This window comes from Cimex lectularius, unplaced genomic scaffold (genome assembly GCF_000648675.2).
Source record: "Cimex lectularius strain Harlan isolate CLEC.00 unplaced genomic scaffold, Clec_2.1 scaffold41, whole genome shotgun sequence".
NCBI classification, from domain to species: Eukaryota; Metazoa; Arthropoda; class Insecta; order Hemiptera; family Cimicidae; genus Cimex; species Cimex lectularius.
In genome coordinates, this window is record NW_019393011.1 from 1,307,126 (window position 1) to 1,451,304 (window position 144,179).

Here is a 144,179-nt window from a genome sequence, read left to right on the forward strand (position 1 = left end):
ATGTGGCATTTTTTGCTTTACTATTGCACTTTCCTCATATTGATCATACCTTCAAGTAAGTATAAAATACTTTAGGAGCTTTTTTTTCTAATGCTTCACTTATAGTTACTCAGGCAGGCTTACAAGGGTTGAATATAGGGTCATTTGTATGGAGCATAAATGACTCCGTGGTCTAGAATTGATTATAAAATACATAATTTTATTTAAAAAAACAAAAACAAAAAACAAATGATTAAAAAAAGTTATTTGGTAGAAACAAAGGTCAATGTTATCTTAAGACTCTCTCCTAATATAGATGCGGACCAAGACAATTGCATAGACTTTCAAGGGAAAACGGTGCCTCATGGAGTGATCTATGTGCCTGGGCCAAATGTTTGTTCACAATGTGTTTGTTACTACAGTGCACCAATGTGGTGCAAGACAATCTTTTGTGATGGCCCTCCTTATGTGAGCCAACAATCAGTTTATTTTTTTTTTTAAAGTCTAGTTTTTAGCCATTTTTTTCTTTATCTGATTTGGTGAGCGAGACGTTTATGGAAATTGCCTTGAAAGGATTGCATTTTGTAGTAGCTGAGAACCTTCTCTTAGGCACACACTAATTTTAATAATCGTAGTTCAGAGTTGCATCCACTTCTTTCTTAAGCTATTCCGCTTCACACATATACATTTTATATTAATTATATATCTAATTGCTTAGATATATTGACTGTACAAGCTGATAGAGCTGTAATCTGCTGCTTTAGAAAGGTTGATTGTTGAAAATAGAAATACAGTTTCATAAATTATATGCATTTTAATTTATACACTCAGTATAAAAATTATATTTATGTACATAGCTTGTTTTTCATAATTGGAAAATCACATCAAACAAATATTTGAATAAGCTTATCTCACACGTACTGCAAACGCTATGACCGTTTGTGAGAGCTGCTTGAAAAATATTTTATGCTCACAATTTTTTTCCATTTCACATTCCAAAAACACCTCACACTAGTTTTGTATCATATAAAAGGTAGAAAGGGGTTTGTTTCTAAAGTATAAAAAATAAAAATAAAAAAATCTTGAAAAATGTCTGTAGTTTTAGAGTAATCGAAAGTAGGCAATTATTAGGGTTTTCCTTGATCGAAAGCTGTGGGTAATTTACTATTTTATATATTTAATTTCAATAATAAATAAAAACAGTTTGTTTATCTTATCAAACTGTTATACCGATGGTATATGTAATTTTTCTACTTCTAACCACTATTTGTTTTTATATTCACCTATTCTAAATCACTGTTCAGATTTTTATGGATATTGGAGCCCCCTCCCTCTCATGAAAAATGTACAAATTTGCACAATCTGTATTATGTTGAATGCTACACATTTCACCATAATGAAGCGTCAACTTTTTAATATTATTAGACCATCAAGAATTTTTTTTTAAACTGTGAGCAATAAGTTCAATATTGATTTTGGTTTAATTGTACGACAAGGTCGGTTAATAATAAGCTTATAAAAATATTTTGCTATTGTAGTATGGCAATACAAATTTTTATTATGAAAGAATATTTTTTTTTTAAATTGTTGGTTGATCATTATAACATAGTTTGTAATTTATATAGTTCCATTAATTTTCCTTTTTGTATTAATATAGATGAGAAATGAGAATTTAGTTAGTTTTTGAATGTTTTAAATATAATCTATAGTAAACCATTTAATGACATGTAATTTAAATGCAAATAATTTTTATTTTAGTAGTATTACATATTGTTTATCCAAGTGGAAAAGCGTGGTAAAAACGGATTTTTTTATATTTTTTAATTTGATTATGGGATTTTCAACTTTGAGCACAGTACATTGTAAAATGTCTATTAGTCAATTTTTCTTGTTTCACTTGTGCTGTTTCTATGAAAATGCACATAGCAATTTCCTGCTTTTTTTTTGTTTCAACATAACAATTACAAAGCATACACTGTAATGGAATGTGTTCATAAGCAATTTTTACATCACGTTTGCAAATTTTTCCTAAAGACCAGAATTTTAATGTTAAAATTTAAAATAACATACTGTTTCAGTATTTAGTAAATGATTAAATATTTTCAGTAATTATGAAAGGAAAAAAAGTTAAAAATAGATTTGTTTTTAAAATATTTATTGTTTATTATTTAATTAATTGCATCAAATAGTAATAAAAACAACTAAATTTAATAAATCAAATACTTTTTCAACATACAAATGCATATTTATTGTAATATATTCAATTTTATTTCAGAAAAAATGTAGCAGTTTTCTTATCGGCGTACATTGCTGTGAGTTTGAGTGCCTTGATGATTTGTCAGAAAACGAGTATGCGGCATTGCGTAATCACGTAATTTTCAATATTACAAGGGGGCCAAGTAATGACAGCAACCTTAAAAGCCAGAATTTATCTACAATTTTTTTAACTTCGAGTCTTTTGTTGTATTTAGTTCCGGCTTGTTACCTCGTCTGAATACAGTTCATTAAACCCTCGAAACAAAATCGCCCTATATCGTGTAACTTGTATTCATTACAGGCTTAAATATTTTTATAATGTTAATAAATTAATTTATTGTAAATTTTAAAATGAATTGAGCATAGGCCATTTTATCGATTCTGTTTTTCATTGGAAAAATTATATTTAAACATATAAATTTATTTAAATGAAAAGTTGTTTTGAGAATGGAACCATATTTGCTCTTATATTCTTGCACAAAAATGCTAATAGCAATAATGAAACATTTTTGATAATTATTACAAATTACTTAATATCAATAAACATAAACAATGAACTGGAATGATTGAATTGTTATCAAATTTAACAAGATTATCAACTTAATATCTGTTGTGACAATATAGTTATTTGAAACTACCTAGCTAAACATTTATAGATGACGCTCGTTAAATTCCAGCCTAATAATAAATAGGTAAATTTAATGATAGTTCATTTTTTTATAAAGCATACAATTGTAAAATATTGTAGTTGTTAATTAAAATAAATTTATGCTTTATCTACAACAGTATTTCCTATTTTTACAAAGTGATAATTATAAATTTAAACATTAGCTAATTAAAAAAAAACAAAAAAACAAACAATATATGTCATAATAATAAAACATTTTGCACATTGTAATTATAAACTGCCCTATTGTTACTTATTTTAATTTGTACATTGTCCTAATTATTAATTGGGTGTTATTTGTAAAAACATTTTCGTTAGCTATAGTATCATTAATATAAGGTGCGAAATTCCCAACTGGAAATAATGCATTTAATATATTATGAAATAACACTTTTAACTTGAATAAATTTCTCTTCCTACATATTTGTCAAATATTTGGCTGTAGCAAAAAGGCAAATTTTTCTACAAATCAAGGGAAACTGCTTGTTTAAATGTGTATCAAATATCGTTTGTTACGTTTTGACGTATAAATGTATTAGTATTTAAATGTGTTTTTGAAAGTGTAATTTTTCATAGCACAATTATTTTGTGTAGGGTAACAAAGTTTATAATATTTTTATACATTTATTAATACATTTTCTTGCTGTTATCTTAAACCTTTGTTATTATGTATATGTTGAATAAAAATTTTCTATTACAGTTTGTATTTTATTTTTTAAAATAATATATGATTTCATTATTTGTATAGAAATTCACCAGCTACTCAAGGACCATAGTTCTAATAAATAATCATTAATGATAATGAATAAGCCTGTTATTTCTGCATCAAATTTTATTTTTCATATTTGCAATTTGATGTGCTATTGCCAAAACATTATAAAGTTATTAAAGATTTCAAAAGCTGTTCATTACTTTACAAATAACTTGTGTAACAGTGCTCATCTCTTGGAAGGTCTGGTAAGTAAGACAGAAATAAGGAAAAAATGTCCGACGTCTTTTGAAATGTGGCTTCTTAATTTCTGCCGGTTCTGCTTTTACCATTCATCAAGGCAGAAAATGACTCAAGTGGTCGAATGCCTTCATTTGACTTAAATAAAAAACAAAAAAGTAATAATAATTTGAAATGATGTCTTGTAAGTAAGCAAAAGTAATGGAATTGAGGTTAGATTTGTTTGAGGCGGGAATAAATTCTCATACACTGAGCCCAACAATAGGATTGTTGTCTCTTTTTCATATGGGTTATGAACTGTCAAGGTGGCAAGTCCAGCCCACCACTGTTTTCAATTTGCCAAAGATTTATGGGAAAATTTCAAATACATATATTAAATTGAATGGTAATTTGTAACACGATAACCAATAGATGTAGATTTGGTAGTACTTACATATTTACCAAAAGTATTGGTAAATTTTGTTTTTACAGTTTCCTTGTGCTTTTCCTTAACTTATTACTTCAATAAAAAAAGTTAAGTAACATTAAGGGACAATTTATGATAAAAAAAAGTAAACAAATTTAAAACATTTTATGTAAATTTTTTTTGAACGTGTACCAAAAATTGTTAGCACAAAAGTTTTGGAAGCCAACCCGAGTTAACATTAAGATTAAATTTAAAAATGCTGACAGATTACATAACACACCAAAATCCCAGATCTTGTAGACCTTTGCTACATATTGGCTGCTGATATTTATTAATCAGAAAATTATTTTTAAAAACCTATCGAATCTATCCCATGTTAAAAAGGCCCATTATTATTGAAAAATTTGAATGAGATCATCAAATAATCATCAGCACTTTCATTACATAAAACTTTTCCAAAAGTACATATGGATAGTCAGATTAAGATCAGGATCATCACCCAACAGACAACAGGAGGAAATCAAGGCATCGTCCAAAAATATTAAATTATGATAAAAAAACAGTATGCATATAAAAATTATTTTCATATATTAGAATTAAAAAAATAAATAAATGAAAGAAATGTACTGCAATTGAGAAACATCAATGCTACAAATCCTGAGTTTTGAAAAAAAAAACTCGTCTAAAAATATTTGTCAGTAAATGAACGGATGTACAAACAAGGAATTTACACATTTACACAAAGCAATTTGTCTCAAGCTTATGACAATAAAAATATGAAATATATAAAAAAAAAAAAATGTAGACTGTATAACAATACTAAATAAATAGTGTCACACCACAGAGTCCTGATGAAGGTCCCAATTGTAAATTTTTAAGACTATTAAAAAATTAGGAAACTTTGTTGTGTACTTGAAGCAGCCCTCAGGCTTAATCGGCTCAAGGCACCCTCCTAACTATTAGAGGACTTGAGGCTTTCTTCTTGATCAGACTTGAAAAAGGACAAACATGCATTTTGGAATCTTGAACAACTTGCTTCCTTTTTTGGTTTCATTTGTAATAGGTGGAGTGCTTTTTTATTTTGATTTATATTTTTGAATTAAAAAAAAAGAAGTTTGTTTAGCGTAAAAGTGTGTCGAAAAGGTCCATTTTAATTTGTTTCTGCTCTCCTGTTTTTCCTCCATTCAGTTTTAATTTTGGCCTTGATTAATTTTAAAGCTTTTAAATAGAGGCTTTTTAAATTAATGTTTGAATACTTTCTACTTGAATTAATAAAATATTTTTTGATTTGTGAGTTAATTAAAATGCTAAATGAAACATTCAGTTGATTTTATTTGAGGACCAAGATGGGCAAATGGTTAGGGCATTTGACTCTCTTTGACCTCGTATTTGTTTCGCTAGCAGATCTGGGTTTGAATCTCAGCAACTTATTGTAAAGTGGTTTCAACCCCTCATCCGTGAGATCCAGTGGGTAGTTGAACGTTAAGCTCTCCTGTATGACAAGAATTTTTTTTTTCAGTTGCATTTTATTAGTGTTAGTAGCACCTTAATAAATATAATTTAATATCTTTATTATTTATTATTACATTATATCATTATTTCACATTGTGAATTTTTTTTTACTTACCAAATTTTAATTAAAGAAATTAATTTCAAACATTCTTCAAGTTTGTTGATTATTGTTAAGGAGTTGGCCAGGTGAGAAGAACAACCAATAATTAACATAACTGTAATCCAACATGGCCAAACAAAAAACATTATTTTGTAATGTCATTGTCAAATTGCCAATATTGATAATAAGAATTAAATGTAAAATACCAAGTATTTTTAATAAACTGAAAATTCATACAATGAATAGTGTTGAACAATCAAGCACATATCATGGAAGAGGACAAGAAGGACGAAGAACATGAGATGAAAAAGAAACCAAAAAGGGCAGAGTCCAAAAAGAAGAAGGGGAACGCAGATGATGCTCTGAGGACAAGGAGAGTGATGAAGAGTACTCACCCAACAAGAAAGACAAAGGTGGAAAATTGAACGGCAATGCTGCCAAAGTGTATAAGAAGAAGGTTCCCAATTTAGTCAGCAATGAAGAAGATTAGGGGAAAAACAAGAATGATGCTGCAAGAATGCCCGGTGCTTAAAAGGGGCTTCAACAAGCGGTGTACTTTATTATATTAACTTGCTAGTCATTGTCAGGCAAGAGCAAATGGCCTAGCATGAGCTTTTTACTGATTTCTGATCTATTATCAAAGAAAGAAATGTTTATGACCGTGAAATTAACCAATATGCTATTTGCAATGATGAATTGATGAAAGACATTGGCACAAAATGATACAGCTCTTTCGGAATGATGAAATACCTCAATTTTATTAATTAAATAGTAGATACCCACTTCTTGGTGGGAACCTTCCACAATTGAAATTCAAAATTTCACAGATTAACCATTTTAAAAGTGCAAATTTTGAAGAAAAACTATTATATTTACATCATAATTATGTGTTATTATAGGTATTAACGCTGCAATATTGTGTAGATTTTTTTATGGATTTACTTTTAAGTTTAATTTTTTAAATGTTATGTTAATTTTAAAATGTTTTTACAATAAAATAATAAAAAATAAATAGATAAAATGGGATGTATATTAGTTTTATCAAACTTGACTTTTTAGTCAGCTGCAAAACTTGAAGTGAAGATACTTAATTTTATGAAGTTTCTCTGTGCTATTTTCTATGTACATTTATTATTGATGAAACAAAAAGTTTTTCTTTCTTGAATTAATGTTTTATCCTATTATGAAATTTTAATATAAAAAGAAATATTACATTTTTGTAAAAAGTTTTACTTTTTATATAAAACCAATTTTATTTTCTAATGTCACATAATATATTACAACCTTACTTGAGAAATTATACAAATTGTTTTATATAATATAATTTGTATGTATTTACATAATGAAACTAGTGTGAAAAATTAAGAGGGCATTGAATTTTGTCAATTTACTTTAAAATGCAAAATGTATTTTAAAAAAAAGAAAAGAAAAAGACATGTTGATTTGTACTATTTCTGAGTGACTAATTGTGTTATTCTGTTTAGAAATTATTTAAAAATGAAAGTATTTGTATTATATGTACTTGTTTATTTTTTTATCGTATACTTTCAAAATATAAATAAAATACAATTTCATTTTTCCCACACAACACATTTATTTTTTGATTAATTAAAAAAAAATATTAAAACAATTTTACCATATGTAAATAAAAACATGCTGATATAAAAGTTTAACAGTAGCAAGTTTTCAGGTGTCAGACAAAATAACATGAGTTTTTGAGCAATTACAAAATAGCACACATATCTGCACATTGGGGGCGCGAATACAGAAAACACTTTTTTCTACAATGGAAAACAACTTATAAACTCATACAACAACATTTCTCATACACACACACTTAAAAAACACATTTCGGTCAAAAAACTTGGGTTTAAGGTAAGCCAATTAAGTTTGATTAACATAATATTTACATCAATTGAGAGTAATCATTATTCAATTTGTAGAAGAATGTGGAATTGATTTTCCAAAATGCCAAAGAACCCAAAAAATCGCAGAAAGGCCCCTAATGCCTTAGAACCTCCAATCTATGTAGAATGTCCTCACATCCATTTCAAAGGCGACACAATTGATAGAGGAATCCTCTCAAGATCGCAACATTTGAACCTATTGTCCACTCCAAAAGGGTAATTATTTCTGCAAAAAATGTATATATATATTTTTTTTTGGAAGAGGGTTTGTCATTTTGTATGATTTTCATAAATAGTTATCGATGGGATATAAAAAAAGAAGATAGCCAAGAAAGAGATTCCGAGGGAGATGAACAAAATGCAGGAGCCAGAAGTGCAGCCAGTTTCGGCAAGTATGGACCCAGGGTAATATGTGGCCGTCGCATTAGAAGACCTGAGAAAGCGTAAGTTAAAACATTGAGTAAAAAAATTAAAAGAAAGATAAACAATAACAAGACAACAAAAAATTGTTAATTGGATGGTACAAATTATTCTTTTCATCTGGACAGGCATTTAGAAGGTAAAATTTACACAAGCTTGTACTGAGACACACCAACAAATATTTTCTTATTACTGAACTTATAACGTGCGATTGAAGCGTATTATGAATTGTTGTGTAAGATTCGTGTTCGGCACCTCACGGAGGTCCTGGGTGTCAGGGTTGTACAACTTCCCCTCCTTCCATTTCCTAGGTTGCTCTTTTCCAGTCCATCCACACTGTCATCCTCCGTACATCGCCCAATCCCTCCAATTCAACTCCTCACATCACACTCGTAACACCCGCTCATCCCCAATCGACCTTATCCTTCCGCAACATACAACCCATACCTTCGAAAGATACTGTCTGATCCGAGCCCCTAAACTCTGGAACTCCCTTTCCCCTTTCTATTCGTCACGCTGCCTCCTTTTCCTCCTTTAAATCCCACCTGTATAATCACCTCCTCTCCCTCCAAGCAGAGACCTTACGTTAATATTTGATATTTAAATGATGGTCAGGAAGATATTGATCCTGTGCACCATATGCAACTAAGTAGAAAACGCAAAAAACATATGGTACTACAGACAATTCGAGAAAGAAAGGACTCTCTATGCTAGATCAATGTAAAATTACTATTCTTTTTTTTTTAAATTTATTTATTTATTTACGGATCGAAATCCACTACAACAAAGACATTTTACAATAACAAAAAATATAAATAATATATGTAAAAATACAAATAATATATATAAAAAGAATAAGGACGTATATACATGGAAATAATATAAATCATAAATATAAATGATAAATATAAAAATACAATTAAAGAGTAAAAACTGAACAACAAAAATGAAAGACATAATTATTAACCAAATAAGGCAGGAAAACAAAATAAAGCTGAAAGACAATTGAAACTACAATAATTAGGTACATATTTAATGAAAATAATGCTCTTTGTAAATATATAATAAGACTAGAGTGTGAGAATTAGTTGAACCAGTAAATGAAATAAATTGTAATAATTTTGTATAGTATAAAATATAAAAGCATTCAACTAAGGTTGTAGGATAAGGTTTTTCATAGATTGCACAGAACTATTGAAGAAGTCAATGCTATTGCAGATGTTGTTACTCTTGATCATCATTCTGTGTAGAGAAGAGAGCATGTAGTTAGAGCTTTGGAATTCAATATAAAATAATTTATAGGTTTTAAGAGAGTACGAAGGGACATGTAGCTGTAGTTGAGAGAGGAGAGTAAGGACTATCAATGAGATTGTTTAATAATTTAAATACAAAAACAATATCAAAGTAATCCCTTCTTAGTGCCAGTTCGAAAAGTTTAAATTCAGAGCGGATTCCAGGGTAGGCAGAATTCGGAGGAAGATTGAGTTTGTAGGAAAGTTTTTTTAAAAATTTGTTTTGCACAGATTGAAGAATTTTTTGATAATTTAGATAGAATGGGTTCCAAACAGGTGTAGCATATTCTAGTATGGGTTGTACAAAAGCTTTATAAAGATGGACAAAACATAGAAGATTTTTAAATTTATAGGTGTTCCGGATGATGATATTTTTTATTGAAGAAATATATTCTTTAAACTTGAGCTTTTGATCAAAAAGTACACCAAGATCCTTTACGACCTCAATTCGCGTTAAAAGAGCATCATGGAGAGTATAGAGATAAATAAAAGAGATAGATATATAGAGATAAATAAATTCCATGTAATTATAAATTTTTGAAGGGCACAGAATTTTGAGGTTTACCAGGATTTGGTTGATTTTATTAAACAATCTAGTTGGAATTATAACCACTATAAATAATTAATTTAATAAATATTAACATGGCCAAAGACAATAGGCCAATGCCAAAAAAGTTTCAAAAATTTGAAAAATCTTTTAATTGAAAAACTAAATTAAAAGATTTACTATTTTTGTAAAATTTTTATTTAGTATATTGAATAGACAAAGACAACCAAAACAATTTTTATAATTTAAAAAAATTGGCCTAAATTTATCTATTTTTCTTCATAAATACTAAGTTTAAGACAGGTAAAGAGGGGATGCAGGCAACTCCCCAAAATCAATACATATAAAGGAAATTTTATGAAAATTGTTTATTTTATCTTGCCTTGTCTTCATCCATTGAATAGAATAAGATAAAAATAAATTATAGAAAAAAAAAACTTATTGAAAAAAAAAAGTGTGGTGATTAGTGACCGTTAAACGATAATTATTCAGAAATCATGAGATGTGGTCTGGTGTGATGTAGGTTTCAGAAAAACATTTTCTTTATCGTGCCAACATTTCGATCTTTATTGAGAGGGCACTCTCAACACGACACGCAAGAATGGCACAATTACACAGAAGACAAACACTTTGAGCCCTGAAGATGATCTCAATAAAGATCGAAACACGATAAAGAAAATGTTTTTCTGAAACCTACATCACACCAGACCGCATCTCACAATTTCTGGAGAAAAAAGTTCAATTTAAGATAATTTTAATTATATATATTTTTTCTAAAGAAAGAATATATATTGTTTGTAGGGGAGCCAGTCTAATTGGTAGTCATTTTGCAACATTTATTAAATATAATCAATATGAACCATTTCAAATGATAAAAAACAAAACAAATAAAATAAATAAATTGAAAGGTCATGAGCCATCTTAGGGCTTTTCAGCTTTATTACGCATTAAACATTTGTTTAAAGATGTCTTAATGTATATTTTAATAAATATGTGGTTTGGAAAAAAGTGTTAAAAAAATCTTAAAAAATAAATAGTTCCTTATTGACATGCTTCATTTTTGCAATTTGGATTGATCTATATTATTTTGACAGGTACATTCATAATTTTCTGGCAGAAATATGGGCTTTGCTGACTCCAGAAATGATCGATCGTCTCAAAGAAATGCTCATGACAGAATTTGGCATGTCACCAGCGTAAGTCACTTTTCTTAGAAATAATCTTAATATATTTATAACAATTAATTACATACTGTACATATCACAGTTGTGCTTAAGAAGTTAAAACCGGTATAAGAATGATTAACAACTTTGTTAAGTCTTAATGATTTTTTTGTGTGTGTAAAACGTCTTCCGGAGAACAGGAGAACTTAATGTCCAACTACCATCAGTTATCATGATCAAAGGGTTATAACACATTACTCCACTTTGTTAAATTCATTTAAAACACGGAAACAGTACAACATACATGATGCACATGCTTCCATCATTTTAATTTTGTTAATCTTCAATTTAAAAGCTCGTTTACTCTAACGCATGATACATCCTTGAAACAATTTGCTTTTTTTTTCAAGAAGGAATAGAATGATATACTAAAAATGTCAACCATTCTTGTCTCTTTGTTCATCTTGTTGTCATTTGTTCATCTGAAAAGTCTGATCATCTTGAAAGTGATGTGATTTGTTGAAGAAAGTTATTCGATTAGGATCAAGATAGAGGTTGAGACATCATAAAAACAGAGTGAGTAATTTTCATTTGCATTTTAATAATAATATATTTGGTTTTGTAAGTTTACCAAGCCTACAACAAATCAATTGTTGTATTTTTAGAATTAAAAATACTTCAGAATTTATTAAAAAATTGTTTTTGAGAGAATGTCTTCTTTACAAGATTTTTTAATTAATAAATATATGTGCTATTAATGTTTATTACACTACATATATTGCTGTTTATATATTTATTAAAACTAACTGTATTAAACACTGTTCTGTTAATTATGTTTAAGGAAATTTTTCTGGTAATTCTATACGTGCACACATTTATAAAGAACTATGTTTTCATACATTAATTAAATTTTCATCAAATTCTTAATTATATATAATAATTAATATAAATGTATCAGCTTTGTACTTTAAAACATTAGGAAAGTTAAACTTAATATTTTTATTATAAAAACGCTCTCTCATAATTTTAGCAATCAAAAGTACTATTTATTCAAAAATATTTAGCATAAAAATATCACCTTAAAATAAATGTGTGAAGTATTTTAATTCTAAATCCAAAATTTGGACAACGTAAGGCTTGATGAAAATTTTACCCTTGAAAATTGATATTTGCTTCACCTAAATTGATGAACATTACTCATTTTGTTACTAAGCAATAATAAAGCACATTTAGCTCTTGTTGTTTTGACTTGACAATGAAACTCGATTATTCAGAAGTTTTTTTTAATGTAAAGTTTAAAATTTGAACATAAGTTACTACAGTCATTCTACAAACTCACAAAGAGAATAAGTCCTCCTAAGAGAATATTATTTATTAATTATTAAATGCTTTGTTTCTCCTTCCACTATATTGTAAAGAAGACATTTTTTAATTAAAGCATAATTATAATTAATTGTAGAGAAAAAAATTACAAATGTCTGTATGCTGGCAGTTTGAGCATCTGCCATAATTTGTGTGCAGTTGCTCCTCTGCTAGATATTAATTATTATTACATAGTTTTAATTACTTAATATACATAAAAATTATTTGATTATTTGTTTAAAGGTATTTTATTAAATACATTTAGATGTTTGTTGTGAGAAAATGGTTTATAAATAATGTAAGTTAATAATTAGATTTAAGTTAATAAATAAGTTTATAAATAATTAGATTAAATATTATTATTTATAAAAGTATATTTAGAAAAGAAAACAAAATATTACATTTTTTTTTACAAAATAATACTTGTAATGGCATGATCTAGTCGTCTGCCAGTTGACCCTTACATATTTACATTTAAAAAAAACTTAAATTAACATACAAATTATAAACTTAACATAAAATTATCTCTGCAATTCAGCGCATCTACAATACATCTATACAAACTAAACCAATCTTTCCCATTTAACAGTTCTATATACTCACGGAATGTCAAACGACATCTGTGCAACCAAATTAACCTAACGTTCTCCAAAGTTGGACAAACTGTCAAAAAATGAAACAAATCTTCCACCGTTTTTAGTTTACATATATAGCATGCTTGGTCTCTTTCCTCCAGCTAAGGCTTAAAATTTAAATATAATAATTGACCTCTCGCGCGAAAAACAACCTTGATCAAATTCCAGTTGTATTCCTTATACAAGTAATTGTTGTTCCTAAGATCGAAGTTCAATTTCTTGTATATTAAATGGTATGTAGAACATTGCACTTTTCTTAAACATTTTTCTTTATGATGAGTTTCTACTGCCTGCAATAATTGTACCGCCCAAATTTTGAAATCTTTCGCATCTGTAAAATTTATACGAGAACTAGAGTTCAGAAGAAAACACTTCCAATTCTTTAAACCAAAAAATGTATCTTTTTATTATCTCCTGAGCAAGAAGGTAGGGCAAACGATCTTGTTTCAGACCCAAAACCCGCTGTATATAATTTAAATGACTCCTCAACGTATACACAAACAAAGGTCTTAAGCTTAATTCCAAATAAAGAAAATAACTTGGTGTATAATAGGGAGCACCAAACAACTTCTTAATAAAAAAACAAAGAAGTTTTTCTACCACTTCATACTGATGGTAGCCCCATACTTGTGACGCATAACACATCACAGCCCTAGAGACGGAATTAAAAACTTTAAATTTACTTTTTAGAGGAACATCTCCTATTGAGAATACCGTTACAGGTTAGATTAAATATTAATACTTCTATTTTTCATCTCCATCTTTTAAACTAAACTATTAATATCTTTAACTAGACCAACATAATTTTCTCAAATAGATACATAATTTTAAATATTTGGAAGTAATCAGTTGTTTATTAATCTTTATTAATCAACAAATGTTTAACAGTTGATGAGAATAAAATTGAGATTAAGAAGTTAATACAATATATATAAAAAAATTGAATGCTTTTTGAATTACTTTTTCTTAAAGTAGTTATAAACTAAAATAACAAAATATGGTTTCTTAGTCAGTAATAATAATTCAAAACGAAATAATAGAAACTATGTTTTTCTTCCGTGCAGGGTCTTTGATCCTTACTGATCATCTCGGTCTGCTTATCTTGGCAGGGTTGGTCTGTCAGAGCGTTTAGCATTTCACCAAACTGAACTGACCAATGAGATGAAGATGATCAGTAAGGATCAAATTACAAATTACATTTTTCTTTTCATTACTAATATTTTTATATTAGACATTAAAATAATGTATTAAACACAACAAGCGTTACACGTACCATTAAATGACATGGAAACATAGTAATGAATTACGCTAAACCTCCATTATATTAATTACAGCTTTTTTCAGGGATGCTGAACTTTTTGTTAACCGCCAGAGGGAGAGAAGCATAAAACAATGTTCACATAAAATTACTGCTGAAGATAAATCTTGTAAAAAATGCTGCAAAAAGTATTGTAAGGTGACTATAACTAAACGTCGTGATTCCTATAAACCTCAAACAGATTTGTCAAAACGACACATTTGGGTCAAACAATTTTCAAAAATGATTGCAACCAAATTCACAGATTATGTAGTTATGCAGATGTGTTCAAAAAGAAGCAAGAAGGCCAAATTGTTGGCTGAAAGAATTCTTAAAAATTTATGTGATGTAACAGGTGAAAATTGCACAATGCAAGATCCAAAAACAAAACTTCAAAGGCTTTTAGTTTTTATAGCAGATCGGTTAGCTGCTTACATTGCTTCACATTTGGAAGCTTTGCAAGCTCAAGTTATTAATGAATCGATGTCATGTACATGCTGTACATGTATTGACAAAGAACAGGGATTTAAACCTCCTGACACGTGTGAAAAATCAATTCAAACATACGTATATCAACCCCAAAAGGAACTAAAAGAATATCCACTTGGCAAGTTTAAACGTAAAGGGTCTTTAACTGAGTCTTACTTGGAAAAGCTAGAACTAGAAAAGTCAGGGCTATCAATATCTCAACTACCTCAACATCGTCTATCTCCTCCACAACTTACTACTTCTGCACCACAACTTACTATTTCTCCTTCACCACTTGCTAAATTGGACCATAAAACTTCGGCGCTTTCAATTACCAAAGAGGCAGATATATTAGAGTCAGATTTGAAGGAGGAGGTCATAATCAAAGAAAAAACAGAATTGCAAGCTGGAAAAGGTGAAATAGAACCACATGATGAAAAAGTTGAAACAGAGTTGCAAGCTGGTGAAGCAAAATTACAAGCTGGAAAAGGTGAAATAGAACCACATGATGAAAAAGTTGAAACAGAGTTGCAAGCTGGAAGTGTTGAAGCACAATTACAAGCTGGAAAAGGTGAAATAGAACCACATGATGAAAAAGTTGAAACAGAGTTGCAAGCTGAAAAAACTGAAACAGAATTGCAAGCTGGAAAAGGTGAAACAGAACCGCATGCTGAAAAAGTTGAAACAGAGTTGCAAGCTGGAAGTGTTGAAGCAAAATTACAAGCTGAAAAAGGTGAAACAGAATTAAAAGTCATAAGTGCTAAAATAGAATCATCACCTTTACTTGAAAAACTCGGAATTTCTACACAAACTGATCAAAATGAAGATTTAAAAAAATTAGAAAAGGAAGGTACTGGAGTTGTAATAACAGAACCGAACTTAATTAGAAGAAGTGACACTTCTACACAAACATTAGAAGGTTTAGAAAAAGATGACAAAAATATTGTACTGTTAGGAGTCGATAAACCAACAGGGGAAATCATGACTACCAATGTAGAAACTGAAATATCTCAGTACGTATTCTCAAGTGAAAAACAAGAACATGTTCTTTCAGAGCAAATGGAGAAGGAAGGAATACAAGCCACACCTGGTGGTGATGTACAGAGGATTAGCCCATCACAGACTGAAATGAGTAGTCTTTCAACTCAAAAAGAAAAAGAAGAGGAGAAGACAGTAGAACAAACAGAAAAGAAAGACAAGCTTGAAACCATATCAATGAAAGATGAGGATAAAGAAAATCGTGAGAGTTCTGAAATTATTCATACAAAAGCTGAACTTGCGGTCCCTTCCGCTGAAGAAGTAAAGGCTGTTCATTCTGTTTTAAGTGCAGTTTCTTCAAGTCAAATAGTTATGAAAGAAATTAAATTTGGCCCTGTAGTTACTCCACCAACTCAGACTTATTTAACTGAAAGAGCAGAACCTTCAAGTCATGTAATCCTGAAAACAATGACAATAGGTGAACGCACTACATCATCGCTGCCGATGTTACCTGCACTAGCTGAATCTTTAAGTAAAATAGTCAGTCATCTTGAAGAGCAAGTTGTGTCTGAAAAAAGTCACAGAAAGTCTAAATCAGCTGAGGTTGCCTCATTCAAGTCAGACTTGTTCCGAGAAGAAATGAATGAACTAGATAAGGAAGATAGACCTGACTCTGGTAAAAAGCTGTCAGGTTCACAAGAAAAAAGTCCACCGATAGGTGAAATTATAATGACTGAGCCCATACAAACTAAACCACTTCAGTCTATTATAACTAAAGCAGACGAATCTTTAACAGATAAAGTTCAAGATAAATATGAGAACAATTTCTTGATACAGGAGGAAACTGTATCTCACCAAATGGAACCAGAGCCTAAACCATCTGGGTTTGGCCCAGTTAAGGATTCAGATTCTAGGAATAAACTAATAGATGTACTGGAAACAAGTACACTTCAAGATGGGATTCCAATGCCAGAAACTCAACATGTAAAAGCACCTCTGCCATTAAGATTTCATGTTTCAACTCAAACAGTTACCAGGAAAGACCGGAGCAAATTAGAAAAGGAAGGAACGATAATACTGGAGTTTACATCAACAAATCATTTTAAGATGACAGTTATACAGGCCAAAACCGTTTCTCCTATACAAAGTCAAGCAGATATACCTTCTGTGGAATTGTCCCAAGAAAGAAGTGACAAACAAACGCAAACTGATGGAATAGAATATGATTCACAAGATGAAATGGAGGATGATTCTCAAGAACCTCAGCCACCTGATACCCAAGAATATCCACCTGATAGTCATGACATGCCACTGGAAGAGCAACCTGAAACTTCAAGGAAAAAACTGCAAGAACCTGAAGAAATACAACCACAAAGTGGAAACATTGAAAGTAATATTACAGAATCAATAACAGTTGCAGAGCAGAAGAAAGCATTAGCAAAAGATAAAATGGATTTGGCTCCTTTAGAACATCAAGCTCCTAAATATGTTCAACCTACTTATGACCAACAGCAAAAGGGGGACATTCAACAAATGGAAAAGCAACAACTTGCACCAATAATGCATGGAAGACGATACAGCTATGCTGTACAACCTAAACGAATATCACAATATGCACTTACTCCTCCAAAAGTTGGAAGAAGAAGTATAGCAGATTATGGTCCACAATATCCTCAACCGATTTATGTTCAGCAACAACCAAAAGTTGATGTTAAGTCCTCTGATTCTTTGAGGTTGGAAAAGCAAGTACATGAAGCACAACAGCCAGGTTCTGCGTTACCTGCAAAACGATATAGTTATGTAGTAGCACAACCTAAAATAATGTCACAACACCCTCAGCCACCTTATATCCAACAACAGCCAAAAATTGATGGCCAGCTACCACCGCCTAGTTATGCTGTACAACCACAAAGAATTTCACAATATGTTCCAATTTTACCAAAAGATGACCAACAGGAAATGGCTCATAAACTTTCACAATATCCTCAGCAACCTTATGTTCAGGCCCAGGCAAAACCTGATCGTCAACCACCCGCACCTCCTAGAATTGAAGTACAAGCACATGGAGCACAACAGCCAGGTTCTGCAATACCTACAAGACGGTATAGTTATGCTGTACAACCTCGAAGAATTTCACAATATCTTCCAGTTTTGCCAAAAGGTAGCCAACAGGAAACGACAGACATACGTTCTCAATATCCTCAGCCACCTTATGTTCAACAACAGCCAACAGCTGTTGTTCGACAACCTGAACCTGCAAGATTGGAAATGGAAGCATCTGGTGCATCACTGCCAAGTACAGCTATACCAAGTAAGCCAGATGGTTATGCTGTACCACAGCAAAGAATTTCACAATATGCTCCAAGTTTATCAAAAGGAGGCAAACAGGAAATACCAGATATACGTTCACAATATCCTCAGTATCCTCATGTGCAGCCACAGCCAACAGCTGTTGTTCGACAACCTGAACCTGCAAGATTGGAAATGGAAGCATCTGGAGCATCACTGCCAAGTACAGCTACACCAAGTAAGCCAGATGGTTATGCTGTACCACAGCAAAGAATTTCACAATATGCTCTAAGTTTACCAAAAGGAAGCAAACAGGAAATACCAGATATACGTTCACAATATCCTCAGTATCCTTATGTGCAGCCACAGCCAACAGCTGTTGTTCGACAACCTGAACCTGCAAGATTGGTAATGGAAGCATCTGGTGCATCACTGCCAAGTACAGCTACACCAAGTAAGCCAGATGGTTATGCTGTACCACAGCAAAGAATTTCACAATATGCTCCAAGTTTACCAAAAGGAAGCAAACAGGAAATACCAGATATACGTTCACAATATCCTCAGTATCCTTATGTACAGCCACAGCCAACAGCTGTTGTTCGACAACCTGAACCTGCAAGATTGGCAATGGAAGCATCAGGTGCATCACTGCCAAGTACAGCTACGCCAAGTAAGCCAGATGGTTATGCTGTACCACAGCAAAGAATTTCACAATATGCTCCAAGTTTACCGAAAGGAGGCAAACAGGAATTAGATCAAAGGTTGCCATTTCCACAACCATCTTATGCCCAGCAACCGACAAAAGCTGATGTTGAACAACCTGATTCTGAAAGATTTATTGGACAAACAACTGCAAAATTGCCAGGGACAGAAAGTTATGCTGTACAGCCTAAAAGAATTTCACAATATGTACCAATTTTACCAAAGGAAGGCAAACAGGAAATGCCAGGTTCACAATATCCTCAGACCACTTATGTTCGACAAGAGCCAAAAGCTGATGGTCAACAAATTCAACCTGCAAAACGGTATAGTTACGTTGCACAACCTAAAAGAATCTCACTACAACCTCAGCCACCTTATGTCCAAAAAGAGCCAACGGCTGGTGGCCAACTACTACCTCCACAACCACCAAGAATTGAAATGCTCGCACCTGGGGTAAAACCAGATAGTTATCCTGTACAACCACAACGAATTTCACAATATGCACCAATTTTAACAAAGGAAGGTAAACCGCCAATTACAGAAAGTTCACAGTATCTGCAACAGGCAAAAGTTGAAGGCCAACAAAGCGCACATGCAAAACGATTTAGTTCTATTGTGCACACTAAAAGAATTTCACAATATGCATTTGTTTTACCAAAAGAATCCCAACAAGAAATGGCAATTATACATTCACAATATCCTCAGCCCACTCATGCGCAGACACAGCCAAAAGCTGATGATCGACAATCTGAACCAGCAAGATCGGAGATGCAAGTATCTCGTGTATCACTACCAAGTACAGCTAAGCCAGTACAACAGCAAAGAATTTCACAATATGCTCCAAGTTTACCAAAAGAAGGCCAACAGGAAATACCAGACATACGTTCTNGGTATTCCTTGAAAAAGAAGGAAGTTATGTGTCACAGCCTAAACATATTTCCGAACATATGCTAATTCCTTCAATGAAAGAAAAGAAGGATCTTAAAGAAACTAGCATAAAATCTCAGCTATCATTTGCTGAGAAACCCACAATAGTCGATATTCCACAATCAGAACCTAAAAAGAAAGAACCTGATGCACAACAACCAGGGCCACCATTACTTGAAAGACATGAAAGTAAAGCAACCCTATCTAAACCAACTTCAGATCATATACCATCCTCTTCAAAAGAAGTAAAGAAGGAGAAAACTGATTTTGATACAACATCAGTTGAGAAAACAACCAAAGTTGATATTAAACCACCTGCTGCAATGGAGATTGTCTTGCCTGAGCCTAAAGAAAAACAAACTTTGCCTGCACTACTTGAAAAACAAGAAACTCAAGCAACTCATACGAAACAAATTATAGAACCGTCACCACTTCCACTTAAAGAAGTAAAGAAAGATAAAGAAGATTTGGGGGCTACATCTGCTAAGAAATTACAAATAGTTGATGTTTCACAACCTGAGCCTAAAAAAATTGATATTGAGGCTAAAACAAAACAGGCAGTGCCTACATCACCTGAAAAAAGTATCACAGCTCAGCCTACAAAAATATCAGAACCCTTGCCAATTTCAATACAAGAAGGCACAAAGGATATTACAGATTTTGGTCCATTATATCAGAAACCATCTGTGGAGAAACCACCAAAAGATGTCAAACCACTTCCGGCCCAGAAGATTGATTATCATGAGCCAACTTTACTTGAAAAACAAGAAAGTAAAGCAACTCTCCCTGAAAGGATTTCAGAACAAGCACGAGGATCATCAAAAGAAGGAAAGGAGGATTTTGGCCCTCCATCTACTGAAAGGCTGCCAAAAATAGATGTTACACCAACTGTGCCAATGGAAATTGACATACATAAGCCTAGTGTAAAACAGGCAGTGCCACCACCAACTGAAAAACAAGAAAGTAAAATAACACAGCCTAAAAGAATTTCAGAACATGTTCCGCTTCCTTCAAAAGAAGTTAAGAAAGATTTTGGTCCACCATCTTCTGAGAAACCACCAAAAGTAGACGATACACAACCTATGGCAATGAAAAGTGACATACCTAAACCTAGCGAAAGACAAATGGTGCCACCTTTATCTGAAAAACAAGAAAGTAAAATAACACAGCCTAAAAGAATTTCAGAACATGTTCCGCTTCCTTCAAAAGAAGTTAAGAAAGATTTTGGTCCACCATCTTCTGAGAAACCACCAAAAGTAGACGATACACAACCTTTGGCAATGAAAACTGATATGCCTAAGCTTAGCGAAAAACAAATAGTGCCAACCTTATCCGAAAAAGAAGAAAGTAAGGTAACACTTCCGAAAAGAACATCAGAACATGTGCCACTTCCTTCAAAGGAAAGAAAGGAGGATTTAGGCCAACCATCTACTAAGAAACCACCCAAAGTAGATGTTACACAACCTGTAGCAATTAAAACTGACATACCCGAACCTAGTGAAAAGCAAAAGGTGCCAACTTTACCTGAAAAACAAGATAGTAAAACAACACTACCTAAAAGAATTTCAGAACTTGTACCAATTTCTTTAGGCGAACCATCTACTAAGGAACCTCCGAAAGTAGATGATACCCTACCTGTGGCAATGAAAAGTGACATAACTAAGCTCAGTGAAAAACAAACTGTACTACCCTTGCCTGAAAAACAAGAAAGTGAAGCAAAACTCCCTAAAATAATTTCAGAACATGGGCTACTTCCTTCAAAAGAAAGAAAGGAGGATTTAGGTGAACCATTTACTGAGAAACCACCCAAAGTAGAAGTTACACAAACTGTAGCAATGAAAACTGACATACCTGAGCCTAGTGAAAAACAAAAGGTGGCACATTTACCTGAAAAACAAGATAGTAAAACAAAACACAAAACAATTTCAGAACATGTACCAATTTCTTTAGGTGAACCATCTACTGAGGAACCACCGAAAGTAGATGATACACTACCTGCGCCAATGAAAAGTGACATGCTTAAACCTAGAGAAGAACAAATGCTTCCCCCTTCACCTGAAAAACAAGAAAGTAAAGCAACACTGCCTAAAAGAATTTCAGAACATGTACCAATTTCTTCAAAAGAAAGAAAGGAGGATTTAGGTGAACCATCTACCGAGAAACCACCAATACAAGATGTTATCCAACCAGTGGCAATGAAAAGTGACATACCTAAGCCTAGTGAAAAACAAATGGTGTTACCTTTATCTAAAATACAAGACAGTAAAGTGACACTGCCTAAAAAAATGTCTGAATATGTACCAGGTCCTCCACAAGAAGAAAAGGAGGATTTTGGCTCATCTGAGAAACAGAAAGCAGAGAAACCACCAAAAGTTGATGTTATTCAACCTGTGCCAATGAAAAGTGACATGCCTAAACCTAGTGAAAAACAAATGACGCCACCTTTAACTGAAAAACAAGACTCTAAAGTGACACTGCCTAAAGGAATTTCAGAACATGCAGTAATTCCTTCAAAAGAAGAAAAGGAGGATTTTAGTCCATTATCTACAGAGACAAAACAAAAATTAGATGTTACACAACCTGTGGCGATGAAAACTGACGTGCTTAAGCCTAGTGAAAAACACATGGTGCCACCTTTACTTGAAAAACAGGAAATATTTGAAGGACCACTGAAACGTATAGCAGATGGCGCCCCAATTTTATTAAAAGAAGAAAAGAAGAAAATTAGTGATTTTGGGCCACCATCTGCTGAGAAACCACCAAAAGTAGATGTTAAGCCATCTGAACCTGTAAAGATTGAAAAACAAGAACCTGGTGTACAGCAGCCAGAATTAACATTGCTTGAAAAGCAAGAAAGTGATATGTCACAGCCTAAAAAAATTCCAGAATATGTGCCAATTTTAACAAAAGAAGAAAAGATGGATCATAAGGAAATAAGCCCAAAATCTCAGGTGGTGTTAACTGAGAAACTATTAAAAGTTGATACCGATCAATCTGAACCTGAAAAGAAAGAGCCTGATACACAACACCCTTCAATAGTTGTTGACATACATGAGCCAAGTACAAAATCTATTGAGCCAACATTGCTAGAAAAAGAAATATTTGTAGGACCATCTAAAAGAAGTTCAGAAGGAGCCCCAATTTTACCAAAAGAAGAAAAGAAGGAGATTATAGACTTTGGCCCATCATCTGCTGAGAAGCCAACTGAAGTGGATGTTAAACCACCTGTAGCAAAGGAAGTTGATATGAAAAAATCTGAACATGCTGTGCCTACATTACTTGAAACACAAGAAAGTTATGCAACACAAAGCAAAATAACTTCAGAACCTGAACTAATTTCTTCAAAAGAAGAAAAGCAGGATATTAAAGATCTTGGTCTACAATCTGTTCCACAACCACAACAGCCTGAGTATATTGACGTCCATGAGCATCATCCAAAACTGACAGTACCTACCTTACCTGAAAAGGAGGAGAGTTATGTTGCGCCCACTAAAAGTATCCCAGAGAGTATATCAATTACATTAGATTTAGACCAACCGTATTCTGAGCCAATATTTATGCAGATTTTGCCAGATGATAGACATCCTGACCTAACAAGGGTTGACAAGGAGGATCTCAGCACTACACACCCAGTTCCTATTCACATTGATGAACAAGGTGCACCACCTTATCAACAGCAGTTACCACCAACTAGTGAAACTGTAAAATATGAAAAGGAAGTATCTGAGTTTACATATCCAAGTTCTTCAGTGACTGGAGTAGAAACTATGCAGGGTATGCCAGAATATGGTCCACAATATCCTCAGGTTCATGACAGACAATTGTCTGAACCTGACGTACAATATGAACCTGCAAGATATGAAAAGGATTCATATCCAGGTCCATCAAAATTTGAAAGTGGAGAGAGTTATGCAGTGCCAACTCATCCAAGAGAAGTTATGCAGGATATGCCAGACTATGACCAACAATATGATCAGCCATCTTATATCCAGCAAATGCAGACAGTTGATGTTCGAAAATCTGTACCTGTAATATATGAAGTGGTAGAGCCTGATGAACCATATCCAGGTTATGCAGTTCCAACTAAAAGATTTTCTGAATATATGCCTATTCATTCAAGAGAAGGTATGCAGGATATGCCAGACTATGACCATCAATATGAAAAGCCAACTTATGCCCAGCAAGTGCCAACAGTTGACGGTCGACAATCTATACCTATAATTTATGAAGATGTAGTGCTTGAAGAAACCTATCAAGGTCAACCACTGGTTGCCCAGCAAGAAGTTCTACAAGAAGTGCCAGATTTTGATTCAAAATATTCTCAGCCCTATTATGTTCAGGAACAGCCGATAGTTTATGATGAACAACCTGAAATTATAAGATATGAAATCAATGAGCAAGGGGGGACATATCCAAGTCTATACGATGATGGTTATGTAGTTTCATCTCAAAGACATTCAGAATATATGCCAATTCAATCAACAGAAAGTATTGAGGTTATGCCAGGTTATGGTTCCGAGAACCTTCAGCCACTACCAAAAATTGTTCGACTATCAGTGCCTGTAATATACGAAATTGTGGAGCCTAAAGAAATGTATCAAGATGGCCAAACACTAGTTGGTGAACAAGATAATTATGTAATACAACCTCAAAGACTTTCAGAATATGTACCTATTTCATCCAAAGAAGGTGATATGCCAGAATATGAACAATATTCTCAGTCACATTATACCCAGCAATTACCTGAACCTAGATATGAAGTGATGGAGCCTGAGTCTATAGAATATGAAATGGTGGAGCATGAGGAGACACACCCAGGTCTATATACTGAAGAACAAGATGGTTATCCAGCATATGTCAAACGATATTCTGAATACGTGCCACCAATGTTAGAAAGAACTGAAAAGACAGATGCTCAGGAATATAGGGCACCAGAATATTGGTCTGAAGATGGCCAACCCATAATACTTAGTGGCCAACCTACAATATTTGAGCAGCAAGAGGTACAAGAAATGCACCCTTATTATGATGAAAATGCTCCTCCCAGGTATTATTTAGAAGAAGAACAACAGGAACAACCATATCAAGAGAAATATTATCCTGACATTGGAATGATTGAAATGGTGACTCCTTTTAATGAGGATATTAGGTCAATATCACAGGTAATTTATAGGTCAGAGGGTGAACCTCTAGATTATTACGCAGAGAAAGAACATGAATATAGCATAATTGAATCTAAAACTGATCAAGAAGATATCTTTGAAGGAAGTACAACAGAGCCACAACAGGGTGAGGGTACTGAAATACCACCAAAAGAACAAGAAACAGAAGCACCAGATCACAAATCTCTCCCTGGTATGGAATTACCAAAAGAATCTGATTTTCTCTCTCCTGCCTTTGACTTTGATTCAAAAGTAGAAACGTTAAAAAAAGATCAGTCCAGACAAAGCCAAAAAGATTTTCTTATATCTGAAAGTGAAAAGGTATCAGAACCAAGTAAAATTTCTGCCCCCGACTTAGAAACACAAGAATGCCCCACATTAGCAGCTCATTCGGAAACTAAATCAAATATGTCCGATATAAAGCTTAAGTCGAAATCACTAACTGACATTTCTTTGAAAGAAACAAGTGACTACCTAACAGAAAGTACTGAGATGCCCACTGACAAAGTAAGAAAAGTTCTTTCACAACCTGATGCCAGAGTTAGTGTTAAGTCCGGTTCGCAGCATGATGAGTTGCCGGTCAAAGATGCCCAAAAAGACACTTCAACTGTGAAAGAAAAAGAAAGTATAATAGGTGATGCAGAAATTGAAGAATTGGTAGATAGAATTAAACAGAAAGTAAGCTCTACTAGATTGAGCCCTAAAACATCAAGCGAGAAATATAGAACTTCCATTATAACGGAAAAAGTTGGAATGAAGGAAGAAGCAGGGGAGGATGTAAAATCGATTGAAATGGAAAAATCAACCAAAATTTCAAGTACTTGTGAAGATGTACCAGTCGAATCTACTTCGGTATCTTCACATGAGAAAATGGAACAGGATACTATGGTACGTACTATTTCCAGTGAGGGTCATAAGGTTGAAGAAGGTTACCAAAGTGAGACTGGGACCGATTTTGACGAGAGAAAACTTCTTAAAAAAGTAATGGATTGGTTTGAAAATGTGAAAATTGAAGCTGAAGAAACCGAGATACAAAATGTTCTAAGAGAAGTGGTAGAAAAAAAGATTTGTTCGACACTATCAGTAGAGGAATTTGGCGAATCTAGTGTGAAAGCAGTAGCTAAAAAAATTTCTCGGTGGATTGAAAATGAGGTGGATGAAATCATAAATGACATTGAGAAAGGAATGATTACATTGCCGCCTTGCAGAACCCAACAAAGGAAAGGCCCTACATTCCATGTAAAAAAAGATGGATTCGCTTACGACATTACACCAATTTGCGATGAACTAGTAAAAAATAAAGTAGACGCTAATAAGGCTCATTTTTATCCCGATTTAAATAACCCATCTAAAGAAGGTCCGTTGTTAAAATCAGAATTTAAAACCTGGGCACGGTGGGCAACGGATGTTGTCACTGTTGCCGAACTGTGGGCTAATTGGATTGACGATACTTGTGCACAAGCACAACAAAAAGTAAAGGACAGAAAGGAAGCCAAATATAGAAACATTACAGATCAAAATGAAAAGGAGTTTAGGCAATGGCAGAAGAATGTACAAGATGATGCCTTGGAATGGCAAAGAAATAAGCAGCTACTTAAAAAAGTAGCTGCCTTTTGGCATCAAAAGGCACAACAGGTTTTAGATTAAACTAATTCATCCTATGTCTTTTGGTTAATTCCAAAAATTAATGTCTTCAAATAAAATGTTTGTCTTAATAGCCTTGTTTTATTTAAATAAAACATTTTTCGATTAACTTTTGAAAATATATTGATGTTGAACGTGATTTTTCTAGTGATGTATTAATTTTTAATTGGTATGAAAACTCATAACAATGACGTTTTTAAGGTATTAATAATAGTTATTAGAGATAAAAGGTCCACAGTTGAACGAATCTTGTGATTAACGAGCATGGTACAAAACAAGAATACCCGTTTTTTTGTTGAATTGAAAGATTGAAAACTGGTAGTTGGACGTAAGTTTTTGTTTGACTTAGTTTTGATAATTTACGCTTAAAGAATTAAGTAATTATTGTTTGTACAACACTTTTAATATTTTTTTAATTAAAATATTCTAACAAATGAGATTTTTTCCCCAGGGAGGCCGAAGAGTTCATTTTGGATCAAAAAGAAAAAAGCATATTAAAAAGTTCAACTGTAAGCATGATTAAGGAAGATGATGGTAGAACAAGAGTATCGATTCGCAAAAACAAGAGTAAGATGTGCTGTAAATGCCCGAAAACCTGTCTTGGAATAAGACATTATTGGGTGAAAGAATTTTCAAAAATGTTATCAGCAAAACTGACCGACTATGTCGTTGCGATGATGTGTGCAAGGAGAACTAAACGCGTTCGAAAAATTGCTGAGACTGTTCTAAAGCACTTGTGCGATATCACTGGAGAAGAAGCCACCTTAAGTAACCCTAAAACAAGGGTTCAAAGAATAATGGTTTTCGCAGCTGACAGAATGGCAATTTGGCTGGACGGTATAGCTGAAGAAAGTGATAAAGAAAGAAGAAAAGAAAGGGAAGAAAGGGAAAAGGCTCGGAGAGACGAAGAAGGAAGTATTGAGGGATCGGATAAACAGGATGATAAGAAAGGTAAAGGAAAAGGAGCAAGTGGTGGGAAGAGAGATGGGAAACGAGGTGATGGTAAAGGCGGCAAAGGTGGTGGAGGAAAGAAAGGTGGAGGTGGCAAAGGTGGTGCTGGTGGTGGAGGTGGTGGTACTGGTTCGAAAGAAGATGGTGGCCCTGGATCTAGAGGCGATGACAGTGGAGGAAGCCGCCACAGTGGTGACGACGCTGAAGATAAGCGTGGTGCTAAGCCTGACAGCAAAGGTGGGAGCAGGCAAGGCAGTCCACACGGAAGCAAGCCTGGGAGTAGACATAGTAGCAAACCACAAAGTAGACAAAGCAGTAAACCCGGAAGTAGACCTGGAAGTAAACCGGAGAGTAGGCAGAGTAGCCGGCCTACTAGTAGTCAGGGCAGCAAAGTACGAAGTGGAGCAGATACTCGTCAGGGTAGTAGACCAGGGAGTAAACCAGGCAGTAGGCCCGGCAGCAGAAGTGGAAGTAGATCAGGAAGCATCTCAGAAAGTAGGGTGGAAGGAAGGTCTAGGGCGGACAGCGAGCCAAGAACGAAAGTCGGCAAACCTGGAAGTAGGCCTGAAAGTAAGCCAGGAAGTAGACCTGAAAGTCGAGTTGGAAGTAGGGCTGGAAGTAGGCCTGAAAGTAGGCCTGAGAGTAGGCCTGAGAGTAGGCCTGAGAGTAGACCTGAGAGTAGGCCTGAGAGTAGAGCTGGCAGTAGGCCTGGAAGTAGACCTGAGAGTAGAGCTGGCAGCAGGCCTGGAAGTAAGCCAGGAAGTCCAAAACGCGCCAGATCAGAAAGTTTCGAAGGTGGACCGAGCAGTAGTGATGTTAGCAGGCCAACTAGTAGGGAAGCTGCCAAACGGGATCATGGAGACCAACAGCAATCTTCTAAACAAGCAGTACAACCAGGATCGAGCACGAGTGTTTCTAAACAAACATCCAAACAACCATCAAAGCATTCAACTGTTTCGTCCAAACCACAGACAAGTCCATCGTCAAAATACTCACCTAGACAAGACAGAGGCTCAGACGAAAAGATCCAGAGTAGAACGACTTCTCGACCCGATGGAAAAGGTGGAAGGGAGAGAACAAGAAGTGATAAGAGAGATGAAATAGAAACAGGTGGAAGGGAGAGAAAAAGAAGTGATAAGAGAGATGAAATAGAAACAGGTGGAAGTCAAATGGATGTGGATAAGCATAGATCTGAGAGTAAGCATGGTGGTAAATCTCCTGTAGGTAAACCAGGAACTGTAGGTAAATCAGGAAGCTCTCCAGGAAGTCCAGCAGAAGGCTCACCAGGAAAGCATGGAAGCAAAGCTGGTAGTAAACAAGGAAGTAAACCTGGCAGTACAACAGGAAGTAGAACGGTAAGTGGCAAACCTAGTCGTACTGATACTGGCGTTGCCGAAAAATCCAAGAGTAAAAGTCCGTTATTTGAAAGAAAGGTGAGCAGTAAACTCTCTACAAAATCAGAAGCAGCAAAAAGCAAAGGTGATGAAGGTAAATTGGACGGAGCGCATGGAAAAAGTAGAGGTGACGATTCAACTGATAACATTCCAGGAAGTAAACTGGAAAGTAAAACAAAAAGCACGGCTTCATCTAAAGCTACTGGTAAAACTGCTGAGGGTAAAGTGTGTAGTCAACCAGCAAGCAGAGTTGGAAGTGCTATGGAAATTGCCCAAAAGAGCAGAGAACAAAGTAAAGATGACGTCGGTAAAACAAGTGGGGGAGGAAGTAAAACGGGCAGCAAACCAAGTAGCAGAGGAGAAAGTGCAGCGGATGGTGCAAAAAGAAGCAAAGGAGAAAGTACTGCGGATGGCGCGAAAAGAAGCGGAGGAGAAAGTACTGCGGATGGCGCGAAAAGAATCGGGGGAGAAAGTACTGCGGATGTCGCGAAAAGAAGCGAAGGAGAAAGTAGAGACGACATTAAATCAAAAAGTAGAAAAGATAGCGGTGGTAAACCGGGCAGCAGAGGAAGCAAAGGAGAAAGTACGACGAAGGATGTCGCGAAAAGCAAAGAACCAAGCCGAGCTGAGCTTAAATCAAAAAGCGGGGGAGAAAGCAAAACGAGCACCGCTGCAAAGAGCAAATCAGAACTCGATGCAGACCACGTTGGAAAGAGTAAAGCAGGTAAAGTTGAAAGTTCCTTGCCAACCAAAGATGAAAGGTCCAGAAGTCAACTGGGCAGTACGTCTAGCAGAGAAAAAGGAAAGAGTGATCACTTGGGTACGAAAGAAGGTTCAGAAATTAAAGAAACTGATTCCAGCAAAGGTAAAGTCAAACCTGCTGCGAAGGGTCCAACCAAAGGCACAATGGAAAGTAAAGCAGAAAGAAGAGCTGGAAGCGAGGAAGTCAAAAGCCAAGGTCCAAAAGATAAATATGCTAAAGGAGCTAAAGGAGCGAAAACAGCTCAAGGTCCGATTTCAGACGACGACGAATGCATTTCTCACGCAGGACGCGAAACTTCGCGTATTTCTGTCGACTCTAAGAAGGCCAAATATGGTCGAAAGGATCAAGGACCAGGTGGAGAGGACGGAAGGAGAGGAGATGAGAAATTTGAAAAAGAATCCAGCTCAACACGGCTGGCTAGTGGTGAGACTGGCAAACCACAAGATAAAATGCAAAAATCAGCTGCAGGAGGAGGTCTTCCAGCTTCAGGAGATTTAACTGCACATCCGAGTAAAGTAAGGGAAGTGATGGACCATGTAACAGATTGGATCGAGCAGACGAAGCCGGAAACTACACCGCGGCAACAAGCCTTGAAGGAAGTAGCAGGGCACCGGTTGTCCAAAGAAATTCCTGCTCAAGACAATATTACTAAAGATACAATCGGGGCGATAAGTGACAAACTTTCGACATGGGTAGACCAAATTGTATGTGACGTTGAACAGGAATACGGCGTCAAAGGACAAAAACGAGAGATAAAACCTAGGCGCCAAAGAGATAAAGGACCTACTTTCCATATCAAGAAAGACGGCAATAAATACGATGTCAAAACCGTTTCTCCAGCACAAGTCAGAGAAAAAGTGGCACAGGCTAAAGAAAAAATACCTATCGGCGAGAACAAACCTGGCAACGAAGAACCATTTAAAGAACAGGAAATGAAAGAATGGGCCAAATGGGCGGCTGACGTAGTTTCAGTGGCCGAGCAGTGGGCAGATTGGATTGACAAGACATGTGCGGATGCCGAAAACAAGGCCAAGATCCATAAAGAAAGCAACAAAGACTACGATATGTGGAAGCATAAAACGCAGGAGGACGCGTTGGAATGGAGGAGAAATAAAAAAGTACTGAAAGATGTGGCAGATATGTGGCAGAAAAAGGCAGAAAAAACAGCACAAAATTAATGTCCTGTTCTGTAAAATTAATTATTGTTCAATTAAACTTAATATCATAACATGAATACATTGTTTTACATTTTAATGAAAAAAATTAGAAAGTAGAAAATTTTGATATGATTACTTTTCCTTTTTTATATTGTACGAGATCAGTGGGAAAAACCAAAAATTAATAGGTTTTTTTCAACCCGTTAATATTATAAATTAGTAAATACACTTTAATCTGTTCAGTGCAATTTGTAATTGTATAAATTTATAAAAACACATGTTGGATGGTCGGACAAAGACTTGAGGGTCACTTATCCAAAGAGAAACACATTAAATCAGCTGTCTTAGGTAAACCTTTTAAAGTAAGGTTGTATTATAATTATTTTCATTTCTTTATGTGTTTCATATCGTTACAATGGCTTATACACTACAAGTACATGGGGAGAAGAGGGTGTACCCGATTCCAAACGGGCTTTACGAATTGATGAGTGATATTGCGAGAGAGGTAAATTTATTTAGTTATTTATCATATTGTGGCACTACATACCTAATAATTATTACTCAATTATACACAATTTTTTCGAAATGAGAAATTTGTGCCACGGGCGGGATTCGAACCCACGACTTTCGGCTAAATACGCCGTTGCTGCATTTGAGCTACCGTAACTTCGATCGCCCATACCACAAACTTCCCATTTCGACTCCACGGTTATTCCAACTGTACGTGGTAGAGCAGCGGCGTATATAGCCGAAAGTCGTGGGTTCGAATCCCGCCTGGGACACAAATTTTTCATTTCGAAAAAATTGTGTATAATTAATTGAGTAATTATATAATTAAGAATAAGCTGATAAAAATAATTAAAAAAGTTAGTATTAATAATAATTATTATAGCTCAGTATATTTAGCTTTTTTCCCCCCCAAAAGAAGGTATTTACCATCGACAGGAATGCATTAAGCTCTTCATGTTGATCAATGAAGGCTTTCAAAATTTTATTTACTAACAAGAAAGGCGACTTTGTATAAAAAGTTATAAAAAATTAAATTAATTTTCAGCAAAAACATTTTGTAACCAATGTAGCATATTTGTTGAAATGTTTATACGGTTTTTTCCTTGTATGTTGAAAATAAAATATTGATAAAAAATAGCTCACGGATAAGATTCGAATTTTCCTCTTTTTCGTCGTTTCAAATATAAAAAAACATGTTATTATGTTGTTGTCATGTTAGCATGTTAATACAAAATAGCAAGTTAACTTACACGTTATTCCATTATTCAATTTTTATGTATTAACTTTATTTTTCAATAATGTTGCAATAATAATTCTACAAAAAGACAGCATTGTCGATAGATAGTTTTCGTTTTGATTTTGTGATGAAAAAAAAATTGAAGGTTCTCAGGAATCAACCGTGCCACATTGTATCATACATCGCTGAATACTTGGAAGCTTTGATAAAGACAAAGACGCTCACAAAGGGTAATGACAAAATAAAAATAAAATCCGGCGGTGATGGGGAAATGAAATTTGTTTAATTGTTTAACCCGAATAGTCGCTTTGAAGGAAGTAGACGATGTACTCTGCGGGGAAGATCCTTGCGTTTCTCTGTGCATCAGTTTTGGTGTGTCCTTAGACGTCGCCAATCGTGCAGCAGCTATTATTCAGGTAGGAAGGTACGAGTCGATTAAATAAATATGTATTAATAGTTCTGTCTGTAGGCTGCGTTTTTGGGCTATTTGGCAAGGAAAAAAATGAAAAAACCGAGCTACGGTAAATTTTCAACACAAAAATTATTCTACTCATCAAAAATGGTTTATAATAAACTTTATCATTTTCAGAATTCGCTCCAGTTAACCCACCCACTGAAATCACACTGGACAAATTTTTAGAGGCTCACAAGATATCCTTTCTTCAAGCTACTGACGCCGCTATCAAAATACAGGTTATTTTCAATTTAATTTTTAAATTAATAAGCAATAAATAATTTCATTATACGAGTTAACGTTTTTCAGGCTTCATGGAGAGGGTTTGCAGTAAGGAAACGCTTGAGAAGGGAAAAAGAACACGGTAATTATTTTTAAATAATACTTTATACTGTTGATATGATTGACACCCACGAGTCGGTAATAAACGCTTCCTACCTGCCCCTTATTATATTATCCTGGAATCCTACTGCTTCTGAGTGAGATGAATATATATCAGAACAAAAATCAATGTGCAAGGGAGCATTATGGGTCCCGACCTGTTTACCCTATACTGCTGACTTTCATGGTATGGTATGGTATGGCAAAAAAGGATACTAGGACGCAGGGTTTCCGCTCCCCAGGCGCTGCAGCCTTCTGGCTTATTGTACCTTCTTAGTTTCTTAGTTCAGTGCAATAGACTCAATCCTTCTCCTTAGAAGTATCAGGTCATTGACTGTCGCTGCTGCAATTTGATTTCCTAAGTTTTTTCCCTACGTTAGGTTAAATCTCCATTGAGCTGTTGCTTCGCATTCGAAGATAATATGAGTGGCTATTTCTTCTTCCTCATTACATAATCTGCAAATGGGATCATCGTTGTATATACCCATGTGGTGTAGATGTTTTCTCAGATGCCAGTGACCGATTAGTAGTCCTACCACTTCTCTGAGTTTGCCCTCTCCAATTGCAGCAATGCTTTTGTCAGTCTTGAGGGTTGTTTCACCATAAGTTTAATCTAGCACAGCTAGAGTTGGTCTACTTCTCCTTTCGTTTTGTTTGGATCCATCCAGCGATGGAGGATTCTATATTTGTTTTTGTTATCCCAAGTATAGGTTCAGGGCCTATGTATGTCTTGTAGATCCTCCTCTGGCCAGACTGTCTGCTTTCTCGTTACCCAAAATTGCCCTGTGCCCTGGTTCCAAGAGATCATGAGGTTGTTGTGTTTCCCCAAGTTTTGGAAATTTTAGATGCATTCACTGACTAATTGTGATGTGATTCTTATACATGCTAGTGCTTTAATGGTTCTTGTTCTGGTTCTTCTTCTGATCTTACCAGGATTTTTTTGTCAGTGTAACCTCTTTTAAGATTTTCCAGGGCTCAAGCATTGATGGCATGTATTTCTAACGATGAGCTGGATTATCGACCTGTTGGAAACATGAAGTTTTTTCGGAGGATCTACGGAAGAGGTTAACACAGAGAAAAACTTCCTTTCGGTTTTCGCCGAGCTTTCGACAGTTTTTATACTGTCATCTTCAGGGCCTGTTTTATTATCATATAAAAAAACAACAATTAAAAACATGAAAATTAATTGTTTTTTTTTATATGATAATAAAACAGGCCCTGAAGATGACAGTATAAAAACTGTCGAAAGCTCGGCGAAAACCGAAAGGAAGTTTTTCTCTGCATGTATTTCTGCTTGAAAAACCGAAGTGTACTTCCGTAATGAGTTTGATTGCTCATGTTTTGGGCTTGTACAGAAAACGCCTGATCCGGTTCCTTCGTTTGTTTTAGAGCCATCTGTGTATCATATCACTGTATCTGATGCTCTCCAGTGTTCTTCCTCTCCTTTATAGTCCGTCGAGACTTTGCAGGAAGTCGTGAAGATTGTTTCCGGGGCTGACTTTCATACAAATCCAACATCCAACAACCCCATGAGGTTATTTAATACTTGTGCAAAAAATAGGACAAGACTAAATGAGGGAAAATGCACAAACACAACCGACTTCCACCCAGAAAGATCTTAGGACTCTACCTCGACAACGAACTAAAAGTAAGACTTTCGGACCTAAATCTGTTTTACCCGCCAAAACTCAACAAACTGTACAAGTCGTTACTGAGCAAACTGTGGAGTTCCGGCAATGCAGCCAATCCTTTTAATCAATAGTCTTCAGACGAATTGTCAAAACTTCCTACTATATAAATTTACATCCATAACGACCTCAATATTCCTTTTGTCAACGATCCTTTCAACGTTTCACACTAAGCTTTCAATCCATCAATGTACCCAAACTTTATCTACACTTCCCCTTAATACTTTGAGTGCCAAGGTTGGTTGCTTTCTCTTAAATATGTCGTCCTTGTGCAGTGCTGGCAAAGGTGTCACTGTTCTTCCAGGGCAGTGCTGGCCATAGTGACATGTCATCCGGGTACAGTGCTGTCGATAGTATTGCTTGCTTGAGTATCGTTGCAAGCTTTTAATTTTTTTTAAAAGAATAATTCTGAAAATGTTTATATGAACTGTGTGCAGGGCTGCGCTGGTTGACATGGTATCTTCATCGCCCAGCATATCTAGCAACATCGCATTCACTTAGTATTTAAAAAATTACGTTTATAATTCATATTTCAATAACAATGTAAAAATAAGGTTTGGAGTTAATTTTCGTACGTTTTTCCATCATAGTTTTGAAGAATTAATTTATTTTAATGCTTTATTTATGGGTTTTAGCTACTGCGCCGGACCAATATACAGTGGAAAGTTGGAATCACGACTGGCTCTGGAAAGAATTCGAAATTACACCAGACAGTGAAGAAGCTTTGGTATTCCACAAGGAGAATCTCTTACCTAAACGTGTATTTGAAAAATCCAAATATCTCCCAAGGCGGTACCAATTCGCATTAATTTGAATTTATGTTTTAAGTATACTTTTAATGTTACACTTCGTTTTTCCCGCAGTAACATCACAATCGATCACCATAAGCTTAAAACTTTGTTCCGCGGAGAAAGAGAAGACTACGAACAATTGGATAACAGCGACTTTTCCGATAGAGGCTCGAGGGAAATGGAATGTGAGTTTATTGCTTATTATCAACGTCGCGTGAAATCCAGTATTTTATTAAGAACAGTTTGCTATATTTAACATACAATTTTTAAGCTTGGGGAGAAGAGCAAGAAGCATTTGTTGAAACACCTGCTTCAAAAGTTCAAGGAGATGTTTATGAAGAGAAAGACGTAAGCTTTTAATATTTGAAATATAATTATACAAAAGAAAGTTTTATAGTGTTTAATGCTGCTCATCGTGTTCTTAATATACATTCTTATTGACAGGTGAAAAGAAAGAAGCCCAAGACAGGAGGAAGTGGGGAAGGAGATACCATTTCGCAAGGAGGGACTCAGGACGAGTTCGCTGAAGAATTCCGTAAATCATCATCGTCGGTGGCTTCTATCAAAGGAGATGCCCTCGAAGATAGAATACCCGAAGAACACGATAAATCTTCCTATCTACCAGAGACGCTGTCCAATCCTACTTTCATTCCTGAGGAAGGTAGGTTTAAACGTTCGCCCTCAGATTTTTAAAATGAAATTTATGGTACTTGACGATTGCTTTTAATCTGCTGTTTTAGAATCGTCTTTTCAAGACACTTTGGGTACAGTTCGCACCTCTTATCATATGGAAGGGGAAGGAGAACTTGATCTGACTGCCGATTCCGAAGACGAAGCAGGAAATATGGCGGAATTCCGTCCACCGGTAGCGCCCTCAACTCTTATGGACGAAACTGAATAATAGTAATTTTTGACAAATTAAAAGTGTTAGAAAATAAAACGATTCCTCATCAGATTTGTTGTACTTTTTGTCATTATTAAACTATTTACATTATACATACACATCAATCCTCAAAGTACTCAATATTCCAATGAGATCCCTCCCTCATTCACGCTAATAAATACTAACAAAAAAACTAATTTTACACAGCATATACAGAGTTGCGACACCATGATATTTGATATTATTGCTGGAGTCTCGCCCCTCCGTACTAAATGAACTAACTAAATCTATAATAAATACCATCATACTTACTAATAAATACTATCATACTTACTAATAAATACTATCATACAAAAACTAATTTTTTACACAGCACATACAGTTAAAAAACCCATGATATTTGATATTATTGCTGGAGACTCTCCCCTTTGTAATAAGTGAACTAACAAAATCTACTTTGACGGGATGATGATGAGATGATTGGAGGGGGGTTCGTATTATCCAAGTATTATAGACTTCTGGCTTATTGCACTTTTCCTAGTTCCTTAGTTCAGTTCAATCGACTCGATCTTTCTCTTAAGAAGTATTCGATCATTGATTGTCGTTGCTGGTTTTCTTTTTCTTGGGTCTTCTTGATATCATAGTTATATCTCCATTGAGCAGTTGCTTCATTCAAAGATAATACGACAGGCACTTTCTTCCTCCCATTGTATCGCCTAAAAATGGAGTTGCTTTGGTGATTTGTGGGTTATTCTATATTCCGCCACAAACCTACCACATGGCACATATACTGAAACACTCACACTAGTAAATACATTCATACACAACCTAATAATTTACAAAGTAAATCCAGTTAATAAGAATGCGGGGTGTTTGGTATTACGCCAGTGTCTCGCCTCAATCCACTTTAATGACCTTTGGGTGGGTCTGTCTACTCAGGGTACTCAATAGTCCACTGAGATCCCCATTTCATTCATGCTAATAAATAGATTCATACAAAACCTTATTTTAAAACAGTATATACGGTTAAAAAGTATTGTTGAATCACCGGGATTTGATGTTACGCCAGGGTTTTGTTCCCAATCCACTCTACTAAGTTGTAATAACTAACCTACTATTGGGTCTATATTTACTTATTAAGTAGACCTAATATATCTAAGTTTAAGGGTTATCAGGGTCCTCAACATTCCACTCAGATCCTACTCCTTTTCACTATTTGATGTTAATGCCGGTGTTTCGCCCCTAACTCTATAAACATGTAATAACTAACCTAGTTTGATAGCCCTGTGGGGTATTTTATTTTCCGCCTAAAACCCCATCAAAAATCACACTAGTAACTTACAAAAACGAAACTTTTCAAGTAGCGTGTATAGTTAAAAGAAATGGCCAGTCATCAGAGTGTTTGATATTACGCAGGTGCCTATATACACAAATCTATCCACACATACTCAAAACGGTCGAGCTAATAAATACATTCACACAACAAGGAATAACCATGTGTAAGACTTCAAACGTGACTAGATGCATTTATCCGTTTCAGGTATCCAAGCATTTTCTCGCTGCACTCACTATTGATTATCAAAAGTTCTTTGAGACTCATGGATAGGCCACACCTTATCCAGTACGTAGTTTATTGTTCACATGGCGCTTATTGAAATAGAATATTTTACAGTAGGTTAAATTTTCTATCCATGAGGCATCTCCACGGTCCTTTGTTAACGAGGTGGTACATATGTGTTAGCCTGCATTGCAATTAAGCCATTAATATATTCTTGAAAAATTGAAGCACAGAAACGTTAAATTATTTTAAACTTTGTCCAGCCTTCTGTATTAATCTATGTATTTGAATCGTCTGGATATGCGATAAATCATGATGCAGCCCAGTGATGAAAGAACCTAAGTCGGAGGATTCAAGCATCCTTAAAATCCTCTACCACTTGAGCTATCGTGACCTCGATCCACTCGGACACCAACTATCTATCTCAACCCCACCTTTTTTTCCCACCACTAAGCTCTCCGTGGCCATTTCATTTGTCGTCGAGAATCCAATCCGATTACACGACACTTGAAAAAAGGCAAAAAGGAGGGAAAACTAAAAAAAAAAGTGGGGTTGAGATAGGAAGTTGGTGTCCGAATGGATCGAGGTCACGATAGCTCAAGTGGTAGAGCAGCGGCGTATCTAGCCGAAGATCGTGGGTTCGAATCCCACTCGTGCCATTGACTTTTTTATCTCAACTAAAAAAAACCTTAATTAATTGTAATTTTACTTATGTTCGCGAAAATCCGAATTCCTTTCTTGGAAATGTTGGTAGGGTTTAGGTTTTACCAAAACTCCGGCTTACAATTTTAAGCCTTATCGCTTTCATTTTGTCCAGGGACTTCGGGACTCTGATTATGACAGGCGTCTAACGTTCCATGCACAAATGTCGATTTTGAGTGTGAAGAAAACGTTTATCCAAACATCCTATGGATTGATGAACACATGTTCCCTACAATGGCATACTAAACCGTTGGAATTTTCGAACGTGGGCAGAGGAAAATCGGAGAATTTCGAACTCATCATCAGGTGGTTCACAGTATCAACGTTTGGTGTTCTCGGAAATAAATTAATTGTGCTTTATTTCTACGAAAATTACCAACACCATTAGATGAAGTTCCTCTGCAACAACGACAAAGAATGATTCTCCAGCTTGATGGATGCCCCGCTCACAATTCTTTGAAAGTGAGACGTTATTTAAATCGTCCCTTTTGGGATAGGTGGATAGGACCTCGTGGTAAGAAAAGTGGTCTACGCCAATCATAACTCAGCTACCTCACTTGAAGCAAAGGAAAGAAATTGCTTGTCACTCCATCTTCCCTGACCCTATCACTCTGAGTACCGGCGAAGAGTGGGAAAAAAGAGCAAATCGTTTCATCTTTACGCAAGGGAGGCAGTTCGAACATGAAATGTGATTTTTTATTAGAGGTGAACTTGGATTCATCTGTCCATGGGATGTATGGAAGAACGCTTTCTTCTGCTTCCCAAATCGACATTTGAGCAAGGAACATTAGGCGCCGGTCATAACCAGAGACCCGAAGTCCCCGGACAAGATGAGAGCGATACGGGTTAAAATTGTAAGTCCGGAGTTTTGGAAAAATCTAAAACCCTTCCAACTTTTTGCATAGAAGAATTCGGATTTTCGCGAACATACAGCTCCTCGTCGAAATTACGCTGCCCGTTTCATGGTGATGGTACGGCAATTGGTCCGTACCTCCTCATATTGCGAGCCACACGAATAAACGTTTTGTGGTTTACTCTGGGAATTTCTGGGAGTACACGATGCGCAATACCACCACTAACATTTTTGACCAATTTAAAATGCGATATCACAGTTGTTTTCAGCTTACAACGTCCTTTAAAATGATGTGTCGGGATGAATAGGATCATATTTGAAATTTAAGTTGAACTTGGCCCGAGGTACCCTGTATAATTTTTCTCCAAAAAAGGTAAACGTTTGAAACTCATCTAAAAATATTAAACACGTATTTTTGTTTTTTTGATAGCGTCATTGATTCAAGAGTAATTCAGCCGGGCCATCTAAAAAGGACACCATTTAGAGTCCTATTTTATTGAAGACGGTATTTTTAAAATACTTTGGGTCCTTGACCCTTTCCTTACTTACATTCCTTACATGCCGAATATCTTCTTAGTAGAACGCGGTTTAGTTTCAGTTTCTACTCCTTGTGTTCTTTGCTTTTATTGAAGCACATCGACATATGGCAAAACGGACATTCAGAATTCCTTCACTTTTAAGTCATTGGTGTGACAGCACAGAGATGAAAATTTTATCCGGATTTCGGGAAAAACGATTGATTAGCCTCCAAAGCGACATCTCCAGCATCAACAGAAATATTAAAATATGTAAAATTATGGGTTAATTATATTATGCAAATTATCATAAATATCAAAGTCAAGTAAAAGAGAATATAAATTATTCACGCTGTTTTCCTGGCTCGAACATGTCAACATCTTGCATTAATTATTTATTTAATATGTAAAACAGGTACGACGATGGCCCCTGGTCAATATAAATTTTGATTAATTAAAAAAAATCGTGTATGAAATGATGTGCATAATAAGATATTTTGATAAATTATCTTCATCTGAGATAAGCGGTACGAGAGTGAACAAGGGATGGGAAACGTACCAAGACGCCAGTTTAATTTGTTTTGGGCAGACTGCAGTGTTACTTCAACCTCTCGTCCGGCAACTTCACAGATTCTATTAGGTATGAGACAAATTCACACCGATTAAATAAATATTTATGAAAGCAATGTAAGTGATATGCAAATGTGGGACTGAAGTTGACCCCCTGTGCTAATAAAATACGTGACAGATTTAACAGAGACAGTTCAATTTGACGATGTATTTGTTTGGATTGTTCTGATCAAACATTTACTTCGCACTTACATTATTTTGAACGAAAATAAGTGAATAAAAATCAATTATAAAAACGTAAATACTTAAGATTGATAACTCGGGGCAGGCCGTTGATTCTAAACAAACAGATAAATTAATTAAACTTGAACTTGATGTTTATTATTTGTTAATGGCGTATATCATACAGAATTTACTTATAGGATTGAAGTCAAATAACTAAAAGCATTACTTTCTGTTCTTATAATAAAATTAAAAAAAAGACTGCAATGCTTTCGAGGCTCTGTTCGTCCCCTTCATCAGGCAGCTGTTACAAAGTTTATAATTACATATTATTTACCTTAAAATATAGTAATAATTAATCACATTAATTGTCAAATTACATTTTTCTCTGTACTAGCTAAAACCTTATCTTTACATTGTTTTTAGTGGTGTTTATAAGCAATGGGTCTTAATCTCAACAAGAGTTTAATTGAAATATAATTTAGAGTTCTTTTTCACATAATATTATAAATGTGTAATTCTTTTGCGAAATAAATCATTTTTATTTTGGGTATTTGTTTATCTTTCAGGGTTTTTTAATAATAAAAACGTATTTTTTATAGAAAACTATATTGTCATAAACTGATAATATTGTAATTGTTTTTTTTCCAACGAGCTTTTTTTCATTTAATTTTTTTTAATCTTAATATTTATTTTTTTCGGTTATTATTTGGTTTTGTTTATGTTTTTTTTGTGTGAGAATTAAATATGTAAAATAGAGGGGACACAATTGGTCTGTGTTGTATGAACTCTGGCTGATAGTGGATTTTTGAATAGATGATCTTTCCTATTATTTTTTTCCTGCCAAGAACCTTTAAATTTTGTAAGTTTCCTTTTTGTTTTACCATTGTTTCATTCTTAAAGTCATAAAAGGAATGACCATATTTTATTTCATTTGGATGTATTAATTAAAATAAAAAGAGTGTTTTTTAAAATTTATTGATTCGTTTATTTTTTTAAATTCCTTCAATTAATTTTGTCACAGCTGTTTTGGACAAAAACAATGTCATGAATTAAATAAATCAAGTTTATTATGTTTGAAAGGTGGGCTAATTTCTCATCATCAACATTAACAATATTTTTTACACTATTGTTACTTAAATTCACTAATTTCGTGGTCCGCATGACCAATTAATAAATTACAATTAATTAAGGTTTTTAGTTGAGATGAAAAAAAGTTAATGGCACGAGTGGGATTCGAACCCACGACCTTCGGCTAGATACGCCGCTGCTCTACCACCTGAGCTATCGTGACCTCGATCCACTCGGACATCAACTCCCCATCTCAACCCCACCTTACGAGTTTACCCTCCTTTTGCCATTTTTCAAATGTCGTGTAATCGGTTTGGATTTTCGACGACAATTGAAATGGCGACGGAGAGCTTTAGTGAAGTGTACTTCAGTTAATTCATTAAATTCACTAATTTCGTGGTCCGCTTTACCAATTAATACATTACAATTAATTTAAGGTTTTTAGTTGAGATGAAAAAAAGTTAATGGCACGAGTGGAATTCGAACCCACGACCTTCGGCTAGAAACGCCGCTGCTCTACCACCTGAGCTATCGTGACCTCGATCCACTCGGACATCAACTCCCCATCTCAACCCCACCTTATGAGTTTACCCTCCTTTTGCCATTTTTCAAATGTCGTGTAATCGGTTTGGATTCTCGACGAGTGGATCGAGGTCACGATAGCTCAGGTGGTAGAGCAGCGGCGTATCTAGCCGGAGGTCGTGGGTTCGAATCCCTCTCGTGCCATTAACTTTTTTTCATCTCAACTAAAAACCTTAATTAATTGTATTGTTACTTAAGATGGATTTGTTTTGCAAAAATTTAAATGGTGAGGGTGGAAAATTAGCCTGAAACGGGCAAATATAAAGAAATTTCGATATACTTATAATTCATTGTATTGTTTTTACTTCCAAAAAAAAAAAATTATTTACTTTATTCTACTATTTATTTGTTTTTGTTTCAGAAAATGTTGGCTGAGTTTATTGCTCTTTTTGTGCTCATAGTATTGATTTACAAGTTATTCAACCCTTACGATTATTGGAAGAAGAAAGGGTATCCGTATGTTGAAGGCAGTTTCCCACTTGGAACGAGACCGCCTTTGTTTTTGTCAAAGATCTACCAAGGGCATATAATTGAAAAAATATACAATGAGTTATCCCCTCATCCGTTTGGTGGATTTTACATCGTCCAAGCGCCGCACCTGATGTTACGCGATCCCCAGCTTATAAAACATATTATGGTGAAAGACTTTTCCCATTTTAGAAGCCGGTTCGGAAAGAGATATTCTCCAAACGATCCCCTATCCCAGCATCTTTTCAACCTCGAGGGCGACCTTTGGAGGAGCGTTCGGGTTAAGCTGACTCCGACGTTTACTTCCGGGAAGATGAAAATGATGTACGCGCTTTTCGAAGCATGTGCTAACAATTTGAGCAAAGTTTTAGACGATTCTGTCGGAAAGGACGTCGATATAAAAGATCTATTCGCCCGGTTCACGACAGACGTGATTGCCACCTGTGCCTTCGGCCTTGAAGCCAACTCTCTCAAAGACCCGAAAAATGAATTTCGTACCATGGCAGATAAAATTTTTCCTCCTTATGTAAGCAATTTGGTGAAATTTTCCTTTTTAGCCCGATTTTCCCCGTTGAAATCTCTAATAGGAGTTCTCGGTTTAAAATTCGTTCCTCGAAAAGTAAACGATTTCATCATCAACACCATTAGAGACACGATAGATTACAGAGAAGAGAACAATGTGAAGAGAAATGATTTTTTAAACTTACTCATCGAAATGAAAAACAAACCGTTAAATGAGGACGGACAAAAAAAAGACGAGTTAGGTGAGCCAATATATAGTATAAAATTACATTTATTTTATTTATAGAACTAATACAGTCAATTCTCTTTAACATTTCTCCAACTACTACTACTAACTACTCAAACCCGATTCAGCCATCTTCAGTGAGGAACAGCTTAACTAAAGACCGAATAAGTAATCCAATGCCGGTTCAACATGTTAATAAGAAGGCAACATTATATAGTTTAACCCTAAAAAAATTACCCTATGACATTAGATAGATTTTATTTTTTTTATTACGATTTCTGAATAATAATCAATAATCTATAAATAAGATGTATTATGTATTTTGTCTATTTTTTTATTAGTGAAAGTTAACTTAAAATAGTACATCTAAATAAATTTCATAAACTAAATTTTTTAATCATTAGGTTTCATTATTCATAGTCGTTTAATTTTTCTTCTTAAATAGAAAAGTAATGGACTGCTCATAACGAAATTTGAAATTTCTTTTCTTTCTTAAAATAGCCTGGGGCGAAAGAAATATGATACTGCTTATCTTTCTCTCTCGAAACTAAATACCCTTACTAAACTATTAAAATATTAACCATTTCGTAAATATGAAGTGTTTGGGGTTTTAAAGATTCATTAAAGGAAAAAAAATTAAGTGTTATAATAATTAAAGTGATATCATAATAAGTATCAAGAAAGGCAATGAATCACTTTATGTTAGATATTTGTATTAGCTGGCGTTTTATCTGAATTAGTTGGATTATTATTACTCTTAGTTAAATTCTGAAATTTAATAACTTGAACTGTTTTTTTTTTTTTTCAGAGATGGATCTGGGAATGATAGCAGCACAGTGTTACGTTTTCTTTGCAGCCGGTTTTGAAACAAGTTCATCAGTCCAAAGTTACGCTCTTTACGAACTAGCATTTAATCAGGATATTCAAAAAACCTTAAGGGAAGAAATTGACGAAGTGCTTGCCAAACACGGCGGAAAGCCGACGTACGAGGCGTTGCAAGAAATGCCATATTTAGAGCAGGTCATCAATGGTATGCTTCAAAATCCTTTAATGTAATCAAAATTTTGAGTGCATTTCAATTTGTAAATTCAATTTTCTATTAAGGATAAAAAACAAGGTAAAATTATATTACAGCTCCAATCATGATTGATTGTTGCAAATGTAGAGGAAATGGAATGTCCTTGGTTTATTCCTCATAACTATACGGCCTCTGAAATTTGTTTTACAAATATGATTTATTGTATTAGATAAGGCTATCAAAAATAATTTAATCTTGTCATTGTCTAATAAATCCTTACAGTTGTACTGACATTGCTTGTTGTAAAAACGCAAACATGATAAAGAAATGAGACATTAGTTTTTTGTTTTTATTTTTATTTTTAGAGGCAATGAGAAAATACCCGACCCTGCCCTTAATCACTCGGGAGTGCACCAAAGACTACGTACTAGATGAGTTTGGCCTCAAAATTAAGAAGAGTGAACAAATCTTAATTCCGACGTACGCACTTCAACACGACCCGAAGTACTTTCCGTCTCCGCAAAAGTTCAACCCAAGTCGCTTTTCAGAAGAAAACAAATCGTCAATAGTTCCTTTCACGTATCTTCCATTTGGAGAAGGCCCGAGGATTTGTATCGGTAAGTTTTTACAACATTTCATAAATATTACTTACTACATTCAATTCGTTAAATTTCGTGGTCCGATTGACCAAATAACATCTTTCAATTAATTAATCTTTATGTAAGGTATGGGTTGAGATAAAAAAGTCAGTGTCACGAGCGGGATTCGAACCCACGACCTTCGGCTAAATACGCCGCTGCTCTACCAGTTGAGCTTCGATCGTGACTTCGATCCATTCGGACACAAACTTCCCATCTCAACCACACCTTTTGAATTTTCCTTCCTTTTTTCTATTTTTCAAATATTGTGAAATCTATTTGATTCTCGGTGACAAATTTTATCTCAACCCATTCCTTACATAAAGATTAATTAATTGAAAAATGTTATTTGGTCAATCGGACCACGAAATCTAATGAATTTAATAAGTTAAATGAAGCATGGCAAAAAGGAAGAAAAATTCGAAAGGTTGGGTTGAGGTGGGAAGTTAGTCTCCGAGTGGATCGAAGTCAAGATAGCTCAAGTGGTAGAGCAGCGGCGTATCTAGCCCAAGGTCGTGGGCTCGAATCCCGCTCGTGAGACTGACATTTTTATCTCAACCCATACCTTACATAAAGATTACTTAATACTTTAAAAATAATAAATGCATGTAGAATAAAATTGAATAACATCTAATTGTTAACGGATATTATAGTCGAAATTTCTGAAATCTACCAAAGCAAAAGTTCAGAAGTTTAAATTGTAAGTGTTGTTTTAGCCTATATATTGGGGACCGCGGTAGCCGAGTGGTTAGCATGAGAGACTCTCACGCCGCGGTCGTGGGTTCGATTCCCACCGTCGCCTCTGGCCCTTTTTTCCCGATAACCCCCAATTTGAACACACAATAATTCGTACTATGGCTAATATGCAAGATGCAAGATATAAGGCCAATAAAAAAATTAAAAAAAAAAAGCCTATATATTTAATCTAAATTTAAAACGTGAATTGCATGCAAATGGGGTAGAAAAAAAAATCTATGAATTTGTTGTTAATATTTAATTAAATAATCACATCCGAGCCACGAGCGAGTCGTATGGCATTCATGGGCGCTTCTGTGCCTGAATTTACCATGCGAACCATTTCAGTGGATGGACTAAGTTGGTTAATTGTTTCTGTCATTTTTACTTCAATCGTGGTTGGTGCATCAAAACTTAGGCCTTTTCTGCCGCTTTAATTACAGCTTGCAGAATTGCCGGGCTATTATGACCTAAAATCATGGGGCCCCAAGAACCAGTATAATCAGTGTAAGCATTGCCTTCAACAGCATGTTATAATAAATAAGAAAAATTAACCACGTAAAAAGCTGAAACAACCCCCACTCAACTTTTCCACTTACTTGTTGGCCAAACGCCCGCTTAAGTGTCGGGCATGCAGGGAAAGATTGCTGGATGTATCCCTACAATGGAAGGGTTCAGTTTCTTGGCTCCAAACAGAGAGCAGGAATGCCACCCGATTTGAGAATTGGCAGTGAGTATTTGGGTCACCTGTTCCGATTCTTGGAGGAAACAGAGTTGTTGCGTATGTTGAGAGTGAATGTATTCATTAGTGTGAATGTGTAGCATTAGGGGATCGTTGGTACAATATTGACTACTCCATCGACCTTCAATTAGTTTAGTTATATAATAGGTGTGAATATTGATGGAGGAATATTTAGTATTCCACTACCCTATTTGAGTGAATGGTATGTAAATAGGAAAGAAAGTATGTAGTTAAGAATGAGTGAGAGTGTGAATAGATTGGGATTTAGGAACTGATAGAGTTGGATTCTGGAATAACCTAACTGTGAACAGTACCCGGAGCCCAATCTCGATTGCTGCACAGATAAGATCGAGGTCTGACCCAGAACTGCAGCACCCGGGGTCTGGTGATTCTCGAGGACTGTTGGTAATTTATTGTTAATTACATTACCTATTGTGTGTATTGTGAGAAGTGATAGGCTAAACTCTGCACATGCATGTCCGTATGTACATGCATGTGCAGATTGGAGCTTAAATAAATAAGCAATAATCGTTTTCAAATATTTATCAAACCTACAAATACGAAATAATGTTTCAAAATGTATTCCAACCGCAACATAACGCGGGACAAACGGTGTTTAGCATTGGGATATCAACACCCACTGTCGACTTTTAGTTTATTGTGTCGATAGTTGGTGTAGGTTGGCGAGTCATCTCAACTTTTTAGTTAATTCACTACTTTCGTGGTCCGCTTGACCAATTAATACATGACAATTAATTAAGGTTTTTAGTTGAGAAGAAAAAAAGTTAATGGCACGAGAGGGATTCGAACCCACGACCTTCGGCTAGATACGCCGCTGCTCTACCACCTGAGCATCGTGACCTCGATCCACTCGGACATCAACTTCCCATCTCAAAACTCATAAGGTGGGGTTGAGATGGGGAGTTGATGTCCGAGTGGATCGAGGTCACGATAGCTCAAGTGGGGAGAGCAGCGGCGTATCTAGCCGAAGGTCGTGAGTTCGAATCCCTCTCGTGCCATTAACTTTTTTTCATCTCAACTAAAAACCTTAATTAATTTTTAGTTAATGTTTGGAAAACGAAGAGGACACATTTTGAAACATTTTTGTTATAATATTGAAATTTTTAAACACTTACTATTGTACATCATTAGTGAATGATATTGTATCGAGTAAATATGAAAAGTAGTTTGTAACCCAACAATGTTCGCCATATTCCGAGTACATCTGTAAAGTGAAATAGTCAAATAGGAAAACAACGTCCAACTATCCATTGGAAATCGTGAACGAGGGCTCAAACCAATTTACAACACCTTTTACAAATTATTTTCAGTTAAATGACATGGGTTTCGCCGGGATTTACACTCAGAACTTCCAGTGTGCATACGAGTCGGGCGCCCATATCACTAGGCCACAGCGTAGAATTTATCTTGAGTGAATTTTTGGGCGTTTTCATTTTTCAGTGTATACAGTTGTGCTTATATGTCTTTTGAGAAAAATGTATAATTAGAGTACGTAGGTTATTAGAGTAGAGATGTGTAAAGTATATTGAGTACTCCATCGACCCACATTTAGTTTAACTGTAATACCTATTATTAAAGAACCCTTAGACAAACTAAGAAACACATTGCTTCAGTTAGAAAGGGTAAAACTCAGGAGTGTGGTACCGGTCAATGGCATCTGAGAAAACACCTACCATACGGGTACATTCAGTAATGAGCCTATTTGTATGCTGTGCAATGAAGAGGAAGAAACCCCCACCCATAATTATTATCTTCGAATGTAAGCCAACCGCTCAATGGATATACAAGAAGATTCGAGAAATACAATAGAAATGCACAAATGTCAGTCAATGTCCTAATACTTTTTAAAATAATGATTCGGTCAATTGAACTGAACAAAGAAACTACGAAGAGTACAATCAACAGAAGGCTGCAGTAAGAGGGCAATAGAAAACCTCCTCTTCCTAGTACTCCATTATCATAATCATAGTTAAAAGCATGCGGCTTCTTTATGACCTTTATGAGACCAATTAATGGTCTATTATGCAATCTTCAATATTGTCGAGAGTTCGAGGTGTTTTTTATCAGACCCCAAAGCTTTCTTAACGGCTCCAATGTGTATACCTCTCAGGAGTAGGAAACATAGCCTGCATAAACCTTGACACTAACAGAAGACCTGTTTCGCCGTTTCTTCCTCTTCTAGGCTTATCTGGAGATCCTTGTTTCTGCTGTTCCGAATCTGTACATATTCCTCCGGAATCCGCGTTGCTTCGTCAGCAGTTCTATGTTTCGTTGTTTCTTCTTCCTCTAGGCTTATCTGGAGAGATTGTTTCTGCTGTTCCGAATCTGTACATATGCCTCCGGAGTCCGCGTTGCTTCGTAAGCAGTTCTATGTTTCGTTGTTTCGTCTTCCTCTAGGCTTATCTGGAGAGGCTTGTTTCTACTGTTCCGAATTTGTACATATGCCTTCGGAGTGAGCATTGCCTTGTCTGCAGTTCTACCATCATTCCAGTCCGAACACGTCCTAGGTTTAATCGTTCTACCATTAAATTCTGCGATGGTCCTTTGATAACGATTTAACTTGCCTTTATCCTCAGATACAATCACATTGAACGAAGAACTTATTTTTAACTCATTGTCCGCTGGGCCTACTTTTGGGCAATTTAGCATGTCTCAAAAAGTCTTAAAACTGCCTGCCCTATTATTTTAATCAGCAGGACATAATTACTTCGTTTTCGAAGAAGAAAAGTCAACTTATCGTATAAATTATGACAGTACTCACCTTGTAAAAATTGTATGACATTGCGAGTAAGGTTATAAGCAGGGCGAGGCAAACGCTGACTGCTGTCTTGTCTTCAAATTATGCTAGTGGCGAAAAACAACGATGTTCAGGAATGTCCTTCTTGCTATTTATTTTATCGTTTTAACAATTTCTCTGTAGAGCTATAATTAACTTTTGAATTTTTTAATTTATTTAAAAATATTTACAGTTCAATAAACATTTAGGCTAATCAGAATTTACCAGGATTTTATGTCGCAAGTTGTGTTTAAACATGATTTATCAGGCTGTAAAAATAATTATCGATCTTTGTCATTGGTTCAGCCTGTAAAACCAGTTCGTTTCTAATGTTTTCCCGAAGAAATTGCACCATTATCCTCAAGAAGTAATAGCCTCCAGGAGCAGTTCAATGCTTTTGTTTCATAAATCTTCAAATGTGCCACATTGTAGATATCACAGCCGGTTTTATTTCCTCACGCTGTTCAATGGAGTTTATTATTACTTTAACAGTTCTATTTATAATTAAGAAGTTACAAGAAGGCGATACAACCTGCTAATCAAGTAAAATACCTAGATCAACAGGGGTCTGTTTCTTTTCTTTCAGTTATGCCCTGGCATATACCGTGAATAAAGTGATTGATTAACCACTTGAACTATTAATGTGAACATTGTAGATATAAATATTTGTAAAATTGAAAATAATTTATCTTTCAGCAGTGTTGGGCAAAAATTAGTCATGTCTAATGATTAATGATTGATCACTCAGACCGTTAGTCATGATTGGTAGCAAGTGACTAATTTAGTCATTAGTCGCCATATGTGATTGATGGCTAAATTAGTCATGACTAGTAATTAAATACGAGGCATGACTAATTTAGTCACAATATAGTTAGTCATGACTAAATTTCGATAAATCATGTTCAAATGGGTGCTCAAAAAATGAAAAATACACTTCATCACTTTTAAAAAATTTTCTAACAGAAATTTATTTCATCAAAACGAAAATACTTCAACACCTTATTTAACAAAAATCAATCTTCCAATTATAAGTAAAACTCCTTCGTTATGAAAACCCCCCAAAAAAATAATAATGATAATAATAATAATAAAATAAAATTAAAAAATCCTAAAACAAGCTACGCTTTGAAAAGTAAATATGTTCACATAACCGATCAATGGAAAAAAATATTTCTTTGAATTAAAATTTATTCCACTTAAAAGGAGAGATTTCTACATTACTTGGAAAATACACCATCTAGGGGTCTTGATAGTAATAAAATAGACATGTAGAACACTTATATAACTTTGGTTTTCGTTTATGATAACACTTTTTGAAGGTTGGCCTTGAGCACGACTCATCTCAAAATTTTTATCCGGAGTCGGTTGGATTTTGGTAAGTTGGTCATTGTAGCCAGAGTTGGGTAAAATCAAACTAATTCAACCATGATTAAGAATTATGATTGAAGTTTAATCATGATTGAATTAATCATGAGTAAATTAATCATTATATGATTTAGTCATACCTCATGATTGAATTAATTATGATTAAATCATATAATGATTAATTTACTCATGACTAATTCAATCATGATTAAACTTCAATCAAAATTCTTTATCATGATTGAATTAGTTATTGGGTTGTCCGGAAAATAATGCAGGATTTTGGTATTAAACAAAAAAAAAGAAACTAGTTACTTTAAAGCAATGTTCTTTAATCAAAATAATTTCCCATACTCTCAATACATTTCTCCCAACGTGTTGGTAACTTATTAATTCCGTCTGAGTAGAATTCAGAATTTTTAGAATTGATAAAGTCAATAAATGCATTTTCCAGTTCCGTTTGATTTTTGAATATTATGTGTTGTAAGTAGTGGTCCAGGTGTCTAAAAAAATGGTAGTCAGTAGGCGAGAGGTCCGGAGAGTAGGGTGGGTGAGGCAAAGTTTCATAGCCAAGCTCCAATAATTTTTGTGACGTTACACGTGACACATGTGGTCGAGCGTTGTCATGCAACAAAATGGGCCCTTTCCGATTGACCAAAGAGGGCTTCATTACTGCCAATTTCTGATGCATGGTATTAATTTGGTTACAGTATGATTCAGCATTGATGGTTTCGCCAGGATTTAAGAAGCTGTAGTGTATTAAACCAAATGAAGCCCACCATACCGTAACCATTACCTTTTTTTGATGAGTTGGGGGCTTTGGAAAATGTATTGGAGCTTCTCCTTTGTCGAGCCACTGTCCAGAACGTCTAGTGTTATCGTAGAGAATCCACTTTTCGTCACATGTAACAATTCTGGCCAGAAATGGGTCATTTTTGTTTCGACAAAGAAGTGATGCACAAACATCAAAGCGCTGATTTTTTTGGCGATCGTTTAATGAGTGTGGAACCCAATTTTCGAGTTTTTTCACTTTTCCAATCGCCTTGAGGTGGTCAGCGACGGTCGTTTTACTGACTTTGAGTTGCTCTGCAAGTTCTCGAACAGTTGTTTTGGGGTTTTCTTCCACCACTGATCGCAGAACATCATCATTAAGAGAGGAAGGCCTTCCACGACCTTCTTCATCTTCAAGGCTGAAATCTCCCTCCCGAAATTTTTTAAACCACCTTTGCACAGTGCACTCATTAACACAACCCTCGCCCCAGACTTGGTTAATGTTTCTAGCCGTTTGGACTCCGCTTCGGCCGAGTTTAAACTCGTAAAAGAAAATCGTACGAAATTCTCGCTTTGACATTATAAGGATGACTGAATTATTTCCAAGTAGCGGAATGCTACAGAGGTAAACAAACAATATCATTTGGAAGAGGATTAATAAGTGTTCATACAAATGAGTAATCCTGTAAACGTAAACAGAATATTTTATATAGATTTTTTTTAATGAAAACTTAAAATCCTGCATTATTTTCCGGACAACCCAATAGATTTTGCCCAACTCTGTCTTTCAGTATAGTATTTTACTACAGCTATGAAATTGTAAACTAGAAGGATAATAATTGAATTTTTTTTTGATTGGGGCTTCCGACATCTAGGTCATTTCAGCCCCAACTAAGTCTATATTCTATTTACCCTTTCAAACACTACATTCATAGAAATAAATACATTCATACACATAAATACATCCATATAGTACACTCATTCCGTTTGGTTGGTGGAGTACTTGATATTCCTCCATCGACCTATACTTAAACTAATCAAAATTGGCGTCGATGGAGTACTTTTATAAATATACCGCCATCGACCCCGAACAAACACTCTTACGCTCTCAACGTTCGAGGGGCGATGATGACGTTATATTTCACCCTCACCCCTCGCCATTCACGCTAATAAATACATGCACTTAGACAAATAGACACATCACATAAGACATATTATATACAATAAAAAAAACCAATTTCCCCTAATAATTTCCTAATTATTTTATCAAATTTAGCTAAATTCATGTGATTTTTTATTATCAATTGTATATGGATATTTCTACGTATTATATGCATAATTGAAAGGGTTTGTTTGATTTAAAACATTGTGGAGCATAAGATAAATTTTGTATTACTTTTCTTCATTTCAAACATAACCTAAGACAAGTACGACTTTAAACAAATTTTTAAAAATGTTTAATCTTATGATAGTTTAAAATAATTAACTTATTGTTTTATTTTGTTTTGTAGGTATGAGATTCGGGATGATGCAAACTAAACTAGGCCTAGTAACTGCCCTGTCACGTTTTAACGTTTTCCCATCACCCACGACGCCTAAGTCCCTGAAGTTCGCCTCGACATCTGTCATAACGATCGTAGAAGGTTCAATCAATTTAAAGTTTGAAAAAAGACAATAAGAATTTCAAGTTTTATCATCTCCGTGCTCATTGGATATTAATTATAGATTCGAAGTACATTATTCGATATGTAATTTTAATTATGTAAGTATGTAATAGATGTGTTAGTGTTTGAATTTTAAATTGAACATACATTTATATCATGTATACCAAAAATAATAATGAAACTAATAAATAATTCGAAAGTAGTGTAATGCTGGCCAAATATATATTTTTTTATATACAAGGGTTCGTAACAGGTGAGGTCATTTCTCAAAATAGATCATATAAAAAAGCCCATTTGTAAGTATATCGGGTTCGAACCCGGGACTTTTACCTTGCAGTGATGAGCGCCGTGTCAACGCCCACATTTTTTTCAACCTTAAATACATAAGTTATTTTGGACTATCTCTCGTTATCATTTATAAATGTTTAATGAAAAATATTTGCTCGCGCAAGATAAAAGTGGGAAACAGTCTCAGAATGAAAATATAAAATTAAACTAGAATTAAATTAAATTTAAAAGCTTTTACAGTGAAATACAATTTGAAGAATTTAATTTTACAATTTTATTTTCTTATAAAGGTAGAAAAAATGTAACGTTATTTTTAGTTCTAGGTAAAACCGTTCTTTAAAAAACATAAATAAAAAATAAAAATTAACTCGTTAAAATGTTTGATCTCATTTTCATCAAACCTTAAGACTGTTTCAACATTTCCTTTTTGTAATTTATCAAATCTAATGCCATGATTTGACTTAAGCAAAATCATCCGTGAATAAAAGGGCCAAAAATTTATCTGATGGCATTCCAACCCGAAATCCTCCACGACCGGCTCCACATTTGTGTAAACATAGATATAAGAAGGCGATTGTCCATGTCACTATTTAATGCAAACAAGGAAAGATCGAGAGGAGATAAAATCCTTTATCAATTATTTAAATAAATGAGAATACAAGAAGGCGGTTTATTTGACAGCAGTGTGCCTTAAGGGCATTAAGCCCTTCTATTTCGTTGTTGACTAGTCAGGTGTTTAGCTAATTGCTTTTTGATTATTCAATCGTGAGAAGCCAACTTCCTTCTTAATTTCACGCGAGGTTGAACACAAGAGAGAGGATTCAGGAATTCTAACTATCCAATAAACGTTTTTACAATATAAACAAATTGAACTGTAAAATGAATACTTTATACTAAATGACTTAGAAAGAAATGTTGCTGATTGATGCAATCATTTTATTTTATAATTATATAGTAGTTGTATCATGCTAGTCTAATTTTAAAATATTTTAACGTTGAAACTTTAATCCTATCAAAGCGTTGTTTACATGGTCAGATTGCTTGTACAAAAAATTGCAATATTTTAGCTACTCCTTTAAAATATAAAACACCCATAATTGTGTGCAGGAAAATAACATTATAATGTGTGTTGTTTAGCAACCGGTGGTTCAATAAACGGTTGATGTAGTGATAAATGACAGCTTCTCATTACTTCAACCATTTATTGAACATTATAATGAAATTAGTTTCACAATGATTATTTGGAGATCGTGAGATGCGGTCTGGTGTGACGTAGGTTTTAGAAAAACATTTTCTTTATCGTGCCAACGTTTCGATTTTTATTGAGATCATCTTCAGGGCCTAGGATTTATAAACATTGCTTAAGTTGTACAGATACGTGTAGGATGTGGAAAAAAATGAATTTGTACTATGCTGGAAATTATAATTTCAATCAAAGTGTTTGTTTTCTGTGTAGATGTGTCATTTTGTGGGTCGTGTTGAGAGTGCCAGTGAGATATTGATATGTTTATATACATAGGATTTTTTAATTGATGGGGAAGGAAGCTGGGACAGAAAACATATTTATATGAGGAGGCGTCTTCTTTGAGGTAAAAGGAGCCGACAATGGGAAAGAATGTGTAATGGTTCGGCCTGATTATCTTTTCAGGATTATATGGGCGGGGATAATTAGGGAAAGGAAAGCCAAATTATTGAAGACTATGTATAAATGTTTGATGTGTAGAATATAATGATTGTTTTATATGTTATATTATATGTTTTGTGTGATGTGATAATGATATATGTATATTATCGATATTGATTTGAATATTAGCGTAGCTGCGACTGAGTTTACATATGCCTGTTCTGTAATTGATGCTGTGTTTATCTCTCTTTATGTAAACCATTTCGAAAAAGTTACGTTTATGTTTGTTTTGTTCTGTGTATAATATTTTTGGATTGTTCACGTCGAAATTGTGTTTGTATTCAAAACAGTGGGTAGCCAGTGCTGTAGGATTTGGTTTGGGTTTTTTGCATAGATATGTTGCTTTTCTCTCTTAATGCAGATATTGGGATGTAATACCGATGTAACTTGCCGGACAATTTAAAAGACTGATTTTATAAATTACGTCAATTTCACAATAATTAACCGATGTTTGAGTAACATCGATGTATTTTCTGAAATATATAATTTAATTCCATTGTTTCGTGGTCCGCTTAATTTATCCAATCCGTCCGCTTAATCCAATTAATTGTAATATATAATCTAAAAAAAAAAAAAAACATGTATAGATGGATCATTATGGTTGGTAAGGGCGCTTCCATAAAGCAGAATTCCCCACACCTAGACACTGGTTGTCAGCAAGCGAACTCAGAATTTATTTTCAGTCTGTGAGAGTCCTCTTTCTAACCCTCACACATATACTTCTCTCTGTCTGTCTGTCTGTCTGTCTCTCTCTCTCTCTCTCTCTCTCTGTCTGTCTGTCTGTCTGTCTCTCTCTCTCTTTCCCTCTGTCTCTCTCTCTCTCTCTCTCTCTCTCTCTCTCTCTCTCTCTCTCTCAATTTTTCAAAACAATACCAAGTTAATACCCTTTCTTCTTATTCATATTTATGTGATGGGTTTAAATGCGTACCAAACCCCCTATGACCACACCAGTAAATTTTTGTTTCTTGACTAGTTCTTTGTTAACCATGGTGTTACTCCAATCATTTTATTTTTTATTTGTTTAAAATTTATTTTTGGCATCATCTGGTTGCCAGAGCCATTTGCAACATCATACAATAATGTAAAATGTGTTCAAAATAACAAATAAATATAACAATAGCAATAAATTAATTAATACAATAATTACAATTATTATTACAACCCTTAATATAATCATACTCTTTTGTTTCTATTATTCAAGAAGTTCTCTATTTCAAAAATCACCAAACTAGAACAGGAGCTTATTATGTTTGAATATCTACCATATTTCCCACTACGTTTTTCATAGCACGAAGCATCTTCCTAAGTTTAAAGTGGGCTCATCATGATTATATGTTCCAATGTTTCTATGCTACCACACGTGCACTTTTCGTCTTGTACCTGATTTATCTTTTTTAAGTGATATTTGCCCAACTATGATTGGATCTAAGCCTCACCCTTGTTGTCCTGCAGTCCTTTTTTTAAGAGTGATCGTTGACAACCAGGTCGAAATGGCAGGAACTTTATATAGCAGCCCCTTACCACACTCACTGCATTGAGTCTGCCTGACTATTCATGCCTCTCGCCTTGGCCTTGGATATTAGTCATTGGTACACTGATATTTAATAATGTTGGTTCTCTGGTTGCTTTTCTCGTTAACGAATCCGCTTTTTCATTGCCAAAAATTCCACAGTGAGCTGAAATCCGAACCAAGGCGAGTTTTATTTCTTTATTTCTCCTCATTTCGACAATTATGTTCATTATAGAATTACGAGATTCCTGATGGATCAGGGGGAGTCACCCACCTTGGTGCCTGAGCGACCTTCAGGACAGGGCTCTGATCGGGCGCCATCGACTTCTTCGGTCATTACGTCGTCCTTACGTTCCCTAAAACTAGTCATTCCCACACTCACTCATAAAATAAATACATACATACTCCTATATACAAACCCAATCACACATGCTTATCCTCTGTCCGGGTCGGAGGATACTCGATATTCCGCCACGACACGGCTTGGCGGAGCAGCGGTGGAGCCGTGAGATGACTGCACCGCCGCCCAGCATACCCCTATTCTAACATAAAAATAACCTAAACTTTAACCTATGAAATAAATACCCCACTTTACACAACCCATTATCCCAATATCTCTCAAAAACCTAAAAAGTTTTCCTTTAAACTCGAATTATGTTCCTTATTTGTAGTATTATGTAATTGGTTAATTTGTGTGCATTGACTGCATCAATCGCCTCCAAGGAACTTTTGGAATCGGTTAAACTGTTGATTTATCGAAAGTAATTGAACGGTAGCCCCTCCTCACACTTAAAGGCCTCATCCGGCCACCTAACTTTCCGTTCATACTTCTTCATTGGGTACATAAAACCCGCATCCCGATTTCGCATCAGCCTTGGAGCCGACAGAGTATAGCACAAGTATTGGAAATAAAGTACTTAATTCTTCTTGAAACAGTTTATTTATTGAGATACTGTCCATATTTTTGCCTATTTTACTATATGCTAAGTTAATATTTGTAAGCATTTTATTTCAATCAATACCTTACATAAATATTAATTAATTGAAAGAAGTTATTTGGTCAATCGGATTACGAAATATAATGGATTTAATAAGTTGAACGGGGGCGTCTTTGGCCGCAACGGTTTAGGCGTTGACACGGCGCCTATCACTGTAAGGTAAAGGTCCGGGGTTCGAATCCAGCGGCCCTTCATTCAAACCCGACATACTTACAAATGGTTTTTTTTTTTTTCAAAAACACCGGCACCCCGAGGGTTGATAATAATAACTTCTGCTGTTGCGAACCCGCGTAAAAAAATAAAATAAAAAATAAAAAAAGTAGAACAAAGTATATCTTCACTAAAACTCTCCGTGGCAATTTCATTTGTCGCCGAGAATCGAATCCTGATTACACGACATTTGAAAAATTTCAAAAAGGAGGGAAAATTCGATAGGTATGTTGAGATGGGAAGTTAGTGTCCGAGTGGATCGAAGTCACGATAGCTCAAGTGGTAGAGCAGCGGCGTATCAAGCCGAAGATCGTGGGTTCGAATCCCGCTCGTGATACTACATTTTTTATTTCAGCCAATACCTCACATAAAGATTAATTAATTGAAAGATGTTATTTGGTCAATCGGACCACGAAATCTAATAGATTTGTAAGTATATTGTCCAGTGAAATTTTAAATATTGGTAATTTATCTGATTGGTATATTTTCTCTTGTGCTATATATATTATGCAGGGTGGGCGACCAAGACCCGAGGGGTTAAATGCCTGGGTAGACTCTTACCCCATCCCTAAAAGGTCCGGGACTTGGTCGGCTCACGTGTCCCGCATAAACCTCTTGGACTTGTTCACAAACCCCAAGATTTTGAACCATTTTATGTCGGGGAGTGATTTGGTGATGTCCTCTCCTTCAAAGATTTCAAATCTAGACATAGCATACCTATTACATTCTGCGAGGTAGTGGCGAGCCGTTTCTTCTTTTATTTCGCAGAAGCGGCAAAAGGGATCTGGTAGGATACCCATAACGAAGAGGTGTCTTCTCGGTGGGCAGTGGCCCGTCAGAATACCTATCAGCCTCCTAATTCCCTTCCTTGAGATAGAGAATAGCCATTTCGATTCAGCTGGTTTGATCGCCTTAACAAACTCTTTCGATTGCCTGTGTCCGGGGGATAAATTCCACTGCCTAAGGAATTGTTTCATGCCCCAGTTATTGATACTCTCTTTCGCTGTGCTCATAGAGTGAGGTAATACCGGTTGTGGCCCAACAAACGCAGTATTAGAAACTTCTTTGGCTAGGCCATCCGCCTTTTATTGCCCTGGTATCCTTTATGTGCAGGTATCCAAATAAGGGTCACCATGTTCTCAAACCTGAAAGAGATCCTATTGATAAGATCTATAGTTTCCTCCACCAGTAGTGAGCTTGACAAATCTTTTTGTAATGCCCTAAGACTAGCCTGACTGTCAGAAAAGATTTTAATATCTTTTCCCATAATTTTATTTTCCATCAGTGATCTACAACACACATTGATGGCCCAGATTTCCGCCTGAAAAACGGAGGTGTTATTGCCAAGAGGGGAGGAGATGCTGATTCCTAATTTTGGTATGTAAATTCCTGCACCACTCCCTCTACCTTTGATAAGTGATCCATCTGTGTAGCATTCTATGTTACGATGGTCATCATCCAGACTATAATCATAATCACAAGGGGTGACTACCTGAAAGTGCTTTTTCCCCGAAGGGGTTTTAATCTTTTTATCACTAACGCTTAATAATTGACCGTTAACCTTACTCAATAGTTGAGAGATTTTCGAGTGAGCTATGTTATTGCACTTATGATTCCAGCTGCCCTCGCTAATTAATCTGTAGCAGCTGATTAGTGCTCTGACCTAATCTCAATGTGAAGTGGTGTGGTATTGGTTATGATTTCAAGTGCTAGGGTGGGTGTAGTCGAAAATGCTCCTGTCATCATCAAACAACCTAGTCTTTGAAATGACCTTAATTTATTACTATTCCATTTATTTTCTAGACCTTTCCACCACACTAAAGCTGCGAAAAAGAATCTAGGTAGAATAATTGCAGTATATGGACATTTAGCTACCCATGGTTTAATACCCCATGTTTTACCGACAATTCTCCTACATTGTACCATTGATTGCCTTTCCTGTATATGTTATTAATATGACCTTTCCAATCATGTTTCCTGTCAAGTGTCACACCAAGGAATTTGATTGAATCCACTAACTTTAATTCTATGCCCTGACATTTAGGGTTTTTAAAATTACCTAATGTTCTTCTCCTGCTAAACATTTTCTTGTGCTAACTCAAGTGCTCAAAGCCATCGGCCAAGGATGGGGCGGGCTAACGACATCAAAAAGGTAAGGTAAGATTATGGGAAATTAGTTATACGATTTTTTAATTTTATTTTTAATGCATTACGAGCTATTCCATAACATTTGACCAACCTGACAGTCAGCCTAGAAGGGGTTATCGGTACCTTCAATAAATCAACATTATTGTCTAAATTCACTATTTTTCGTGGCCGGCTAGACCAATTAATATCATTAATTTATTTTATGTCAACTAAAAACCTTAATTAATTGAATTATTGCCCAAACATACCATTAAGCGTTATACTATTTTTTTTTATAAGTTTAATGAAATAAAAGGTTAGACGAAAATAGTGTTTGTCTTGAGTTAACCATACAATATTTGTTCAGTTGTGTTATGTACCAAAAACCTTTTGTTGTCGTTGTATAATCTTATTTTTAAGAAATAATCAGCAATGTAAGAATTAGTGGCTCGAAGCGCTAGGCTTGCTACTGTTCATTTGGTTTTTGAACAAGACGTGCGTTGTCACTTCATGATAATGATGATAGATACGAGGAAGTTGGGTTCGACAAAACTACTGGCAGAAAAAAGGTTTCTTTTTTTGTAAAAGGGACGTTCCCATTTGGGAGTAAATCAATTCTCTCTCTTTCCTGCATAGATTTTCAACGAATAATAAAAGTGTAGTACGACGAATTGAGCCGGAATCCCTACGGGAGATTTTATTTGTATAGACGACCGATTCTACTCTTGAGAGACCCCGAGGTAATAAAGAAGGTGATGGTCAAGGACTTTTCGGATTTCGGAAGCCGCTTCGGGGTCTCCTACTCGAAAAGGGAAACCCTCAGCATAAACCCTTAGGCTTAATCTAAAGGGGTCAAAATAGGTGAGGCTCAAGCCAACTCTAATTTCACCAGAGGAAAACTGAAAACGATCTGTGACAAGCTAGAGCAGATCATGGATGAATTCCTTTAAAGAAATGTCTAGATTCACGACAGACTTGATTTTGAAATGCGCCTTCAAATTCGAAAGGAAGTCATTAAACAACGTGGCTTCTTTGTTGAAAATGGATTGCATTCGCATGAGAAGAAAAATCTCAATTGTGTTATTCTCATACTTTCTCTTGCAGAAGAAAATATTTCATATGAAATTTGTCTCACCACCTCAGTAATAGAAGACATCAAAAATTTCAGGAAGAAAAATAACGTCCATAGGGACGTCTTTCTGAACTTGTTGCTAAGAAAACGATAAAGAACAACAAAATAGAAACTGGAGACATTGAAACTTTTGATATACAAAGAAATTAAAATTATATAAAGAATGTATTAAATTATTTACAAATTACTATCTTTTTATGCAAGGTTTTGGTTGAAATGAAAAAGTTATTGTCATGAGCGGGATTCGAACCCACGACCTTCGGCTAAATACGCCGCTGCTCTATCACTTGAGCTATCGTGATTTCGATCCACTAGGACACCAACTCCCCATCTCAACCTACAACCTTTCGGATTTTCCCGGTTTTTGCAATTTTTCAAATGTCGTGTAATCAGGTCAATAGACCACTAAATGTAATGGATTTAATCAGTAAAACGAAGTATAATTTCACTAATAGCTCTCTGTGGCCACCTCATACACGAGGTGTATTTGTGTATTGTGTATAACACGACATTTGAAAAATGGCAAAAAGGAGGGAAAATTCGAAAGGTTGTAGGTTAAGTTCTAGTGGATCGAAGTCAGATAACTCAAGTGGTTAGAGAAGCGGCGTATTTAGCCAAAGGTCGTGGGTTCAAATCCCGATCGTGGCACTAACTTTTTCATTTCAACCAAAAACCTTACATAAAAAGATTAAGTAATTGAAACAAGTAATTTGGTCAATAGACCACTAAATATAATGGATTTGCAAACCAATGTGGTAAAGTAATGATACTAAATGATAAAAACTCTATTAATGGTATGACAATTTCTTACTTTTCAAGAGATAAAGATTTACAACTTTCATTGTAATGACTTTCACCATGCTTAAGTATGTTGCAAAAGATATTGTTTTTTTAATTAAAACAAAAGAAATGTTTTCAATATTTTAAATTAGCTACCTTATTCACGAGTTCACCTGCAACTAAGGAATTCAGATCAGAAATGAAATAGTGCAAGTCACTGCGAAACGCAATGGGGTTCTCACGTAGAGGAAATGACATACCTAGAACATATAATTATGGCGTGAGATTTCTTTTTTAGTTCATTGTGTCATTGAACCGTAGTTTGGTCGTTTCCCAGCATCCTGGTCGGCGAAACCTCGCTGTTTTGGTTTGTCACATGCTTTTCGGCTTTTCTTCATTTTCAAAAGTGAGCTTTTGCCCTAGTTTCTGTATGATCTGCAGATTTCTGTACTTTGCAGAACACAAGAATAACACACTCTTTTGTTTGACACAAAAATAATATAAAAAATAATATAAAATACTTACAAGTTTTATTTATTAATATTTAATCATCAAATATATATTAATTATTTCAAATATTATGACAAAATTTGGAAACAACATGGTAACATGGCTTCAGTTTTTGGCGAGGTAAAGATCCCCTGCTTTCTAACCCGACATACTTACTAATGTTTTTTTTTAAACATCGACATCTCGAGGGTTATGTGAGCTCTGCTCTAGCGTGCCCTTGTAAAAATATAAATAAAAACACAGTTAAACAAAAAAAGAGAAACACATTCAAGCATGAACACAAGTAAATAAACAAAGCCAATCGAATTCACGTACAAATTTACATTCACACACACTAATTAAGAAATAAATACCTCCAATAACCAAAATTCAAACAGACCCACAAATAAACAAACGATTGCAAAATCAAAGACCCAAATATTTTGAAAAATACTAATAAACAAACAAACATTCACAAACATACTACAATATAATCACCCACAAAGTCAAATAACACACATTCAACATTCATACACAAACACAAGTATACAACCCAATGCAAAATAAATACCCAAAATCTTAAAAAAACAGTAAAAAACAAACAAAGACACGCACATACCTATATACAAACACACTGCAAAACAAACAAAGACTGACACATTAACAAACACACTCACACACACGCTAATTAACATACAATCACCAACATTCAACATTCAAACTCAAATCCAGATAAACAAATGAATGCAAAAAAAAAACGCAGACATTCACGTACAATAAACACGCAAAACCTCCCGGGCATGAGGGTAAACTGCGTCCACATACATAACACACCCATACACCTACACTGACACAAGTACATTTACATTATCTACACCTTAGGGCAACCGTCCCTAGGAAGGTTCTTGAGATGAACTAAAAATCTCACGTCCTGGGATTGGCGACCCAGTACGTACATAACTCCGCCACACCTAACACTAGGTGGCGTGAGGGCGGGGGAATTGTATGGTATCTGGGCCTCCGTCAGCATGCCCCCACAAACACACAGGCCGATGCACGCGGCCAAGGGCCTCGGAACCCGAATATATCAAACGCAAATTACCGTGCACAACACACCACACAAACAACACACAGTTCTCATGTGGAGGTGGCGATCTCCCGGTCTTCTTGAGTGTCCATGAACCCTGCACCTGTGAGGGTACAGGAGGAAAACTGGNAAAAAAAAAAAAAAAAAAAAAAAAAAAAAAAAAAAAAAAAAAAAAAAAAAAAAAAAAAAAAAAAAAAAAAAAAAAAAAAAAAAAAAAAAAAAAAAAAAAAAAAAAAAAAAAAAAAAAAAAAAAAAAAAAAAAAAAAAAAAAAAAAAAAAAAAAAAAAAAAAAAAAAAAAAAAAAAAAAAAAAAAAAAAAAAAAAAAAAAAAAAAAAAAAAAAAAAAAAAAAAAAAAAAAAAAAAAAAAAAAAAAAAAAAAAAAAAAAAAAAAAAAAAAAAAAAAAAAAAAAAAAAAAAAAAAAAAAAAAAAAAAAAAAAAAAAAAAAAAAAAAAAAAAAAAAAAAAAAAAAAAAAAAAAAAAAAAAAAAAAAAAAAAAAAAAAAAAAAAAAAAAAAAAAAAAAAAAAAAAAAAAAAAAAAAAAAAAAAAAAAAAAAAAAAAAAAAAAAAAAAAAAAAAAAAAAAAAAAAAAAAAAAAAAAAAAAAAAAAAAAAAAAAAAAAAAAAAAAAAAAAAAAAAAAAAAAAAAAAAAAAAAAAAAAAAAAAAAAAAAAAAAAAAAAAAAAAAAAAAAAAAAAAAAAAAAAAAAAAAAAAAAAAAAAAAAAAAAAAAAAAAAAAAAAAAAAAAAAAAAAAAAAAAAAAAAAAAAAAAAAAAAAAAAAAAAAAAAAAAAAAAAAAAAAAAAAAAAAAAAAAAAAAAAAAAAAAAAAAAAAAAAAAAAAAAAAAAAAAAAAAAAAAAAAAAAAAAAAAAAAAAAAAAAAAAAAAAAAAAAAAAAAAAAAAAAAAAAAAAAAAAAAAAAAAAAAAAAAAAAAAAAAAAAAAAAAAAAAAAAAAAAAAAAAAAAAAAAAAAAAAAAAAAAAAAAAAAAAAAAAAAAAAAAAAAAAAAAAAAAAAAAAAAAAAAAAAAAAAAAACGAAGACATGGACAAGCCCACATTCAATCACAAACACAAGTAGTCAAACGAATACAAAATCAAAGACCCAGACGTTCACAATACCAATAGTCAAACACAAACGTAGGTAAACAAACAAAGACACGGACATTAATGCACAAACACACGTTCAAACTCATTAATAAGAAAACAAAGTACATAGAAAGCGTCGGTGACTGCAACGGTTTAGTCGTTCACACGGCACTCATAATGTAAGGTAAAGGTCCCGGGTTCGAATTCAGTGACCCTGTATTCGAACCCGACATACAAATTGGCTTTTTCTCAAAAACACAGGCAGCCGGAGGGTTCTAATTATCTCGTAGTTGAAATACCCTCAATTAAAAAAAGGTACGCACGAACTTATAATCAAAAACCCTATTAAACAAAGACCATGGTATTGACGAACAAACCTACATTCAAATCCACTCACTCATTAACCAAATTCAACCGCAATTAAACAAATATGGATGGACGCATAAGGTACAGAAGTACATTCAAATCCTCACATTTATAAACAAAATCTAACTCAAATAAAAATAAATGGACGTCTACAAATACGGGCCTACATTCAAACCCACTAAAAAATAAACAGACACATTCAAACACCCTAGTAAACACAGACCCTACCCTGCATCCTAGTATCCTTATCACCATACCGTAGCATACCAAACACAGACTCTTGTATTGACCCACAAACCCACATTCAAATCCTCTCATTCATAAACAAAACTCAAATGCAAATGAACAAATATAGATAGACGCATACACATACAGAAATACGTTCAACACACATACACACAATCACTAGGTTTATAGACACCGCGGTTGTGGTTTCCCTAGAATTTCTGACCCGTCCGCCTCCCGCCAAAAATATTGTTCATAACGATATATATAATATATATATATACACACATACTCTATAAGTCATTATTTATTCTTTTGTTTTTATTAAAAAAAAAAACAACTGGTAATTGTATATGAAAGAATCCTTTTTTAAATTCCATTACGATAAAAATTTTCATTGAAAGATTTTAGTTAATTACATGCTACTTATTAAAATGACAAAACCGTTATCGATTCAGCAATTTAGATTTCGGTTAATTAAAAAAAATATCGAGTAAACAATGATTTGTAAGATTTCTCAAAAAACATCAAGTCATCCAAGATAAGTGGTTCGAAAGCGAACCGGTTTTCCAAAGGCGGGAGGAGTTCCAAGCCAGTGGGCAGTTTAGTTGTTTTGAACAATCCGTGTTGAACCTCTCGTCTGGCAACATCACGAAATCATCAGGCGTTCCATCAACGAATAAATAAATGGATTGACCAAATAATGTACAAAAATCAGTTAATAATCAGTAAGTATTTATTAATTTGGTCACTCGGTGTAGTTAAGTGAGTGGCTCCAAAAAAATAGAATAGATTAAAATACATATATTTATTTGTAAATTGTTCTTTTTAAGTAAGGTCTTGGTTGAGATGAAAAAGTTAGTGTCACGAGCGGAACCAACGACCACAGTCACGATAGCTCAAATGGTTGAAGTAGTGGCGTATTCGAAGGTCATGGGTTCGAATCCCGCTCGTGACACTAACTTTTTCATCTCAACCAAGACCTCACATAAAACGAATAATTAATTGAAAAAATTAATTTGATCAATTAGACCACTAAACATAATGAATTATTTGTAAAATTAAATATTTAAATTCTTTTGCAAAAAGTACATTTTTATTTAGTTTATTGCAATATTTATTTTCGTTTTTGTTGCAGAAAATGTTGCTTGAGTTTATAGCTCTGTTTGTGCTCGTCGTCTTGATTTACAAGATATTCAGCCCTTATGATTATTGGAAGAAGAAAGGGTATCCATATGTTGAAGGAAGTTTCCCATTTGGAACAAGCCCACCTTTGTTTTTTTCAAAGATCTACCAAGGGCATATAATTGAAAAAATATACAATGAGTTATCCCCACATCCGTTTGGTGGATTTTACATCGTCCAGACACCGCACCTGATGTTACGAGATCCCGTGCTTATAAAACATATTATGGTCAAAGACTTTTCCCATTTTAGAAGCCGGTTCGGAAATAGATATTCTCCAAACGATCCCCTATCCCAGCATCTTTTCAACCTCGAGGGCGACCTTTGGAGGAGCGTTCGGGTGAAACTGACGCCCACGTTTACTTCCGGGAAGATGAAAATGATGTACGCGCTTTTCGAAGCATGTGCTAACAATTTGAGCAAAGTTTTAGACGATTCTGTCGGAAAGGACGTCGACATAAAAGATTTATTCGCTCACTTCACGACAGACGTGATAGTCACCTGTGCATTCGGCCTGGAAGTCGACTCTCTCAACGACCCGACAAATGAATTTAGGACCGTCGGATAAGACCTCTTTCCTCCTTATTTAACCCGTTTGATGAAATTCGCCTTTTTTATAAGATTTTCTACATTAAAATTTTTAATACGTTTTCTTGGCTTAAAATTCTTCCCTGCCCGTGTCAACAATTTCATAATGAATACAATAAAAGACACGATAGATTACAGAGAAAAAAACAACGTGAAGCGAAACGATTTTCTAAACTTGCTCATCGAAATGAAAAATAAACCGTTGAGTGATGCTGACGGACATAAAAATGACGAATTAGGTTAGTCAATATAATTTATAATCATAAAATAATATAACTTTGTTTAATCAAATAAAAAAAGTAGTTTTTAAAGTAGAGACAGAAGAGAATACTAATATTTTTCTTTAATCTATTTATTCCATTATGGATCATTTTCCTTTTACCAGTATTACACAAGAAATTTGGACAAATCCATCAACATCCCTGTTCTAAACTTCTTTGTGAGTTCATTTTTTCGTTCTAAACATTTTACACTTAAAATTGGAAAGCAAAATTATTTATGCTGTGTCATTATGTTGAAATTTCTTTTTTATATTTTTCAGTTCATTTTTGCACCAGGCTTTTTGAATCGAAAACGTAATAATTACCGACAAGAAACACCATCAAAATAACGGTGGAAGTTTTGAAACAATTTTACTCTTGGATAGTTGTGAGGAGTGATTTAATTTACTGTTATTATTCTCTTTTACGTCCTACAATAAATGATTATTGCTTGTTGTGAACATGTTTTCTGAAAAGAGATGTACGATAGAATGCAGTAGCTTCTTTTAAGTTTCTTGCAGTGTTAATTATCTTAACAGATTAAAATTAATTCACTACTTTCGTGGTCCGCTTGACCAATTAATACATGACAATTAATTAAGGTTTTTGGTTGAGATGAAAAAAGGGAAAAGGAGGGAAAACTCATAAGGTGGGGTTGAGATGGGGAGTTGATGTTCGAGAAGATCGAGGTCACGATAGCTCAAGTGGTACAGCAGCGGCGTATTTAGCCGAAGGTCGTGGGTTCGAATCCCGCTCGTGAGGCTGACTTCTTTATCTCAACTAAAAACCGTAATTAATTGTAATATATTAATTGGTCAAGCGGACCACGAAATTAGCGAATTTAATGATTTAAAATGAAGTGTACTTCACCAAAGCTCTCCGTGGCCATTTCATTTGTCGTCGGGAATCCAATCGGATTACACGACATTTGAAAAATGGCAAAAAGGAGGGAAAACTCATAAGGTGGGGTTGAGATGGGGAGTTGATGTCCGAGAGGATCGAGGTCACGATAGCTCAGGTGGTAGAGCAGCGGCGTATCTAGCCGAAGGTCGTGGGTTCGAATCCCTCTCGTGCCATTAACTTTTTTCATCTCAACTAAAAACCTTAATTAATTGTCATGTATTAAAATTAATGATAAAAATTAATTTTACATTTTGTGTATGTTTGATTCAAAATTGACTTAGAAATGTAGCTATAAATAGATTTTTAATTTTTTTTGTGTTAAAAGAGTTTTGCTTGGCGTTTTGTTTCAGAGATGGATCTGGGAATGATAGCAGCACAGTGTTTCGTTTTCTTTGCAGCCTGTTTTGAAACAAGTTCATCAGTCCAAAGCTACGCACTTTACGAACTGGCAATGAACCAGGATATTCAAAAAACCTTAAGGGAAGAAATCGACGAAGTGCTTGCCAAACACGGCGGAAAGCCGACGTACGAGGCGTTGCAAGAAATGCCATATTTAGAGCAGGTCATCAACGGTATGCTAGATATACAAAAGTATACTAAACAATCCTGTAATGCAAATTTGTAAATTCAATTTTATATTAAGGATAAAAAAAAGGATATTACTATTATGTCTGATTTTTGAGAGTCACATACGAATGAATCGAATATCCTTGGATTGGGGCGTCGGTGGCCGCAAGGTTTAGTCTTTGACACGGCGCTCATCACTATAAGGTAAAGGTCCCGGTTCGAATCCAGCGGCCCTGCATTCGAACCCGACATACTTACAAATGGCCTTTTTTTCAAAAACACCGGCACCCCGAGAGTTGATATAACTTCTGTTGCGAAACCTCGTAAAAAAAAAAAATATATCCTTGGTTGTTCCTTAGAACAGAAAGGTCTTTTATCACTGTCCAATACATTTTTACAGTAGTAATATCATTTTTTCTACTAAAAAAACGTTAAAGAGATTTCTTACTTTTATTTCAGAGGTAATGAGAAAATACCCGACCCTGCCCTTTCTCACTCGGGAGTGCACCAAAGACTACGTACTAGATGAGTTTGGCCTCAAAATTAAGAAGAGTGAACAAATCTTAATTCCGACGTACGCACTTCAACACGACCCGAAGTACTTTCCGTCTCCGCAAAAATTCAACCCAAGTCGCTTTTCAGAAGAAAACAAGTCGTCAATAGTTCCTTTCACCTATCTTCCATTTGGAGAAGGCCCGAGGATTTGTATTGGTAAGTTTTTACAACTTTTTAAAAATTCTGTTGTAAAATTTATTGCAGGCTGCCTTAGACTATTGCCTGCAACCTTTTAGACTCTGTATAACAAAACTATTATAAATTATTATTCAGAAATCGTGAGATGCGGTCTGGTGTGATGTAGGTTTCAGAAAAACATTTTCTTTATCGTGCCAACGTTTCGATCGTTATTGAGATCATCTTCAGGGCCTGGGATTTACAAACATTGTTTACATTTAACAAATACATGTAGGATGTACAAACAATGTTTGTAAATCCCAGGGCCTGAAGATGATCTCAATAAAGATCGAAACGTTGGCACGATAAAAAAAAATGTTTTTCTGAAACCTACATCACACCAGACCGCATCTCACGATTTCTGAATAATTATCGATTAACGGTCATTAACCACCACACATTATAAATTATCTTTAAATTTAATTTTATTGCAGACTCTTTTACCCTATCGACTGCTACATTAGACGATCTATATAATAAAAATGTATATTAGAAAATATCGTTTAATATAGTGTCTTAGTACAGTTGCTTTTGTTCTATTTAACTACTCGAAGAGAATCCATTATTTTAAAGATTATAGTAAATTAATTGAATTTTAACCATCTAAGCACTAACTGAATAATAGAAACTATATTAGTGGTTTTAATTTACATAAGACTTTTGCATTTTTTGAAGTACCGTCATATGAATATTAATTTTGTGTTCATTTATTTAACCTATATTTATCATTATAAATAACCTGTTATTTAATTAAAACAATTATTGTAATGTTTGGGGTAATTTTCTATTTTTGGCTTGGGCATAAACGGCATACAACGAGTGTCCAAATCTGTACAAACATGTTTTTTAAAATTTTGTAACGTTAAACCTACGACTTACGGCGATTTAAAATGGTTAAATCTTAGTTGATTTTTAACTCAATTTGAATTACATAAAAATGTTTTTGTTTGTTTTGTAGGTATGCGATTCGGGATGATGCAGACGAAACTAGGCCTAGTAACTGCGCTGTCGCGTTTTAACATATTTCCATCATCCTCAACACCGAAGTCCCTGAAGTTTGCTCCAACAGCTTCCATAACGATAGTCGAAGGTTCAATCAATTTAAAGTTTGAAAAAAGATAATAAGAATTTTTCTGTAAGAGGTATTTTTATCTCTGTGAACAGTGGATGTTAATATTAGATTATAATCTTTATGTAAGGTATTGGTTGACATGAAAAACTAGTGTCACGAGCGGGATTCGAACCCACGACCTTTGGCTCAATACGCAGCTGCTCTAACCGCCTTAGCTACATTGACTTCCATCCACTCCGACACCAACTCCCCATCTCTACGGGTTCGAATCTCGCTCCTGACACCAGCTTTTTCATTTCAACCAATACCTTACATAAAGATTAATTAATTGGATGAAGTAATTGGTCAATCGGACCACGAAATATAATATATTAGATTATAAGTGCAATACTCGATTTATAAGTTTAATCGGTATACATATGTTTGATGTATAAGTGATAGAGTTTTAAACTGCACATATTGTATAAATGAAATTATACTTTAATAGTATTTACAATAAATTTACTTTTTTGTTTTGTAATTTGTAGCATCACAATGTGATGATAAAAATCAAATGTTATTTTTATATATATGTTTTATATAAGTAGTAAATTTCTTACAAGTTTTGTATATAATCTTTGAGTATGTAATATTCCTATACACTATTACAAAATCGCTTGAGCATAATTGCAACTTTATTTAAAATATTATTATAATTATTCAGAAATCGTGAGATGCGGTCTGGTTCAGAAAAACATTTTCTTTATCGTGCCAACGTTTCGATCTTTATTGAGATCATTTTCAGGGCTCAAAGTGTGTGTTTGTCTTCTGTGTAATTGTGTCATTCTTGCGTGTCGTGTTGAGAGTGCCCATTATACTTTAATGCCAGAGAGTGCCATTATAATGATATTTTTTGTACTGGATTCTATGCAAAAAATTATATAAACGCTCATCACCTTCAAATAATCCAAAAGGCAAAACATGTAATATTCACTTAAAATTAAGGATGGATCACGAATTATTCCTGAAGGAGTGTTGAAACATAATACAATTAGTTTTTGGTCTGGGTGGTTCAAAACAAGAAATTAAGCCTTCCATATTCACCTCGATCATCATCTCTCCTTACGTCGGCCATGATGGTGATTAACCGAGAGCGTAAACAAGGATTAATATGATACTCGCGGATTATCGATAATGATTGGGGCTCAAAATCCTATGAAGGAAAACTTGGCATATCTGACGAATAAGTCGATGTCTGTACAAATAGATTTAAGAAAACTTGGTAGTTTATAGAAGCTTATCAACAGTAAAATGTGTGAGTACCACGAATTTAAATGAGCTGACCGGAGATTGAACTAGTTTTGTTTAGGAAATTGATATTTAGCTACATATTGTTCTGACGTGTAAATATTTTACCTTTGTCCATTATAAATAAATTTAGAGTTTGTCTGCGAATCATAAGATTCGAATGAATGCACTAGTTACTCAAAGTCTACCGGATAAGCGTTTTGCCGATTTCAGCATGCAAAGCTGATGGAAAGCTATTCGGAGATGGCTTTCTGATGGTGTAGAGATGGCGTAAATTTAAAAACACTGAACAGTTTTACATGATTTAAAAAGAAGGTGTATACTGTCAGACTGCAACATTATATGATTCATCCTGTTTTATTTTAAAATTAATGTTGATCTGTATTATTGAAATTATCGAAATAGGCTTGTAAACGAAAAGACAAGTTGAAGAATTTTTTAAAAAATCTTTACAAAAACGCTATTCAAAAAATTTAAATTGAAGCCGTAAATGTAACCAAAGGATGTAATTTAGGGATTTATACTTGATATTTGAAAAATGGAGTTTTATTTTCTCGCTTATCCTGGCTGTTTTGGTAAAACATAGTAATACTTTGGCATTAGAAACAGTTAATAAAATACTAGAGTTTTTTGATATCCCACGTATATATTAAAAAAAAATACAAATAAATAATACCACTATTTATAGTGATTTCTTTAAACATTTGATAACGAATTTCAACTTCTCTCTTTCACTTTCGAGTGCTATCTAATAAAATGCACAATGTTTTTAGATCTCAATTTACTAAAATGTAGAGAAGGCCCTAGAGGATTAAGGTTTGATTGAAACAAGATAACAATTTTAAATATTTTTTTATACGAAATGTTTTACTTAGGTCAAAAATAACGTTGTATTTTACCCTAACATTATAATACTATAAACTACAAGAAAAAAATAATGTAATGATAAATTTTTTAAAATTAAATATAATTTAATTTATATTTTATGTGCAGACAATTGCTTACACATCAATTATATCCATACATAATTAATATTATATATCAAATATTGCACTACAATTCTATTATTAATATCCTTCATTCACTGAGATCAGAAAACTTTTTGAAGAAAAATTATTATTGTCTTTTTTCAAACTTTAAATTGATTGAACCTTCGACGATCGTTATGGAAGCTGTTGGAGCAAACTTCAGAGTCTTCGGTGTTGAAGATGATGGGAATATGTTAAAACGCGACAGGGCTGTTACTAGGCCTACTTTTGTTTGCATCATCCCGAATCGCATACCTACAAAACAAACAAAAAGATTTTTATATTATTTAAATTGAGCTAAAAATTAAACTAGATGTAAGCATTTTAAATCATATAGTTATAGTTAATATTAAACATTTTTATTAACTATGTTGTTGCAGATTTGGACCGGATATATGCCGTTATTGTGTTACCCCAAAAACTACAGTAATTGTTTTCTCCGTTTTGTGTTAATTCAAACCAAATTCGACATAAACTACAAAAAAATCAAAGACTATTGAGAGATCGTGAGATGCGGACAAATTGGTGGTCAAAAATTAATGTTCGTATGGAATGGAGGAACTATATATAAAACTAAAAACTAGTAATATTTTATAATTTTTCAATTACTACTTAGCAGTTGAAAATTCTGTAAATTTAGCTTCATCTTTAAAATAATGGTTTCTGTAGCTAAATACAGCATTAGCCGCCAAACGTAGAAAACTATCTCAAAAATTACAACAATTTTTTGTTGTTTAATCAAATCAACTTCGACATCAACTTTGCAAAAATTAATATTCGTATGGAAGTACCTCAAAAATTACAAACGACTCATGTAAATTAAGACTACTAATGTAGTTTCTATTTTTCAATTAGTGCTTAAGAGTTTAAAATTTAAACAGAATTATCTTCAGTGAGGTCACAACAAGCAGGTGTTGTGGTGACCTAACCGAAGATCCTTCTGTTCAAGTTGTTCAACAAGCAGGTCGATACAGCATCTTCTTTCATCTCTTCTTTAGTTGAAAATTTAATTAATTTACCATAATCTTTAAAATAATGGATTCTCTAGATGTAGTTAAATATGACAGTAGCAACTGTACTGAAATAATATATGAAAAGATAATTTATAATATTTTTGTTACATAGATTTTAAAATGTTGGAGGCATTAGTGTAAGACAGCCTGCAATAAATTTTACAAGAGAATTTTTAAAAATTTGTAAAAACTTACCGATACAAATCCTCGGGCCTTCTCCAAATGGAAGATACGTGAAGGGAACTATTGACGATTTGTTTTCTTCTGAAAAGCGACTTGGGTTGAACTTTTGCGGAGACGGAAAGTACTTCGGGTCGTGGTGAAGTGCGTACGTCGGAATTAAGACTTGTTCACCCTTCTTAATTTTGAGGCCGAATTCTTCTAATTCGAAGTCCTCGGTGCACTCCCGAGTGAGCATGGGCACGGTCGGGTATTTTCTCATTACCTCTGAAATAAAAGCAAGAAGTCTCTTTAACGTTTTTTTAGTAGAAAAAATGATATTACAACTGTAAAAATTTATTGGACAGTGATAAAAGAACTTTGTTCCTTGTTCTAAGGAACACCAAAGATATTCGATTCATTCCTATGTCACTCTCAAAAATCAGACATAATTGTACTATCCTTTTTTTTTAATCCTTAATAGAAAATTGTATTTACAAATTTGCATTACAGGATTTTTTAGTATACTTTTGTATATCTGGCATACCGTTGATGACCTGCTCCAAATATGGCATTTCTTGCAACGCCTCGTACGTCGGCTTTCCGCCGTGTTTTGCAAGCACTTCGTCGATTTCTTCCTTTAAGGTTTTTTGAATATCCTGGTTCATTGCCAGTTCGTAAAGTGCGTAGCTTTGGACTGATGAACTTGTTTCAAAACCGGCTGCAAAGAAAACGAAACACTGTGCTGCTATCATTCCCATATCCATCTCTGAAAAACAAACAACACCAAAAGCCCTTTATAAATAATATAATAAAAAATATTTATGGCATCTTTTTTAAACCAATTGTGATAAACAAAAATATGCGAAGTATAAAAGTTAACTTTATCATTATTCTGTGTTGTGATTGGTGACCGTTAGTCGATGATTATTTGGAGATTGTGATCTGGTGTGATGTAGGTTTCAGAAAAACATTTTCTTTATCGTGCCAACGTTTCGATCTATATTGAGATCGTCTTCAGGGCTCAAATTGTTTGTTTTCTGCGTAAGTGTGCCATTCTTGGCACGATAAAGAAAATGTTTTAACATCACACAAGAGCGCATCTCACAATTTCCGAATAATAATTTATCATTATTATTATTATTAATCCATTGAGGTAATGGATATTGAAAGAAACGACTGAAAATACTGTTTTTTTAGAAGATTGTACAGAGTACAAAATGGTAAATTTACACTAGTCCCCTATAGGTAATTGGACATTACGCCAACCTATAAATCCAATAAAACAAGAATAGCATTATTTTCTTACATGAAAAATAATAATAAATGTAATCCAGCAAATTTTGGTTGATTCTTAACGTTAATAATAAGATTATTTTGATAGCATAATTGTTCCAAATTAAATTAAATGATTTTATTGATTATAAATTATATGGACTTACCTAATTCGTCCTTTTTATGTCCGTCTGCACCACTCAACGGTTTATTTCTCATTTCGATGAGCAAGTTTAGAAAATCGTTTCGCTTCACGTTGTTTTTTTCTCTGTAATCTATCGTGTCTTTTATCGTGTTTATTATGAAATTGTTCACTTTTTTAGGCAGGGTTGTTAAACGAAGAAGCCGTCTTAGAAATCTCATTGAAGAAAATCTTATAAAAAGGGTGAGTTTCATCAAACGGGTAGCATAAGGGGGAAAGATGTCTTGTCCGATGGTCCGAAATTCATTTGTCGGGTCGTTGAGAGAGTCGACTTCCAGGCCGAATGCACAGGTGACTATCACGTCTGTCGTGAAGCGAGCGAATAAATCTTTTATGTCGACGTCCTTTCCGACAGAATCGTCTAAAACTTTGCTCAAATTGTTAGCACATGCTTCGAAAAGCGCGTACATCATTTTCATCTTCCCGGAAGTAAACGTCGGAGTCAGCTTAACCCGAACGCTCCTCCAAAGGTCGCCCTCCAGGTTGAAAAGATGCTGAGATAGGGGATCGTCTGGAGAAGATCTATTTCCGAACCGGCTTCTAAAATGGGAAAAGTCCTTGACCATAATATGTTTTATAAGCACGGGATCGCGTAACATCAGGTGCGGTGTCTGGACGATGTAAAATCCACCAAACGGATGTGGGGATAACTCATTGTATATTTTTTCAATTATATGCCCTTGGTAGATCTTTGAAAAAAACAAAGGTGGGCTTGTTCCAAATGGGAAACTTCCTTCAACATATGGATACCCTTTCTTCTTCCAATAATCATAAGGGCTGAATATCTTGTAAATCAAGACGACGAGCACAAACAGAGCTATAAACTCAAGCAACATTTTCTGAAAAAAAAAAGAAAGTACAATACAGTAAATAAAAATAGAATAAAGATGTTTGCATTGTAAAATAATAAAATACTTTACAAAATTAAAAATATTTATATAATCTATCTGTTGGGAACCACTGACCTACCTACCCTGAATGATTAAATCACTTAATAGCACAACACTTATGTATTATTAATTAACTTGTCTATATTATTTGATCGTAAAATAAAATGAAATATTAACCAATCGTACAAAATAAAAATATTCTGGCCCACATTTGCATGGTATTAGTAATATTATGTTCATACATAGTTATATAAGGATTGGTGGGTAGTTGTCTCATACCTGGATGTTGCCAGACAAGAAGTTCACTGAAGAGTGAGTCCAAAACAAGTAAACTGCCCAAAGGCATGGAACAATTCCCACCCTTGCGAAAACAGGTTCGTTTATAAACTACTTATCTAGAATGACTTGCTGTTTTTCGAAAAATCTTAGAAATCATTGTTTACTCGATTTTTTTTATTCACCCACATTTTAATTGCCGGCTTGATAAAGTTTTTAATCATATTTTAACAAATATCAAATAATTAAATTAAATCTTTCATTGGCAATTTTGTTTCTTAATGTTGTTACAAAGAATTTTTTCATGTACAACTATTATTAATTATTGTTGTATTGTTATATAAATAGAACTATACAGCATGTAGTTCGTTCCGAGATAAAAGTATCTTTGTAAATTTTTTTCAAAGCATAAGAGAGTGACTGGGGGACCGCGGTAGCCGAGTGGTTAGCGTGAGAGACTCGGCTCATAGACGCTGCGGGTTCGATTCCCACCGTCGCCTCTGGCCCTTTTTTCACGATACCCCCCCCCTCCAATATGAACACACATACAAGAATTCGTTACCATGGTTAATATGCATAGATCATAAGGCAAAAAAAAAAAGTGACTGGAAAAGACGATTGAATATTTACCACTTCTGAGCTGTAACGAGGGTGGGGAAAGACGTAGTCTTCTTGTATAATTAAAAAATATTATTTTTATTAATTACCTAATCGATTAACAATAACATCCAACATCAACCTACTGGCATCACTGTGACGAAATTTTAATTTGGGTGTCGTCCAGCTCTGAATGTATTATGACGGTGATAAATCACGATACTAAAGTCGCCACGCAGACACTTTTTCGGTTGTTTGCTGGGATTTGCACCTTATTTTCAATACAATAATTTGTCCCTCCCTCCGACAACCACCACCTCTAAGGTCAAATACATACTGTGTGGCTTACAAAACCGCAATCCTTCTGATTTTGACTTAATTAAATCCAAAATTTTCCATTAACTCCAGCAAAAAGCTATAACATTTCTGAAATAATTCTACAAGTGCGTATTACCCGAACGCCTTCCTTTTCCCAAAACTTGGGAAACCAGTTCAAAAACCTCATCACATTTTCCAATTAGTTTAACTCCCATCACGTATAAAGTATTTGAACATATTTTGGTTAAACAAATGATACCAATCTTATCAAGTCTTACCTTCTCCCAGTGATTCTGGTTGTAGATCTTGAGAGCAAGCTATATTACATGGTAACCTTTTTGATGTGGCACAAGTATCGACCATGGTCTTCTGTACAAGTTGAAGCGTGTTTTCCCAAATACCCTTTACTTAATCCTGCGTTCTTATCTATCAGAGCGGTTTGTTCGACTACAGAATACTGTCTATGGCCGCAGATGTACCGCAGGACAGTGTGCTTTGACCGATACTCTCTCTCTCTCTCTCTCTCTCTCTCTCTCTCTCTTTTATACCTCAAATGTCCCAATTAAACCAAAAACTTTCATTGCATCCTTTGCCGATAACATAGCCGGACTATTCTCTGATCCTCCTCTGATCCTTTCCCCTCCCCCTAATGACTTACTCGGCTATTGGGTCGTTTATTTGACAACCTGTTTCCCCATTTGAACTATAGATGTTTGGGAATAAATAGAAATATAATAGAATTAATAATTTTGCTAAATCAAAACAATTTACAAATGATACGAAATGTCTGTGTAAAATCCTTCTTATAAATGATTCGCGTTCTTTTTCAAACATCTCACAATTATAGGTAATATACCTCCACGCTTTCTCACTTTCACTACGTGGACCGTCTGAACTATCAACAATAAAAAAGAAACGTGATTCCATTTCTAATATCTATGAATCATCTCAATTTTTAACTATTAATTATTCTTTTTATGTAAGGTCTTGGTTGAGATAAAAAAGTCAGTGTCACGAGTTGAGATGGAAACTCGAGAGGTTGGAAGTCACGATAACTCAAGTGGTAGAGCAGCGGCGTATTTAGCCGAAGGTCGTGGGTTCGAATCCCGCTCGTGACACTGACTTTTTTATATCAACCTAGACCTCACATAAAAATAATAATTAATTGAAGAAGTAACTTGGTCAATTGACCACTAAAACATAAATCAATTTTTAACCTTGATTTTATAGTCGGGGCTCTTTCGTTATACTTCCATCATCTGTTGCCAATCTCATTCTCTGCCCCATTGCTCAGATAATTGTCTCTTTTATGAATTTTCTTGGTGTCTTGGTAAACGTGATCGTTCTTGTCCAATCTCTATGTGTGTTTGTTGCCAACTCGTCTGCTTTTTTTACTTTCCAATCCGGCGTGGGTCATCCATTGAACTTATTAGAACGTTAAGTTATTAGAACACTATTTTTACATTACAATTAATTAAGATTTTTAGTTGAGATAAAAAAGTCAATGGCACGAGCGGAATTCGAACCCACGATATTTGGCTATATACGCCGCTGCTCTACCACTTGAGTTATTGTGACTTCGATCCTCTCGAGTCTCCATCTCAACTCGTGACACTGACTTTTTTATCTCAACCAAGACCTTACATAAAACCTTTTTAATTTTCCCTTCTTTTTGCCATTTTTCAAATGTCATGTAATCGGATTGGATTCTCGACGACAAATGAAATGGCCACGGAGAGCTTTGGTGAAGTACACTTCATTTTAAATCATTAAATTCGCTAATTTCGTGGTCCGCTTGGCTAATTAATATATTACAATTAATTAAGGTTTTTAGTTGAGATAAAGAAGTCATCCTCACGAGCGGGATTCGAACCCACGACCTTCGGCTAAATACGCCGCTGCTGTACCACTTGAGCTATCGTGGCCTATCGAATTTTCCCTCCTTTTTGCCATTTTTCAAATGTCGTGTAATCGGTTTGGATTCTCTTAGTGAAGTATACATACTTCATTTTAAATCATTATATTCACTAATTTCGTGGTCCGCTATCGTGACCTCGATCCACTCGGACATCAACTGAAAAATGGCAAAAAGGAGGGAAGACTCAAAAGGTGGGGTTGAGTTGAGAAGTTGGTGTCCGAGTGGATCGAGGTCACGATAGCTCAAGCGGTAGAGCAGCGGCGTATCAAGCCGAAGATCGTGGGTTCGAATCCCGCTCGTGCCATTGACTTTTTTATCTCAACTAAAAACCTTAATTAATTGTAATATAGTAATTGGTCAAGCGGACCACGAAATTAGTGAACTATTTTTACAATTTATAATGTAGAATTTGCACAGATTCTTCTCCTTTCACTACTATCGCTCAATATCCTATTTTATTATCTGTTCGACATCGGTATAGATTCGTTTTTCAAGCTGATTTTCAACTTCTACTTGGGGAGTCAAATATTCTGCCGGTATGTTCACATCTGTTTACAGTAGTGATTGTTTTCAGTCGTAATCTGTTGATCAAGTTCTTTCAGTTTCTTATGATTAATATCAAGCTGAAGGATACCGGTCTTGCATAACGCAAGAAAGGAGAACGATATCCTCTGAAAAATCGTTATGGCACGTTTTCATCGGGTACTCCCCGTTTTTGAACTTTTATTGTCATTGCACTATCCCAAACAGGAGCAGCGTTGCTTAACATTGGCAATATCGCACTCTCGTACTTTTTTTAAGGCCTCTACCTAATCCTCAATAGACCTTAACAGATTTTGCCAGTATATTTATTAGAAGGGAAGCTTTTTAAGGGTTTGTTGATATGTGAATTCCATGTCCAATTACTATCAATTCATAAATCTCATACTTTACTACCCGCGTTTTTGTTCCCATGCACGCTCCAATTAGTTCACTATTCTTATTTAAATTGTTGAAACATTCAAATCTCAGATTTCTCAGGGATTTTGGAACGATCATTATTTCATAAGTGCTCAGTTCATTGGCCTTAACATTTAATTCAAATTCGAATAGTCCTGGAATGATTAACAATATATTATTTGCAAACGCATATATCCTCTGACCCTGATTCTACATGTCAGTCGGAAGTACTACAGATACTCATCTATAGCTGATTGGTAAAGACAATGGAAAACAAAGATATAGCAAGTTCGTCCATGTCCTCCGACTCCGAAGTAAATTAAATTTCACAATCTACTAGAACCATTCTTCAAAATCAGATTGCGTTCGTTACCCTTGGACACGCTGGGCTCACGCTTGACACGGAATCAGAACGGTATGGAGAACCGTTAAATCGTCGAATATCACATGTTTCCAACCCTTTCAATTTAAAGTCTTTAGATCAATTATAAAATGCTCCGTTTTATGCCTCCAATACTACCCTCCATAACGACCTTAAAATCCCATTTATCCCAAAATTAATTCCCAAAAATTACCAAGTTCCACAGTAAACTCTCTAATCTCCCCAATAGGCGGCTTAAGCTGAAATGACCATAAACAACGATAACATTTATTATTAGCTCTCCTCAACTATGTACATTTAGGTATATATGTATCATCTTAATAACAAAAATAACATGTAATATTAAAACAGATGGTAATAAAATATATTAAAAAGTCAACAATTTTTCAAAAAAAAAAAAATACACTATCATACCAATTGTATAAATTCAAAAACAAACACAAAATAATATTTAACTAATAATTCAACACAACAAGGATTTTAACAACCACTTATCATTATGTTATATACATAATTTATTTATGAATTTTTGATGACATTTTTTATGGCTGTACCTGTAAAATTGCTTATTCACAGATGTCTTTATCTGACAGGTAAATATGATGATTAAAAACCAGTAAAATACTGAAAGAACAGTAAAAATCTTTTTCCTAGACATTTCAAAAGAGGAATAGTGGATTGCATAATGATTAATTAGAAGCCAGCAAGAACATAAATTTGCACTGCAATTATACAAATTTCCAGCGCATATCATGTCGTATGTATTTTAGATTTAATGGAATGTCTAACTTTTTATTTAAATGAAAGCTTTTTAGACCGAGAACAGGGAAAAAATTTAAAAGATAAGAAGATAAAAAAAAGTTGTTTTTCTCGGGACATGTTTGGTTGGTGTGTGGTTTCCTAACTCGCGCTGGAAACAAACAATCTAACTTATCGCTGGTCCTTTCTGTGTGACGCCAACATTTTTTTTCTGCTGCAGAAACGATGAGAAAATATCTGACGTTGCCTATAATAACAAGGCAATGCACAAAAAATTGGACTACCGAATCCGGCCTGAAAGTGGAGGATGGGAGGCTAATCTATATTCCAGTTTACGCTCTTCACCACGACCCGACCTTTTTCCAAAACCAAATAACTTCGGCCCTGACAGGTTCTCCGAATTAAATAAATCGTCCATCACCCAATACGTCTATTTACCGTTCGACAAGGGCCTAATTTGCATGGGTTGGCTGGTAATTTTTAAAAATAACAACTGATTTTTAACTTTTACTGATTAGGATTAATATTATTTGCCCACATCCTCACTGTTTTATACCAAACGTGGCATATATCCCATTGTTTGCTTTTCTTCGCACTCCGTTAGTTCCGTTTTCAAGATAATAGGATTTGCTTTAAAACAAAGGAAACGTTATGCGCTTATTTCATTAATTCCCCAATAATAAAATGTGATTATATGTATGTTTTCAAAATAATTTATTTATTTGGATTGATTGGCAATTGTAAATAAAAAAATTTTGTTATAGTATTATAATAATAACATAGCAAACTTCATGGTCATCTCCAGCCCTGATTTCTTTTCCTCTTTTTTTCGCGTCTTAATCCTGCCAATTTATTTCCCCGTTTCTCAAGTTATGATCAGACCAATTAGGACGGTAATTGACTCTTTATGTTTTAATCCTATTGTTAGACTCTCTGCACGTCAGGGCCTCTTTAATTGTGGATAAAATAACAGAAATATATATAACAAGAAGAACAAGATAAAAAACATGCCCAACTGCCCCAGAGTATTTGATATTCCTTGAGTAATTGGGGATATCTCTTCCATTCGAGCTAATAAATTACTCTCACTCACAGTTCGTTTACGCTAACGAAGGGCATTCGATACTCGATATTGCACTTAACATACTTCATTCACACTACACCAGAATACTCGACATTCCTCGGGGTGATTGTGGGTAAACTTTTCATTCGCGCTAATATATTACATTCATATACCAGGCTTTTTTAGCATAACCTCAGAATACTCAATATTTCTCAGGGTAATTGGAGATAGCCTTTCCTTTTTCGCTACTAAATTACATTCACAAAACCATAATTCATTCACAGTGCTCCCAGAGTATTTCATACTCCTGAGGTGATTAGAGAAGAAGCCCTTCCATTTACTACTAAATTATATCCACACTAACGCAACATATTCGATATTCATCGGAGTAATTGGGTATAATCCCCTTCATTCACGCTAAATTGGTTCCAAAAATAACACATGTCAAATACATATATATACAAAGATATGTCCCAAATAATATGGATCTCGACATGGTCTGGATGAAAAAATTCAATTGTTATCTGCCAAGCTTTCGCCCTATGTTAATGCCATCAAAAGTGCCTATATTAATTACACATTATGAAAACATATTTGTATTTAAGGTTGCTAAAATGTTACAGTCCTTTGCTGTCTTCAAAACAAATTGATAATGATATATTACAAACTTAATTATGTTAATTTGTTGACATGTTTAAGATAGTTTTGTAAGAAGTACATAGTTATATCGATTGTTGAATTAACTGTACAAATATGTATTCTTAAGGTGTAATTTTTAAATGTGTATAGTTTTATGTGTTTGTGTTGTGTCTGTGTTTGTCTTCATGTTAATTTATTGGAATGAATGTAATTTATTAGTATGAAAGGAAGGGGTGATTTAACCCCGCCCCGAGGAATATCGAGTACTCTGGGTGAGGGTATGATGTTTGGAGAGTAAAAGTAATTTATTAGCGAGAGTGGAGAAGGTTCAACCCCGCCCCGTGAAATGTCGAGTACTCTGGGGGAGTAAATGTGACCAGACTTCTATGTTCCTATCGAGTGTTGTGTTTGTGTTAATTTATTGTAATGAATGTAATTTATTAGCGTGTAAGGAAGGGGTTGCTTATAACCCCGCCCCGAGGAATATCGAGTACTCTGGGGTGAGTGTATGACGTCTGGAGAGGAAAAGTAAGTTATTAGCGAGAGTGGAGAGGGTTCAACCCCGCCCCGAGGAATATCGAGTACTCTGGGGGAGTGAATGTGACCAGACCTCTATGTTCCTATCAAGTGTTGTGTTTGTGTTAATTTATTGTAATGAATGTAATTTATTAGCATGAAAGGAAGGGGTTGCTTATAACCCGCCCCGAGGGATATCGAGTACTCTGTGGTGAGTGTATGACGTCTGGAGAGTAAAAGTAAGTTATTAGCGAGAGTGGTGAGGGTTCAACCCCCCGAGGAATATCGAGTACTCTGGAGGAGTGAATGTGACCAGACCTCTATGTTTCTATCGAGTGTTGTGTTTGTGTTAATTTATTGTAATGAATGTAATTTATTAGCGTGTAAGGAAGGGGTTGCTTATAACCCCGCCCCGAGGAATATCGAGTACTCTGGGTGAGGGTATGATGTTTGGAGAGTAAAAGTAATTTATTAGCGTGAAAGGAAGGGGTTGCTTATAACCCCGCCCCGAGGAATATCAAGTACTCTGGGGTGAGTGTATGACGTCTGGAGAGTAAAAGTAATTTATTAGCGTGAAAGGAAGGGGTTGCTTATAACCCCGTCCCAAGGAATATCAAGTACTCTGGGGTGAGTGTATGACGTCTGGAGAGTAGAAGTAATTTATTAGCGTGAAAGGAAGGGGTTGCTTATAACCCCGCCCCGAGGAATATCAAGTACTTTGGGGGAGTGAATGTGACCAGATATCTATGTTTGTGGTGATGAATATATATATGTATTGTATGTTTTGGTTCTATTCTGTATTTGACAACCTTGGGTACAAACGAGAGACTAGCATTCTAGAATATCAACGTAGTATATATCTGAAATCAGAGAGTCAGTAACCAGATCGAGACGCTCAAATGGCTGCAGTTTAAAACAAAATACGCGTGAAAGAAGAGAAAAAGAAGGAAAACACACAGAGGGCCGGCGATGACCTCAGCTGTTTGTCGGCCCATAAACTTCCCACTTATATAAGGTGTAATTAATGTAGGCATAATATTATGTAATTAATATAGATTATGACCTTAAAATAGGTTAAAACTTGGTAGATAGTAGATACAATTGAATTTGTTTTTTCATTTAGGCCATACGGAGATCCGGCTTTTGGATATTTCAAACACTTTAAAAAAAATATGTCTATTATATTTTAATTAATTGTATTCTACGCGAAACTTTGGTTTCAAAAATTGTAAACAGATATTTGCTAAACTTTTAAATTAGAAATTAAAGTTTTACAGTCCTGATAAATCTAATTGGCCTTTTTCTAAAGTTTAATTTTATTCTTTTAATTATTGCTGACATTTAAACAAGGAGTGGATATTAAAAAATATTTACTCCAATCGTTAAGATGTTTTGCCCCCTATCGAGAAAGTGATAGGCAGCCTATCCCTTTCTCGAACTTTGATATCTAACTTTCTTCTGAAGCGATTCTTATCCCGGAGATCATGAGAAGTTACGTCAATCCTCCTAGGAAAGTTAAACCACCATAAAAGCGAGATACATTTTTACTCTTGTTGAAATTATTTCCGTATGAAACTCTGTCTGCGGTTTAGCCGTCAATCTGTATTATCTAATGTCCAACAAATATCGCAAGTCGTATTGATCTGACTGTAAATACTAATTTGTTTAGTTTTTCAAACCTAACTCAGGCAACAGTAATCTGCAGACGTTTTTTTGTATTATTATATTCTACTATATGCAAGAAAAATTATCCTTAAAAGTAAAAAAAAATCGATTTTAAAATACGAAAACATCAGAAATATTATTAACAGACCAGTTTAGCAATACAGAAGTTGTTTGACTTATTATTTACAGAAACTACGTTATGACGTTTTTAAGTGTCACACCTGTTAAGAGGTAAAATTATTATTTAAGCAACAAAACCATTTTAAATTAGTAACCAGAAATGAAGTTTTAATTCATTAAAACGCCATGGCTTGTCTTTCATTTCGGGTATTACTTAGCAAAAGTTGCCCCAATTGGATTCATTTCATATTACACTGAAGCCGTAGTATAGACAACGTTTAACATTTCTTTGTAATCAATAATCATACTTTTCAGAACAACATTACATCCTTTATAAAATATTATGTTTATTTATTTCCTTTGTGTACACTACTGTTAAAATTGATGTTTCCCTTGGATCATTGTTTTTGAATGAAATTTAGTATTAAAAGTTGCGAAGAGAAATGAAGAAAAAAGTAGGTCGGAGTCAGCTGAAGTTATTTCTACACCGGACTGCCAAGGGGTACATCGTGGTTTGAGACTCGATCAGGCGGCCCTTCGGTGGTCGATAATGCTGAATTAGCCGAGTGTGTAAGCCAGGATTCGTATGTTACCACTAATGGATTATTGGCCACAATTCTCAGCCACACGGAACTTCAACTGCCACTTAAGCCGCCATCTCAGTAAACTTGATGTCGATAGAATACTATATTAGGTCGTCATGAATTGAGTTTGATCCGGCCGACCTATAATAAAAATTTATTTCATAGCAAAACAGTTGGTTTTGGACGCTGCAAAAAAGCGTGCCTTTTCATTCAAAATAATGGTTCTTTGCTTTAAACGTAACAGTTCGACGTGTGGAGTTTTAAAAATAATTTATTTAACATATTAAGCAATGTAAAAAAGGTAACAACAAATTGTCCTGTGAATATCCCAGACGTCAACAACCAAAAAAATGTCAAAAGCCCAATGTATTCAGATGCTGCCTGGATAATGTAAAATCTTGTGGAATTAAGTTCAAGTTTTATATTAATTTTTGAATAAAATTGCTATTAGGGAGAAATAAACTAAAATATATACACACACAGATGCACAGAAGAGTTTAAAAAAAAGTACTCTCCTAATACCACTCACGTTGTAACAAATTAATAACAAATCTGATTATGACGAGAAATATTCCTTGAAAATAAAATCCATAGGTTTTTTGTCATAACTAAACCCATACAATTTATTAGTAAATATTGTATTTATAACGTGTGACTTTTTAAAATAAAAAAGGCCTTCAAAAGAGAACCCTTTTCCTATGTTAGGAAAGGTTTGAATTTTCGTTTGTAACTTTAGTTCATAAAACTAAACATCATGGTATTAGATATATTATTATATAGAAAAAGAAGAAGAAGATAGAATAAGATAATTAATTTTATTCTGGAGGTTTGGGCTCCCTTGAATAACGAAACAAATTTGGCCTAATTCTGTCTAAGTGAATAATATCGGGTTGTCCGGAAAATAATGCAGGATTTTAAGTTTTCATTAAAAAAAATCTATATAAAATATTCTGTTTACGTTTACAGGATTACTCATTTGTATGAATGTCAACACTTATTAATCCTCTTCCAAATGATATTGTTTGTTTACCTCTGTAGCATTCCGCTACTTGGAAATAATTCAGTCATCCTTATAATGTCAAAGCGAGAATTTCGTACGATTTTCTTTTACGAGTTTAAACTCGGCCGAAGCGGAGCCCAAACGGCTAGAAACATTAACCAAGTCTGGGGCGAGGGTTGTGTTAATGAGTGCACTGTGCAAAGGTGGTTTAAAAAATTTCGGGAGGGAGATTTCAGCCTTGAAGATGAAGAAGGTCGTGGAAGGCCTTCCTCTCTTAATGATGATGTTCTGCGATCAGTGGTGGAAGAAAACCCCAAAACAACTGTTCGAGAACTTGCAGAGCAACTCAAAGTCAGTAAAACGACCGTCGCTGACCACCTCAAGGCGATTGGAAAAGTGAAAAAACTCGAAAATTGGGTTCCACACTCATTAAACGATCGCCAAAAAATCAGCGCTTTGATGTTTGTGCATCACTTCTTTGTCGAAACAAAAATGACCCATTTCTGGCCAGAATTGTTACATGTGACGAAAAGTGGATTCTCTACGATAACACTAGACGTTCTGGACAGTGGCTCGACAAAGGAGAAGCTCCAAAGCCCCCAACTCATCAAAAAAAGGTAATGGTTACGGTATGGTGGGCTTCATTTGGTTTAATACACTACAGCTTCTTAAATCCTGGCGAAACCATCAATGCTGAATCATACTGTAACCAAATTAATACCATGCATCAGAAATTGGCAGTAATGAAGCCCTCTTTGGTCAATCGGAAAGGGCCCATTTTGTTGCATGACAACGCTCGACCACATGTGTCACGTGTAACGTCACAAAAATTATTGGAGCTTGGCTATGAAACTTTGCCTCACCCACCCTACTCTCCGGACCTCTCGCCTACTGACTACCATTTTTTTAGACACCTGGACCACTACTTACAACACATAATATTCAAAAATCAAACGGAACTGGAAAATGCATTTATTGACTTTATCAATTCTAAAAATTCTGAATTCTACTCAGACGGAATTAATAAGTTACCAACACGTTGGGAGAAATGTATTGAGAGTATGGGAAATTATTTTGATTAAAGAACATTGCTTTAAAGTAACTAGTTTCTTTTTTTTTGTTTAATACCAAAATCCTGCATTATTTTCCGGACAACCCAATATATAAATAAATATTTAAATGTAATAGCGTAAAACTAAATCAAATGTACTAAATTAAATAAGAATGAAAAAAGTAGGTTCCGTTTAAAGTGTTAGATGTAACAAGCATTGTTTTGTATGGTATGATTGAAAAAACAATTTCTAATATTATTGCCAAGCTAAATTGTCGGAACAGGAGTAAGTAAAAAAAAGTAACGTATTCCAGAGGTGGTGTGAATGGATAAGGAAAGAGAGATGGATTTGTATGATGGGGTATAGAACAGAGGGGCTTGAACGAGTGTGGCGGGTGGTGTATACAGGGTGACTGGCGATGTGTCGAAAATTTCAGGAGGTGTCTCTACTCACCACATGCAAAAAAACTCTTCCTATAACCCCCTGTCCAATCACTGAGGAAGAGTCTCTCAAGCCCAGGTGTGAGCGACATTCGGCCTTCTGGGAGTAGCAGGGAGCCTGAATGGAAACTGCGAAAGCCTGAGGAACCGGTCGCCCACCACGAGCGCACTGATTGTGAAGAGTGAGTGCTTGCGATTGAGGATCCCAATCCGACCTGCGAGATTTATTTTCCGCGGACTCGGATTCATCCCCCCGAGACGGCTGGCTGGGATAGGGCCGACTAGTTCGGCTCATGAACGGCCATCTCGTCTCACCCACCCTGGGAGTCATGGCCCATTACCACGGCGACAGCGGGTGGTATAGTGTGGTTCGAGACTCGAGACCCCGAAACGGCTCACCTCGTGTTCTCATCCACGGCCCTTTTTCTCAATCCGAGCTCCTTCACTCTATCCTGTGACCCCTCCTAACCCATGGTTACAAGGGGGGTATCCGGGCACAAAATAAAGTTGCAGCCCAAAGGGCGTGGCAACCTCTCTAAAGCACAAGCTGTACTCGTGTCGGCCTAAGGGTCGGCATGGGCGGCGGGGGCCTTAGCAGAGTCACACGAGGGCCAGTGCACTAGATCCTGTCTGCAAAGGCGGGGGAGGGTTGTATGGCCATCTATACCACGGGGTGACTGAAAAGTTTCCAAAATCAGCCCTAGTCACACTGGGAATGGTTTCGTGGTGGTGCGTGGTGACGCCCCTGGCGGGAACTTAGACGGAGGGTATCTTCTATTTGTGGCCTTCGTGAAGCTTGCGTATCACCAACGTAAAACCCCCCCGGCCTCACGGGAGACGTTGCGACCGGACGACAGCATGTAAGAATTGAGGACGCAATGATCATGCTATAGTCCCTCGAATGCGTAAGTAAGCGAATGGAAGCGGGTAGCGAGTCGGCGTCTTTGACTCGAGTATGCTTTGCATTGTTGTGCGTATGACCGGCGTGGTACCCTTGGGGAAGCGAAGGATCGGACCGCCTAGGCTGAGCCTATGGCATCCCTCGAATGCGCGTAGCAGGTGTAGGCTGAGCTCGATAAGAGATTTTACCGTAGGCGGTGCACATCTAGGAGGTGGTTAGCAATTCCACTTTAAACTAAACCGCTGCCGGGGCGTTCCCGGAAGTTGGGGGGACGATTGTATTGATGTATTGCCCCTCGCGTGCGGCATACCACCCGATGCACAATGCGGGCCCGACATTCGGCCCTTAGGGGCTGGGAAACCTCTACACCAATGCTGCGGCGGTAACACCATTCCGTCGTATGCAGAAGTGCGTCATCTTGAGTATCAAAACGTCCGATAAGGCTGAATAGGCTAGGTGCGGACGTTAAAGATCCTCTTGTCTTGTTGACGATGAGTACTCGGGAACCCCCGTCCAAATCTAACGGTAAAGAAGTAATTTCAAGTTTTCTGTGTTTTTTAATTTTTTCGACTTAGACTAGGTTCACTGAATTGCTTATAAACTTCAGAATTACTGACTGTAGAAAAATCTGGTTTTTGCCACCTGAAAGAACGCTGTAAATTTGCTGTAAGGAAACCTATTTACATTTTAGAATTGATGAAAATATTCTGCACGAAAAATTCAGAAAAACAAAAATGTTGAAATATGGATTTTTTTATAATGTTGAAATGGTAACTGTTATAACTACAAACTCCTGGAGCTTTGCAAATTCCCACAAAAGTTCTCAATTCAATTAGGTTCCAGCGGTATAGCCACCTTTTAAGATTGCGCTTCTGGAAGGCTCAAAAATTTTGCATTTTGTCGAAAAAAACTGGTGTCGATGAACGGGGGCACATTCAATTTTTCCAGGAAATCCGCCTGGCTCTTAAATTTCGTGTTAGTTCTTTATTGTCATAGTCTTTATTGTGATATTGTAATAGGAGAATTTCGAGTGATTTAATTCATTTAGAATCTTTTTCAAATGCTTTATTTAAATTTATAAAATTAGTGTCTTGTTGACACTCCATGACAAGTACGCAAGTAGATTTAATTTAATTTTTTTCTTTTGACACTGAAGAGTCTTTCGCACAGCATTCATCAGGTTCTTTTGAATTTACATGCTTAACTGCTTAACTACTGAATTTAGAAAAAAAAATAAAAAGCTCCTTTAAAGTATAAAAATTAGTTTGAACATTGCAATAATTTGTAAGATTTCCTTCTGCTGAGCGGTGATAAGCCTATAATCTGATACTTACTACTCCTTTATCATTAATTTTTTTAATTTAAACTTACATGTACTTTTTAACATGGGTTAGTTACATGATTCAGACGACCTTAATCTCTTAAGGCATTCGGCCGTATTAATTTTAGGCGTCTAATTGAGCTCATTGAACTCCTACCGAAGTATCTCGAGTTACTATAAATAAATTAATTCCGACTTTCGCCGATTTATTTTTAGAAAGAATGTAGTTTTGCTTAAAGAAAGGTTTCTTAGCTTCGTCATTGTGCTGTATCCTAAATCAGTCCGAGAGAAAAATCAGTTAGGTGTTAAGAAAAGGGGCGAAACCGGCGGTTGTACACCTTCGATTTTCTTATCACCATGACAAAGGGGACTACATGAGATTACGAATAGGGGGTGGGCCGGGTCTTCTCCCTAGCTTAGAATTCAGGCAAATCTCCGATTCCAATTTATGTTTGCCGAGACTTGCCCAATTCAAAAATTCGTGTAGAGACGAAAAAAAGACACGGCGGAAATTCTGCATTGAAATATTTTCCGTTCTTTCGAGATTGTTTTTTATTCTGGCTTTAAACAGAGTAGTTCCTGTGTTTAAAACGATGAAATACATTCCTATAAAAAACATAACGAAAAATAAAATGAATAAATATTTCACTTAATGGAGACACATGTAAACTTGCAGTAATTTGTAATATTAAAAACAAAAGAAAACTGTAAGTAGTACTTAATGTTATTATTATTATTATTATTATTCATTTTTAAGGGCGTTTTAACGGCTAAGCTCATTTCACGCCCTAACATCCAAACCTTCTATCTTAGGTTATCCCTTCTGAGTGCTATAAAGCATTGACTCCAAACATTCACTCACATCCTAATGATCCTAATGATGATAGATAAATCCAAAGCTTTAATTTATCTATTTAAAATACTTAAATGCTTTAAAATACTTACACTTTTTTTTTGAGAAATGAGTTATACCATAATGTAAGACCAACCCGTCTTGCGGGTTTAGCATATACGTGAAAAGTGAAAAATATGGCGATAGCGACGGTGTGACTGACAGAATAATGTACAGAATTTCGCAAGTTTTTTTGTTACTTTGCTGGCCTACACAAACAAAATCATTTTATCATCATAAACCACAATTTATAATTTTGGAAAACAATGTCTTTAGTGAATAAATGTTAAACAAAAAACACTAAAATCATTTTTTCTTTTGGTTGTTTAAATTAGATATAAGTGTAGGTATATAACAAAAAAAGAATTGGAAAAAAATAAACGATACTGACAGCTATGAAAATCAAAACCCGAATTGTAGATTATTTATTTACAAAAGGTAGATAAATGGTACAGTATTATCCTTTCAAAAAATTAGTTAATGTAAATAAAATATTACAATTAATTAAGGTTTTTAGTTGAGATAAAAAAGTCAATGGCACGAGCGGGATTCGAACCCACGATCTTCGGCTGGATACGCCGCTGCTTTATCACTTGAGCTATCGTGACCTCGATCCACTCGGACACCAACTTCCCATCTCAACCGAACTTTTGAATTTTTCCTCGTTTTTGCCATTATTCAATTTCAAAAGGTGCGGATATCATCATAGCTCAAGTGGTAGAGCAGCGGCGTATCAAGCCGAAGATCGTGGGTTCGAATCCCGCTCGTGCCATTGACGATAATATATTAATTGGTAAAGCGGACCACGAAATTTGTAAATTTAAGTAAATAAAATATTTACATATAAGTATATAACAAACCAAATTGAAATTGGGAAGTTGAAATGGGCCTGTATATTTTTTTCCAAACAAAAGGCAAAAATTTGAAATTAGACTAAAAAATGCTAATTTTTTTCTATTTCATTTTTCCGCTCCGGCAACCTCAAAAATTCCTGAAAAAAGGAAGAAATCTTGCATGCACAACTCTAATTCAAACACTAGCAGACAAACATTCACTGGCATAACAATTTGGGAAAAGGCCTAAATCTCATTATAAATTTCAATAATTTGAGAAAACTGAAAATTGCACCTCGAAAAAAAACCACTTTGGACTCAGTAACTCCTTTAAATCACTCGAAAGATTGAGTCTTTGCCTAACGGGTCGCAAAGTGCGACAGTCGACCAAAATATGTTTTACCGTCAGAATAATGCGTTTTCCAATTCGCATAAATCGAGGACAAGTTGGAAGGTTGTTGCTTATTAAAAGCCTATAATGGATTAGACTGATGTGATTTATTCGCAATCTAGAGAGAATCACAAGTTCTTTCCTCTCAAGTTCCTCAGTTGGCCATTTATGTACAACTGGCTGAATTTCTTTCATACTCTACTCATACTCTTTCATACTCTGTATACAGACATTCCATCTTGCCAATGCTTTTTAAAAAGATAATTCCTACTCACAGTAAATTGTTTAGCAACGATCCGGATTTCGAGGTTTTAGCTCATCATCAGGTTGAACGAGTTTTACTAAAAGGATTGAACACCGCAGTCACTCCATCATTCATCATTTCTATTTCATCTTGCCGCCCACCTTCGTACGATAATGTTTTTAACATAAACGACTATATCATCTGGGCGGAGAGGAAATTGATCTGCTTTTTTTTGTGGAGGGTTCGCAGCGTTCATTAATTTTGTCAATTTAAAATTTTGTTATAATATTTATTTATAAAATGTATTTACATAAAAAATTAGATTAACAGCATAAGAACTGTTCTGAAGTATAAAACTATTCATACACTAATCGTTATATCATTCGGCTGATTTTATTACACAAGTAATTATCCACTTGTACAACACTGAAAGCTGTTTTTTATGTATGTATGCTTTTCACTGAATTCACTGAGAGAAGGGGACGAGGTCAAGAAAGCAAAGTAACGAGGGCGGAACAAAGAACGCGGGTGGAGAAAGTTGAGGGATTACGTTCACGCTTTATCCGGCAAGCACCAAAAGTTCCTAGGTCATAAATCCAATTACAAATCTAGAAGTCTTTATGTAGAACTGTTTTCGCATAAAAGGTGTCGACGCATTTCTTGTATTCTGCGCCTCCAGTACCTTGGCTAATATTGGTTGTCTTAAATCGTTAAGTAATACATTTCATTCTTCTTAAATTAATGACATTGATATGTAGAACGACACTATATATTATATATCATGTACCAATAACGAAAATTAAAATTTAATAAAGTGCTCAAAACTGAAACGGGATATTTATAATTTATTCATATTCTATTAACTTTATTTAAATAAACCGATATATTCTTATTAATTGGATGAAACAAAATAGTAAATACAAGCCAAAAACAAACAAACGTTAACTCTTCATTTTTAATAACGGATTTACTTAAGAATAGTAAACATGAAGGTTACTCATTTTGTGAACAAACAACTTTTCTCGTCTTTACACCATTTTAATCCTGTTGTATTTTCTTCAACCATTGACAGACATTATCGTGAACCAGAAGTTTGCAACATTATTGTGAGAATGAGTCATCGAGGTCACCGGCAAGGGATATCGCAAGGCAATTGGATTGTTCAGAGGTCTTAGCTTTAGCTCAATTCCGAGAGACTGGAAGTGCCAAAAGGAGGCCTGCTAGAGCAGCCCATTACGACGCTAAGGGAGGATAGAAATATCATTGCTGCAAGACGAAACCCTTTCCATAGTAACGATGAGCTAGATTATCGACCTACTGGAAACATGAAGTCTTTTCGGAGGATCTACGGAAGAGGTCAAACACAGAGAAAACTTCCTTTCGGTTTTCGCCGAGCTTTCGACAGTTTTTATACTGTTATCTTCAGGTCCTGTTTTATTATCATATAAAAAACAAACAATTAAAACATGAAAAACAAATTGCACAAAAATTCTACCCTTTGTTCCTCTCGTCGAAGAGGGTTTTTTTTTTTTTTTGATCTGTGATCTTATTGTATAGTAATTTAAATGTATTTGTAAAATTTAAAAACAATAATTTATAATACATTTAACTGCAATTGTAATAAAAACAAAATAGCAATGCTAGGGAAAGAAAAACTACAAAATTGGCAATATCCCTCCTCGTTTTTGAGCACCATGGTTATTTAGGTTTATAAAAGTACAAAACTAACACTCTAACCTATTAATATTTAATATTTTTTATTTAATAATAGATAAAATATTACACATTGAATTATTTTCAGGTATTATTATTATTAACTAAGTTGAGAATCATGAACTAGTACAAAGTATATCTATACATAAATAATATCATGAAATGGTGAAGTTAAGTTGAGCGAGTGAACTTTGGCAGCAGTTTGATCTCACTTTTCACTTCATTATTTCTAGCAGTTTGATCTTTCTAAGTCTACCTATCAACAATGTTCTATGGTTTGTTGTGAGCTGCTTCGGCTTTTTGTTTAACAAAGATTGTTTATTGAGAAAAAGAAAGAATAAACATTGCTGTAATTAAATGTACACGAAAGTAAATTTTAATTTTAATAGTAACTTTATTAATACATATCTTATTAATTTTAGTTTAAATACTTTTCAGCTTTATCAAGTTAACACTGTTAAGGTATATTTTACTGAAATTGTAAGAATTCTACTCATTGGTTGGTAGATGGATCAGGAAAAACATACAGAACTACATTTAAATATGCCTTGAAATTGATGAAATCAAAACATGCTGGATCTAGAAAAAAACGACGGGAATGAAGATTATCTTATTTTGCTAAGCTTAATAATATTCTTTTGAAATATTTTCTTATTAAGGGAGATTACACTGAACCGTTTTTCTTTTTCTAATCAACGATGACATTGAGAGACGGTGTTTATCATCTTGTCTTACTTTTTCTTTTCTTTTTATATATTTTTCTTTTTAGCTTTCGCCTTAACAGAATATTATCGGTGTCGTTTTATTCTTTCGTTTTGCTTCCTAAATTTGATCTTGCAACACAGAAAGGATGGATATTTTAATAAAATAGGAAGCCGTACGCATTACCAGTAAAACAATGGGGGGTGAGGTGAAACAAGAGCTTTCGGGAAACGACAATGTAGCTAATATGTGGGTTATGAAAGCAATCCGTGCCGATTAACAGCTACATTTGCCCGTCCTGGACCTCCCGAGGCTACATAATAGTTCGGGTTATGGCGTTTCCACTGGAGACAATTGTTAAAACCTGCTGCCAAACGATTTGCCACACAATTAATAGGTTCAGTTGTTTACTGTTGTAAACAAAAATTTCTCACCTTTGCCCTTTGTAAGCCAATTTTGATAACAATACATAAATAAAAAAGAAGGAAGAAATGAATCATTAATGAGTACATTTAACTCAAGAAGTGTCATCAGTTTGACACGAACGTGTTGATAGGTGACCTAAAATGATTTAAAATAGTGATACCATAAATTAACTACTTCGGTGTATCTTTATTCATTTGAAACCTCATATTAGTAAGGTTAGAATAATTCTAATTTACTTAAACTGTGCTATATAAAAGTTTTAAAGAAAAAAAAGAGTCAAAACACGAATTCTACCATAAATTACAATACGATGGATTAAATATGATTTTTATTAATAAATATTTTTTTTACAAGGGTTCGCAACAGCAGAGGTCATATCAACTCTCAGAGTGTCCCCACTTGTAAGTATCTCGGGTTCGAATGCAGGGCCGCTGGATTCGAACCCGGGACCTTACAGTGATGAGCGCTGTGTCAACGCCTAAACCGTTGCTGCCTAATGCATTATTAGGATAACATTTTTATTATTATTAAATCTGTTTGAACGCATTACTATTTTTTAAGTAGTATGTATTATAATCACAGCATTTTTTAAATACATTTAGAAACCAGGGTTGAATTTTAGCCGCTTGATTTTTAAAAAAATTTGGACTATACTACCGACCGTTAAAAAATTGTGTCAGGTTTCATAAAATTTTACTGAAAAGTTGGCAAGGTATTGATGGAATTAGGTTCTGAAAAGGCTGTCACAGAACAATACACTTCCCGTGAGCTGGATTCAATCGATTTCAACAAAATTTCAAGGATAAAGCAGGCTTGAATGGTTAAGTATTTCTGCCAAGTTTCATCAAATCCTTTGGATCAATTAGAAATCATTATAAATATATTACGCTCGATTCAGGGACAAGCATCATTTTAGATTGACGTGATTTTACCTTATTAAATCCAGAATTAACATTTGCTAATAAGAAGAACAAAACGAAAATGGATAAAATTGCTTGCAAGCGAATATTTGATAATAGGGGCAATGAAAAGGCTGATAATTTGACCAAGGAGATTTCAATCAGGACATTTCTTTTTATCGTGAAGAATCGGCCCTTTACGGTTTACCAATGATCGACAAAGGCATTGCAGTTTCCCGTCCATTTTCTTGGCAATATTTCTCTGTTGTGAAAACTACACCATAATTTAGGAAATTATAGTGAACAGCAGTACACCACCAGACACGATAACCTTTTTTAGGTGTGGATTTTGTTTCGGGAAGTGTTTTCGCGCCATTTATCCATGCACGTGATGATTCGATCGAGAAATGGTTAATTTCAGTGGCGCAAAAGAAGAGATGTGTAAATTTCAGACCGTCCATTTCTTTGGGTTTTGGTTAGTTCGTGCGATACCCGGTTGACGAGCTTCTTTACTTTACCAATTTGCTCCAAAAGGCGAACAACGGTTAAGTGGTCAACACTAACCTCTTCCGCAATTTCCCGTGTTGTTTTACGCGAATTTTCTTCAATAAACGTTTTGACTTGGTCATCGTTCACAACGGATCAAAATATGTTAATTTCGCACCAACCCAATAGAAAAATTGCAACGTTAAGATTTATACTCCTGAATACCAACTAATCTGAGCTTAAACAAATAATAGATTGTCTAAACAAAAAAAGGCTATTAGGGAGCATTAGTAGGTGAGGGGCAACGATTCCAACCCCTACCTGAAGCCCACTCCATACATGCGGGGGTTGGACTGTCACAGCTGCACCATAATTAAATGCTTCTTGATGACCATTTTGTGCCAAAGCTAAAAGCTTATTTATTGTCCTTAATAAACTTTAATTAAAATTTTCATGCCTCTTTATATAGCAACGCATAAAGGTCCTTTCTAAATAATGCAGCGTTGTAGCGTAATTTTATCCATTTCCATAATCAATAAACCTTTTATAGGAATTAAACATTAAAGGTTTAGCAAAATCAACGCTTTTATCACACTGGCATTTTGTGTTATGAATAAAATAAAAAATATAGCTGCAATTGAGAGAAAAAGATATGACGTTATTTTTTTATTGTTCTTACTCTAAATGTTTTTTAGTTGTATTTTAAGCCATTTTTACAAAACTGCAACATAGTTTGTAGCCTAGTATCTATATTTTTAAACATTGTTCATTTGTTAACTGTTATTAACTATTACTATGTCAATTACTATGAAACTAAGTTTAATTTTTTTTCTATTTTAGTAGACATATGTGAAAGCCTCAGTTGTGACACTGCGATGTAATTGTAAGCACTTACTTGTCCCTCGCTATCACTTAGGATAACATATCAGGCCACCGATGTTTTAGTTGTTAAGACTGTCAAAAAGTCAGGCTGAGAAAAGCTGAGTCATTAAGGAATTGGGATGACCAGTGGGTGTGGATTTATTATATCGGGATGAATAGGAAACCTAAAGGATGTTGAAGTTATGGTGACAGTTACGATTGGGTACATAGAAAGGAGCATTTGCAATAAAACAGGGGAGGAGGCAATAATCGGGTTTGGACTAGAAGGGATTCTGTAGAAGTGGATGTTCTTTCACGTATCGATGTTATTTCCACATTACCATACCAAGAGTGGTTCATGTCGGTTAGTGCGTTATAGATACACGAAATAAGGGTGTAGCCCTGAGAGTTTGACAAACCTTCTAAAGCACAAACTGCACGAGTTTCCTGGCGCGCACGATCGCCTTAGGCATCTTCTGCATGCCTTTGGACGATAGGACCAAGGAAGCGTACAGCGTGCGAGAACGCCAAGACTACGCCTACCTAGTCCCTCGAGAAGCGTTAAGGGAGTTATTGGCTTGCGAGCTGACCTTGGACGGCGTGCTGCATCAGAGGCACACGGGGTGCATAAGCATCTGAACTGAGGGCAGCATATTTTCGTTCCAAGTTCAAGCTCAGCTGCATGGGTAAGGACTCGGAAGGCTTAGTGGCGAGACCTCTAACTACCTGTTGAATACTGATACCTAGAGAAGAGGCTGTATTTCTTTCGTAGCAGTGGACCGTGGTACTTGCGTATGACCTTCGAATTACCTCCCGACCTCGCGGGAATCGGAAGAATCGTACTGCCGAGAGCGTATTGAGGAGCTATGACTACGCTGACGGTATCCCTCGAATGCTTGAGGAATGGTGGATGGGGGTCGATGTTTTTCCGTGGTGGTCGTCTGGGCTGCCTTTATTCCTAGAGTCTCCTCTAGGAGGTGGTTAGAGATTCCACTAAAATCGAAACCACAGCCGGAGCGCATCCGTAAGTTTCGACGGACTAGCGGAGCCCCTACAACCAGGGAGATAGAGTTGCCGTCTTTATCTAGGGAGTGTGTGGGAGATTTGGCCGATGCATTTCGACCACTTTTTGGGTAACCCTTTACTCGCGACACTAGTTAGGTGCACAATGTTAACCCACCCCCTCGGAAGTCAGCATGTCTGTCGATTAGTCTGTGGATTTGCGGGCACACCGAACCTCGCGGAAGAAGCAGAAGTTCCGAGCGCGGAGGTGAGAGTGCCAGGTGCGCGCGCTAAAGAATCTCAATGTTAAATGACATTGCGACCCGTGTGGGAAGGGTTGCAGTAATTTGGAAATGCGAACAGTGGTAGTATTGGGATGATCAGGGATGTAATCAGTATAGCTATGTTAAGTAGAGAAACGGACCGAGGATATTATCTTGTGGGACTCCTGCCGTGTCTGTACAAATGCGTGAGTGGTAAGAACCGTCCTCTACCAGGGGAGGAACCCTTTGAATTTACAGAACTTCCCAGTATGTCAGACCCGAGAGAAATATTTTTAATTGAATAATTTTCTCTAACAGATTTTATTTATTAAATTATTTTAATTATTATTTCTACATAAAAGAACAAATACTTGACATTCGCTATTATTTAACACTAAAAAAGGCTTTCATGACTTTTGAGCATGTTGAAAAGGGTCTTTTGTCTTGCTTGGATATTAAATAAATGTATGATTTTTCCACTAGTGGGATGAAGTCGGAAGGAAATCTAGGGATTTTGTATCACCGCGTACCGCATGGTTAAAAAATGCGATACTAATGCAGTGCTCTTGTTTTTTAGTGCGGCGGCTTAACACCCTCTCCCAGTAGGACACGGGGCTTAAGCCGCAGATGCTTTTTGTACAGATTCCAAGGGTGGAGTTCGAGAACAGATTTCAAGTAAACAACTCGAATGCCTACATTGCTGAATGTACGGGACGAGATCCAAGTCCATTATTCTATCATACGCAATTGATCGTGTTTTGCATTAAAATATTAATTCATTAATATTTATCATTTAATATAAATTAAAAAGACAAATTAAATAAAATTTCATTTTTAAATCTGATTCAACCGTTGCAAGTTAAATTGAACTGTTTTTTTCTTAATCAAATAAATCGTTTTGCAAATGAAAATGTACTTTTTTCAAACAATAAGAAACTTTTTCATAATCAAATACTTATTTGTTTTTAAATATACAATTGAGAATTTTTTCAGATCAAATTGAAATTACTCAAAAGTTGGGATTTTTCTACATCAAACTGATCTTTTTTTAAATTACATTGACCTTTTTTCAGATGAAATGGAACATTTACTAAAGTGTATTGTTACGAACACTCTGGATCAAGGCATTTTACATTTGTACGTATCGTTTTTCATATTCGTAAAATTGATTTAAAAATTGTTTTTAATATTGTGAAATGATATAAGCCTTGATATAGGTAGAAATCTTGGAAGTAACAACTTGATCCAGAGTGTTCGTGAGTGAAAAAGTGGTCGATATATCTAATACTGAAAATATGTTTTGTGGTTTTTTCCACCCAAATTGATTTGTCTAAAAAAAATAAAATAGATCTTTTTCTAGACCGACGTTTTGGTAAACCATATCTCAATTTTTTCTAACCATATTGTATTTAAAAAAAAATAAATCGAATCTTTTACAGATCAAATTGAACATTTTGTAAACTCACTAATTTCGTGGTCCGCTTGACCAATTAATATATTAAAATTAATTAAGGTTTTTAGTTGAGATAAAAAAGTCAATGGCACGAGCGGGATTCGAACCCACGATCATGATACGCCGCTGCTCTACCACTTGTAAACCCTTCAATTTTATTTCAAATCAAATTGAATTTTGTCTAAATAAAAATAAAAACTTTTGCAGACCACATCGCACTTTGTTCAAATCACTGAGTTTTAAACAGAACTTTCTAAACCACATTAAGCTTTCCATAGAACAAATAATTAAACCATTACTTTTATTAAATAATTAAATTTTATTTATGTTTTATTTTCTAAAAACTTTCTTTTTTCCTAATTAAATTCAACCGTAATAAAACATTTTAATCCAAAACATAATGAACATTGTCCAGATGAAAATGAACTTTTTCAAAACCACATATGTGGATGTAACTTTTTGCACTTTATTCAAATCAAGTTGAGCTTTCTTCCACCTGCTCGAAGTTTTACTTAATCAAATCTAACTTTTTCCAAACCATATGCCATTCATATCCAATCGGCCATTTTCTAAAAACCAATCGAAATATTTCTAACACTTCAAAATGGAATTATTATGCATTTTACAAACTCAATATTTTCAACTTTTTAAATAATCCATTTTCCTAACCGCACATTTTCTAAAGCGACGTTAGTTGGATTTTTATCTACTACTAATTTAACTTTTTTAAATTGTATTGAAACGAGGAATTTTTACATATATATACGCAAATAGATTATGTACAGTATTAATACCCTAACGCAAATGTAAAATTATCTGCTAGGTTATGTATGCAAATTTGACAACAATAGTGGACGTTCTTTTGTACAAAATGTCAAACGGAATATGTGAATTAACTATTAAAAAAACAAAAAACTAATACCATATTTGTACCGACCTATACTGATTCAGTTTGCTCATTTCCCCAGAATTGTTGTATTAAAAGTTATTAACGCTATCAATTTACTCATAATAGTTAGTATATTTAATCTGATTATATTTTCATGGATGTGTTCAAAATATTTATCTCATTAGTAATTGGGTATTAATAGTTAGTTGTAAATACTAACAAATGCATTTATTAATAGTAAAGTTCTCAATCCGTCATAATTCAGTCAAGTTCTTGTGTGTATCAGTTATCCTGATTTAGCTTCCCGCAGTTTTTTGCCGATTCTTCTCATTCTGTAGGGTCATTTCGAGTGAGGATGCTGAGCGGCCAACATTGGGTGAATTGTAAATTGGTGTCGCACCTTTTTTGGCAGATCGTAAAATATCGCCCACAGTTTGATTCATCACGTGAATAAGAGGGTTCGAAGAGGGTTCCTGCATTAAACAACAACTTTTATTGAAAAAAATGTATTACGATTCCTTTTACTGTTTTAAACATCTGCTGAATACGACCCTTAATTTATGTTGATACAATTATTATATATATGTTTGAAATCATGCTGAAGTATGATTAAGTTAAATAATTGTAGTCTTTAAAAAATAAATATTTATTATGTGGTTACTGAATATATTGGAAAATTAATATTTCACTAATTATCTTGTCGTTACGACGTTTTGCTGAATTATTGTCACTAATTTCGTGGTCCGCTTGACCAATTAATATATTACAATTAATTAAGGTTTTTATTTGAGATAAAAAAGTCAATGGCACGAGCGGGATTCGAACCCACGATGTTCGGCTAGATACGCCGCTGCTCTACCACTTGAGCTATCGTGACCTCGATCCACTCGGACACCAACTTCCCATCTCAACCCCACCTTTTGAATTTTTCTCTCCTTTTCCGAGTGGATCGAGGTCACGATAGCTCAAGTGGTAGAGCAGCGGCGTATCTAGCCGAAGATCGCGGGTTCGAATCCCGCTCGTGCCATTGACTTTTTTTATCTCCAACTAAAAACCTTAATTAATTGTTATATATTAATTGGTCAAGCGGACCACGAAATTAGTGAATTTAATGATTTAAAATGAAGTATTCTTCACTAAAGCTTTCCGTGGCCATTTCATTTGTCCAATCCGATTACACGACATTTGAAAAATGGCAAAAAGGAGGGAAAATTGAAAAGGTGGGATTGAGATGGGAAGTTGGTGTCCGAGTGGATCGAGGTCACGATAGCTCAAGTGGTAGAGCAGCGGCGTATCTAGCCGAAGATCGCGGGTTCGAATCCCGCTCGTGCCATTGACTTTTTTTATCTCAACTAAAAACCTTAATTAATTGTTTTGCTGAATGTTCAATTTTCGTTTATGTCAATGTTCACAAAATTAAACTTATTCTAGCTTATAGGAAAAAATGATTTTATTTGCAAATGCATTTATTTTCTGAGAGGTAACGAACAAATTGGGTTGATGGATGACAGTACAGATTGGAGTGTGAGATCTCTCCGTGCTGTATGCGGGGTGATGAAACAGGGATGATAGGCAGAGCAAAATGATCGGTATCGACCAAATTACAGATCGTTTTATGCCAACAAAAGGGATTTTTTCTGTAGAACAACGTATGTTGAGAAAGATGTATTTATCCAGTACTGAATCCCGTTTGTCTGAAAAACTATACATATTTTTAAGAAACCAGATTAAATCTAGACATGCAAGAAATCCTTAAGAAAATAATTAGAATTGTCTGACATATGGTACGGTGGAATATGCTGTATATGTGAAAAAGGAGTACTTGAAAACGGCTAAATAGATGTCTTATTTATGTATTTTTTCAAAATTTATGATTTTCAAAATTTTCAAACGACACATAATCAGAGGTAATTATTATTTTTTAATTTTCAAAACAACGTTATAATTTAAAGAAAGTTCGTAAATTCTAGTCGGTTGATTAAAAGAAATATATTTCGGAGAGGCCCTAGGGGCGAATCTCAACTGATTTTGACGAAGTTTAAATAACGACTCAATTGTTTAATAGTTCAGCAAAGTTTCGTCACAATATGATAATTAATTACGGAGAAATTAAAAGGAATCTATTTTTTGTAGATGCTTGAATATCATATAAATACTTGAACGCTTTCCTTTGGAAAAGTTATACATGGTACATATTATGCATTTATTAAAGTATAGCCCTAATGATGATGTCCTAATTACTGGAAACAGGATAATAAAACGACATGTCCCATCCTTTCACCTGTCACTATATATTTATTTTTTATTTAACTATTTATAAAATTTAACGTTACATAGCTAAATTTTAATTATTAATATTTATAATTATTCTGTTGCCTTCTATGCTAGAAAATAAGTTTTCAATTAGACCACCATGCCTGGTACATAAATAAAATGAAAGGATATAACGGAGATACGTTTTGCTATCGGTAGTATTGTTTGGCATATATTTAGTAAATAAATGCTATAAATTTTAATTTAAAAAAGTAAACGTTATTCTGATAACAATAAAACTCTACAAATATATATATATANTATATATAATAACGCTCTAGGGTAACAGAACTTTTGAATTTTTCGAAACTGGCACCTTACTGTTATTTAAGCAATTCAGCAGCTCCAATAAGTTCGAGGTGTCCAACTTTCTGAACCCACTGCCCACTGCTCGAAGACTATTAAATTAGTATGGACTGATGACTTTTCGCCTTAAGAGGACCAGAATTGACCAGAACACACAGAGTTGCAGGCTCCAATTTGCTCGAGAAAACAGCCATTGGTCTTTTTGCGATTGGTCTGCTGTACTTTTTACAGATGACCGAACATTTGCCCTACGATCTTCAGATGGGCGTGAAAGAGTGTGGGGAAAGCGAAATTAAAAGGAACGAAGCTTTGTAATTTTTCCCAGAGGCAACCTTTTCAACGTAGTTTAGTGATGGTATGGGAGGGAATTTCAATGGAGAGTCGCACAGAGTTGGTTGTTGTTCGTAGAGAGTCTTTGACGGTTTGATGGCTACTTGCTATGTGTATGAAATTTTGGAACATCATACGTGTTGCCTACCCTTGATGAAATTAGTGACATTCCTATTCTGATGCACGATAATGTCCATCCACATTCGCTCGCATAGTACAAACGTACCTTCAACAGCATAACATCACGGTCTTAGCCTGGCCAGCCCATTATCCAGACTTGAACCCCATTGAACATTTATGGGATAATCTCAAAAGCACATCTATCACTTCCTGACACCCTCCACTATCTTGAAAGGTCTCTTCGTGAAGAATGGGCAAACCTCCAGCAAAGAAATCTTTCCAGTCTGGTAGGAAGTATGGCGAAGAGACTTCGAAATTTAATTAAGCCAAAAGGAAGAAATACACGATAGTGCAATTTTAATTAAAAATCAAAAACAAAATTAAAACAAATTTTATCTATCCGTCTGTTTTATTTTATTTAATTTATTTTTTAAACTTTCCTTATCAATTTTCATATTTTTAAAACTTTTTTAGACAAATACTCAATCATTAAACCTTAAAAAACGTGAATCTTACATTAATATATAAAAATATATTCAAATCAATTTATATTACAAGTGGGTGGAATTTTTTGCCTGTCAGTATATATGAAGTTATTAACAATTTTGAAAGAAAATATGATTTATTTTTATCCCTACAAAACTAATTAAAACACTTACAGCATATAGCACATTACATTCAACGAATTCGGACCTCCTTTTTTAATCAATTATATAAAATGATATAAATAAATCATCTAGCCGTTCTTACTCGTTTTGCCTTTGTATAAATATATTTTACCACTGTGTTAAAGTTATTTGTAGTTATAATGGTTATTAAGGAAGAAGAAAGCCTTAGCCAGTCCTAGGTTCTCTTATAAGAAATTTATTTTGGTTGAGGTCCTCCTAATTGATATTAATAAGTTGGTAAACACAATCTCGAAATTGGGGTAGAGCATTAGTTGAATTGGATCGAGTACTTTTTGCTTTTTAGAATTGCAAATAGTGAACGCAAGGAAACCGATGTAACTCGAAATTAGTATTGCGTATAATTTTATGCTTTCGTCGGTTTCACATCAAATTGAGGTGTTCAAACAAAGTGCCAATATATTAAGAACTGTAATTTTAATTATGGAGTGTAGAGAAAATCAATGCGTTGAATTAATTTACAAATATGAAATAATCAGTTTTCTAGTATGTTATGCGCTAATGCAATTTCAATAAAACAATTTAGGCTTTTTTTTTTTTAAAAATAACCTATAAATAGATTTAATAGCGTATAAAAAAAGTTTAGGAGTACCGGAATCCAGTCAAACCAACGTCTTAATCTAGAAGATCTTGTCGTTAAAGTATGGGACCTAACACACGACTGATTTTTCTATGCTATTCAGTCCAAGGGAGTTAAAATGAAGAATGGCGTGATGTAACCATTGCCGGGATGAATGTTCCTTTAGGCTACTTGTCTCCTGTAGTCTTCAAAGCAAAGATCCTGCTACCGCAATTTTGGCAATTCCTACTGATATTGGACGGGAGTGGTACGCCTTGTTCTCGCAGCTTTCCGAACTTCAAACTGCTAAGATTCCCCGCTGCCTCTTTCCGCATCTACTATGTCAGAATGAATTGGTTTTGCAGGTGATTCTGACCAGGGCTACTTAGCAGTCATTCATGTATGCATCAATGGAATGGCTATTTTTCACATCACTTTTGCAAAACCAAATTGGCACCACTTCAATCAATGTCGATTTCACCATTAGAGCTGTGTGCCTCTGCCCTTCGGGTTAGATCAGTCCTGAAATAAAACCATTTTTATCCTGTATTTTCGTAGACAAAACTGATTTCAGACTCAACACCTGTATTGTCACGGCTCCAAACATCCTCCCACAAGCTAAAAACGTTTGTTACAAATCGAGAGGTAGCGATTTTAGAGCATACTGCGATCATGTATCTTCACAGCATGCCGCGTATACCGCTCAGCACTCCTTTCGATAGATGGCTGGTGGTCTATAGTGGTTATTAAAGAAAAAGAAAATCTTAGCCAGTCCTATGTTCTTAGGACGTCCAACTTGGTTAACTGAACCGGGAATGGTTTAGCTCTTAAAGGGTAAACACCGACGTGCCTGATTTGAAATCACAATCCGCGCTGTTGGTAAATCGTAAAGGAACCTCCTGGATAGTATACACATTACGCAGGGTGGGCGACCAAGACCCGAGGGATTAAATGCCTAGGTAGACTCTTACCCCATCCCTAAAAGGTCCGAGACTTGGTCGGCTCACGAGTCCTGCATAAACCTCTTGGGCCTGTTCACAAACCCCAAGATTTTGGACCATTTTATCTTGGGGAGTGATTTGGCAATGTCCTCTCCTTCAAAAGTTTCAAATCTATCCCTGGCATACCTATCACATTCTGCGAGGTAGTGTCGAGCCGTTTCTTCTTTTATTTCACAGAAGCGGCAAAAGGGGTCTGGTAGAATACCCATTATGAAGAGGTGTCTTCTCAAGGGGCAATGGCCCGTTAGGATACCTATCAGCCCCTAATTCCCCTCCTTGAGTTAGAGAATAACCATTTCGCTTCTTTTGGTTTGATTTCATTCAGAAATTCCTTTGATTGCCTAAGTCCGGGGGACAGATTCCATTCTTTAAGGAATTGCTTCATGCCCCAGCAGTTAATACTCTCTTTCGCTGTGCTTATAGAGTGGGGTAATACCGATTGTGGCCCGACTAACGCAGTATTTGAGCCTTCTTTGGCCAGGCTGTCCCCGCCTCTTCATTCCACAGTGCCTCTTATGAGCTGGTATTCATATGAGGGTTACCCTATTCTCGTACCTGGTAGTAATTTATTAATAAGTTCAACGGTTTCCTCCACCAGCCTAGATGTTGATAACTCTTTTTGTAATGACTTAAGACTGGCCTGACTGTCGGAAAAAATTCTAATATCTTAATCTTGTTATCCATGAGTGTTCTGCAGCAAACATTGATGGCCCAGACCTCCGCCTGAAAGACTGAGGTATTATTACCAAGAGGGGAGGAGATGCTGATCCCTAATTTAGGTATATGTATACCAGCACCGCTTCCCTTGTCCTTAATGAGTGAGCCATCGGTGAAGCAGTCTAGACTACGATGGTCATCATCCGCACTATAGTTAAAATCACAGGGAGTAACTACCTGAAAGTGCTTTTTCCCTAAAGGTGTTTTAACCTTTTTATCGCTAACGCTTAGTAGTTGGTTGTTGACCTTACTCAATAAATGTAGAATTTTCGAGTGACCTGTATTGTTTCTCTTATGGTTCCAGCTGCCTTCACTAATTGATCTATAGCAGCTGGTTAGTGCTCTTACCTTAACATCTATGTGTAGAGGTGTAGTATTGGTTATAATTTCAAGTGCTAGGGTGGGTGTAGTGGGAAATGCTCCCGTCATCATCAACCTCCTGGATAGTGAATCTGATAGATCGGTTTTCATCTTTTGCGATGGTTTGGAGGAACTTGATTAGGCCACCATATCTAAGAAGGCAGCCATACATAAAGATTATATATGTATCTATATCTGCTTGAAAACTAAAGTAGATGTGAAAGTAGTATCCCAGGTTACTATCGATCCTTCCTAGCTTCGTCGGGCAGATTCTTGGCTCATAGAAGTTTGCTAACTGAAATCCTGTCAGATGACGGACGAAATTTCGTACGAGCCGAAGCCTGTTTTAAAGAACTGACGCAATGGTGGAAAAATAAGCATACTCAAGATGGAGTTTTTTACTAACAATAATTAGTTATAAATAATTTTGTTAATTAGATTCAATTAATTAAGGTCTTAAGTTGAGATAAAAAGTCAGTGTCACGAGCGGGATCCGAACCCACGACCTTCGGCTTGATATGCCGCTGCTCTACCACTTGAGCTATCGTGACTTCGATCCCCTCGGGCACTAACCTCCCACCTCAGCCCCACCTTTTGAATTTTTTCTCCTTTTTGCCATTTTTCAAATGTCGTGTAATCGGGTTGGATTCTCGACGACAAATGAAATGGCCCCGGAGAGCTTTAGTGAAGTATACTTAATTTTTAATCATTAAATTCACTAATTTCGTGGTCCGCATGACCAATTAATATATTACAATTAATTAAGGTTTTTAGTTGAGATAGCTCATGTAGTAGAGTAGCGGCGTATCTAGCCGAAGATCGTGGGTTCGAATCCCGCTCGTGCCATTTACTTTTTTATCTCGACTAAAAACTTTAATTAATTGTAATATATTAATTGGTCAAGCGGACCACGAAATTAGTGAATTTGTTAATTAGGTTAAGGTGTGCCAGCATTTATTACTACAATTTGTAAAGAGACAATAAATGTTAAATCAGGATTTCTTTTGTTCTTATTTAATATAGTTAAATATATAGATCATCCCTGTAGCGGATCAGAAATTAATTGATGCCTTTTCCGAAATTGTTCGAAATTAGTAGATTTTTCATGGGAATATACAATCAGACTGCTTTTTGAGATATTCTTAAGTGGAGGTTAAGTGAAAAGACAGGAAATAATGAGAAGTAATTGTGGAAGTGTGCGGAAGGGCCTTAGTTAGCATGTGGAGATAGCGTGTAGTAGCGTGATAACCAGCCTGCTGATATAACACCCTAAAATACACCCACAATCAGCGTGGCCGTAGCACCTTTCGCAACTGCCCGCCTACACGCTTCCTTCCACTTACTCTTTATAATTATTATTTATGTTTTACACATCCATTTACCCTACATCTAACGGTGCAGTTTTTCAAGAAAAACAGTATTGAATGTTAAACATTTTAAGAGACGTTGTGGGGCTGCATCTTGTATAAGAAAGAATAGATATAATATAAGCAAAATTATATATTTAAAAACTCTTCTTGGTATGGAATAAACTGAATATTTACAATGTATGAGAAGCTTTTTTTCATGAACAGTAATCATTTAACCACATATTCACAGATTAAATTTAAACAAAAATCAAAATTAACCAAAAATATAGGAATATATATACCTTAAATGTCTAAGATACGAGAATTAAAATTTAATATATCTTTTTGCCAGTGCACTCATTTCATGATGGGGCTTTATCTCATTTTCCCAATGTGTTTGCGATGATCGCCTCCTCTCTTCCACAGTGCTGATTCCTATCTTCAGAACGATCATCACAACGAATGTTTTAATTTTCTACAGTCCATTTGAAAGTTCGGCGAAGGAAACAAATATTACAAATTTAAACTATTTATTTCAATTTTAAAATCCAACGTAAAGTACTATACAAAATTAAAAATTAAGTAATTAAAAGTACGCTATTTAATTTTATAAGGTAGCTTTGTAAATATCGGCATTTTTTCTCTTACTTTACTCAAGTTAATTAAATTAAATTACCCTGTTTCGGTTATTTATTAATGTGCGGTGTTTAGTGACCGTTAGTTAATGATTATTTGGAAATCGTGAAATGCGGTCTGATGTGACGAAGGTTTTAGAAAAACATTTTTTTATCGTGCCAACGTTTAGATCTTTATTGAGATCATCTTCAGGGCCTGGGATTTACAAACATCTTTTAAATTTTACAAATACATGTAGGTTGTGCAAAAAATGAATTTATACAATGCTAGAAATTTTAGATTCAATCAAAGATTTGTACTCACTCGAAGTGTTTGTTTTCTTTGGAGATGTGTCATTCTTGTGTGTCGTGTTGAGAGTGCCAATGGGATATTGATGTTTTATGTTTATATATGTTGGATTTTGAAGGAGTGGGGTTTTTTGTTTGTTTTGTACTGTGTGTAAATCCAAAAATATTACACACAGAACAAAACAAACTTAAACGTAACTTTAAGAAGTAGTTTACATCATCAGAGATAAACACAGCATCAATTACAAAACGGACACATGTAAACTCAGTCGCAGCTACGCTAATATTCAAATCAATATCGATAATATACATATATCATTATCACATCACACAAAACATATAACATATAAAACAATCATTACATTCTACACATCAAACATTTCTACATAGTCTTCAATAATTTGGCTTTCCTTTCCCTAATTATCCCCGTCTATATAATCTTGAAAGGATAATCAGGGCGAACCATTACCCATTTTTTCCCATTGTCCTTTCACCTCAAAGAAGCCGACTGCGCATATACAAATGTCTTTCTATCCCGACTTCTTTCTCTACCCCTTCAAAACCCAACATATATAAACATAAAAAATGAATATCTCACTGGCATCTCAACACGACACACAGTAATGTCACATCTACACAGAAAACAAACACTTTAAGGGAGTACAAATACTTTGATTGAATCTAAAATTTCTAGCATTGTATAAATTCATTTTTTTTCACATCCTACATGTATATGTAAAATTTAATCAATGTTTATAAATCCCAGGGCCTGAAGATGATCTCAATAAAGATCGAAATGTTGGCACGATAAAGAAAATATTTTTCTATAACCTACGTCACATCAGACCGCATCTCACGATCTCCCAATTATCATTATTTTTTAATTTCACAAACTGTAAAATGATAACAGCTTAATTTAAATATTTCATCAGACTTCATAAATAGAAAATAAATATGTAAGTAGTTTCGGAATAACAACAACATAAACTACATAGTAGGAGACATGAACAACATAATCACATAGTATTTCATTGCAGACAACAGTACACCTTGACCTAAAATTTCTATGAATTGACAACAAAACCAACGGCTAATGATAACATCATACAAGCTGACAACCCTCCGTCATCGATACAAAATGAAAACAGTAAGGACTAAAACTAGTAATCACCAATAGATTAAAGAGAAATACAAAAATGGACTAAAACCAATAAAAATCTTAGCTCACAACCACGGGTACAACGCAAACCCAATCAACAAAATTATAACTAGAAAACACAAAATCAAATTGAGATTTTGCTAGATATTCACGTAAAAAGAAAAACAACGTACAAGCTAATTTATTTTCTAACAAATTAGGCATAAAAGTTACACTGAATTCGACACTAGACAAGAATGCTATTGCATATGCACAATAGTATGCAATAGTAAAATAATCAACAATAACACACAAAAGCCGTGTAACACACTGCTAACGATGAGTTGCTGTTGGTTCGCGCCCGGAATTCCACTGCGGGACGTGACGGATTCCCGAATGAGATGCTTCACCACCTTTTTCGGCGTATGAATGGCAATTTTTTTTAATTACATTTATTTGGTATTTACAACTACAAGTGATGTATTAAGTAAATATGTTCGTATATGTTGAATTATCATTTGAGGCTCTTGTAGGAGAAGTTGCCCAGTGGTAACACTCCTTCTCACTGATATCTTGTTCAGTCTTCACACAATGAGGTCTCGGGGCCACTTTCGCTTCAATCGCCTTGGAGGATTTTCAGGTAGGGTTGGAAGTGATAAATTTCGTACGAATAGATTACTGTGTGTGTTCAGTGGTTGATGAAATTTTTGATATCGGGTTTTGATGAGTTCATGTACAACTGTGTAGGTCTTTTATGATAGTGTAATTTGATATGTAAAAAGGAGCATTTATAATTTGACGGAGAATTTTAGATTGGATTGATTGGAGACGCTGGGAATTGGAATCCTTGGTTGAGCCCCACACTTCACAACCGTACGCCCAGAGAGGTCTAATCATTGTCTTGTAAATTAAAAGTTTATTTTCAAGGTCTAATTTTGATCGTGAGTCGAGTAGTCTTTTTAACAATTTATAACGTCGGTTTGTTTGCTGTCTTTTCAGTCTTGTATGGGGATTCCAAGTCAGTCGTTTATCCATGAAAAGTCCAAGATAACGCACAAGGTCAGTGGTAGGCAATGGAATTCCATTTATACTCACCGCAGGACAGACATTTTTACGTAAGGTAAAATTGATCTGTGTGCTTTTTGTTAGGTTTACCTTTATTCTCCACTTTGTGAACCATATTGTTAATTCATTCAGGTGTTGTTGTAAGTGTTGAGTGTTAATTGAGGGGTCCGAATTGCGTGTAAGAATCGCTGTATCATCAGCGAATGTGTGTGTCGAAATGTTAACGTGTGTAGGAATATCTGCAGTGTATATGGAAAATAGAAAAGGCCCAAGTATGCTTCCCTGAGGAACACCCGCCCCTATGGCAATTTTACAAAAAAAAATATGGATTTATAAAATAGAATAAATTTATAAGATTTATAAAAGGCAAATTCTTGCGAAGGTAAAATGAGAGGATATGCCTAATAGAAGCGACCAAAAAGTTCATCAGAATCATTACCTCCCAAGAAACTTGGGAATTTGAGAGAACTCCGCACAATTTAATAATTATACTTTTAAATAGGAAGTGAGTTTCAAATATAAACGAGAATTCTTTTTTTTTAATTTACAAACACAATTAGTTCAGAACAATAGTTAGTAGTTATAAATATAGTTTTTGTACTTTTTGTCTTGTTGTTGCTTTTTTTTAAATAAATGTAGAGTAGTTTCATTTATCTATCTTCTAATGTTTGCAACTTTTTAAATTAAAATTTCTTATTTACAAATCACACACAGTCAAAATGCATAGGGAATTATTTTTATGCCAATGGTTTATAAAATTTACTAAGGTATTCTCATAAAATGTATTCAACTTTTAGCCCAAGGATAACTATTTATACCGCGTCACCAATGAAATATGAGGCATTTTATCTCAATTGTTTAGTCCTTAGAAAAGTTCTAGGCAAAGGATTCTCACCCATCACACCAAAGAGCGATCGTCTCGATGTAATTTCCCTTTAGGATCTGAGTTGATTTAGATTTCCCAATTCACCAAACTGTGGATACCAAATACGATTTGCACCCTTAAACACTAATCCTATACGAAATGGATCGTTAACGAGATTTGAAAGGAAGTCTCTAACTATTCTATTCAAAAGCGACGGCATAAAGCACAATTTTAATAAACTAGAAAACACTTGCCTGACTCCAATCTCTGCTATTTATCAAGTGAGTTATTTTTCATTCATATATTACATTTTTTAAAATATTAAGCCTATTTTAGTCCATAATTAAAATGGTGACTTGTTATTTTTTTAATATTACGTTTATGTTGTGATAGGGAACTTAGTAAAACTAAATTTAATTATGCTTATGTCATGTTTTAAAACTTAGAAAAAGCTCACATGATAAAATCGTATAAATCAATACGAGCTGTATTTAAATCTTTTAGACACTTTGGAAGATTTATGGAAGGCGTTTGCCTGTCAAAGTTCCATTTTACAAAATCCCTTGGCAATAATTTGCATGAAAGAAGTCGAAGAATGCATTGAGAAAACTCCGGCAAATAAACAGGCCGTGTTTGGAAAATGGAAAACGATCTAAATACGGCCTTAGACCGTAGGTATCAAGATTTTACGAAATTCACTTTCAACATTTCCAGAAGGGGTGAATAAATCAGGCTATGTAGATGATATTATCCGGCGTTTAATAGTAGGCTGTAAGCGATAAAAATGAAGGTGGCGTCGAGAATAACGGGGGGTTGTATATAAATCAGTAGCTAATCATTAACTAGGGGGATGATTTACAAGGACGAACCTGTTCTCAAACGCTGTATAATAAGACAATAAATTGTTATAATTTGAACGTGCCAAAGTACGTTACCTCGTACCAGCTTGAACTTAAGTCAGCTTTACTTTTTTCCTTTTGAAAAAATAATAAAATGAACACTTGGAAAAAGATTTTCATCTAAGTATTTATGAGGTTGTAAGATTTGTTTGAATCTGATTACATTTTATGATAAAACTTTTCTAATTTTTACCAAATGAAAGTTGAGATTTAAGTTTTTATTTTTTTCGAAACGATTTGAGTCATTCTCATATTGGCATCAAAGTTGCATATAGGAACATTGGTTAATATCAAAGAGTCGCAGTTCTTTCCTTCATAATTAACGAAAAGTTTGTTAATAAACATTAATGCACTTTTGTAGTTATTTGTTTTCATTCTTGCGTGATAAAATAAAAGCATATGTATAACATATTTTTTGGAATATGTACACTGTAATTTAAACATTATTGCTTAAAAAATAATTTACTGTGTTTATTATAATCACTGTGCGGTGATTAGTGACCGTTAATCGATAATTATTCAGAAATCGTGAGATGCGGTCTGGTGTGATGTAGGTTTCAGAAAAACATTTTGTTTATCCTGAAAACGTTTCGATCTTTATTGAGATCATCTTCAGGGCCTGGGATTTACAAATATGGTTTACATTTAACAATTACATTTTGCATTTGCATTGTATAAATTCACTTTTTTTCCACATCCTACATCTAATTGTTAAATGTAAACCATGTTTGTAAATCCCATGCCCTGAAGATGATCTCAATAAAGATCGAATCCTTGGCACGATAAAGAAAATGTTTTTCTGAAACCTACATCACACCAGACCGCATCTTACGATTTCTGAATAATTATAATCACTATTTATTATAAACGGCAATAACCATTTTTACGTTTGTACGGTTAAGAGAATTGTTACATAATTAAGTTTTAAGTTTTTGATTTAGAACATGTAACGAATATTAAACTGAAAACAAAGAAATATAAACTAAAGAAAGAAAGAGAGAGAGGAAGAGAGTCCCTTTCTCCCTCTCTCTCTCCTTCCCCTTTCTCTCTTTCTTTCTCAACTTGCAAGATTATCTACATTTTCTTGCGATTATAAAAAATCTTCAGGGCTATAAATTTGATGGAATAGTTTGAAACGACAGCGAATTTGAAGCGTCAGTATATGGACATTATAAAAAGTACAAGATATATCATTAATGTAGATTAAATATGGGATGGCCTGTATGGGAACCGAGAGGTTGTAATAAATTTGTCAGACTCATAACTTATTAATACAAGTTCCCTGCCAGACAAATAGGAATCAATACATTTCAAAAATGATCCCACAACCCAATAAATTTTCAATTTTCTAATCAAAATGTTATATGAAACGTGTCAGTGTAAATTTTAGCTATCTGTAAGCAACGAGAAGAGAATTATTAATATATTGTTTATACGTAACGAGATTAATACAATAGGAATATTACTAAGATTGGTTGATTTAATTTTTACATACTTCAGCAATTATTTAAGTAAAACGAGAAAATTAGGCGATTGCTTAAGTTAACTTACAATGTTAATAATTGATAAAAAACAACTAACATATTCAGTTTCATTGAGCAATATTCTATACAACAGAGTGAAGAAAACTTAAAAATATTAAAAGTTTTCTTTTTAATTTGTTTTGAGAATTTTACTAAGATTAGTTCATTTAATTTTTACATACCTGAGCAATTATTTAAGTAAAACGAGAAAATTAGGCGATTGCTTAAGTTAACTTACAATCAGTTAATTAAGGTTTTTAGTTGAGATAAAAAAATCAGTGTCATGAGCGGGATTCGAACCCACGACCTTCGGCCAGATACTCCGCTGCCCTACCACTTGAGCTATCGTGACTTCGATCCACTCGGACACTAACTTCCCATCTCCCCATCTTTTGAATTTTCCCTCCTTTTGCCATTTTTCAAATGTCGTGTAATCGGATTGGATTCTCGGCGAGAAATGAAATGGCCACGGAGAGCATTAGTGAAGTACACTTCATTTTAAATCATTAAATTCGCTAATTTCGTGGTCCGCTTGACCAATTAATATATTACAATTAATTAAGGTTTTTAGTTGATATAAAGAAGTCAATAGCACGAGCGGGATTCGAACCCACGATCTTCGGCTTGATACGCCGCTACTCTACCACTTGAGCTATCGTGACTTCAATCCACTCGGACACCAACTTCCCATCTCAACCCCACCTTTTTGAATTTTCCCTCCTTTTCTCATTTTTCAAACGTCGTAATCTTGATTCTCGGCGAGAAATGAAATGGCCACGGAGAGCTTTAGTGAAGATATACTTCATTTTAACTTATTCAATTCACTAGTTTTCGTAGTCCGCGTCTAGTGATAATCAATCTTTCAAGACCAATCTTCCAATTAATTAAGGTTTTTGGTTGAGATAAAGCCATTTCATTTTTCGCCGAGAATGAATTACCTTTTTTCTGACTTGTGTTTAAAGTGTATAGATTTTTTTTTAGTTTGGTAGTTTCCGATTTCTTCGGGTCGCCTATCCACACTATTTTTGACTGTCATGACCTATCTACAGGTTCAACATGTGGTAGATCCTATGAGGAAATCTTAGAATTTCCATTTAGGCCACCTTTTAAATTCATTCATACACATTCGGGCCTATTTCATTTCTATTAATGTCTTTTCCTTTAATTTATTGTGATTATTTGTAATAATTTTTGATATAATTATTCGGAATCACTTCGGAAATTATGTATTTTGGGTGGGATGGAATATTGGAAAATTGTTCTCGTCTCCACATTGGTTTGGCACATAATACGAACGTCGATGGAAAGTTAGTTAGCGTCTATCTCGTCTTAAGCCTATTAAGCACGAGGAGCTTTACACTTACCATGGAGCTCACGTGAACAAACGGAGCCCTTAAGGCCGAATTTATCAATCGGCTCAGTGATGACCTCACAGTACTGGGATGCGCGAGCTCATGTGATCGGCCTCACATTAAATTCCCATTACTCAAGTCGACATATTAGCGTGGTGTGGTTTGTCAGATGATAAAAAAGTAGAAACAGGGACGGCGGAATACATTAGCCGAGAGACCCTTGTTGCCATTGAGTAATGCCGGTCATTCCTACACACGCGGCGCACGCTATCCGATCCGCTATTTAAATTCCTGTCACCCTGCCGATCCTCACAACGAAGAGAATAAATTATTGGCGGAAGGGGGAGGATCGAAATGGCCCTGTTATAAAATAGGAGGAAACATTGCTCTGTGCCGTAAAATGGGATAAGGCTAACGAATTTCTTACTTTTTCCAATTTATCTTGGTGTCACACTAAACACTTTCATGATAAAGGCAGTTGTCGATAGTCTTCATGAAAAGTGGCCGAACTGGCTAAGAAGAAAGCAGGGGTGAAAAATTGAGTCGAACTAAATTACATTCCTTACATTAACAGTTTTCTTTATTAATGCATGGGATTCACGAATACTTTTAATATTAAGTGTACACAAAAAAATTAAAATTTTATTTTATGTTCTGATTATATTCTTTCAGTATAAAACTAAGATTTTTCTAAATTTATCAAAAATCGTGGATTTTTTTTCAGTTAGCCGGCGTATGCACCGGCTAATACTTCACATTAACAAAGGATATATTATGCCGATGTCTGGTTCCTCCTGATAGAATCGGCATGTTTCTGACTTTTCTCTGCCCATCTTCTTCAGATGATAGTTAAGAGGGCAGTGGCAGTTATAGAGGCTATAATTCTCCTCGAAACCTCCTGCTCAGAGAGAGAGAGAGAGAGAGAGAGATAGGGAGAGAGAGAGAGAGAGAGAGAGAGAGAGAGAGAGAGAGAGAGAGAGTGAGAGAGAGAGAGAGAGAGAGGAGTTACTTGGCTTTCCTTTTTGAGAGATTTATAATTGCGTGCATTTAAGTTTTTCTTTCTCAAGCAATTTTTTAAGCACACCCCCCGCTGCACGTAGTTCTGGTCCCAATGCATTTTTTGGCTAGTTGGTCATTTCCTTCTATACCTCCTGTTCGGTAACCTACTTTAAGCGAATCTAGTTTTGCTTTCCCAGACTCTTTAGTCAGTTTACCCACTCTGATACAAGTGTGGAGTTGAAGGCGTACTCATTTAGTGCATTTATGGTTGTCTGAGAGTATGCTTATCTGTGCAACTTTCACTTTTTTTAAAAATTAAATCTTCTATACAAAGTTGTATTGTATGTACTTCATCTAAGAAAATTGTTGGGAGTCCAAGTGGCATTGCTTGAGTGTAGTTCGCCCCTTTTGTCCTTACACCAGCTCCTTTTTCTTTGATTATTTGGAAAAACAATTCAAACACTTTTTTCAAAAATTAAAGATCCCTCCCCAGTAACAAATAAGTTTGACGTAATTTACAAAATCAATAATTTAAACTGTCCTATACATCCCAATGTCTAGATAATAGAGTAAAGTAACATATCAATGACTTCAAAAAACCAAAACAGCACTGGCTACCCATAATTTTGAACACCAACACAATTTCAACTTAGCAATCCAAAAATATTACCCAAAGAACAAAATAAATATAAACTTAACTTTGTAGAAATGGTTTACATCAACAGGGATAAACAGCATCAATTACAGAACAGATACATGTAAACTCATACAGATACATGCTAATATCATTAATCAAATTCAATATCGATAACATATATATCATCATCACATCACTCAAAATATATAACATATAAAACAAGCATTTCTATATAGTGTAATTCTGCAACAATTTAGCTTTCCTTTCCCTAATTATCACCGTTTATATAATCCTGAAAGGATAATCAGGCCGAACCATTCCCCATTCTTTCGGCTCCTTTTACCTCAACGAAGCCGACTCCTCATATAAAAATGTTTTCTGTCCCAACTTCCTTCCCCACCCCTTCAAAATCCAACATATATAAACATAAAACAATATCTCAGTGGCACTCTTAACAATAATGACACATCTACACAGAAAACAAACACTCTGTGTGAGTACAAATACTTGATTGAGTCTAAAATTTATAGCATTGTATAAATTCACTTTTTTTCCATCTTACATGTATTTGTATAATTTAAACAATTTTATAAATCCCAGGCGCTGACGATTATCTCAATAAAGATCGAAAGTTGGCACGATAAAGAAAATGTTTTTCTAAAGCCTACGTCACACAAGACCGCAACTCACAATCTCCAAATAATCATTAACTAACGGTCACTAAACACCACACATCCCTGTTCTATGTTTGATCCAACTGTGTAACAATATTAGGGCTCTTTCCTGAAAATTAGGGCCATTTTTCATACCAAATAATTCTTCTATATCACTGACCAATTGGAAGGGTTGTCAAACTTAAATTTTTCTCTCATTTTGTCTACTACCGTATCTAAGGAGACTATTGACTCTCAAAAGCCACTTTTTGCACATAAATATGTAACGATGGAAGGTCGAATTGCTTTGGTGGGGAAGATATGCATTGCCTCAGTTATGTTGAGACATACTTTGTAGACTTTGTAATTTGGTCTGCGTCTCCTTGTTCAGTGTTTTTGGCCACCACTCTAAAGCTCTATATACCAGAACGCCATTTTCGTGTTTATTCCGTAGTTTTGAAGAATAATCTTCGGCCAATGCTTAGTTGAACCTTGGCTTTGTGGAGATTATTGCCTCTGTGTTTCCCCGTTTGACCCAATTTGACAATGGTCTGACTCACCTATTGTTTTTGTTAGAAGTCAAAGAATTATTTTCACCGACATGCAAAATGTCTTAATTACACTTCTTCATGTTCTAAAACGACTTAATTTAAATACGACTGACATTCGTGATTTGACAAAGAAACGATGTAAATTGCATGTCCAATTTGCGTGGCTTGTCGTGTGATACTTCAAATTCAGCTGCATTTTTTTAATTTTGTAGACCCTGTTGCAGGGGTAAAAGTATATTTTTTTTTATCGCTGAAAGGCTTGTAAGGGTATTATTTTCTTTATTGGGTAGAGGTGTCTCGTGGAAATGTAGCCGTCACTTCAAATCAACCTGGAGAAAATATCAATGGAGTGTTATGCCATAATACGGAAAACAATTTTCACCTCAACTAAAAGAAATTAGGTTTACCTTTGTCAAGATTGTTTAATATTTTCAACAAAATTTTAGCCATCCCACTTGTCTGCAGAATGCAAAGACAACATACATAGAAGGAAAAAAACAAATGGAAACATTCTTTCCTTTCATAATGAAGAATTTTCATTGTATAATGTTTTAAGCCTATTTATTGACGGTGTAAGTGTTTTAAGAATACAATCCTCAACTTTTGCGACATTTCAGAATATTTTGTCTACCGTCATGCGGGATTGTTCATTTTAATAACTATAAAGTCTGAGAAAAACTTGGCAAAAGTTAGCAATTCTATTGTTAAAACAAATCTTACCCTATCAAAAATTTGCCTAATAAATGATATAATAGATAAAAAAAAATTAAAAGAGCAACAATAGATTAAAGCTCAAGTAAAAGTACCGGTGGCGGTGGTGGCCATAACTTTAAAGCGTACACGGCTCTAAACTCTGTGAAGTAAAGGTCCCGGGTTCGAGTCCAGCCGTTAGGACTTAGGAATTACTCAATTAATTATACACAATTTTTTCGAATTGAAAACTTCCCATTTCGACTCCCCGTTTATTCCAACTGTAAGTGGTACAGCAGCGGCGTATTTAGCCGAAAGCCGTGGGTTCGAATCCCGCTTGTGGCACAAATTTTTCATGTGGAAAAAATTGTGTATAATTAATTAAGTATACTTAAGAATGTTTTTTTCAAAAACAACGGCAACCCGGTGGTGGATATGAGCCCTGTTGTTGCGAACCCTCATAAAAATCATCATAATGTCGATTGTACTCGACTCTAGAAGAAACAGAGACGACAGAACATATTGTATGCAACTGGACTACAAAAATTAGGAAAAGGCCGTAGTACCCGGGGAAAATACACCGGGGAGCATTTCGTAGGAAGATGAGAAAGAGAGGGAGAGAGAGAGAGAGAGAGAGAGAGAGAGAGAGAGAGAGAGAGACTACTTATTTCATTTCCACATGTTTCTATGGCTGGAAATTCGGCTTAGAATTGGCCTTTTTGCCTACTTTAAGCGTGATATACATCCCCATTATTTTTTCTTTTATCTAGCAATCCACGATTCCAATTGTTTCTTAATGTGGCAAGATTAATTTGAATTGCTTTTTTCTAAATCTGGTTTTCGAATTTCGGAGATTTGCCAACCAACGTAAGTTACATTTATAGAGCTATTTTGGTTCAATAATTGTTGAACACGCTTGTAATTTAAGTTGACATTTAACAATGATTACTAGCCCACTTGGTTTAGCCATTTAGCGGTATGCAAATAATATTAGGTACATAAATAAAAACTGCCTCATAAAGGATCAAAAGTTTAAAACCATGCTAGAACGCAAAAGTAAAAGATGGAGGTTTGAGGGAGAGACAATACTTCTATTGTTAGTGTTCTCTTTCTTCTTGAGGAAGTGGTGCAATGGCCATGAAATGGTTTGGAAGCTTAAAACACGCAACCTCAAACCATTCAATACTAGTGATGAACCCTTCTACTTAAACACGATCCCATTGTCTGCACAGAATCTGGAATATTTCGACTCGAGAATGGGATCATTTTCAATTGTTATTAGAATTCCTTAGTTAAATTTAATTTTCAATGTTTTAAGGTGGTATGGATCGGCGCTACACGGTCTGTTAGATTTTTAAGCCTGATCGACAGCTGAGGGTCGACGTATTTTTTCTCTTATTAAGCATTTCGAGATGACTTTAATTTCCCTTTTAAGGTAATTTGATCTGCCCTAAGTACACCGGGTATCTGGGAGCTTTAAATTAAAGTGGGCCAATAGCCGTCGGAGAGTTGAAGATTCATGGGGTGAAACCTGTGAGGAATTTAAATATATTTGTTTTCTGGGCTTGATATTTTATCCCTTCTGCTAGACGTAAGCAAAGCACGTCTTTCATTGATATAATTGGGTGGGCCTAATGACCCTAATTATACGAAGCATTCCGCATCTCGGCTCAATTCGCAACTTAAAATTAAAACTGTAACGGAATATTTGCGACGCAGAAAAAACAAACAAATAACCTCACAATAATATAAAAAAAGTAATTCTAAACTAAAACTTTTAAACGGTCAGTAAACAATGTAGAGAAAACAATACTCATTATGAACTAAACAGCTTAGCAAGCAACAATGAAAATTTGTATTCTATGCTTGCTTCTATGTTGTCAAACTTGTATAGTCATTCAAGTAGTTTGTTATTGAACTTAGTCGACAATTTTCATGTTTTCTTGAAAGGTGAAAAGGTCAGTGGCTTTCTTTGTCTGTGGCTGTCTTTAGTTTTGCAGTGTAGTGTTTTCATCGTATCCTAGTGCGGCAGGAAGCTGTTTTTAACGTTATAGCGTTATTAAATTTTAGCGAGATTCGTAGGCTTCGTTGTAGCAATTTTCCGTGCATAAACATTAAAGAATCAGTTGCTACGATTATCCTCGTCAATATTTCGTTTGGAAAGGAAGCATTTTTGTTGTAATTTATGTTCTTTCTGTTGAATTGAATAATGTTTTGACCCGAATATACTGTTTTAAAATGTCGTCCTCAATCTGTAACGTTAAGTGGACCCTAGACCCAAGGGTAGAATAGGTCTATCATCAGTACACCGTTCAATCTAGTTCTATCATCTAATTATTATGTGCTAGCAAACAAATCAGACTCTTTCCAAAGGCTTCTCCAAGGGCTAACTTCACCAGGATGAAAAAAGAAAAACCCGCCATTCTAGCCAATACACCCGAATTAAATTGCATTGAAAAATAAAACATTTTTACATGTAGCAAAATCTTATATTAAAAAATACCTAATTCTAACTACCTAATCTATGTTAGGGAAATAAATCATTCCATTTTAGAGTGAAAAACATAAAACGTCCAAAGTACACCATTCGTAATTTTGTGACCGAGGTGCATGATGGCATTGCACCTTGGTCTTATTTTTATTTTAATTGTTAACTGCTCAAAAATATCAAAGTAATAACTATACAAATATCAAAATATTACAAGCGTCTTACTAACATTCTTAAGTGATAACAATGAATCAGTTAATTTTTTCATGCAAAATGTAAGAAAAATTACAGAAAAATTAATATTATCTCAAAGTACAAGAGGTGTTATGTGTTGTGTTTGAACATTTCTACCAGTTCATGTATTGCCAACTATTTGTATCATATTTGTACATCATGGCACATTATTATACTTGCTAGATTTTTTTTTTTTGGGGGGGGGGAGGCGAGTTGCATAGTTTAATTGTCATTGTTCCTCAATACAATGATCCTTATGATGAATGTCCATACACTTTCTATTACTACTATTATTGTTTTGTCTGTTGTTTAATATACTATTTTTTGCTGTTTATTGATTTGCGAATACCCTAGTTTTATCGACTGGGTTGGTCTAATCTTGACCCAATGGTGTTTACTATCTTTAGTGAAGTTATATACAATTGATTGTTAATTTTATTATTATTAATATGGTGATTCAGATATCGTGAGATGCGGTCGGGTGTGATGTAGGTTTCAGAAAAACATTTTCTTTATCGTGCCAACGTTTCGATCTTTTATTGAGATCATCTTCAGGGCCTGGGATTTACAAACATTATTTAAATTATACACATATATGTAGGATGTGAAAAAATGAATTGATACAATGCAAAATATTTTTTTTATATATTCAATCAAAGTATTTCTACTCACTCAAAGTTTTTGTCTTCTGTGTAGTTGTGCCATCCTTGCGTGTCGTGATATAAACCATTTCTAAGAAATTACGTTTATATTTGTTTTGTTCTGTATGAAATACTTTTGGATTTTTGAAGTCAAAATTGTGTTGGTGTTCAAAGTGGTGGGTTGCGAGTGCTGTAGGATTTTGCTTGAGTTTTTTGCAATCATAGATATGTTGCTTTACTCTCTTGTCCAGATATTGGGATGTAAGACCGATGTAAGTTGCCGGACAGTTTAGACAGTTGATCTTGTAGATTACGTCAGATTTATTTGTTATTGGTGTGGGATCTTTAACTTTGGAAAAAAGTGTTTGGATTGTTTTATAATTTTTGAAAGTTATTTTGACGTTATCGGACGAGAAAAATGTGTTTAATTGATGTGATAGACCTTGAATAAATGGTATGAAAATGTTTGCTTGTTTGTTTGTATTTGATATATTTAATGTAGTATTATTAGTAATAGTGGAATGTGTTAGTGTTGTGTTGTAGTTGTTGATTATACTGTTAATTATGTGCTTAGGGTAGAGATTGTTATGGAGGATCTGTTTGTATATCTTTATGTTCTTGTGGTGAAATGATTCATGGCTCAGGGTAATCATTCTGTGAAGTAACCCTTTAGCCGTGTTTATTATTGTATGAAGAGGATGGGGAGATTTAAAGTTGAGGTAACGATCTGTGTTTCGTGGTTTTTGGTACCAATCTGTGATTAATGTGCCATCTGGTTGTTTTATTACGAGTGTATCTAAAAATGGTATTGTTTTGTTGTTTTCGATTTCATGTGTAAATTGGAGGCGTGGGTGAAGGCTATTAAATGTATCTAATGTAGTTTGAAGCTGTCAATATATCATCTACGTATTTAGTGAGGAAGGGTAATGTGAAAGGAAGTTATGGTATGACTGTATTTAATAGATGTGTCATGATTATTTCTGCCAGTATCGGGCCTAAGTTGCTACCCCTGGCTACCAAAAAGTTGTTTGTAAAAGTGATTGTCGTATGTAAAATATCCGTTAACACAGCAGTGTCGGATCATTGTTACGAACGTGTTCTTTGATAGAGTTGTGTGTGGTGTTATGTTGGGCCATTTGTCTTTAATAATGTTCAGTGTTGTGTCTATTGGGATGTTGGTAAACAATGATGAAACATCTAGGGATATGAGAGAGTAGTGTGAGGGGATGTGGATATTATTAATTTTATTAATGAAATGAAATGAATCATTTACATTATATGTGTTATCTGTGATGTTGTTGAGTATGTTGGTTAGGTATTTTGTCATGTTATATGTGGGTGAGTTTACAAATGAAATTATGGGTCTTAGAGGCTGTTCAGGTTTATGTGTTTTCACAGATCCATATAGTTTCGGAGGTGTTGGTGAGTTGTTTTGAAATGATTTGTAGGTGTAAGTGTCAATTTCTTTTCGTTTAAGAGTTTCTTGGAGAATTTTGTTTGTCTGTTTGATGAGAGAAGGAGTAGGGTCTGATTTGATTATGGTGTATGTGTTTGTGTCTGTGATAATTTTGTCAATTTTTTCCTTGTACTCTTTCTTGCTGATTGCTACTGTTTGTTTGGTCTTATCAGCCGAAAGAATGAGTATGTCAGGATTATTTTTGAGAAAATTTTTCGTTTTGGTATATGTTTGTTGGAATAGGCTGTGTTGATTTGTAGTGAGGTGTTGTAAGTGATTTGTTATTGTGTTAATGCATTTTTAGCGTGTTATGTCTTTTTCTTCCTCTGTTTTTGTGGATTTTTGAATTGCATAGTCTACATCCGTAATTAATTTAGCTGTTGGAAAATTTGTTTTGTTATAAGGAATGGAATGTTTGGGACCAAGTGACAAGAAGTTCTGGATTTCTGGAGGAATGGTAGTTTTGATTAGGTGTAGGAACCATTTGTTTGTGTTGTTTTTCTGAAACCTACATCACACCCGACCGCATCTCACGATATCTGAATAATTATCGATTAACGGTCACTAATCTCTACACATTATTGATATGTTTGTCCGTGTACAAATGTGTACAATGTTATGTTGAGTATAGGTAGTCTCACTAAAAATAAATTTTCCGAATTCGCATTGATAGCGGGTAATTAACAGATTATTCTTTGACAGCTGTTGTTTACTTGTTTTGTTTAAGAAGTAATTACTTGTGATTACATGGATAAAATATCAATTTAGGAGAAAGTAAGTTTTAAACTGAGTTCTGAATCGTTGGCATTTCGCATCGTATTACCACAATGACATTGAACAATGGAACATAATCGGGGCTTAAGTTTTAATGGTAACTACTAAGTGCGTGATTTCTCAACTATTCCGTGAGATATCACTTGTTCGTTTATAAATGCGGTTTTAAACTTGATGCACGTTATTTCTGAAGAGATAAAGCATTATGAGGCGATTAAACGGATAATTAATGAACACTATTTTAAAGCCTTTTACTGAGAAATATCGTTTCTTTAATGAAATCAATTATTATTGCTATATATTCATGGTGAGAAATCAGTTTATTAATCTTTGTTAGTACAGTTCGATATAAATGCCAAACATGACTGGGGTAAGAAAGTGTAGAAAGTTATAAACATTTTACTTTTTGTAAACAGAGTTTCTATTTTTAATATTTAAAACATTTCAGACGTAAAGGGGCCAATCATGCATCAACAAAAAACAAATTAAGATAATAAATAGCAAAAACAGCAAAACAACGGCGATAAAAAAGTCAACTATAAATAAACGATAAACGATAACGGCGATAAGCGGATTCAAAATTTAATTCTCTGCACTAAACACTAATTATTTAAATTTTGAAAAACAATTGTCAGTAGTATTAAGCAGAGGATCCAACAAGGGTCACATTCAATACAAGTTTTAGAATATTTGCCAAGTTAGTTTTGACGGTTAAAATAAATTTCGGTCTTAAAGTGTTCAAGTTGTCCAAGTAGTAAGTGTTGAACAGACTTACCCGATGAATTGCAAGCGACATGACCCGAAGCCATACGACGCAAATCCAATGCCCAATTTTCCATAAGATTGTATTGCCCCCGTGCACATCTGCCCTATGCCGCATATTGCTTAGTCAATGATGGCGTTGGAATGTATAAGAAAGTCAGCCGGTTTTATGGTTTACAGGATGGGACCATGAATGTTCCCTTGCGAGACGCCGGCTTATATTGGCCCGATGTCTGAGTCATTGTCGTAAAGTTGCTGTCACTTAACCACGATACCAGCATAAGGTAATAAGGGTTGAGTTGGAATAGTTGATGTTTATTATGCTGGACGGCCTACTAAAATCATAAGCCCACATCTGGAAACACATAAAAACTATATTTTTCTTTTAGAACGGAGGAGACAGTTTTAAAATCTCTGAAACATTCTTGGATCATGGAATGATTGGGACCAAAGCCTTGCTGGTAACAAGAACTGATTTTATCTTAAATTAAAATTTAATTTGATTTTATTAAAAAAAATTAAAAACGAGGTTTTTACCTAATAGTTTAACTCAATCAGTTCTATTTATGTTTTTATTTGTGTATAAAGTACAATTGAGCTAATCTTGCAACATTCAATGTTGTTAATATAAAGATATAACACCTTTGTGATGATGGTATGCACTATGATTCTTTAACTATTTTACTTTATAAATGAGTAAAAAATAACGTTTAAATTAAATATTGTAATGTAATGTTATTACTTATGGTCGTTAGTGAAGGTGTAAAAAAGTGACAGATTTAAGCTTGCTCGTAAAAGGAATGGAATAATTTAAGAGAGAAAAAAAAATAGTATAAAATTATAATTGCGCTCATGGGTGGATTATAATTGTGAGCGGGTGACAGATGATAAGTTAGGTGGGCAAAAGGGTCACCAAGCCTCGTGGGATTCCACCAACGTACTAAAGTGTCCTACACTTCACTTTCCTTCCTCTTTTATATTTCATATTTCCATTATTTTCTCTACCCTCTCACGAAATGGCCGCAGCCCTAATTTTTTTTAAAGGTTGAAGTAATATAATCAATTGATTCTCGGATTGAAGGTTAAACATTCTCTAAGAGATACGATAACGCTATTGGACAAATATAACAAAACCTGGCTTAAAAATGTAAGCGACAAGCTTTTACTAATTTTAATAGATGTAGAGTTCAAATCTTCTTTGTCTTTACTAGGTGAAAGAAAGACAAACGTGTTGGGATCACCAAGCTTTCGGCAACATTATGTTGCCATCATCAGGGCCTATTTATTAAGAAAAAATATACATAATTAATATAAATTCAACAATCAATTAAAACAATAATGCATACTTTCCCAAGAGAGAAGAGCAAAAATTTTCATCGGAAAAAACTAATGTATAAGTGCTTTGGTTTAGGTTATGAAGCACATGGCCAGCATTTAGTTATACATGGTGAACAAGACATCTATGTAAAGTAGTGAGTAATTATTCGCAAATAACATTAACAATTGACAACAATAATAATTTATATATATAATAACATTAAAAAAATTACCTCACTAATGTGTAGAGATTAATGACCGTTAATCGATAGTTATTCAGATATCGTGAGATGCGGTCGGATGTGATGTAGGTTTCAGAAAAACATTTTCTTTATCGTGCCAACGTTTCGATCTTTTATTGAGATCATCTTCAGGGCCTGGGATTTACAAACAATGTTTACATTTAACAAATACATTTAGGATGTGGAAAAGTGAATTTATACAATGCAAAATATATTTTATATTCAAACAAAGTATTTCTACTCACTCAAAGTGTTTGTCTTCTGTGTAATTGTGCCATCCTTGCGTGTCGTGTTGAGAGTGCCAGTGAGATTTTGCTGTTTTATGTTTATATATGTTTGGTTTTGAAAGGGTGGGTAAGGAAGTCGGTATATAAAAGACAATTTTGAGTAAGGCGTCGGCTTCTTTGAAGTGAAAAAAGCCGACAAAGGGGAACAATGTGTTGGTAATAGTTCGGCCAGATTATCCTTTCAAGATTATATAAAAAGGGGATAAATAGGAAAAGGAAAGCTAAATTGTTGGAAAATTAGACTATGTGAAAAGTATTTGATGTGTGGAATGTAATGTAATGATGTTTGTATGTTATTTGTATTTAGTATGTGAAAAAATGAATTTATACAATGCTAGAAATTTTAGACACAATCAAAATATTTGTATTCACTCAAAGTGTTTGTTTTCTGTATAGATGTGTCATTATTGTATGTCGTGTTGAGAATTTAAATTATTCAAATATATGTTAGATATGAAAAATGATGAAAATATGAAATGAATTTATACAATGATAGAAATTAAATTCACTATTTTCGTGGTCCGCTTGACCAATTAATACTTTACAATTAATTATTGTTGTTAGTTGAGATGAGGTCACGATAGCTCAGGTGGTAGAGCAGCGGCGTATCTAGCCGAAGGTCGTGGGTTCGAATCCCTCTCGAACTTTTTTTCATCTCAACTAAAAACCTTAATTAATTGTAAATGATAGAAATTTTAAACTCAAAGTGTTGGTTTTCTGTGTAGATCTGTCATTACTGTGTGCCGTGATGAGATGCCAGTAGATATTAATAATAATATATACTTTATTATTTGTATAGTACATAACAATTAATCATAATTATATAAGAAAAACAAAGTATTATACAGCATGGAAAAAGAAAATCGGTCTGCTGGAGTTCGCTGGATAATATAAAGAAGTAATAGTGCCTTTTTTTACAAAGGAAAAAGTAAGAACTACTTAATAAGGGAAAAACAATGAAGATAAAAGAAAAACAAAGATTAATTAGAAATTAAATTCCACAACTAATTCGCGCTGGTAGTGCCAAGCCTGTCGAGTATATTTAATTAAATTCCTAAACTTATTCTTAAATAGAACATTAAACTGGTCTTTTGCAAATACAGACTAACTAATGAGCAATGTCCTCCATAAAACCTGAATTACATAGAGGACACCGTTCATTTTCCAAAGTCCGAAAGGGGGCACCATTCAGATACGAAAGATCACCTCTGATCTTGAAAAGCCAGCGAAGTTCACCCAAAGACAAGCCTTGCGAATTAAGAAAATCATACATCATTAGATTCCACACATCAAACATTTGTACATAGTGTAATTCTTCAACAATTTGTCTAACCTTTCCGTAATTATCCCCGTCTTTATAATCCTGAAAGGCTAATCAAAGCGAAACATTACCCATTTTTTCCCATTGTCGGCTCCTTTAACCTTAAAGATGCCGACTCCTCATAGAAAAATAGAGTTCTATCTCTACATCCTTCCCCACTCCTTCAAAACCCAACGTATATAAACAAAAAACATTAATATCTCACTGGCACTCTCAACAAGGCACACAGTAATGACACATCTTCACAGAAAAAAATCAGCTATTACAAATAATATTTTCAGGCTGGTGCATTTAACAGATCGAACAATATTGTACTAATAAACCATCCCTAATCATCACTAATTTTGATGAATAACAAAATATTTGGTAATTATGTTTCTTTTATTTCTTAGTTTAATTCGTCTAAAATTTTAACATCACGTGTTTTTTGAAGTGAAGTTACTCTGAACTACTCAGTTCAGGTTATCTGTCTTTTTACATTTGTGTGAGCTTCTCCTTTGCAAAAATTTTCTTTATTAATTAAATATTGACTATTGTTGTTTTGTTTGTAAAATGGGACACGTCATTAGATTAATAAGGATCTAGGTATGACCAACCTGTGCAGTAATCGCCAAATACGGCGCTTCGCTATGCTAAACCTGCACGACAGTTCGGTCATGTGGGTTTTAATCTATTCATGCGTCTTTGCAAAAAAAATCTGTACTTCTGAACAAAAATTGCGCTTGGAGGGAAAATATTTTAAAATAGTTATGCTTTTTATGAACTAATTGGAAAAATAAAACAAAAAAGATGTAAATGGAGTTCTATAGTTTATATTAGAAGGCTCGAAGATAGGAAATGGTAAGAGAGTGGGCTTAAAGGCCTGACTATGTGCATTGCATGCTGTGCGACGAGCACCGAGCTTATGAGATAGACTCCAAACTTGTCAGAAAGTGCATAAAAGCTTTAAAAACACTGGGCCAAACAAATAGCCAAACGCTAAGGTGAAGGAAATTCAGGCAACAATGTACAACATAAATCCAAATCCTTTTTGTCGCTAAAACTAAATTAACGTTATAAAAGAACTGATATCTTGGACAACTAAAAACAAAAAATATTCTTTGTTAAAGTAGAGCATAAAATATAGTTTTTTAGAGTTTTAATCAAGTAAACAGCCATAAAGGCTACTTGTAAAAACAACCCATTGGGAAAAAGAGGAAATCCTACTTAACAAAAAGGAAGGAAAGCTCGAGTGCTATGCTACCACAAAAAAGGGACTATCAGCATAAGTTAAGGAGACGTCGGCGCTCATAACTGCAGAGGTAAAGTCCCGGCATCGAATTCAGTGGCCCTGCATTCGAACCATAAATGGGATTTTTCAAAAACACCTACGCCTCTAAGGTTGAGATGTCTTCTGCTGTGCGATTACTCCACAATAGCTAGGAAAAGGCTATGGTACCTGGGGAAAAAAAAAAAAAACAACATTTCCCTCCAAGAAAGGGAGGGAGGGAGATAAAAAGATTATGGCAGTGGGGAGAGAGAGACGCATGTACTTCTTAAAAACCTTTGAAAATGCAAAAATCAAGATTAGCTTTACGGAAACCATACAATTACAATTTCCGTAGTATTATTGCCAAAAAAGGTATAAGAAGTCAAAAAAGAAATGCACAGTTTAAAGGATTGTTAAATAAAGAGGAAAACTGTTTTTATTTCTTTTCTCGATACCGCAAATGTACGATAAAGGACACGGATCGAAATAGACCTTTGAAATGGGATTTAATAAACAGAAAGTGGCTTCAAGATACCGTTCGGCGGAAAGGAATATTTCATTTCGGTTGAGTAAAAAATGGCAACTCGAGTGGAAGAACCAACGGCGTGAAGAGATATGGAAAGAGGTATGACAATAACAACTCTCTCTGGAAACTAAGACAGCTAGATCAAGACAAATTAGACAAGTCGATCTAAACATTGTCAATTAGATGTCGAATTCTAAAACTTTTTTGTTTTGTATTCCATTCTAACACAACAAAATAACATTTCTTCAAACAGGTTGAAAATTAATTAATATACCGTCGAGAAAATCACATTGATGTAATGAATATGCAAAAGAAGGTTTGCATAACCGAAATCTATAAATAATAACATGATTAAAAAATAATATTAGTTCCGCGATATTATAAATATCAATACCATAAAAACAGTAATATTTTAAAACAAATATACGAGAAAATAAAATTAAGATGTTTTTTCAAACAAAAATATTGATTTTTTTTAAACTGATAACATTATTTTTATTTTCATTTAGAATCATTGTGTAAATACAAGCACAATGGAAAAACGTTGAGTTCGTTTGATATTCCATGATCTTTGTGATCTGCCAATTCTCTTTGAACGACCCACAGGCCATGTTCATTTTATCAGCAATTCACCATTTGGCGGAGAATGTTTCTTGCACTCGTCAGTTTCGTTTTTCCAATTCTAAGAATTTTATTAAAAAACATTTCAAACATTTTAGCCATAAAAGGGCCGACATTGAACGAATAGCATTCTCCACGTTCTCCACGCGTTAAAAGGAATTTTAAACACCAAAAAGAAAATTAAAACAACCAATAACAAAAACAACCATCAACAATTGAAGACCTCAAAAGAGTCAAAAATTTCCGTAAATAATTAAAAAATTAATAAACCACCCAAAACTTGTAAATAATAATAATGATTTTTAAAAAGTTTATTTGTTTTTTACAGCTATTATAATTCGTTCAACAATGATATTAGTGATCTTAAGCAGATAGGCAAAAATTGAGCTTTAAAAAGTAATAACAACTCTGCTTCATGAATATATCACATTCACTATTCAATAATATCTCATTTGTCCAAAACAGGTTTAGATATATTGTTAAATCTGTTCAATAGCATTTGATTTAATTACAATCAATTTTTTGACCACCGGAAAGGACGTGGTTCTCCTTTTTATTAAACCTTATAAAGATCCACAAAGCCATGATTATTATAGAAAAATTTCGTTAGTTCTGTGTGATAAGAAAAAGTACGAAAGGTTAAAGTGTAACCGGCTGCAATTGCGGCTTAAAAACGGGAAAATTTCCAAAACGTCTCGGTTGATTCCGAAAAGGAAATTGCGTTATGGAGGCACAAGCTGATTTGATTTTGAATACATACGATGCGTTTTAGAATCTAAAATGTTATTGGTATTTTATTAGACAATACTATAATATATGTAGTAAATTGCCAAATTTAGGCTTGCCAGCCATGTTCATAAACTTAAAGAATATGATATCAAGAGAAATGCTATTAACGGTGATTCTCGGCTGGGCCTATTCAAATCCTTCAGAGATCCCCCTCAAGGGGAGATTTTGAGCCCAATTCTTTACATATTTTACGTAGCTGGAGGATTATATCCCAGAACAAGTTAAAATAGTTAAAAACGGTAGGCCACATTGATATTCTGGATAAAGGACTCAAATTTGTCAAAAGATCACAAAACTAAAAACATAAAATAAGAATATCCGAAGTCCATGGTGTGTCCGTTTCCTAGAAAAATGCATACAAATAATTTTTGTGAATAATAGTGTATTGCATGTATTATATATGCATAATTTGCTTGTCTTGGGTGTGCTTTATTTAGACAATTTTTCTGGCACCATTTAAGCTTTGATTGCGTTGAAAGTGTTTTTTGCACTAGTTCAACCAGAGTCTGATCGTATTTCTGTATTATTATTATTATTACGACTTTACCCTTGGGACAGTTTCTCATCGATTCTAATTAAAATAATTTTCTGTACTAGTTGCTTTACATTGAGTTTACTCAAACAAAACTAGTACGCCATTTACAAATTAATTTAAACAGTTATATATTTCAATTTAGTGTTTTGAATCGTTAATATCAATGAGCTGATAGAAAATAATGAAATTATACAAATTGATAATAAAAGGGCCACAGTATATCTCACTACTCAAAGGAATGTATATATTTTCATATAATTATTGTCTCGGCAAAAAAAAGAGTTTATTATTTTGGAAGGAAAAATAGCCAGAAATAAGGAGCCAGGAACTTGACACTGAATATTAATGAGAAAAGAGGCACAACTCTTGAGAAATGGCTGGACCCGGCAAGATAAAATTCTAGAAAAGTGTGTTTTATATTTGGTTTTCACAGTGGTAACGACCCATTACACTTATTTAAACGAGTTCTCGTGTAATGTGGCTAAGTGTATCGCGTAATAATGATTTTTATTTTATATTCTTTTGTTACTAGAAAAAAAAAACGTACATACAATTTATAACATATATAAGGTATATTGGTACCTTTAAGGCATTAAATTTACTCTTAATCTGTCTTATTTATGGTATCCTTCGGAAAACATCTCTGATGCCTCTTGATTGTTACTTTTTATATTTTATCGGTCTTTTTGTATAATTATTTTATATAAAAAATCTTATAATATAAATTTTTGATTGGATTATAAATAAATTACTAGATTAGATTTAGATTCCTAGATTATTTAGTAAATTATTATACCTACACTTTTCCCTTTCTGTGAGTGGAATTTTGAAAAGATGAATGATTATGTTCTGAAAATGAATTACGTGAAATTATTAACATTTCTGTATAAACTCATTAGTTTTCGTGATCAATAATTTCTGTTTAACATCGCCGCAACATGTATCCGTTTTTGAAGTATCAACTCGTAGAAAAAAATTCAAACGTTCATAGTGACAAAAACGATGCTTACCAAAAATACATTGCTGGACAAATTCTCAATTTATTTAATTTAAAATTAACTTCATTATCTTGCTGCATTAGTTACCGATAATTAGCAGCTAGTGTAGACAAAATAAACAGTAAATAATGGTTTATTTACTTCCATAATCAACAAATTTTTCCCACAAAAAATAGCATTATGCCCTTTAATTCTGCCACGTCTAAAGATTGCTTTCAGTTAATCTTTTCCTAGGTTGATTTCATTTGATATTATTCTTATGCATAAAACTTTTTCAAGTCAGGCATTTGATTGAGTATGACAATGGCAGGGTCATAACATTATTAGAGGAAGGATCCATAAAGCGCGAAGTCGCCAGGAGACTGAGTGTAAATCGCTTTATAATAGAAGGGTTCATCGGCGCTTCAGAAAATCAATAAGGCCAGAACAGGGTCGATCTCGACCTATAGACAAGCGAGACGATAGATCGATCCGTCATTAGGCGATAAGAAATCTGTTAAGACAAGTCCATAATGTTTTGATTTCCTCCAGGGCTGTAAGAAGAAGGTTCGATGAAAATAACCTCAGGCCCAGCCACCCAGCTCGTGGACCTCTTCTTATCACAGCTCAGAAAATGGCCAGGCTTCAATTTGCATAAAAACATGTGAATTGGACATGGAAAGAGTTCTCTTTACAGATGATGTGATAGTTGGCTCTTATTTTCAGATGGGCGTAATTTATAAGGAGACGATCATTGAGAAAGATATGATGTATGGTACCACAGGTGGCATTCCATGGTCGGTCATAGATGTCCTGGCATTTCCTTGGACGGCCGCACCGAATTTGTATTTGTGCGAGGAAGATCTCTAACTTTACAGAAGTTCTTACAAGAAATAATAGAAGAAAATGTAGTGGCAGTTGCTCCCTCCCCCACATCGGTGGGAGATTCTTGATAATGCAGGATAATGCCAGGGCCACGTAGACCACGTATTGCGGATGACTACCTGATGAGGTTGGAATTGAGTGCTTGGTGTGGCCAGCTCGAAGTCCAGATTTGAACCCAATCGAACACATTTGGGATGAACTTAAGCGACGAGTACGACGGCGAAGCTCAGGTCTTACACCCTAGAAGATTTGGAAATGGCCGTTTTTGATGAACGCAAAAGAATTCCTCAGGATTTTATCAGAAATCTTTTCCAAGAAATGCAAAGGCTTTTAACAGAGCGATTCGTGCCCGAGGTGAAAATACAAGATATTAAAGGAGACAAGATATTTTTTGAAATTTTTATTTCTTTTTGAATTTTCTGGTTTTTTTGGTCTTCACTCAATTTTATAAGAATTAAGTAATAAACTTTTTTTCAATGTCTTATTTTTACAATTAAAATTATTTTTGGTATGCAAAATGTGAATAAACCTAAATACATTAAAATCTAATGGTGGTGCGTTTATTTTGGTCATCAGTGTAGTTAGTTTTAAATAAATAATTTGAATCTAATTACTCATAATAAAGTGGCTTGGCTCATTGTGATCGCCAAAAAAGTTTATAAATTATGTAAAGGGTTGAAAAATGAGTATTACCTTGCGAAGAAGCTGCGTTAAGCAAATGAAAGTGGTTTTGTGGCTTAATGCTTAGCAAGCAAGGAGCCCGAGGCAGGTAACCGGAACCTCGCTTAATTTCATGCTTGGCGGACACTTTTATCATGGCCATAAAAACAGCTGTTCCCTGTTTCAACTCGAGTATAAATTCATTCTATAATTGCCTTAAAGCTCCAATTTTCTACATGTGGGATTTTAATATCACATTTCTCTCTTTCTCAAAACTTGCTCATCTAACCATCGGATATTACATTTGAACAATGGCAATTCACATTCTCGTCGTATTATTTTAAAGATTTATTTTTCTCAATTTCAGTCATGGGTTAATGATATAATGTCTATAATTAAACATAAAATGTATATTGTACTGGTTCTACCAGGAATTACAACACATGTTCCATAGTTTAAAAATGAACTCACCGAAAAAAAAAAAAAATTACTGCTAATTTTTTTTGTTAATTCAATGTATATTACAGCTACATTATATGATACTTAAGATATCATTCTATAATTGTTTTAAGTTTTCTATTTTCTCTCCGTAGGTTGTTTTAATAGCCCGTTGCTCTCTTATGTAACAGATTTATTTTTTAAACATCGAATGTTTTTATTTATTATATTTATTTATTATTGTACATTTTTAATTATTATGCAAAGTATGGTTGCTTGAAAAATAGTCATGTTTTTATTCATTATATTTATTTATTATTTTTAATTATTATGCAAAGTATGTTTGCTCGAAAAATATTGATTTGAAAAATAGTCATCGTGACTTCAACTTTTTAATTGGTAGGAGCGTGCACTGTGGGGTCAAAACGCAAAAAGACAGAAAAATTCATTAACACCCAAGCTATGTGAGGTAAGTTCCTCAAATTTTGTATGTTTAGGTTATTTGGTGCGCTGAATCCAACGAAACATTTTCAATCGGTTGGATCACAGCCGTCCAAAATTGTGGTCAAAAATCCAAAACGGAACAAATACATCCAATAATCAAAATGATTCTCATTTTCTGTGTTTTTCTATACGCTGAATTCAACGAAAATTCTTGAATCAATTGCACCACAGGAAACCGTCCAAAATTGTGGATGGTAGACGAATAACAACCACGTTGCAAAAGGTAATATGGCGTATTGACTCAGATCGGCTCACTCACAATAATTGTATTTGAATAACTAACTATTATTTAGACTATTAAAACATGAAGTGTAAAGAAGATATGAACAAATTCTGACGACCTTTATCCACGAATATAACAATGAAAAAGTTCCTTTTTTTACAAGTAAATAATCAAATATCCTGTTTTGAGACAACCAAAATAAAGATCGCGCACGTTTTTCTCTCTAAATTTCTGTCTAAAAATTGTAAAATTGCGTTTAAAATAAAATCTGAATTGAAGAGCTTCCCAATGGTCATCTTTTTAATTGTTTTTACTATTTCAGTGAGAGTAAAAACTGAATTTTTAAAATTAAATTATTAAAAATTTGGGTTATCATTAAAATTGCATACTTTCAAAATTTCAAAAACTACCGGTGAAAGGCTTTCTGGAGTGACGATATTGCACTTCTCTGTCTGTGTGAATTGATAGCAACTAGGATATAGAGATAGATTACAATGATTTGTTATTGCTGACAGAATAACTATAAACTAAGAGTTAATAGGTTATATTTACTATAAATGAGTTCCTTCTACACAAGGCAACAACTTTTTGCATTTCGTCTGCAATGAAACGAAAGTCTGTGATCCCTTATAAAATATCTTTTGATTAGAGAAAACGTTTCATGATAGATATTTTTGATATATGATTCGTATTCCTCACAGTAAAAAAATAGTAAAAGTTAAAGCACAATCCTTCAACTAAACAGAAAGTGGCCACATTTATTGTTTTTCGACTTGTTCGAGATTTTGGACTAAATAGTTCTATATAAAACATTGGTTCATTCAGATAGGCAGGAATAGGCAGTTGAAAACCACAGAGATGATAGCAGTTCGATATGTAAAGAAGCCAAAAAAGGACGAAGAACATAGAAGTTTTTTTAACGTCTAAAAAACCGAATATTCCACAAATATTGCTGGTTTTCTCTCAACTAACCCACCCGATTCCATCCCAATGTTAAATTTTCTCTTTATCCCATACTTGGGTGTGTACGTAAAAGGAAATTAGGGTGAACGAATTTTTATAACGAACAGCTGGGTGGGAGTAGAAAATAGCTGTATATCTTGCAATATATATAATTTTCATTTTTCGGCTGTGATTACTAGTTTTGATCAAATTTTAACCTTATTATAACCTTATTCTCTTCCTCAAATACTGTAAGAAAATTGAATTGGATTATAAAAATTTCAGTTTTTAGGAAATCGATTTTTTACCGCCTTAACCCTACTGTGCGCCGCGCCGGGGTACTGATCCGGAGGTCGTGGGTTCGAGGTCCGCTCGTGCCACTAATTTTTCAAATGAATCATACTTAAATAAAAATCAATGCAGCTGACAACTACTCCGTATGGGCTAAAAGCCAAAATGAAACAAAGAAGACCGCGGTAGCAGTGTCATTACGGCGTCCGATTACCATATTTGTAAGGCTCGCCATTCTGTGTTCGAATCCCCTGCCTAACGGGAATTTCATTTAAGAATAAAGGGTAAAAAGTATTGTAAAGTGTCAAATCTCTCGATTTCGAAACCGAATGGGTTTGATCGTTATGCTCTTCTAAACATAATTAGTTTTCTAGGCGACATATCTTAAAACTATGATGTAATGTTTTCTTTGCATTTATAAAACTTTCATCTTCCTTTGTATTTTAAAATCTAATTTCAGATAATAAAGGGTATTATAATACTTTTTAATAAAATCCACTTTGGGTATGCATTAAATCAATTACAAAGATGATTGGATCCAGACTAAAGGGGGTTTATTGGGTTTTTAATAACGGATAACTGAAAAATTATGCCTTCAGAGTATTTCGTCGCTGAATTTAATTCTTCTGAGAAATGCCACCAATATAAATTGCTATATTAAGAAAATGAATAGCGCCACTTAAAGCAGTCGTATTTTCTTGTCAACATGTTCGGCAATTTAAAAACAGAATCGATCGCTTTTTTTGTCAAAGATTGCGTGAGCTGGTAATTTTAAGTCTCCCCTGACGTAAAATCAGGTAATTCGATCTAATTGGAATGGATACTGACCCTTTTCGGGGCGGTAGGAATGACTTCTTTGCAAGTGTTTGCTTGCATGGCACTCGACCATAAATAGCAAACTACCAAGAAGCCATTAAACGTACGAATCGGGCCTTCAGAACAATGAGACATTCCGCGGCCGTAATCTTAGCAAGGCTCTACATTTGTGCTCTAACTGGCAACCATTTCGGCCGACTGCCACGCCTATTATGTCGCATATTAGACAGTTAAGCTGTGTTTGTCCCCCTGCAAAATACAGCTGTTTATCAAATCCCTAGAGCAAGGATCAAGGTTTGGCCGCCACCCAAACTGATACAACGACACCCGCAAAATACAGCCGGCTAAATCGATTACACCTCTATGGACCCGTTCATTCGGAACTGACTCGTATTACACCTTTTCGTGGCGTTATTCAATATCCCGAGCTTATTGCAATAGTCATCATATTGTTCACTACATACCTATAGAAAAGTAACTTTGAAAATTTATAGATCGAAACATTTCATACAATCCTGAAGTACAGTTCGTAAAAACACAAACTTAACTTTTAGATAGTAGAATTACCATTAGTTTAATTACTTTTTGATTTATTACATTTATGGGCACTCTCAACACGACAGAACAGAATGACACATCTACACGGAAAACAAACACTTCGAGCCCTGAAGATGATCTTAATAAAGGTCGAAACATTGGCACGACAAAGAAAATGTTTTTCTAAAACCTACGTCACACCAGACCGCATCTCACGTCAATCAAAAATTATATTTATATTATATAATAAATACTCCTTTATTTTTCTTTTTTTTTGTTGAACTTTTCCATTAGTTTTTATTAATAAAATTATTCAAGTATATTCGTCGGCCTACACAATAATTTTCCCAAAGAAAAATTTGAGAAAACTTTTTTGGTTATTTACTAACTTTAACTTTGCTATGGAACACAATTACTTATAGGTTTCTGAAAAATAAGAACGGTATTATTTCGCACACAATGTTGGGTTTTCATAAATTTTATTGCCCTAATTAAACAAACATATACATTGTTAAGTTACACAATACAATAGGCAACTATCTAAAATAACTTTACATGAACAATTAGAGTTTATTAAATCCATTATATTTAGTGGCCTGATTGACCAAGTTACTTGTTTCAATTAATAAATATTTTTATGTAAAGTTTGGGTTGAAATGAAAAAGTTATTGTCACGAGCGGGATTCGAACCCACGACCTTCGGCTAGATACGCCGCTGTTCTGACCACTTGAGCTACGACTAGCAAGAATGGCACAATTACAGAGAAGAAAAACACTTTGAGTGAGTAGAAATATTTTGATTGAATATATAAAAAATATATTTTGTATTGTATAAATTCACTTTTCCACATCCAAAATGTAACTGTTATATGTAAATAATGTTTGTAAATCCCAGGCCCTGAAGATGATCTCAATAAAGATCGAAACGTTGGCACGATGAACAAAATATTTTTCTGAAACCTACATCACACCAGACCGGCATCTCACGATTTCTAAATAAATATTAACCTACAACTTTGAAATTTTCCCTCCATTTTGCCATTTTTCAAATGTCGTGCACTCAGGATTCGATTCTCGGTCACCAACCGCCCTTCTAAACCTACAATCTTTCGAATTTTTCCTCCTTTTTGCCATTTTTCAAATATCGTGTAATCAGGAGTCGATTCTCGGCGATATATGAAGTGGCATCGGGATGTTGTTAGCGAAGTTATACTTAGTTTTACTTATTAAATCCATTGCATTTAGCAGTCTGATTGACCAAATTACTTCTTTCAATTAATTAATCTTTTTAAGTAAGTTATTGGTTGAAATGTAATTCAAGTTCGAATCCCGCTCGTGACACTAACTTTTTCATTTCAACCAAAACCTTTCATAAAAAGATTATAGTTTATGTTATAGGTATTCTAGAGGAAATGTTCTCCTTTTCCTCAATTATGAACAGAAACTATGATTTTGTCCCTCTGCTTGTGGTTTTTTGTTAACATAAATTTTTTCCCACGAACTGTTATGGAATATCTTATCGTTTTGTATAAAAAAATGATTTGTGTAAATAGTAGGAAATAGTGAAATGTCACTTTCCTTACATTCTAAAATTATTGTATATATTGTTGTGCACATGTACAAATAAAAATTTATTCTATTCTATTATTTTGTAATAAAAAAGGTAATTAAGTCAATATGAAGGAAAATACAACACTCAGTTCCTTTATTAAACTTTCGAGGAATAACTCTCTTTCATCAGGACCTCGAAACTATTATTAATATTTAACAATGTTAACATACACGAAAATCTACTTACAGCGCTGAAACTTGTTGTTTCAAACATAATGCATTTCTGAGTTGCTAGTCGAACGAGAATTTAAACCCCGCCCTATTCTGCATCGGAATTGGCAGCAATTAATTAACCTTCTGAAATATTAATGGTCATTTTAAAATCCTGATGAAGAAGAAATATTCCATGAAAATTTCCTGAAGTCACTGAGCGTTTTTCTTTACCTTTAAATTGGAACGCATGTGTAAATCTTGTATTATTTGACATAGGACGGTTGCCCTGTTATAATTTTAACGCACTTGGTAAGAGCTAATGCGTAAAGAAGGCTTATACAAAAAATTGTGTATTTTGTACTCGTCCATTTAATGTCGAATTGTTACCTCTAGCTGGTTATCCTAGTCTGTGCAGCCTATATATTTATAATATCCATTTATATTCAATAACACTAACAATAATGCCAGTAAAACTGTCGAAATATTAAATCCAATTATCAAAATCGAAATGTTATCTCTTAAACATAATTGTTATTAAAATACCTATTGGATCCGAAAATATGATTAAATTGATGCACTAACTAACTAATAGGTTCTATAAAAATACGCATATTTTATATTCGAATGAATAGGGGCCCTTGAACAGACATTAATCCTAAGTGTAAAATTGAACTGAAAAGCCACTATTTTCAAAACGATGATATTCAATTTTATTCCATATATTTCACTTTTTAGTTTACTTTAAAATTTCACAACTTCATTCGATAAACTCCCTCGATGTAAATGTAAATTTGACGGTAAATTTGATTAAACCGATGGAAAGTACATGGAATGCTTTTTGTTGTTGATCCATTTATTCATTTTAACCTTAAGGGAAGTAAAAGGAAAATAGAAGATAACCATTTACGAGTTTTTCAAAGTTCTCGTGAAAAGTTTAAGTAACATTTTCTTGGTTTTGTAAATACGGCAGTTAAGGTGCTTACAAAAAAGCCTAATGCCCCTACCAAAGAGCTGTAATTACATGTATATAATTTTTCAAAGTTTAGTTCAATTTAAATTCATTAAATTAAAATTAATGTTTAATTGCAAAAATATTTTTAGGTTAAAAAAAAAGTCATCAAGATTTTGAAACTTCTATTAAAAATAATATCTTACAATTGATTAAGGTTTTCAATTGAGATAAAAAAGTCAATGGCACGAGCGGGATTCGAATCCACGATCTTCGGCTTGATACGCCGCTGCTCTACCACTTGAGCTATCGTGACCTCGATCCACTCGGACACCAACTTCCNTGGATCGAGGTCACGATAGCTCAAGTGGTAGAGCAGCGGCGTATCAAGCCGAAGATCGTGGGTTCGAATCCCGCTCGTGCCATTGACTTTTTTATCTCAACTGAAAACCTTAAAGTTATTAATTGGTCAAGCGGACCACGAAACTAGTGAATTAAAAATAATGAAATTAATACATATTAAGCAAAAAAAGCGTTCTAACCTACCTCCCTTAAACAAAAGACTACTTATGGACTGGAAGTGTGGGGTTCAGCCAAACATTCCAATATCCTACGCATCCAAAGAGCCCAATCCATCATCCTCAGAAAAATCCTTAATGCTCCCTTTTATGTGTCCAACGACACTACCCATATAGATCTAAATATTCCTTTTGTCCATGATGTAATCCATTCCCGTTACCAAAAATTTTTCACAAACCTCCCAACCACTATAAATCCTCAAATTCAAATCCTCTCATCCCGACGAATTCCTTCCAACCCTCTTCGCCGACTAAAAAGACAATGGC

The 144,179-nt window shown here is 34.6% G+C and overlaps 6 protein-coding genes, 1 long non-coding RNA gene, 1 other non-coding gene and 1 pseudogene across 8 annotated transcripts in view; 7 read left to right on the forward strand and 2 right to left on the reverse strand.

Annotated features, from left to right (window-relative positions):
• LOC106663811 overlaps positions 1 to 3,101 on the forward strand; it is a 3,647-nt gene extending 546 nt beyond the window's left edge. The window contains exons 1-3 of the mRNA XM_014388902.2: positions 1 to 55; positions 296 to 447; positions 2,255 to 3,101. The exon at positions 1 to 55 is cut by the window's left edge and continues 546 nt beyond it. Of these exons, the coding sequence (XP_014244388.1) occupies positions 1 to 55; positions 296 to 447; positions 2,255 to 2,473 (426 nt within the window). The 3' untranslated portion in view covers positions 2,474 to 3,101. The remainder of the gene's footprint in view (positions 56 to 295; positions 448 to 2,254) is intronic.
• A 4,398-nt stretch (positions 3,102 to 7,499) lies between these two features.
• On the forward strand, positions 7,500 to 31,004 carry LOC106663824 (microtubule-associated protein futsch-like). Its single transcript, XM_024229798.1, has 5 exons — positions 7,500 to 7,744; positions 7,813 to 7,992; positions 8,073 to 8,219; positions 11,130 to 11,231; positions 27,114 to 31,004. Exons 2-5 carry the CDS (start codon positions 7,838 to 7,840, stop codon positions 30,946 to 30,948), a joined length of 4,239 nt encoding a protein of 1,412 aa, XP_024085566.1. The 5' UTR covers positions 7,500 to 7,744; positions 7,813 to 7,837; the 3' UTR covers positions 30,949 to 31,004.
• On the forward strand, positions 19,825 to 26,735 carry LOC106663823 (titin-like). Its single transcript, XM_024229797.1, has one exon. The coding sequence runs from the start codon at positions 19,877 to 19,879 to the stop codon at positions 26,663 to 26,665; it is 6,789 nt and encodes a 2,262-aa protein (XP_024085565.1). The 5' UTR covers positions 19,825 to 19,876; the 3' UTR covers positions 26,666 to 26,735.
• A 177-nt stretch (positions 31,005 to 31,181) lies between the features above and the next one.
• Positions 31,182 to 36,442, forward strand: LOC106663940. The gene is made up of 11 exons (XM_014389195.2): positions 31,182 to 31,432; positions 32,319 to 32,403; positions 32,477 to 32,589; positions 32,643 to 32,694; positions 32,763 to 32,866; positions 32,937 to 32,991; positions 35,332 to 35,488; positions 35,560 to 35,672; positions 35,759 to 35,835; positions 35,932 to 36,148; positions 36,228 to 36,442. The coding sequence occupies exons 1-11, from the start codon at positions 31,343 to 31,345 to the stop codon at positions 36,386 to 36,388; spliced, it is 1,224 nt and encodes a 407-aa protein (XP_014244681.1). The 5' UTR covers positions 31,182 to 31,342; the 3' UTR covers positions 36,389 to 36,442.
• A 4,108-nt stretch (positions 36,443 to 40,550) lies between these two features.
• LOC106663846 (cytochrome P450 6a2-like) lies at positions 40,551 to 53,900 on the forward strand. Its single transcript, XM_014389001.2, has 5 exons — positions 40,551 to 40,638; positions 42,805 to 43,675; positions 44,468 to 44,689; positions 45,043 to 45,294; positions 53,234 to 53,900. The coding sequence occupies exons 2-5, from the start codon at positions 42,808 to 42,810 to the stop codon at positions 53,398 to 53,400; spliced, it is 1,509 nt and encodes a 502-aa protein (XP_014244487.1). The 5' UTR covers positions 40,551 to 40,638; positions 42,805 to 42,807; the 3' UTR covers positions 53,401 to 53,900.
• Positions 42,327 to 42,399, reverse strand: Trnae-uuc. The gene has a single exon. It is a non-coding gene; the product is annotated as a tRNA-Glu (tRNA).
• Positions 53,901 to 65,802: 11,902 nt separating the features above from the next.
• Positions 65,803 to 70,879, forward strand: LOC106663847 (annotated as a pseudogene).
• A 1,919-nt stretch (positions 70,880 to 72,798) lies between these two features.
• On the reverse strand, positions 72,799 to 76,916 carry LOC106663845 (cytochrome P450 6a2-like). The gene is made up of 5 exons (XM_014389000.2): positions 76,806 to 76,916; positions 75,602 to 76,475; positions 74,707 to 74,928; positions 74,196 to 74,447; positions 72,799 to 73,242 (listed from the first exon to the last, which is right to left on the reverse strand). Exons 2-5 carry the CDS (start codon positions 76,470 to 76,472, stop codon positions 73,076 to 73,078), a joined length of 1,512 nt encoding a protein of 503 aa, XP_014244486.1. The 5' UTR covers positions 76,473 to 76,475; positions 76,806 to 76,916; the 3' UTR covers positions 72,799 to 73,075.
• Positions 76,917 to 81,345: 4,429 nt separating this feature from the next.
• Positions 81,346 to 82,385, forward strand: LOC106663817. Its single transcript, XR_001340093.2, has 3 exons — positions 81,346 to 81,549; positions 81,611 to 81,713; positions 81,772 to 82,385. It is a non-coding gene; the product is annotated as an uncharacterized LOC106663817 (long non-coding RNA).
• Positions 82,386 to 144,179: the final 61,794 nt, after the last annotated feature.

What these genes read in the sequence shown, in the direction of transcription:
- LOC106663845 (XM_014389000.2), bottom strand. Translation starts at nt 76,472, where the DNA reads ATGTTGCTTGAGTTTATAGCTCTGTTTGTGCTCGTCGTCTTGATTTAC. An exon ending in ACATAAAAAGGACGAATTAG is followed by an intron (nt 74,929 to 75,601) that starts GTAAGTCCATAT and finishes TTTGTTTTTCAG; the next exon opens with AGATGGATATGGGAATGATA. An exon ending in AGGCCCGAGGATTTGTATCG is followed by an intron (nt 73,243 to 74,195) that starts GTAAGTTTTTAC and finishes TTTGTTTTGTAG; the next exon opens with GTATGCGATTCGGGATGATG.
- LOC106663824 (XM_024229798.1), top strand. Translation starts at nt 7,838, where the DNA reads ATGCCAAAGAACCCAAAAAATCGCAGAAAGGCCCCTAATGCCTTAGAA. An exon ending in CTATTGTCCACTCCAAAAGG is followed by an intron (nt 7,993 to 8,072) that starts GTAATTATTTCT and finishes TTTCATAAATAG; the next exon opens with TTATCGATGGGATATAAAAA. An exon ending in GAATTTGGCATGTCACCAGC is followed by an intron (nt 11,232 to 27,113) that starts GTAAGTCACTTT and finishes TTTTTTCCCCAG; the next exon opens with GGAGGCCGAAGAGTTCATTT.
- LOC106663846 (XM_014389001.2), top strand. Translation starts at nt 42,808, where the DNA reads ATGTTGGCTGAGTTTATTGCTCTTTTTGTGCTCATAGTATTGATTTAC. An exon ending in ACAAAAAAAAGACGAGTTAG is followed by an intron (nt 43,676 to 44,467) that starts GTGAGCCAATAT and finishes TTTTTTTTTCAG; the next exon opens with AGATGGATCTGGGAATGATA. An exon ending in TTTAGAGCAGGTCATCAATG is followed by an intron (nt 44,690 to 45,042) that starts GTATGCTTCAAA and finishes TTTTATTTTTAG; the next exon opens with AGGCAATGAGAAAATACCCG.
- LOC106663940 (XM_014389195.2), top strand. Translation starts at nt 31,343, where the DNA reads ATGGCTTATACACTACAAGTACATGGGGAGAAGAGGGTGTACCCGATT. An exon ending in GTGCAGCAGCTATTATTCAG is followed by an intron (nt 32,590 to 32,642) that starts GTAGGAAGGTAC and finishes TTCTGTCTGTAG; the next exon opens with GCTGCGTTTTTGGGCTATTT. An exon ending in TCCAAATATCTCCCAAGGCG is followed by an intron (nt 35,489 to 35,559) that starts GTACCAATTCGC and finishes TTTTTCCCGCAG; the next exon opens with TAACATCACAATCGATCACC.
- LOC106663823 (XM_024229797.1), top strand. Translation starts at nt 19,877, where the DNA reads ATGCTAATTCCTTCAATGAAAGAAAAGAAGGATCTTAAAGAAACTAGC.